At 39.8% G+C, this 144,179-nt stretch overlaps 1 protein-coding gene across 2 annotated transcripts; it reads right to left on the bottom strand.

The window, feature by feature from the left end:
• Nucleotides 1–22,106: 22,106 nt before the first annotated feature.
• SESN3 (sestrin 3) lies at nucleotides 22,107–106,433 on the bottom strand. Of its 2 annotated transcripts, XM_062196899.1 has the most exons (11): nucleotides 106,305–106,386; nucleotides 103,297–103,355; nucleotides 63,525–63,590; nucleotides 51,212–51,409; nucleotides 49,651–49,833; nucleotides 43,339–43,575; nucleotides 42,165–42,339; nucleotides 35,916–36,034; nucleotides 35,110–35,300; nucleotides 32,633–32,777; nucleotides 22,107–29,957 (listed from the first exon to the last, which is right to left on the bottom strand). In XM_062196899.1, the coding sequence occupies exons 2-11, from the start codon at nucleotides 103,312–103,314 to the stop codon at nucleotides 29,871–29,873; spliced, it is 1,419 nt and encodes a 472-aa protein (XP_062052883.1). In that variant the 5' UTR covers nucleotides 103,315–103,355; nucleotides 106,305–106,386; the 3' UTR covers nucleotides 22,107–29,870. The 2 variants fall into 2 exon arrangements, with proteins under 2 accessions (XP_062052883.1, XP_062052882.1); XM_062196898.1 differs by lacking the exon at nucleotides 103,297–103,355 and having other exon boundaries at nucleotides 106,305–106,433.
• Between the last annotated feature and the right edge of the window lie 37,746 nt (nucleotides 106,434–144,179).

A 144,179-nucleotide genomic window follows, 5' to 3' on the forward strand; every position in this document is an offset into this window, starting at 1 on the left:
AATGAAAGTGAAAATGCCTTACAAATGCAAGGGTGCTTCAAAACTTTCAGGGAATTGGAATTAAATAAGTTTATTGTGGTGCAAAAAAAATATTGAAATCCCTGCAGTTTTTTTTTTTTCATAACATGCATTTCCCATGAAGTCTTTGAAAAACCCGCAGAGTAGGCACTCAATATGTATGTTAATTTTTATTTATTTACCTGAGAGAGAGAGAACACTCCCATTTTCTGGTAATTCCTCAAATGCCCCCAATGGCCTGAACTGGGTGATGTTGCAACTGGGAACCAGAAACCCAATCCGAGGCTCCTTCATGGGTGTCAAGGGCTCAGTTGCTTGAGCCATCACCATTGCTCCCCAGGGTCTGGATTAGCAGGAAGTTGAAGTTAGAAGTCAGAGCCGGGTACTAAAGCAAAACATTCCAGTATGGGATGAAGGCATCCTAACCAATAGCTTAACTGCTAGGCCAAACACCTGTCCCTCAGTAGATTTTTTTTTAAATGTGGGTTTCATGATCTCATTCTCTACTCTCTTCTGCATCAGGTTTATGGGAACTCTACAGCTTATGTTAATTACTTGGTCGGATCTTCACAGTTTCTGAAGTTTGCATGTAGGGCAAACGTTGTTTTTCTCATTTTATGGGTGAGGAAAGTAGGCTCAGTGAGACACAATAACTTCCTGAAGGTGTACACCTCGTAGCAGTACCAGTGGTAACCTACTTGAGCACATCTGTGTGGGGCTGCATGCTGAGTTTTCTTGCGTTATCTTCCAATAATACTTGAAGGTGGGCATTATTAACTTCCTTGCAAGGGAGGAAACCGAAGCATAGATGGGTAGTTAACTTAGCTAACATCCCAGAATGAGGGAACAGCAGAGCCAGGGTCATGAAGCAGACTCCTCACCCTGACTGGAATGTTCTTTTTGGGACCTCATGCTTGCTGTTCTGTGTCCCCTATTAGACTCCTACCAGGACCGGATATCACAATTCCTTGTCTTAAAGTTATTCCTCTCCTCACTCTTCTGTCTTACCTGGCCTGCTGCAAGATCCAATGCTCCTTGGGAAACTTTCTCAAGCAAGCTGGGTGAAAGCACTTTCACTTGTTCTTTCTGGAATATTCTTTTCCTTATTCTCTTCGTGGTGAGCTCCTTTGTGTTCTTCCATATTCTTGCAGAAGTCTTATGGTTCTCCATAAATGTCACTTCTACTCTGAAGGCTTCCCTGCTTGGGCCAGAGTCAGGACTGAACTCATGTGATCCTTTGTAAATCATCTCTATCGTAGCAAGCTGACAAATTTTTTATGGGCTGACTGATGCCCCTGTAATATTGTGATATCCACTAGGAAGGGTTATTTTTCTCATCTTTATGTCCAACATGGCATTTGCTTAATGATTACATGAGTGAATGATTCATTAATAATCACCATCAAAGCATATTTGTGGATTCAAATACTGTTTTAGAGATGAGGTGATAGGCTAAGAGAAGTAACTTACCTGAAGTTCCTCAATTGATTAAAACATTGGAACCTGGGCTCCAGAGAGGTACAGAGATGAGTCTCTTTTTTTAATATTTTATTTATTTATTTTAGAGGTAGATTTACAGATAATGAGGGGAGAGACAGAGAGAGAGTTCTTCCTTCCATTGGTTCACTCCCCAAATGGCCGCAATGGCCGAAGCTGTGCCAATCCAAAGCCAGAAGCCAGGAGCCTCCTCCCAGTCTCTCACATGGGTGCAGGGGCCCAAGGACTCGGGCCATCCTCTACTGCTTTCCCAGGCCATAGCAGAGAGCTGGATGGGAAGAGGAGCAGCTAGGACTAGAACCGGCACCTATATGGGATGCTGGCGCCACAGGCAGAGGATTAACCTACTGCGCCACAGCGCCTGCCCCCAGAGATGAGTCTTAATGAAATCTCTTGAGTCCTTTGAAACCCAAAGACTTTGTCCTTCTGTTGCCTGCTTGTTCCTCTGCCATCCAGAGCCCAGAACTCTCCCCCAAATAACCTTGCAGCTGGCAACAGAGGCAAGGAGAGACGAAGCACCCTCCGGGAACTAGAGCCACGGATGGGGTGTGAGAGGAGAGGCAGAGCTCCCTGAGGGCCTGGGCAAGAGGGCTCAAAGAAACATAGACATCTATCATTTTTTTAAAGATTTATTTATTTGTTTATTTGAAAGGCAGAGATAAAGAGAGAGAGATAGAGAGGAGAGAAATAGAGAGAGATCTTCTAGCCACTGGTTCACCCCCCAGAGGAGAGAGAGATATAGAGAGATCTTCAACCCACTGTTCCATTGCACAAATGGCCTTAATGGCTGGGGTTGGACCAGACCAAAGCCAGGAGCCCGGAGCTTCATCCAGGCATCCTAAATGGGTGGCAGAGGACCAAGCATTTGGGCCATCTTCCACTGCTTTCCTAGGTGCATTAGCAGGGAGCTGGATTGGAAGAGGAGCAGCTGGGACCTGAACGAGTGCCCATATGGGATGCCGGCTTAACCTACACCATGGTGCTAGCCCTGACATCCATCATTTTTAATTCAGATGCTGTTGAGGTACTTTTAGTGTATACATTGGTCATGAACTAACATGAAGAAAGGAAAAAGTGATTAAAGTAAAAGGACAGCAAATAACAACATACCTTCTATTAAAGCTATGCAGATCACAGAATTAGAAGGGAGCAGCGGGTTCAGTCAGTGTTAGGGCCATTGCCTCATGTCTGTGGAAGTGGTTCCTGCCTGACACTTGAGCACAAAGAACCGATCCAGGTTTAGGGCACATTTGAGGGACTCAGGGGGCGTTTATTCATGGACTGCTCACACCCAGAGGGTCAGAAGTTCTGGTTGTTCAGAACTGCCCTAATAAGCTCTGCCCTAATAAGCATTTCTATCTATGGCTCACCAAAAACACTGAGAAACATTGATTGAATTTGCCAAGGATCGGAATCTGAATATCTCTGAGTGTCCATGCAGAAGACCAGGCATTGTCCAAGTTCAAGCAGCATAGACAAGTGAGGAAATGGAATAAGGTTACATTTTACCCAAGGGTACGGGATATTTGGATAAGGAAAGCATGAAAGGCACATGGCTTTAGCAGTAGTGTTATGTGGAAAAGAACAGGGCTGGGGCTTTTATTGTAACAGTTCAACATCTAGACGTTATCCCCTAGTGGAGTACCTAGAATTGAGCCTTCACTTCCTATCCAGACTCCTGCTAATAGGCCTGGGAGGTGGCAGGTGATGTCCCAAATATCTGAATCCCTGGCATCATGTGGGAGACTCAGATGACATTCCTGGGTTCTATCAGGCCCATCCCTGGCTCTGTGACCATTTAGGGACTGAAACAGCAGATGGAAGATATTCTCTCTCTCTCCTTCTCTCGCTCTCTCTCCCCCTCCCTCTCTGTTGCTCTGACTTTAAAATAAATTTGTAAAATGAATACATACACCTTAAAAATTTTTTTTTGTTTTTTTTTTATCTAAATTTAACTGTTGATCTTGAATTTCACCAGGCAACCCTGCAGACAAGCGATAGAGTTCTGAAACATCATCTCTTTTGTTCCAAAAATTTCCATTAGCTCCCTGTTACCCACTAGCCTGAGTGCACAAACTCAGATTCCCACAGGTAGGTAACATGAATGTGTGAATTCGGTGAGTGGTAGGAAAAGTGGGGACCTGGAGCTAAATTGAAAATTGAGGAGCAAATGTTTCTTCCTCTCAGATGCTCAAATTTAAAATTTTAGAGACATAATTAATTCCGATGAAAGCAACATACGCACACACACACACACACACACGTACATGCACCTGTCAGAGAGCTGGCCTCCAACCAGAAACCTAGGCTAAGCCAAACCATGTGCACTGGCGCTGCACAGCCCCTGCCTGGACTTTCTGCCCATAATGCTCTCTCTTCAGCCTGGCCCATGTCCCCCTCTCCTCTGTTGTCTTCTCCAAGCCTGCTCACCAGGGACACCTCTAGCGGTCACATCATTTTTCTCTTTAGCAGCCAACAGTGGTTTTGAGAGGTGCCTGCCAGGTGCCAAGTCCTCTCTGCATATCCTTGTTTGTTTTAATGAATTAGTGAATCTCCCAAAGAACGCACCAGCGTCTCCTACATCTCCAGGTGCCACACTGAGCTTTGGTATAAAATACAGGCTCGGTATTTACTTGCCCAGAGGTCCGAGATTGTACAAATCATGAACTCAGTTATTGCAGACTGGAAGCAAAACCACAGACCAGTGCTTCCCCCACCCCCATACTCTCTTACCACACCTCGGGGCCTCCCAAGTCTAGTGTTAAGCATTTTTCAAGTCTGAGCCTTTAGCCCAAGTTTCAGCTTTGACTGAAATCATCTGTTTGTTTTTACAGAGCTGATGAGAACCTGAATTTGTAAGATGGTTCTTTCTTGCCCACAGTACTGCTGGGTAGTTCTACTCTATTAGGAAATTAGCCATTGGACCTTCCTAGGCCACTTTTTGTATGTGTTGAACTGAGTCAGACTTGGAAGTGAGTGACTTTTAATCTTGGCAAAACCTTTCCTTTTGTTTCTAAGGAGCAGAAAAACTCTGAGAACGTGGGTGACTTGGGGACCACTTACACCCACACCTGATCTGCCTTTGCTGGGGAAAGAGTCAGAAACTTGGCAAAGCACAGTGTAGACATCACCCTGCGGCAGGCAACCTTTAGTTTTGCTAACTCCAAAGATTTAAAAAAATATCCTCCCTCTCTCCTGAGCGCTTGGCCTGCCCAGCTACATTCTGGCTGAGGGGTGCCGAGCTGCGCGGGGGCTGTGGCTCTGGGACTGCTCTGCAGCCAGCTCTGCCTTCCAAGAACTCCCTCTGCAAGACTTCCTCCAACTCCAGATTCCCCAGCTGCCTGCTGGAGCTGCCAGGCCAAGGAGTGCCCTTCTAGAAAGCAGCTTGCCTGTCACATTGTCATTACTCTCTGTAACCAATGTCTTCCTTGCAGTGGGAAATGTGTCATGACAAATACTTGTCTCTATCTGACCATTAGGCTTCTCCATGGTGGGCAGGGGAGGAGGGAATAGCCTTTTTTTTTTTTTTTTTTAATTGAAGGAACTAGAAGAGGTTCTTTGTTATTCATGAACTTCCAAGAGACTATCCTAGGCCTTTTGGACAGGATTACAGAACAATTTCCTAATCAGATATCATGACCAGGAAGAAGAGGAGACCAGGGCACATGAGCAAACTGTAGTGAATTAGTGGTTTTCCTTAAATAGTTTTAGTATCTGGTAGGAAGGGATGGTACGTACGCTTACGTGCCAAGTACTATGCTAGGAGCTGGGGATGCAGAAATGAAGAACACACAATCCCTGCTTGTGCTCACCCGATAGAGGAGGTGGCCTGTGCACCTGTGCCCAGGAACAACCAGGGTTATCAGTGGTTAGGGGCATGAGCTCTAGAGTCAGGGGGCCTGGTTAGTGCACTGGCTCAGTCATTTCTGGGTTGTATGACACTGGATAAGTTACTTAGCTGCTCTGTGCTTTATGTAATGCATCCAAAAATGGAGTTAATTCTAAAAGCCACGTTAAGGGGCTCTTGTGAAGAATTCGTGCGTTCACACAGGTTAAGTCTGAAGCGCAGTACTTGGCACTTGCCAGTGTTTACCGCTGTCATTAAGAAGGTGTGGAGGAAGTGTGTGGGCGAAGGGAGGAAGGTGCAACTGACTGCTGGGATGAGGCCGGGGAGGCTTCAAAGGGAAGGTGACATTTGACTTGCATGCTGAAAGATGAGTAGGAGTTCAGCAGACAAGGGTGGTGCCGGGGCACCCAGTGGGGAGCGTGGTCAGGGGCCAGGGAGTGGGCGACAGCTGTAAGCACTGTCAGAGAGGCCAGCGTGGCTGTAGCCAAGCATTTGCATCAGGCTGGAAAGGGGAGCAAAAACACAGTCTTGAACGGTGAGTTCAGGTTCAATTGGGAAAGGCCTTGAACTCCCTGGACTAGGTCATTAATTTGTTCACAGAAACCACTTACACTGTGCCTGCTGTACTCCGAGTGCGCGATAAAGAGTAGCGTTGTTATTATTACTATTATTATCAAGCCCTTTTATAGGTTTCAACTCACCGAATTCTCTCAACATCCTTGGGAAGTAGGTCCTTTATCCCCATAAAGATGAGAAAAGACTGCATTTAAAAAAAAAAAGTTATGCAACGTGTTCAATGTCTTTGAACCAGTAGGGGGCAGAGCTAGTAGGTGGCAGTGCTGGAATTTGAACCTGAGTCTGACTCCAGAGCCTAACTCTTACTCTGGAGTTCGTGCTTTCTCACAACGCTTAAAGCTACTGCCTTAAAAGAGTGCATTCCACTCTTTTCTTTCCTGTCTGCCTGAGGATCAGCTGCCATTGTGACATGGCACAGCATCTGTGCTAGGCAGGAAGACAGGCTAACCAAATGGCCTTCGATGTGGTTCACCCTGGGGAGGCAACCGTACTTCAAATGGAAATCTGGAGAACACTAGCCAAAATGTACAGGACAACACCAGATGCCATCTTTATATTTGGATTCACAGTCTATACTGGGTTAGTGGTCATGAGACAACTGCCTTCCCTTGATTTATTTAAATTATGCAAAGAGGGGCCCTGGGTGCTGTGACATAGCAGGTAAAACCTTCACCTGCAGTGCCGGCATTCCAGATGGGTGACGGGTGACAGTTTGAGTCCCAACTGTTCCTCTTTGGATCCAGTTCTCTGCTGTGGCCAGGAAAAGCAGTAGAAGATGGCCCAAGTGCTTCGGCCCCTGCACCCACATGGGAAACCCGGAAGAAACTCCTGGCTTCTGGCTTTGGATCGGCACAGCTCCAGCTGTTGCGGCCAATTGGAGAGTGAACCAGCAGATGGAAGACCTCTCTCTCTGCCTCTCCTTCTCGCTCTGTGTAACTCTTCAAATAAATAAATAAATAAATATGCAAAGAAAAATGAACCCAAGCATGGACTTGCAAGCTGTGGCCTGCTCGGGACGTAAACGAGCTCAGGAAAATGGAAAAGAAGAAAATCAGAGTGACTGCGAGGGCCAGTGTCGGTGCTGGCCAGAAACAGGCAAATATTCTGCAGTGACTGTGTCTGCGGGGATCATGGGGATTTCTCATGAGAGGAATAGTAAGCTGAAGAATCTGATGTAGAAAAAAGGGATTTTCACTCACCCACTTAAGTGAGATTGCATGTGAATTATACTATGCTGTTTATTCTTAAGGAAATAAAATAAAGGAACATGATAAAGCCTGATATGGACCACGAGTGAATAAATACACCTTTAAGCTGAGTCACCTTCTAAGGAACCTTGGGTAGGGAACTCTAGCACAGTATTCCTAAAGCTCAGGCCCTGGAAACACAGACAGCCGTCTCACCTTCCCAGGTGCCCTTACCACAAAACACCAGGGCAGCCCTGGTTAGCGTTGCTCTGGAGTCCGCTGGGCCAGGCTGAGTGACACCTGACACTCTGGGCGCTGTGCTTTGGTCAAGGGCTTTGCTCTCTTAGCCGTCTGTCACCGACCAGGTTGTGTAGTGTGCCAGGCCTTGGAGAACAGCCCAAACATCTTCCAATTGGACCAGGGCCCTCTCTCCAGCCCATTCATGGCTAGCCAGGCATTTCGCTTTTATTCTGTAGCTCTCCCTTCTTCTGAGAGACACTCACTGGTCAAGGATACTTAGTGGCTCCCCAGCACCTCCTGGGAAACAGCTGGGGAGGGAGGGATGGGACCCCCATGGGGAAGCAGGCAGGAGGCACCAGGGAATTCTGCTTCTCCAAACACTTCCTGCAATTATTGTGCACTGATATCTGCAATACTGGAGTTTAAGAAATCCTAGGGGTCCCATGGCATTGTACCCCAGGGCGACTGAATTTCCATTGCAGATTGGCTGGTCTGCAGAGAACACTTCTTGTCCCTCCCCCCATTCACTCTTATTCCCTTTATTCTAATTCATAGTTTAATAACTTTGTGGTTTCTTTCTTTACTACCCCAGCCTCTTCCCCTAACTGTACGCTCTATGCAGGCAGAGACCACATCTATTTCATTCCCTGTTGTGGCCAGCAGTGAGGACAGGCATAGCACGTGGTCTTTTTTTCTCCTGCATCACTTGCAGCTCCTTTCCCAGCTCCATCAATGGCCCTGGTGCATTCTCCCCTTGCTGCTCTTTGAATGTTGGGATGCGTCAAGGCTGGCTCTCACCTCTCACTCTTTTTCTAAGTCTTCTCACCCATGAATAAAGCTCCAGATAATCCATTTGACATCTCTCAATGTCTTAAATGCATCTCATACGCCCAGTTACTAAGGCAATACACATGATCATTTGCCTAGAATTTGGTCCCTTTCCAGTGTTCTCTGAGTAAATTGGCTCCATCAGGCAGCAATATGGGCAAACCAGAAACCTAGGAGTCCTCTTGATTCTGCTATCACTTACTCTCCCCTAAGACAAGCTCCCAAACCCGTTAATTCTTACCTCATACCTATCTTTCAAACATCTACTTCTCACCATCTCTGCAGACCACACCCTGGTCTGCACGGCCTGTACCATTCACCTGCCTTCACAGTTCTATTCTGGTCCTCTTCCATTCTCCATGCTCCAGCCAATTTCCTTGAAATGCAGATCTGATCATGTCACTGTCACTGCTCCCCTACACACACACACACACACAGTCTGAAACTCTGCCCAAACTTCCTTTGCTGTTATAATAAAAGCCAACATCCTTTGCATAGGCTTCAAAACCCTGTGTAGTCTGGGTCATACAGAAGGCTGATCTCAGAGATGAATTCCCCAGCTGATCCCTTGTCAACACAGCAGGCCTCAGCACCTCACTCTGGCAGGCCCCTTCTTGGACAGTGTCCCTTCAAGACTGCTGCATCCTGGTTAACTTCTGGTCTTCCTCTGACTCACAGGAAGCTCGCATACCCTCTCGAAGCCAAAGGCTGGAACGCAGTCTCTGCTGTTGCTGCCCTTCCTAGAGCTGGGCTGTCAGGATGGGCAGCTGAAGCTCCCATTTGGCCTGCGTACTTTCTTTGAGATTGGAGCCGAATACCTGTCCAAGGTGTTCCCTAACCTCTGCAAGGTGTGTATAAATTTTTCAAAATGTGCAACCCAAAGTATAGCGCTATCTAAAGAAATCCTTTCTTCTTGCTCTTCAACCTCAACCTCTATATAGCCAGAAGTAGCACTGAGGTAAGGACCATAAAACAGACTTGGGAGCTCATTGTTTCGAAAGTGCTGAATATATGAACCATCATTTCACTTTGGAATGTAGGAACACTTGGCTGCCTCCTAAAACCTTTTGGGGCTATAGCCAGAACAGGATAGGAAGAGTTCTATTTATAGGATGCTGTTTACATAGAAGATGCTCAGTTGGTTAGAACGCCCTATTTTCTGACAACAAGGGGAGTGCTCCTTTTGGAGTAGTGAGGTGGGCTCAGCCCTGAGTGGTAAGAGCCATGGTGACAGCACCAGGCAGCTGTGAGGGCGCAAGGACCACCTGGGCTCCTTCACTGTTCTACTTGGTGCCTGAAGCCAGACTAAGCATCTTCTGCTGCCCTTGAGCCAGTCCCACAATTTTGGCCTCTTACCTTCCCAGTCATTTCCTGTATTCCACCTGGGGACCATCATTCCCAGGGGGCATCAGCTCAACCTCAGCCTAGAGGGACGGCTTCTGTAAGGGACTGCTTGGTAAATCCTTTGGGACTACTCCCCTGAAGCAGCAGGGGGCCTGAGTGCTGCCACACCCTGGCCAGGCTGGGCAGCTGCACATCTCCCTTGCTTGGAAATCCCATGGCTCTTGCCCCTCAGTGAGCCCTCATTCCAACCACAGAATATTTTGATCTTATCACACCAAGACTAGCATTGGAAAGATCCATGAAGGAGATGCTGTTTGTCCGAAGTGCTTGTGGTCATAGAGAGGGCACCTCATGAATGCTGGTAGAAATGTAAATTGCACATTTCTAGACGGCAATTCAGAAATGTGTATCCAGAGCGTGAAGCGTGTTTTTGCTTTTTGATGGGGAAATTCCATTTCAGCATTTTCCATTTCAGAAGCAATTCTAACACATCTTTGTAATGGGGAGTTCATTTTCACCATGGGGAATCCATCTTTCTTGTCCCCTGCTCTGAATTCCATTTGATTTGCTGCTTTAATAACATCATGAAACTTCTTCAGTTTCCCAGTTATATATGGAACACAGAGAGAGGGTGTAGGCCGTCAAGGTGGATTTAAGGTCATGTAATTCTGTGACAGTGTTCTCTGAGAGAGGTTGTTCGCCAAAGGCATAGGTTCCCAAAGAAGATTGGCATGGTGCTGAGTACATAAACTTGTGTGGGAAGCTTATAAAAAGGGAAATTGTGTGAGCCCCTTACCTCTCACTCTGATTCAGCAAGTCATGGGGGTTTCCAGGAATATCTATTTTTAACAAGTCTTCTTGTAGATTTTGATGCTTAAAAATTGGGTCTGAAGTTCACAGTTTGGACTATAATCTACCATTGTCAAGTTAGTTTTTAAAGACTCCCCCAGATCTTATTTTCATGGAATATAGTGTGTCACAAGGGGACCACGCAGTCCAGAAATACCTGAAATACTAGACCTGCATTCTTACGGCAAAGTTATAGGGAGACGTGCCATTACAATAAAATATGATGGAACTCATGTCACACTCTCACAAGTGCACGCTGCATACAGAGACAGCAGAATCTAGAAAGATTTCAGCATGCAAAAGTGTTCTGCTCACTAGCAAGCAGGGGCACTGGACCTTTCCTGCTAGGGGGTCATGTGAAAAGGCTGCGTGCTTCTTCTCTTTCATCTTCGCAGCACTTCTGAGACTTTACCATGAAGGCTGTGGTCTTAGAAACAGCCGGGATGCTTTTCGTATCTGCCTAATACAACTGTTTTCTTTCTATTCTGCCTGCAGGCCAGTTTGGAAAATCAGAGCTGCAATTCATTCCACTGTTGGGAAGATACCTAGTTGGCCCAATGGTTCTGAAATTATACTGCATAGGGGAATCACTAGGAAAAGTTTTCAAAACTAAATGTCCCAGATGAACCTCAGACTGATTACATCAGAATCTCATGGTGGGCAGCTGGTTCTCTGGTGTCAGCAATTTTTAAAAATATTTATTTATTTGTTTATTTGAAACAGAGAGAGAGAGACAGATATATATATATACATACATATATATGTATATATATATATATATATAGAGAGAGAGAGAGAGAGAGAGAGAGAGAGAGAGAGAGGGAGAGAGAGAGAGAGAGATACAGAGAGAGAGAGAGAGTGGTCTTCCACTCTATTGTTAGGTCATTCCTCACAATAGCCAGGGCTGGATCAGGCAGAAGCCAGGAGCCAGGAACTCCATACTGGTTTCCCACATCAGTGGTAGAAGCCCAAGAACTTGGGCTGTGTTTCACTGTCTTCCCAGGTGTATTAGTAGGAAGCTGGATTGGAAGTCAGGATTCAAATTGGTGCCCAGATATGGGATGCTGGCATCGCAAGTGATAGCTTAACCCACTGCACCACAATGCCAGCCCTTTGGATTCCTTCTTCTTTTCTCATTTTTTTCATTATTCTTCTGTGGTGTGTATCTGAGTTGAAGTTCATTAACATTCAGAGCTGGGAAGCTCTTCTTATCATCTATTTTCCCTCAAAGTCTGACCAAATGTTCCCTTGTTACTCCAGATGTTTTTTTTTAAAGGTTTATTTATTTATTTGAAAGGCAGAGATATAGAGAGAGGAGAGAGAGACAGAGGTACAGAGAGAGGAAAAAGAGAGAGAGAGAGAGAGAGAGAGAGAGAGAGGCCAGCGCCATGGCTTAACAGGCTAATCCTCCGCCTTGCGGCGCCGGCACACCGGGTTCTAGTCCCGGTCTGGGCGCCGGATTCTATCCCGGTTGCCCCTCTTCCAGGCCAGCTCTCTGCTATGGCCCAGGAAGGCAGTGGAGGATGGCCCAAGTGCTTGGACCCTGCACCCGCATGGGAGACCAGGAGAAGCACCTGGCTCCTGGCTTCGGATCAGCGAGATGCGCCGGCCGCAGCGGCCATTGGAGGGTGAACCAATGGCAAAAAGGAAGACCTTTCTCTCTGTCTCTCTCTCTCACTATCCACTCTGCCTGTCAAAAAAAAAAATATATATATATATATATATAGAGAGAGAGAGGTACAGAGAGGGGAGAGAGAGAGAGAGAGAGAGCACTTCCATCCAATGGTTCATTCCCCAAATGGCTGCAATGGCTGGGGCTGGGCCAGGCTGAAGTCAGCAGCCAAGAGTTTTAACTGGGTCTTCCACATGGGTGCAGGAGCCCAAGAACTTGGGCCATCTTCCACTGCTTTTCCAGGTGCATTAAGATTGGAAGTGGGATAGCAGGGCACCCCTATGGGATGCCGGCACTGCAGGCAGAGGCTTTACCACTATATCACACCACTGGCCCCCCACAGATGCTTTTTAAAAATGGAGGCTCCTCCCTGGCCCACATCTACTAGATCAGAACCTGTTCACACCCCCACCCCCAAGTTCCTTGGTGTTTTAGTTTGGGGTCTTCTGAGAAATGGTACTGATATGATCTAGAGATAGAAGAGAAGGGGTTGATGAGGGGAACTGGCTCACTTGATTATGTAGGCTAAGAAGTCCCACAATAGGCCCCCTGCAGGCTGGAAAACCAAGGAAGCCAGTAATATGACTCAGCTCAACACCCAAGGCCTCAGAACTAACAAAGCCAATGATGTCATTCTCAGTCCGAGGCTGAATCCCCAGTACCTGGAGGGTCACTGGTGCAAGTCCCAGAGCACAAAGACTGAGAAAACTGGAGTTCTGATGTCCAAGGGCGAGAGAAGGAGGGTGTTTCAGGGCCCAAAAAGAAAGCAAGAATTCACCCTTCTTCTATCATTTTGTTTTATCCAGGCTCACAGCTGATTGAAAGGTGTCTGCCTGCATTAAGGGAGGATCTTACCCACTTAGTCCACTAAGTCAAATGTCAACTTCCTCCCAGAAATGCCCTCACAGACACACCTGGGGCAGCCTCTCATTCTAATACAGTGCTGAACCACCTGGGTAGCCCTTTCAGCAGGAGGGAGACAGCTATGTACACAGACACTTTGAGAGTAATGAATACTTTGCCAGATATTTGGGTGACCTTTAATCCAGTCATGTTGACATCCAAAATCAACCATCACAGTGATTCTTCTATTCTAAAATTTGAGACTTCCTACCCTAAACCTGTTATGGGTATAGGTACAGTCATGCGTGGGACAGGAATATTGAGGATAAACATGTAAGAACAACCTTAACAGGAACGTGGTATATTTCCACTCAACAAAGATGGACTTTCTGAGGACTGAGACGAACAAAGCGTTCATTATTATGTCAACTACATTGACTCTGGTTGAGAGATGTAAGTGAACATTCCTACAACTACTTAAAGGTATTCTTTAAAGACTGTGATATAAGGAAGAAATTTCCCAATTCACATTCTCTATAGATGAGAGTGCTGGCCTCCTCTAGCATTTACATGATTTCAGTTATCTCCAAGAATGTTATCTACAAGTTAGCCAGCCATAAGGATTCTGTGTAACACATAACCAGAAAACCTCAGTGGTGCACAACAATACATACTGAGTTTTGCACATGAGTTGGTGGGCTGGCTGGCCGGGTGATTCTGTTGATCTCATTTAATACTTGGCTTGACAGGGCACCTTCGTGAGGTTGCAGTCAGTTGTAGGTAGGTTAGTTGACTCGACTGGCCTTAGATGGGCTTTCTCATTTGTCTGAGGCCTTGGCCAGAACATCTAGAACAAACTGTTTGCTCCAGGTGACTCATTCACCAGGGGCCTGGCCTAAGCATGGTGGGGTTTTGAGAGACAGGCAGAGAGAAGAGGAAGAAAGAAGAAGAAGAAGAAGAAGAAGGAGGAGGAGGAGGAGGAGGAGGAGGAGGAGGAGGAGGAGAAAGAGAGAGAGAGAGAGAGAGAGAGAGAGAGAGAGAGAGAGAGAGAGAAACATACAAGGTCTCCGAAAGCCTAGATCTGAAACTTGTATAATGCCAATTCTACTGCATCATATTGGCCAACCCAAGTCACAAGATAAGACCTGAATCAAGGAAATGGGGAAAATGGACTCCACCTCTTGTTGAGACAAACTGTAAAGTCATAGAACAAAGAGTTTGGGTGCATGGAGTACATTAATTAGGACTATTGATTCAAGCAATCGACTGCATTCACTACCTAAACTCTGTCTGTTCAAGTAATACAGTGTTAGAACATATACAGTTCTGAAGGCTATCGTGTTGGTCCTGAGCATACACCAGAAAGCAAGGCCTTGTGTGTCAAGAGTTTACTCTGCCAGTGATGGCCAGTGGCCAACATCAAGGCAAATGTGCAAAAGTTTTCAGGAAGTTAACAGTGGATATTTGCCTAGCAGTTACAACACTCATGTCCCACACTGGAGTTCCTGGGTTCGGTGCCCAGCTCCAGCTTCCTGCTAATGCAGACCCTGGGGACAGCCGGTGAAGGTTAGACTGAGCGTGTCTGTCCAGCCCAGCCAGTCATCAGGTTCCTGTCACCCATGTGAGAGGCCGGGATTGTGTTCTGGTTCCTGCCTTTGGTCCCCCAGCTATTTCAGGCATTTGTTTGGGTGACTTCTCTATCTCAGCCTTTCAGATAGATAGATAGATAGATAGATAGATAGAGTTTTTTAAAGGTCAGATCCTGATCCTATGGTCGATATTTAAAAAGGGAGAGAGAGAGAGAGAGAGAGAGAGAGAGAGAGAGAGAGAGAGAGAGAACGTATTCAGGAAATCATTTGAGATACTCAGAAACTTGTCCAAAGCCCACGGAAGGCAGTACGATCACCTTGAAGATCCTGTTTCTGTGCTGTGCAGAAATTCTAGTCAGGCTCCGGTTGTCAAGGAGATGCTGTTGTGTTGAAGTGGGACGCATCATTGTGCTAAAGACCCATGAAAATGGCTCCACTATGAATTGGCTTCAACCTCGGTTTCACCTATTTTCCAATTGAATAAATACACATATTTTTGCTTATAACTGGTTAGGCCCTGCAGTCTGACCAACTTCATCTTCTAACCTGATGTTGCACATATGAGCCGTCCACACCACCCACTGGATGTTTGTCCCTCCATCCCTTCCACCTACATCATAATGTTCCTTAGTTTGTAAATCCAAATCTTAGCTATCCTGTGTTTGCTTAAATATTACTTGTTTTAGAAACCTTCACTGACAGCAACCAACAAAAGTGCACTATTTTCTTCTTTATGTGGTGTAGAAGAAAAAGAGTAGCAATTAAAATCAGACAAATCCAAGAACAGTTCTACTATACACATAGTTAGACTTTGGACAAAGGGCTAAAGAGATTTTCTAACTGCTGGTTCACCCTCCAAATGGCTGCAACAGCTGGGGCTGGGGCAGGCCAAAGCCAGGAAACAGTAGCATCTTCCGGGTCTCCCACGTGGGTGGCAGGGGCTCAAGAACTTGGGCAATGCTCTGCTGCTTTCCCAGGCACATTAGCAAGGAGTCGGATCAGAAGCAGGGCAGCTTGGATTTGAACTAGTGCCCATACCGGCATTCTGGGCTGTGGTTTAACCAAGTATGCCATAACACCAGCCCCAAGCCTCTTTTTCTTAACTTTCTTTTTTTTCTTTCTTTTTTTTTTTTTAACTTTTATTTAATGAAATTAAATTTCCAAAATACAGCTTATGGATTACAATGGCTTCCCCCCCCCATAACTTCCCTCCCACCTGCAACCCTCCCCTCTCCCCTTCCATTCACATCAAGATTCATTTTCAATTCTCCTTATATACAGAAGATCAATTTAGTATATATTAAGTAAAGATTTTAACAGTTTGCACCCACACAGAAACACAAAGTGAAACATACTGTTTGAGTACTAATTATAGCATTAAATCACAATGTATAGCACATTAAGGACAGAGATCCCACATGAGGAGCAAGTGCACAGTGACTCCTGTTGTTGACCCAACAAATTGACACTCTAGTTTATGGCGCCAGTAACCTCCCTAGGCTCCCGTCGTGAGTTGCCAAGGCTATGGAAGTCTTTTGAGTTCACCGACTCTGATCATATTTAGACAAGGTTATAGTCAAAGTGGAAGTTCTCTCCTCCCTTCAGAGAAGGCACCTCCCTCTTTTTTTTTTTTTTTTTTTTAAGGGAAAGGGTTTATTGGGGAACACCCAACAGACTGGAGTGAAGGGGCGGTGAAAGGGAAAGAGAGAGAAAGAGAGTATAAGAGAGAAACAGAGAGGAGAGGAGCTAAAAGAGAGGAGAGAGGAGAGAGGAGAGAGTAGAGAGGAGAGAGCAGAGAGACGAGAGGAGCCAAGAGAGGCCAAGAGAGCGCAGGAGAGAAGGGCCAAGAGAGCAGAACCAAGAGAGCAGGAGGGAAGAGCTGAGAGAGCACGTGTTCAGGAACGGGCCCTTTTAAAACTTTGCCTGAGGGCGGGCAGGGAAGCAGGAGCAGCGAATCACATTAGGATGGGGAGTGGAGCCTGGCTCAGGTAGCTGGGCCATGCGGCCACCTGGCTAAAACTGCCCCAGTTTCCTAACATTCCCCCCTTTTGTTTTTTATAAAGCAGGAGTTGTATGGGATTACATTAGTCCCAAAAGTCCAGGAGGGGTAGAGGGACGATGATCTGTCTTTAGAGCTACTTCCTGCTGACATGGGGCGACGAGGTACTCTTCGCTGGCATGGGGTGATGTCTCAGGCCGCTGTCTCCTGGGTGGGGAGCCGAGTATATCCTTGTAGCAGCATTTGGTTGACCGCCTGGTTGTTGAAGGCCTTTGTTTGTTCCATTATAACCTGCTGTAAACACTTAGACACTGTAGTATACAAGTCAGGGTGAGAATAGCAACCAATGATCCTAAGAGTGGCATTAACCAGGTAATGAGAGGATTTCATAGAGGAGAGGAAATGGGGGGTAGGGGTCCTCTGGACCCTTGTGGGGACAGTTTGAAGGATGTGGCTTAAAGCTGATTCCAGCCAAGACTGGGAGAAAAGTCACTCATCTTTTGTAGGTAGAGGGGTTTGTCTGTAGAGAAATTCTGAACAATTATACAGCATTAAGTGGGGAAGAGGACCATCAGTATACACAGGTTGGGAGTAGAGCCATTGGTGGTAGAGTAGAGGTTATGATTACAAAGGAATGAGGCCCAAGTGCACTAGACCAAGTCTAGAACAAAGGACAGAGTCATTATTAGAGGAGCTAAGAAAGGTGCTGTCTAAGCTACAATTAAGTTTTCTGATTGAGAGGCAAATAGAACCTGACAGAAGGGGCTTGATAATAATCTGTTGGGCTTTAGGCCTTGTAAGTTAAAGAGGCCCAGACCTATCTATCTCTTCACATGGGGTACATCCTAAGGGAGGTGTGAACCTCCTGGGGGAAGGCACCCTGTTGACTTTCATTACTTAGCTGGCCTGGGAGGAGAGGTGGCCAGGTAAAGGCAGGTGGCATCTCTAACAAGAAATTTACAGTTCTGCCTGCAATGTTGCTTAACTTTCTAAAATGAGGATATCTATCTGCATGATTATTATCATGAAATAGTGTGCAAGATTTAAATTTGTTTACATTTAGAAGGTTCTTAAAAATGATGGCTATTTTATGACCCTATTATTTTCTATTTTGTGTGATATCCAACCAATGCCTTTTTTTTTAAATACACATCCCCCTTCTGAAAGACAATGGGATATATTACTGTCCTCTGCACTTTAGAGATGAGGAAATTAAGGCAACTTAATTTCCACAAAATTAAATAACTTATTTAAGAACAGATAGTTGCAATAGGGGAGTCAAGATTTGAATTTATTCTAGGATCCACTTTCTAATCTACTTATCTGTACTGCCCTGTCTTATCCTGCACTCAGAAATAAAACAAGACCCAAGTTTATCTGAGATCAAGGGAGAAGGAGTGGAAGACAAGGGAGTGATACAGGAAAGCAGTGAAAACCAATTGACTTGGACCAGTACTCAATCCCATCAGGTCCTCTGAGTGGGATGAAAAACAGGAAGCACTGGTCACAACTGATTAGTGTTAACTCCTTGCATTTCTGGTTGCTTGTGCCTCGTGGGAAGGTAGTTCCCTCTGGGATCCTATCACAAGCTCTCAGGGAAGTGCCAATGCAGGAGGCCAGAAGTAAGCAGTCCAGGGTCACATGAGCTGTACCTGTGAAATCTGGCCAAAGCCTGCAGAAATTAGTTTGAGGAACATTATGATGTAGGTGGAAGGGATGGAGGGACAAACATCCAGTGGGTGGTGTGGACGGCTCATATGTGCAACATCAGGTTAGAAGATGAAGTTGGTCAGACTGCAGGGCCTAATCGGTTATAAGCAAAAATATGTGTATTTATTCAATTGGAAAATAGGTGAAACCGAGGTTGAAGCCAATTCATAGTGGAGCCATTTTCATGGGTCTTTAGCACAATGATGCGTCCCACTTCAACACAACAGCATCTCCTTGACAACCGGAGCCTGACTAGAATTTCTGCACAGCACAGAAACAGGATCTTCAAGGTGATCGTACTGCCTTCTGTGGGCTTTGGACAAGTTTCTGAGTATCTCAAATGATTTCCTGAATACGTTCTCTCTCTCTCTCTCTCTCTCTCTCTCTCTCCCTTTTTAAATATCGACCATAGGATCAGGATCTGACCTTTAAAAAACTCTATCTATCTATCTATCTATCTATCTATCTATCTATCTATCTATCTATCTGAAAGGCTGAGATAGAGAAGTCACCCAAACAAATGCCTGAAATAGCTGGCGGACCAAAGGCAGGAACCAGAACACAATCCCGGCCTCTCACATGGGTGACAGGAACCTGATGACTGGCTGGGCTGGACAGACACGCTCAGTCTAACCTTCACCTGCTGTCCCCAGGGTCTGCATTAGCAGGAAGCTGGAGCTGGGCACCGAACCCAGGAACTCCAGTGTGGGACATGAGTGTTGTAACTGCTAGGCAAATATCCACTGTTAACTTCCTGAAAACTTTTGCACATTTGCCTTGATGTTGGCCACTGGCCATCACTGGCAGAGTAAACTCTTGCTTTCCCACGCTATTTCAGGCATTTTGGGGTTCTCTCTTCTCTGTGTCTCAAATAAATACATTTTTTTTTTTAAAATATCTTGATTCTATAATGGACTTTAAGAGGGAGAAGGAGAGGCAGAGGGAGAAGAGAGAAAAAGTATTCAGGAAATGATTTAAGATATTCAGAAACTTGGTTCACACAACACCAGTGCAGTAGGGATGAATCAAGGTGATTTAAGGCGCATCATACAAGAGGTGGTCATTACATGACTCTAGGCAAATAAAAGAAAAATTCAATGGGCTTTGAAAGATGAAGGATTTATTTATGTTAATTTAGGAGGTGGCCAATTCATGAAGAAGAATTAAAAATCCATGCCTCAAATTCTCTTAGAGTTTGATGATGGAAAGGTTTGGGTTCATCAGTGTTCTGAAACATGTCAAGTATGGGAGAAGAGACATTTTCTAGGACTGACTTTCTTCTCAACTGATAAAAAAAAAAAAAAAAAAAAAAAAAGGAAAGCCAGTGGCAGAAAGTGACATACATTGGAGATTCTGACTTGAATTCATAACTTTCACCATCTGGTAGAGTGGTCCTAAAATAAAAATGCAACACAGTTTTAAGCTTTACTGAATCTACTTTAGGATTAGGCTCAATCTATTTATTAAAACTAAAAAACTTATAAGTTGGCCAAAGAGGAAAGTTATCTAACCCCTTGTCTGAAGTGTGGATTACCCTTTTACTGTTTAGTGAAACATGGCGTGGTCATTGATATTACTAAGCAAGACATAAGCTGAATTAAGGTAAGAGAAGATGAAAGACTGGAGTTCAGATCTCCGCTGTGCCAATTCTCTAAGACTCCATTTCCTCGTCTGTGAAATGAAGATATCAAATATTTTATGTTATTATGAATTTTTTAAAGATTTATTTATTTGAAAGACAGTTACAGAGAGAGGTCTTTCATCCACTGGTTCACTCCCCAAATGGCCGCAATGGCCAGAGCTGGGCAGATCTGAAGCTAGGAGCCAGAAGCTGCTTCCAGGTCTCCCACACAGGTGCAGGGGCCTCCTCCACTGCTTTCCCAACTGGATCAGAAGTGGGGCATCTGAGACTCGAACTGGCATCCATATGGGATGCCGGTGCTGCAGGCTGGGGCTTTAACCCACTGTGCCACAGCGCGAGCCCCTATTTGTGAGTATTAAATGAAATCATTTATGTGAAAGGAAAACACACACACTTAAACATGGAGTTTTATTTTACTTTAAAAATGGTTCAAAGTTTTTAAGAGATTGATAAAGAGCTGGTATCAGAACAGTGGATTTTGATGGTCAGCGCCGTGGCTCACTTGGTTAATCCTCCGCCTGCGGTGCCGGCATCCCATATGGGCGTAGGGTTCTAGTCCTAGTTGCTCCTCTTCCAATCCAGCTCTCTGCTGTGGCCTGGGAGGGCAGTGGAGGATGGCCCAAGTGCTTGGGCCCCTGTACCCATGTGGGAGACCAGGGGGAAGTGCCTGGCTCCTGGATTTGGATCAGTGCAGCACCGGCCGTAGCAGCCATTTGGGGGGTGAACCAATGGAAGGAAGACCTTTCTCTCTGACTCTCTCTCACTGTCTAACTTTATCTGTCAAATAAATTTAAAAAAAGAAAAAAGAAAGGTGGATTTTGAATTGGGGGAGAAGCTGTGGAAAGTCTGTGCTGTTGGCTGAGTTTAGTCTGATTTGTCCTGTCCTTTATCTCCTAGCTCTGCCCCCTCAGTGACTGAATACTGTTGAAAGAAACTCTAATCAGCCAGGAGCTTGGTTATTGTTGTTGTTGTTGGGTCTTTCTTCTTCTTCTTCTTCTTCTTTTTTTCCCCCTGATCTCCCATTATAGCTGAACACGGGGTACAAAGGAAGAGTTCTTAGGTTTGAATTTTTATGAAGTGAATTAAGAAAAATGTGAAGTTAGGACTTTTGCTGGAAAACCTTCCATAACAGACTTTACACAACACTTACTGTTTTCCCAAGGCCCATTTTACATTTCTACTTGGAAATCTTACTATCACTTCACATTACAAATGCATAATCTTCCCCTTTCTATTTTATTTCCATGAACAACACTATTCTCTCGGCTGTCTTTTATCCAAACTCAGTACCATATTGTGTATTTCAGATACATTAGTATATTCACCTAATTCTCAAACATTTCAATTAAGTGTTACTTCCCCAGACAGTGGCTTGGAAATCAAGGCTCAGAGAGATTAGATTACTTCTAAGATCACAAAGCTAGTAGGATGTTAAAAAGAGAGACATTTGAAAATAGTCCCTAACCATATGCTTAATTCCCGTTTCCCCATTCTAATTACTATTGGCCAACAAAAGGTGATAAAAATAATTTGTCTCTTAGATCAAAACTGAGATTTCAAAAAGTAACAATTATTGGGGCAGGTGCTGTGGTGCATTAGGTTAATCCTCTGCCTGTGGTGCTGGCATCCCATATGGGTGCCAGTTCTAGGCCTGGCTGCTCCTCTTCCAATCCGGCTCTCTGCTACGCCTGGGAAAGCAGCAGAAGATGGCCCAAGTCCTTGGGTCCCTGCACCCACATGGGAGACCCAGAAGAAGCTCCTGGCTCCTGGCTTCAGATTGGACCAGCTCTGGCCATTGTGGCCACTTGGGGAGTGAACAAGCAGATGGAAGACCTCTCTGTCTCTCCTTTTCACTGTCTGTAACTCTATCACTGAAAATTTAAAAAAAATTTATTATATTAATATGATATTTATTATATATTTATTATTATAAGAAGTTTAATAAGTTAGATAATATTTTAAACTATTTAATATTTTAATATTATATTTATTATATGTTTATTATTATAAAAATAAATGAAATCTTTTTATTAGAAAAGGTAACAATTACTACATCTTACTCAATTTACACTACCACAATAAATAGTTAGCAATTATAAGAAATATCGAAAGAAAGATGTGGGTTAGGAAAAAATTAGGGAAAATAGTGATTCTTACAATTCTGATATCCTCTGAATGCATGCCTCAATAATCAAGCAGAAACTAACCTAGGCAAGAATGCTACACCAATGTAAACAAATGAATCACACAAACAATTGATGAGGCTCGGTTTTGCCAATTTTATTGAACCAATAAAATTCCTACTAAGAACAATGAAATAAATTTCTGCAAGTATAAATGTGATACAGTTTAACAAAACCCATTGTTCTGTACCTATAAATAGATTTTCAAAATGTCATAAAAAGTGCAGTTATGAATTGTTGTTAACATGTTAATACACACAGTTCCTTTATTTCAAATGTGTTTGTCTTGACTCACTAACAGTTCCTTCTGCATCTGTTCAAATAATATTACCCAACCCTCCAAAAAAAAAAAAAAAAAAGAGGCATTAAAGCACTAGAATATTACACATAAACTGATCCAGTCAGGTCAGCTTTAGTCAGAATTGTAAAATCAGCAACATAAGAAAAATAAAACCTAGTTATACATACAAAAAGCTTTCATGGGTTCTGTAAGCTCCTTAACTGCTGACTCATGTGGAGGGCATCAAGAATTGAAGAGGCTTATATGGTTAACTACTTCAGACTATAGCTACAGCAGGGTCTGGTTTGCCAGAACAAGTTTAAAGTGGCTGTTTATTAAGTTTCCTATTTTCAGAATTGAAACTATAAATATAAGACCATATTTTGACACTGAAACTTGTGTGAATCCTAAATTGCATCAATGATCTATTTGATAAAAGCTTATTCTAATTTAAAATCTTATAGAGTAAGAGACTGATATATATAGCAGTCTTAAAGATCACGTCATCTGCCTTACATTAGTCCAAAGTCACGTGCTTCGTAAAAACAGTTACAGTAACAAAGCACAGGACTACAAAGGCAAAACATCACAGCTTCTGATTACATTGAATAAAAAGTACCAAAGAACGCAAAAGATAATTCTGTAATACTGATGAATTAAAGAACTATAATAGACATTTCACAGCATGCTACATATATCGCTCACAACTTAAGGGTAAAATGATGTCTAAAAGTGAAATTCAAGAAGTTGGCAATCTGATTTCATGTGCAATTCAGCTACAAAGTCTTAATATATACATTCATCATGTAGCTGCCTGCAAAATCAGGATTAAAAAAAAACACAAACAAGTTTTCAAGTTCAAATCCTATTTCATAAGTTAAAGGATACATCCAGTTCTTCCATGACCAGGAAAGTTATTTTCAGATTCAAAGGAGCTAATGTGAGTAGCAAGGACATGTTCCAAGTTGACCTGACAGGGTTCTTCTCACCTTGATCAGACTGTGCATGCACATGTGCCTAGTCTATCAGCATTGAGAAGTTCGCCAGATTGGCTTGTGGTTTGCTTTCCACGTTTGTGTTATTTCAGGTTGAATAGAGTTAAGTGTGGCGAGAAAGAGGAAGGGGAAAATCTTATTTTCTCTTTAGAAAAGATGTGAATGCAAAGGAAATATTTGCACTAGAGTTTAGAATCACTTTCCTTGGCAAACAGGGTGTCATTTAACTTTTAACTTTTAATTTAGAGAACCCGAGGAAATCAGAAAGGAAAAAAAAAAATCTCACTACATTACAAAGGAAATTTCTTGGCCACCCAACTGATATTTTTCCTTTACTTTTTAATCCTTCTTTATCAGACTTGGGAGAGCTACTCAAAATTTTGCAAAAACTGGTTAATATAAGAAAGATGTATAATTAACTTTACTCTGTACCATAATGTCTGCACTTCACTGATCAGGATTCATGAACAATATTTTAACATTAAAGACCAGAGATTCTCTTTCCCTCTTAAATAGTCTTTCTGTAGAAATTATACATTCATTTTTTAAAAGAGGTTAACTTGAGGGGTGCAAGAAAATAGACTGTTTTAGCAAAATTTACATACCAAAAATTATACTTATTATATTTAGATATACTAATGTTTGATGTTGTCCTAAGAACTGTAACATGGGACATTTGTTCTAAAGGCTATTTTATGGTGTATACTGCATTATTTCATAGATTCCCACAAGCATTCAAAAGAATCAGGTATTCATTCTCTTTTTCTCTCTACATTATTTTCTTTTTCAATTCTGTACTTCTACTGGGTACAGTCATAATTAGGTTAAACCTATAATGAACAGTTCATGACACACGATTTAATAAAAAGCCATCCCTTCAGTGTCCATTAAGTCTCCTCTCTTAACTAGGCCACCGATTCACTCCTGGGCCCTTAAAGGCATTTGTTGGACACTGCTGTCAGGTTGGGTTGTTCAAGAACGAAATGGAAAACATCCGAATACTACCATACATCATAATAATCTGTACTTTGTTAAACAAGGTGGTTCATCTGCAAGTCAGATAACCGCCTACAGATAAAGATGGCCCATGTTAGAAACCTGACATTCTTTTACATCTTGACCACCACGATGTGCACACGGGTGGGAGAGGAGCGGCTGTGCCTTTCCCCTCTGCACCCTCCCGCTTCCTTAGTGATACTTTCTGGACATACCTGAAGTGCAGCTAGGGGAACAAAGACTACAAAGTCAATGCATTCCCTTCTTTTCATCCCATAGAACATTTCCCCTCATGTGAATAGGACAGGAATGAGGGTTAGAGGCTTGGTCTAACACAGGTAAGTCTGGTCAAACCCTTATGTTCTCAATTTTGTGATATTTTATCTCTATTATAAATTAAATGGGCTTTTGTGATCTAGTCTGACCATCTGAATGTCCTATTAGAAATGAGTTTCAAGGCCCAAGCAATACCAACAAAACAAATGTCTGAAACACCACTTGGTTTGTATGCCAGATATTTCCTGTTCCACTGAAAGGATACAGGTCAACCTGGATCGCAAGAGAATTTTAACTCTACATTCAAATAACTTGGACTAACACCAGTATTCATTAACCTAATATAGATTCAAGTTAAGATGGCAGTTCAATCACTTTAAAATCCTGCAAACTGCTAAATTCTGCATGGTAGAAATAGTTCAATTTCTGTATCATGTATAAATATAAAGATTCCTACTTTGATAGAAGGCAAAAGTCTTTTATGATTTATTTAAAATATGGAAGTAGTATTACTGAACAACAGAGAGTGAATCCATGAAAAGGTTGGATACTCTGAATTTATAGGCTCTTTGGGGATGAGGTAGAGGAGAGCAAGACATTTTGGCAGCTGGGAAAGGGGAGAACAACATGGGCTGCACAAGATTACACTTGATGCTATGTAACACCTAGTAAGGGGTCTAGGGCAAAGGTTAGTCACAATGTATATAGCTACATTGGTTAAGGGATGGAGAGGGAGATGGGACAAAACCATATTCTTAATCGATGGAGCAAGAGTAACTCAGAAAATGCTGGTGACTTTCAGCAGGTGGCTGGTGATATTTGATTTGGATTGTGAAAGGTGTTCAGACCCAGATGGGCTGAAGGAAGGGGAGGAGAGTGCATATGTAGAGGTTGAGGCACTTAGAGGAAGAGAAAGCAGGCCGGAAAGGGTGGGCTGGTTGCAGGTAGGAGCTCCCATGCGGGAAATGTTTCCTTTATGTTAGAAGGTACCATGCTGAGGACAGCCAGACTCTGCTGGATGTCCCATGTGTTCTGTATAAACTTTTCCTTCCTCACAGGGCTCTGCCTTGACATAAACCTCTCTACCTCTATGATCCATTTCACCCCAGCTCCTTTTGTTCTAGGTCTCACCTGAGCAGACATTGCTAACTAAGCCAAATTAGCAGTGAAATAGATTCCACACACAGGTGGGCATTTAAGTGTGTTGACTGAGATAAACGTATTCACATTACAGTACTGCTCTGAGGAAAGGCTTCCTAATTTGATGCTCAGTCTCCAGAGGGATGTAGTAGGGAAACACAGTTTATGACCACGGCCACCTAGGATAGATTCTGGCTTCAACACAAATTGTGTAACTTAAACTTGATCGGAACAGAAGAGCCACAAGTCTTTCAGTTTGCTATTAAATGGTATTAACAAAATTTCATATACTATTTATATACTCTGTGCAAGACCAACTCTTTGTTTAAAAGGAAAAAAAAATGTCCTATGAGAAAGAGAAGTGTTTAAGGTCTTGCTTTCCAGAAAAACAATTCAGAATGTCTTAAAAAACAACATTAAAACAAATGGAAAAACTTATTTTACTATCACAGTGCAAATCATTTTTATAACTTGCACTGAAATTTGTTGCTTTCCCTGATAAATTGTCCATATAGTTTAAAATAATCTTACCTTCATGTGTGCATGTACTTTTCACTAAATACAGTGAACTATTTTAAGTACAGATCTGTAATTGTTCATTGAAAATTTTAATTTGCTGCAGCATAAAAATTCAAGATTTTAGATCAAAAGAACTTCATAAGCTAGAAAGGAAAAAGTTGCTTTGGAATAAAATTAATTCGCTTTTAGAGGCATTTAAGATCTTCATGAGACATAATAATACAATTAAAATAGGGGCTCTGGTTCAAATTTTATATGATTTCGATATAAAATTTAACATTGAGTCTTCTGTCTCCAAAAATAGCCCTGTGTTGCTCTGACACTATTTAAAACCATAGTTAAAGGCCAAGGCCATACCCTAGATTCCATGTTAGCCGTCTTTTTAAAAAGTACCCCAAAGGGACAAATCTTCCTGAAGCTGAGACAATGAACTGAGTTCAAAAAGGTAAAGAAGATAATAACCAGTCCAGTCTCAAAAGCCTCATCTCCCCTAGTTATCACGAGTTCACCCAAGGAAGTCTACTCTGAAGAGTCCAATGAGGCACCAGCCTGGCCACTCCCACTGTCAAGTGGGCTAAAGGACAGATTTACTTTCAGATGGAAGGGTATTTCCATATTCCTTAAGGTGATTTGAGAAATTAAGAATTATTACTGAAGCTGGAAAACTTGAAATTCTAAAGTAAACAGACATTATTCAAGCATATCCACTAGTGGATTGTTAGACTAATTTCAACATAATAAGCAAGAAATTAAAGAATTCACATTCACATGTGCTTTTTTTTCATGCACACTTGCACATTTAAGTTTGGCACAATGTGAGCCCAAGGTGTAAATTACCATATTGTATAATCATATCAGTATACCAATTGAGCCAGATAATTTTTTTAAAAATATCACATTTTAATATAAAAAGCTATAATATAAATTACTACATAGTAAATTCAATACTCTGAAAAAATACCACCCTGGAAAACCGCATCAGAATTTCAAGTTTGCATCAGATAAGGAATTAACAGCAAACTTGTAAAACGGTATTCACAACCTGGATGCTGGGCATGCTGCATCTTGGAGGTGCTCTGGCACCTTCAAAAATCAATTCTTCTAGGCTGGTTCACTGAGGTCCATAAAGATTGTTTTGTGTTTGATACTAGTTCCAAGTCAACTTATTTTCCTGATTATTGATGAGACATTTAATGCTGAGCTAAAAAGAAAATTTGGTAGAAAACAGATCTATTAAAGGCACTAATATTTCCATAACCCAAACTCCAACTACTTATATTTCTGGGGAAAAAAATAAAAATCAAAAACTAAGTGGCCATTTTAGTTTCTTAAACCTTGTTTCTCCTTTTGGTCTCAAGCTCATGTGGTGTTCTATGAGAATTTCTCCTCCTTTTCAATATGTATAAAAATCACTTTTCCTCCTGTAATACAGTTCACCTGCACAAAAATATAGGGCTATTAACTGAAAGGATTCTAGTTTTAAAAATGTAGAACAAAAGACATCCTCAACTTGAAAGCTCTAAAGTTAGGGAATTCCCACGCACATCTATGTTGCCATCTGTGTTTTGTCATTCTCCTAAATACTTTCTTTGTATTTAATACATATCTATATAAGGTGATATTTAATAAAATCAACCCATGGCATATGCAATAAACAAAACGGAAGAGATCTGGCATGAGTTCTTCAAATAATCTCTTGAAATAAACCACCCTGTCTTCAAAAACATTAGTAATTTTTCCCTCACATGGAAGATTTCAAACAAGATCCTGGAATCCAAAAAATGCAAAACCACCTTATGTTAATAAGTTTACAGTCATCTTTGTTTCCTTATATGGAACAAAATATAAAGGAAAGAAATCTAATGTACTGTACCAGAAAAAGGTGATAAATGTAAAGGGGAAATGATCTAACAAAACACTAGTCCAAGATTCTTTATGAGAGAAAAAAGAAAGTCCTATATAACAGGATAACAAGTCTAAAATGAAATATCTGTGGGAACTATAACAGAAAATTTTAACTATATTATTTACTATGAAAAAATTGATTTTTTCAAAAAACTAACATACATCTGTAAAATTCAAGTCACCCTTAATTAACCAAAAAGTGTAGAAGCAGTGCAGTTGTGTCCTACTGGATAGTTGTAAGCATCTCTTTAGGCACTTCACTGGTTCATTAACGTAATACAAATTAAAGCTATAAACACATAATGTTGTGCTTTCTGAAGACAGTCTAATCAAGCAACATAAACCAATGCAAAAATGTGACTTTTTGGCTGCCTGTTCCTCCCCTACAACTTGATATCATTTTTTTAACCAGTTGTCCAAAGAGATTTTTCTTGGGGAAGGAAATGCTTTGGCATTATGAAAATAACATTGTTCAACCCCAGTAAGATAAAACTGAAAAAAAGCCTTGTGCAATAAAGAAATTTGAACAAAATTTCTTTATGGCTCTCTGTTTAAAAGGACACTTCTACAGTGACACGTCAGGGGCAAAGTTTAGTTGATTATTTTTTTGAACATATTGCACTCTTTTTGTTGTTGTTCAATCACATTAATGCATAGAAACACAATTTTTAACTTTGAATAATAAAACCGCTTAACCTATTATATGAAGGAAAGTCATGGAAAATCATTTCTAAAAGCCTAACAGAAAAAAAAAATAGGCATATTAACCTTCCTTTGCTTACTGTAATACAGAAAGAACTTTGAGAAAAGAAAAATGTGCAAAGAAAATTTTTGGTCAGTTTTGTATGGGAACAGGTTCATATGCGCCAACTAAATGAAGTGTAAGCAGCACTATGAGCACTGATTATTTAAGATGACTGAGGATAACTGTCAGTGATAGAAAGGATTGTACATAATTCCATTTTTAATATTTACATCTGATATGGAAACTGAAACTTCAGTTTTAGGAAAGAAAGAAAATAGCTGAAATTTGGCATTTCAGTAGCATGCTATAGGATTCATCATGATTAATTTCACATTAAATTATGGTCAATGGCTGTATCACATTTCATGTTATCGCCAATAGCAGTAAAAAAAACTGAACAAATGAAAAAAACCAAACCAAACAAAACAAACAACAGTGCCTGACAAATAATCTTCTGGGGACACAAACATGTGTCCAGTGAGCAGCTTGGTTCAACGGCGCATGCTTTCTTCCACCAGATTTAGGACACAACATGAAAATTTTAGAATGGCCAGAGAAGGCCATTCCTTGCTGAATTCCAATATCTGAAAAACAATTGCTTGAACAGATTGTAAGCGCTTTTCCTTATTTTTTTTTTTTTAAAAAAAGGGAAAGGAAAAAAAAATACACAAACACAAACCCAAAAGCACTGAAGTTAAGCATTAACAAACCAGGTTCGTAATTTATGATCAGTATCCAAAAATCCAACTATAAACAATGCAAAGTAGTGCTCCTCAGTATTATTTTTGCAATTGTTAGTAATGTTAAGCATCAAGAAAAATAAAACACATCATTGCACATTACAGCCGCAAAAAAAGAAAAAAACAAAACGACTAAACTTTTGACACTAGAGAACTGAATAATTTTTGATGTTATATCACAAACAGCTTCTGATGTATATCTTATGTGAAAAGGTCTTTACACGCATATGACATTTCCCTGGCTGATACTTCAGGTTAAATGCCGAGTTATGGCACGAAGAGCATAAAGAAGTTCAGCTTGCATCCGGGCTTCCATTAAGAGTAGATTTACATGGACCTAGAATTGCAAATGTTTATCAGTTTAGTAACCATTATAAAAACTTCAGATTTCAATTTTTTTTAATTCAGACATTTACAAAGATTTTTTATGTGTATATAGACAACACACAAACACACATGCTTGGGCACGTTTATGTATGTATGTGATGTAACATTCAAACTTGCATTTTCAAAAAATGACTCTGCAAGCAATAAAAATGAATCATAATGTCTAAAAAATTCCCATAATTTTGTTACACTATATGTATGTTATGTAAAGGCAATCAACCTTTTGGACTATAAAATAAAACTAATTTATGAATTACAATTATCCTACAAATTACACTTTCTTCGAGTTGTCAATTTTTACATAGCTAGAAATTAGCCCTATATTTCTTTCTTTTCCTTTCTTCCTTCTTTCCTCCCTCCCTCCCTCCCTCCCTCTCTCTCTCTCTCTTTCTTTGAAAGGCAGAAAGAGAGAACGAGGGAGACAGAGAGAGAAAGAACTCCCATTATCCACTGGTTCACTCCACAAATGCCCAAAATAGCTGGGGCTGGTCCAGGCTGAAATCAGAAGCCAGGAAATCAATCCAGTTTCCTCAGTCCGGGGCAGGGACTCAATTACTTGAGCCATCATCAATTCAACCCAGGGTGTACAAATGCAAGAAGCTGGAAATGGTAGTGGAGCTGGGTCTTGAACCCAGGCACCCTGATAATGGGATGTGGGCATTATGAGTGGCAAAACTTCCTAGTCTACTTGGAAAATTCTAAATGAAAATCTGGTGCTGAAAGCAGTTCTTAATTAGTGTCTGATACTCATTAGGTAGGTATAGCTCAATTAGACTCTTTTAGTCAAAACTGTGAAAGGGTACTTCTTTTAGGGATACTTCTCAGCTGACAGGTTACAATGAATACACACAAGTTTTCAAAAATTTACTATAAAGAAATGTGTTAGGATACATTTAGATTATTTCCAAATCTTTCTACAGGTTGAATGTATTATTGGATATATTCTGGTAAGTAAAGAAAACTTTCAGATACAATCTGGAAAAGTAGCTAAATCTAGTGCAAACATATAAATACAACATAAAGATCCATCAAGAAGAGATGCTGTAGACAAAAGGAGTATTTACTTATGTGTGATTGGCTCTAAGACCTCAAAAAAAAAAAAATCTGTTAGGAAGTAGCGTCATAACATTCTCTGCCAAGGCCACACAGTTAATTTGTGAATTTTAGGACCCTGAAAGGATTTTCTTATTCTCAACTTTGAAATTGTGGTATAAAGATGATTTCTGGGACTTCATGGTTAAAAGATCTAGAACTTGGCCAGCGCTGCAGCTCAGTAGGCTAATCCTCCGCCTTGCGGCGCCGGCACACCGGGTTCTAGTCCCGGTCGGGGCGCCGGATTCTGTCCCGGTTGCCCCTCTTCCAGGCCAGCTCTCTGCTGTGGCCAGGGGAGTGCAGTGGAGGATGGCCCAAGTCCTTGGGCCCTGCACCCCATGGGAGACCAGGAGAAGCACCTGGCTCCTGCCATCGGATCAGCGCGGTGCGCCGGCCGCAGGGCACCTACCGCGGTGGCCATTGGAGGGTGAACCAACGGCAAAAGGAAGACCTTTCTCTCTGTCTCCCTCTACTGTCCACTCTGCCTGTCCAAAAAAATAAAAAATAAAAATAAAAGAAATGTATCAAAAGATCTAGAACTTAAGGGCTGTACTTATATTATTATGTTGATAAAGATTCTTAACTTTTATTAGGTTTTTTTTTTTCTTTTGACAGGCAGAGTGGACAGTGAGAGAGAGAGACAGAGAGAAAGGTCTTCCTTTGCCGTTGGTTCACCCTCCAATGGCCGCCGCGGTAGCGCGCTGCGGCCGGCGCACCGCGCTGATCTGATGGCAGGAGCCAGGTGCTTCTCCTGGTCTCCCATGGGGTGCAGGGCCCAAGCACTTGGACCATCCTCCAGTGCACTCCCGGGCCACAGCAGAGAGCTGGCCTGGAAGAGGGGCAACCGGGACAGGATCGGTGCCCCGACCCGGACTAGAACCCGGTGTGCCGGCACCGCAAGGCGGAGGATTAGCCTAGTGAGCCGTGGCGCCGGCCTTTATTAGGTTTTTGACTTAAACAATGATTCCTAAATATTTTATCCAGAGAAATATTCTTATATAACAATATATTTGTCTCAAGAATCCAGTATTATATTGTCAAAGTACTACATTACTAAACTGGAACAGGAAACTATTGTTCTAAAGGATTAAATTTAGTGGGTAGCATTAAATAATCTCTAAATGGATAGTCTCTAGATCAAGATACAACTGTGCCTATAATAATATCTCAGAAGGTATACTTTTTGTAATAGTTAAAAGAGTAGACAATTTTCACATGTATTTTGAAGATATCAATATTCAGATCTAATCTTTTAAAGGCTATGCTAAAAGTTACTTTCTATACTATGTTGGACAAAGCTTATAATCAAAATTTAGTTAATAGTCAATAACAAAAAATAGTCAATAGTCAATAAATAACTAATAACTGATAGTTAATAAACTTGAAATTAAAAAAACATTTTAAAAAGATAGCTAGCTACACGGTGCCACTTCCATTTCAGGGGTCCTGATTTAATGCCTTCATGTGTCATTTTTCATAGTCATTATTTATTACACTGGACACTGGCGGACATCTTGGTGATGAGACACTGACCTTTTCTGAGTGCTTGAATTGCCGCCAGTAACTATCGTACATGCGCTTTGTGGTTCTCTCAGGATAGCAGGTCACTGTCTTAATGTAAACCTTCAGGCTTCGTTCAAGTAATTGGTTAACTTCTCCATAATCATAGTCATCATACCTATGAGAAATATGACAACAGCTTTTCAATGACAAAAATTAAAAGTTTTAATTTCTGAAGTTGTGCTAAGAAACATTGATTGTCTAGTAATTGAATATCAAAAATTCATTAATTAATTCATCTAATAGCTGAGTACCTATTATGTGTCACATACCCTTCAAGGCACTGGGGACACACTAGTGAACAAAATAGACAAAAATCCCTGGGCTTATCAAGCTTAAATTCTACTGGGGAAAAATTAAGGAGGTAGACATAAAGTGTGTCAGCTGGCGACAACTGCTATGCAGAGGGAACGGGACTGTGGTCTTGGAGATGAGAAGTCCTGATTTTAAACAAGGTGGGCAGGAAGGTTTCTCTAAGAGCAAATACCAGAAGGTGAAGAAGGAGCAAGTGTAAAGGCCCTAAGGCAGGAGCCAGGTGTTTCAAGGAAGAAAGAGTAATTATGTGTCAAATGTGTCTGAATGGTGAAATAAGATAACCTGAGCACTGCAAGTAAACATATGGTGATCACTGGTACCCTCATTATGAGCAGCTCTGCTGTCATGGTAGGGGCAATAGACTATATTGTAAGAGGTTCAAGAGAGAATGGGAGACGAGAAAATGGTAGCAGTGAATACACAAAACCTTTTCAAAGAGATTTGTTTGGCATGGGAGCAGAAATATTAGGTAATAGGGGAAAAAGGAGGACGAAGATAAAGTTTTCTCTAAATGTGGCAGAAATAACAGCATATTTCCATACCGATAGGCAAGATCCAATACAGAAAAAAAAGCTGATTCGATAGGAGAAAAGAGGGAGCACTTTTAGAACAGAGACCTTCAGAAGATGAGAGAAGATGGGTTGTGCAGAAGTCCACAGGAGCAGATAGTCCATCCACAGTAACAGAAGATACAGCAGAGTAAAAGGCACAGTTGCAGCCAGGTGGACAAACATGGTATTGGGAGCTTGTGGAATTTCTCTCCCAGCTAATTTTTTTTTTTTTTTTTGACAGGCAGAGTTAGAGAGAGAGAGAGAGAAACAGAGAGAAAGGTCTTCCTTTTTCCATGGTTCACCCTCCAAGTGGCAGCTACGGCCGGCACTTTGCGGCCGGTGCGCTGCACCAATCCAAAGCCAGAAACCAGATGCTTCCTCCTGGTCTCCCATGTGGGTGCAGGGCCCAAGCACTTGGGCCATTCTCAGCTGCCTTCCAGGGCCACAGCAGAGAGCTGGACTGGAAGAGGAGCAACCGGGACAGAATCTGGCACCCCAACCGGGACTAAACCCGGGGTGTTGGCACCGCAGGTAGAGGATTAGCCTATTGAGCCATGGCACCGGTCTCTCCCAGTTAATTTTTAACCCAAATGTAATACTTAGTTTTTTAAACAAGTATATCAATCATTTTATATAAAGGTTTTTATTTATAAAGTGTGTATGTGTGTGTGTGTGTGTGTGTTTTCAAATATGATAGCTCTCTGATAACTTATTTTCTACGGTCAATGGGAGTTATTATAGTATATAATAATTATGCTACAATAGCAGTGTCTTTTACATAGAATGTCACATTTTTAGTTCATTTGTTGGGAAATTTTGGGTTTCTTTCAGGTTAAATAGAAAATCCTTTGCTTAACAAGCTGAATTCTAATTCCATTCTATAAAGACTTTCTGATACTATATTAGAAAGGAAATATTGTATAATCAAGCTGAATATATTCATAACTAGAAATTTTCTCTTTCTGCAAATCTATCTCCATAAAAGTTTTTAAACTCTTGTCAAAAGACACATTATACAAAAAATAGCTCTTTTGATTAGAACATTCAATTTCATTCACTGATTTACTCACTTTCAATGTTAATTTTCTAAATTCAAAGCCATTAATTTATATTGATTGATATGCTTCCTTTCAGTTTTATTAAATGATCTTATGTAAGTTTTATGAGGAAAGAACCTAATCTTGTTTATACCCTAATTATCATCCTTCAAAGATACATTTTAAAAAACTAAACAAACCATAATTTATTACAGTGACATTAAAGGGCCACAACACATGTTGTTTTTAGCTGACCTAGTCTTCCAGGAAGGATTGTCAGTCTGGTCTGCTTCTCTCCCGTGCCCAGATTACCGAGGCTGCTTTCCCTCCTTAGTAAATTCTTACTAGTGTATTTATGAGTGCCTCAAGATGACATACAACACAAAGAACATGCTTCTCTGTAAAACGGAATTAATTTTTTAAAAATCAGAAGTCTACATGTAATATCTTCTCCTCAGAAGCATATATTCCTAAACAGTATGTAAGTAAGACTCATGTCAGAATTTTCACTTAGAAACGTATGACACTGTCTCCACAGAGAACATACCTGATTCCAAACATACAGTGAACATAATTAAACAAAGCTCTGCGCAGCATGGTTGTGTCAACACCTTCATGGGTGGCCATAGTGTTATAGGTGAGATTGTAGACCATTCGAAACTTTTCATCAAGAAGATGTCCAATGTCAGAATAAAGTCTATTCACCAGAGAGAACCCATGATTTTCCCAAGTATAATCCTAAAAGAACAAAATGTATCCAATTCTAAAATGAGCATTCTCCATTTAGACTTTTTTTCACTAATTGTAACTACTAAAGCAAGTAAGTAAAAATATATCTAACATAGATTCTTTAAGGTTTTATGAAGAACCCAGAAGTCAGTTTGGGGATTGGAGTGCCAGGATGCTTCATCCCAGGGTCCAGGGTTTGGCATGTTGGTGATAAGCTCTGCTGGGGTACCATGCACACTACACCCTTATTTGGAAGGACCCCAAAAGATCTTGGGAACTTCCTGTGTGCCCAAACCTACTCAGTGACACGGACAGTTAGCAGATTATCTGAAATAAGTAGCAGGGGTCTGCTTAATTCAAACTTAAAGCCTCTTTAGGCGTCACTTTACGACTGTGGCTATGGAGGGCCCCGGTAGCTTGTAAGCCTAGAACTACTGATATACATACTATAAAATGTCTTTTTTAGTATAAATGTGGCCATATAACTTTCTTATCTATTCCCTTCCAAAAAAAAAGATATGAATATCATAAAACTACCATTAAAAATACTATTCATTTCTTTAGAAGTCAGTTGATTTACATTTCAGCATTTACCAGTTTCTCTGAATTAAAGACATATCATACCTGAGCTCGGAATGTTGGCAGATGCTCTTCTCCTCGTCTGGCAAAATCTTCATACCCAAAACCCGGGTCTTCAATATATCGAGAGACGTCAGATGTTACAATCATGTCATCCTCAAAATCTAAGGACAGTAATGAACAGTCCATTGAGGATATTGTACATGGTTAAGACATTGAAACTGAACTTTATTTCCTTCTACCTTTTAGCTTTCCCATGAATTTCTGAACTGATAAATTCTGACCACATGATTTAAATTCATATAGAATATCTACTGTTAAAGTTTTAAGAATAATTTTATTACTAAGTACTGAAAATCTTAACATTTAAATGTATTTATCCAGGCAAAAAATGGCCTAAATTGAAATATCTCAATAGTGGTAGCAAAGGATGAATAAAATAATTTTACAAATTTGGAAAGAGAAGATTACACAGGTCTATGTTTATAACACTTAAATATGGTTTTACTCTGTGGGCTGTGGCAAAAGAGATGAAAGTAAAAGACTACTTTGTGTTTGATTTTAACCCAGACTTTGTTATAGCTAGATGGTTTTTCATCTAGATGCATTCATAGTAAAAATTAGTTCAATCGCTCATTTTTTAGTTTACAAAGAGGCACATAGGGAGAAGAATTAGACAGAAAGAAAGCTCAATAGGGAAGAAAACAGACTTTGAAATGCCACTATCACTATCTCATAATTTATCCAGGTGCTACACAGGAGAATTCAGTTTGTGACTATTCACTGAGCTTTACATCTAAGGTATGTACACACATGAAAACAAAAAGGTACAGAATGCATGAAATGAACAGTGGGATAATGAGGCTGTGATTAGAGTATTATGTAAGTGGCATGAAGGGAAGTAAGAAAGTAATACTAATCTCTGAAGACAGCTGACTTCAGCATGCTTTATTGTATTAAAAACTCACCATCTTTTTTTTTTTTTTTTTGAGAGGGAAAGAGAGAGAGAGAGAGAGAGAGAGAGAGAGATTGACCCTCTGCTGGTTTACTACCCAAATGCCTGCAACAGCTGGGGCTGGGGCAGCCCAAAGCAAGGAATTCAGAACTCAGTCCAGGTTTCCACATGGGTGGCAGGGATTCAAGTATTCCCAAAGTACCCATTAACAAGAAGCTGAAACTCGAAGTAGAGTCACAGCTTGAATCCAGGCCCTCTGTTATGGGATGTAGGCATCCCAAGTGAAGTATTTTATTCACTGTACCAAACACTGACCCTTTTGCTACTGAAACATTTTAAGTGCCCAGTGAATATTAGTTTGGGTTAAGGATAATTCTCTTTATATTCATCTTTTTAAGATTAGTCTCTATTCATAACTACTTTTTTCTGATTTCTACCATCAAAAGGGAATGAACAAGCTTTATTTACTGCCTCCCACTCTAGAAAATGAATGTATTTTTCAAAATGGAAGAAAAATTAGCTCCTTTCACATAAGAAAAAAATTATCACAATGAATATTTTTAAATTAACAACAAATCTAATAAACATTAAATAAGGCTAATAAAACAGTATAATGGTGCAATAAAAAGCTACAATTCCTAACTGAGCAAAAACAAGTACAGTAATATTAATTCTTCTGAAAGACTAGTAGTACTTAACCATCTTTAATCGTGGCTAGTTTATGAAAAGCCTAACCATATTTATTCTTTTTTCAGAAATGTTTACCTCTCTTTAGGTCACTGCTATGGACTAACTGGGGTGCTTGATAATAGCAAGAAGTGCCAAGATTACCCAACTATAGACACATCTTGTTAAAATTCTTATCTAATTTCCTTGTTACATATAAAGAGACTAGCACTTGCAAAGTTCTTGCCACATACCATGCATTATGCTATACTCATAATATCAATTTTTTCTTTGCTTCATTAACACCAAAGAAAATGAACACTTAATAAATAAATAAATGGTAAGTTACTAATACCATTGGCAGTACTAAGTGTCAGAAATAAATACAACAGGGGTTAACATAAGATGATGTGGAAAACTTAATTGATCTGAAGCCTGTAAGTGCTCAATCCTATAACCACCCTGTCTTCTCCTTGTTTACACTAACTAGGTAAACAAAAATAATTTGAAAATGGCATTTTTTCAATGCATTATCTCAACATGTATGAAGTAGGTTATGCTTTCTTGAATTAAGTCCATCATATATGAATCAAATAGAAATGAAGCAAAAAATATAACACATAATACAGGAACCACTGAAACTGCTACGAAAAATAGGAGTTTTGTGGGTTGCAAGGTAAAATCAAACTGAGAACAGTGAGTGATATCTAAACTCTGACACTGTCTCTCTAGGAGTGATTTTTTTTCCCCTGACATTGTACAACCAGGTGGTTTCATTTGGCAAATATTGATACTGGAATTGACTATTAAACAGTTGGTTCCTTTGCCTTTGATACTAGTTTCTGTTTTGCTCAGATACCTTTTCAAATCATCATATAACTTTAAAACATTTAAAAACAAACAATAAATGAATAACTAAGTAAACATAATTTATCTTAAGAAAAATCTGTTCATTCACCTGAATAAATTAAGAGTCAACCAAGACCTGCCTTCCAGACAATTCTATACACAGAAAGAAAAGTACAAAAGTCCTTCAATTCACTTATATTCATTTCATACATTTACTTTAAGAAGTTAAAATGGATACTATGATCAACAAATCTTTAATTTTAATTGTATTTAAATGAATACTTCAAAGTCTGGATTCAAAGGAAACAGCATTTGTACAGTATCTGCACTCTTCCGTGCTAAGAAATAGCTACTAACATAACAGAAAATCTCTGTTGCAGTAATGGAATATATTTCTAACTTAAATAACAAACAAACAAACAAAACCCTAAAACAATAAATGCTAGTTAACCCTGTTATCAATCTATAGAATATTACACCTATACCATTTATTTATTTTCTTCAGAAAGCTTGAAAAACTATTTTTAGAGTTCTTACATAGAATCTGGAATGTTTTATCATACTGGCCAAGTAAAGAAACTTTTTTGTAGAAAAAATCAATTTCCATTTCCATCTTATGAGATTGTCTATAGAAATGACTCAATTAGTCTTCCTACAGTTTTTTTTTTCTGTACTATCTTTGTACAGCTAGTACTAGATACAGTTAACAGTAAACACAAATATATAATGAAATGATTTATTTCCTTGACTGTCTTACACATGAAATAGTGCCTGCTATTAAAATTAGAACACAATTTTTGGGCAGAGTCCAGAACTTTCTAGTCAAAATTCACTTTCTAAGGCTACTAGTCCTTGCTTAAGGGTTCAAGAAGATAGAACGATCCAAAATATATTTTCAATATTTTGAGAAACCTAAAAGAAATAAAACTATCTTTCAAGCTTTAGGGATCTTAAAAAAATCTTAAAAATTACTGTCTGAAAGCCAACAGATACCACTAACTTTAATAAAAATGCCTATTTTTAAAATATTGAATTACCTAGAAAGTTAACCGTAGGCTCATTACTTTTGTTTGCTCCTAGTTGTTTTCCCTGGAATTTGATAACCCATTTTTAGGATTTGATTGCCCTGCTACATGGTGAAAGCTTCCAAAGCTTCACCTTGAGCTTAGCAACCCTCCCCTGATCTCCCATCTGCTACACCTTGCTTCTTTCCCCAGTGTGGTTTGCAGGTCACAGCACTGGTGTCACTTGCAAATTGAGAGACACCTGGTCTCTCAGGCTCTACACCAGCTTGAGTGACAGCATCTGCATCCTAACAAGAGCCCCCAGGTGACTCCCATGCACACTAAAGTTTGAGAAGCTCTGTGCTGGACATCACCAGACTAGTGTTTTACACCTATCTCTACTCAAAATGTCCAAAATACGGTAGGTTCCATGTTTCACACAGTTAGAAAGGTCGTTCTGATAAGGCCTCCATTGACCTAAGCCGCTTCTTCACATTATCTGCCTCATGATTTCTGTCCTAACAACACAGAAGTGCTTGTTCTCACACAACCTGTTTCCTTACCACTGTGAACTGCTAGGCCTGGGTGCTGTTTACCCTGTCCTTCTGTGTGCCCCAGCCATCACCTGGCTTCCTCCCACTCAACTTGGGAATACTGAGCTTTGAGCCAAAGGCTACAGGACTTCTTCCTCTAGGCCCCTCTGTCTGTGCTGTTCCCTCACCAAGACTGGGTGCATCTTTTTTTCACACTCTGCTGTGAATGATAATTTACACTAGCATGAGAGTGCCCTGAGCGCAGGAATCAGGTCTAATTTAGCGTAAAAACCTCAGTGCCTATCAAAGTCCCAAAACTATACAGGGTACTCAATAAATGTGTGTAGAGTGAACATTAAGCCAGTAACTGAAGCACCCAGTCTCTTTATTTGGAACTTCCTGCCAGTTTGTCATTATAGTAGCCTTCAGTAAATTAAATGGGTTCCCCAGTTGGGTAGATAAGAATCTTTCACACACAAAGATCACTAGGGGAAATGATTAAGGGTGCTTGTTGTTCCTGATAAAACTTCTGAGAATTATTAATTAGTGCTATATGTTTAACATTAACAAATTATAGCCTGAACAATTCTCAGAATTTAAGACTGACTAGCCTTGAAATGGCAATTTCAAAGCCCTCTTTTAAACCAAAGGAACTCTGTTTTGAAAAGAAATGTTATGTAGACTGATGACTTTTGAAGGATTTAAGCTTCATATTGAATCCATGCTATTTTAATATACGTTACTATGTAGTGTTCAAGATCATTTTTAGTTATACTTGATAAGTTCCCTTCCTTTTTCAAAGTCTCTTTGAGTATTAGAAAAGCTGTTTTAAGACTAGAGCAAAGAATCTGAGCTTTTAACACAAAATGAATTCTTTCAAATCCAATCTAAGAAAATGACCTAAGTAATATGTTTTTGTAAAATTCCAAAGAAATGCAAATGTAAGTACAATGTAATTTTAGAACTAATCTCGAAAAGCAGCAGTGTGAGAATAATCCTCCCACACATATCTCATCTACAAAAAGGCAAAGATTTCTTTTTCAAATGGTATCTATTGAAATAGGATTTCACTTAACATTTCAAAAATTATAAAAGTAGGATGAATTACATATGCCTAGATCTAACTTGCTAAGCAATCAGTCTATTTAAATAACATTGTATCCAGGATAGAGTATGGACCACAATGCTGGAAGTTTCTTTTTACTGGATCTGACATAGTTATGCAGCACATAATGATATTTTGGTCAGTGATGGATCACATATAAGATAGTGGTCCTATAAGAATAATGCAGCTGAAAGATTCCTATCATCTAATATAATGTCACATATTATGCATTACTCATGTGTTGCCCTGTACACTCAGAAACAGTACAGCACATGCAACTATATAGCATATATAGTACATGGTAATAATAAATGACTGTTACTGATTTATGTATTTACTATACTTTTTTATCATTGTTTTAGAGTATACCCCTATTTATGAAGAAAAGTTTATGCCCCATTATGAAGGCAATAGCCTCATATACACATCATTCTCAAAAAGGACTCCGGGTAGGTATTCAGCCTACAGGTTAAGTCACCTGCATCTCATATTGTAGCAGTGCCTGGGATCCATTCTCGGCTCTGGCTTCTAGTTCCAGCTTTCTGCTAGTGCAGACTCTGGGAGGCAGTGGTGGTGTCTGCAGTGGAAGATCTGGATGGGTTATGGCCTCCCAGCTTTGATTGGCCTATTCAGCCACTGCAGGGGTTTACGGGAATAAATCAGTGGACTGGAACTCTCTCTGTATCCATCTGTCTCTGTCTCTCTTTTCCTCTCAAATAAATACATGGTTTTTTTAACAAGGAGCTAGATGAAGATTAAAAAAGCAGTGCATGGATTTCAAAAATGTTTGACCAAAACAAAGTTATATTTTAATTCCATTTTCCAATAACTGAAGCACCCTTGGCTCTCACATTTACTGAGTCTCTTGATTGTGTCAAAAGGTCACACTGAGTGACTGACCTATACCATCCGTGTGTAACTGTACTCTATGATGCTTGAACAGTGAAAACTGCCTAACGACACATTTCTCATAACACATCCCCATCATTAAGAGATGCATAACTACACATTCCAAGATGTATCGGCCAAAGATGGAAAGCAGTGACACCAGGATAGAGGAGCAGGAGGTAAAAAGAAGATGATTGTAGGACTGCTTTTACATATCCACATAAAAAACATGGAAGATTGTTCAGGCAGGGTTCTAACAACACTTATATAGTAAAGACAGTGAGGGAAATGCACCTGAATGAGGAAATGAATGAAAATTATCTCCAGAGACCACAAAAAGACTTTCTTTCTTCTCCTTCTCAAAACGAGTGGTCATTTCTTCCTGAGATGCCTCTTCATCTTCCCTTTCTTCTTGAAGCCTTTTCATCCTTTCCATTAAGGCCTCTAGTTCACTTAGAGAATCCACAATCTGGAACCAGATAAGATAATGGTGCGTTATATTAATACCACAAATTGTTCCAGTAAAAGTCTCCTTCTCCCGGTTGTCAGCTTATTAGGTACAGTGGCACTGGCACAGTTAAGATTGGAGGAAGAGATGTTGGTCAAAGGATTACATATCTATATCTATCTATCATCTATCTATGTACATCATAATGCAATTAAATAGGAAGAAGGCATATTGCAAAAATATGTTCAGAACTAGAAAACACATAAAGACAGAAAGTAGGTAAGTGCTGGGAGCCAGGGATGGTAAGGAGAGGGGTGGGCGGGGAGAGCAAACGGCACTAACAGTCATGGATTTTCTTTCTTAAGTGATGATAAGGTTTTAAGATTGTGGTGATGGTTGCATAATTCTGTGATCATACAAAGAACTGCTGCAGTGTATACTTTAACTAAACAAACGACAAGATCCATGAATTATATCATAAAAAGAGTTCTGTTTTAAGTTCCTATGTGGGCTTTTTACTAACTCCAAGGAGAATTATCTGATAGATTCAAACATTTTCTGAAGTATGATGTTTTTGCCTCAGTTATAAATGCAAAATGCTTATAAGGATATATCCAGATTTTATACACACACATACATGTAAAATTGTAGCATTTGATGTATATTAAGTTCATTATAGTTTATTGAAAAATAAACTACTGTTCCCATGAGATATATTTTTCCCTGGCTATTCCAGCACTTTATAAAAACAAATACACTGTTCCTGAGATCTACTAGGCAAAGGATCTAACATGAAAAAAATACATCATTATTTTATGATTTATAATAATACCTATTTGCCTTAAAAGCTTCTTTAAGATAAATCAAAACCTAAGGTATCAGTTATATTTTTATAGTAACAAAATTATGTAAAAATATTTCAACTATATAATATCTTTTCTAATAATTTCTCCCTAGGCATTTTTAGCATTAAGATATTTAAAGCAAAAATTGTAAGAAAAAATAATGAAGAAAACTAACCCCAAAATTGCTGCCTGTAAGAGATGCATTTTCTATATTGTTGTCATTAGCAAGATCACAAACACAAAAATTGTTGACTGATATTAGCCTGAATCCATTGGAGATTTCTGGATCTCTCTCTGGATTGATGCCACTGCCAAAAACAAAGCTTGCCAAAGCATGATAATGTGCTAGTAGGACCACAGCGTGTACCAGTTCAGGCAGAGACCAGTTATTTTCTCCAGTTTTGACAAGTTTCTGAAATGAGAAAGCAAATCGGGGCAAATATAAAAATCATTGAATGCTCCAAATTATTTTAAAAGGCATGGAGAATCTACCAAATTTCATATATACATTTATCATAATATGACATAAAAGTTTCATTGAAAAATGTTTCATATATTGAAGATAAGGCTGTGGTTAATCAATGTTGCATTAAAACTATCAAACCTAACAATATAATTACACTGCAGTTTCTTCTGAATCTCTTATTATACAATGGATCTTCTGCTTTCAAAGCAATTTTTAGATGTACATTATTTTAATAAGACACTTCAGAAAAGCAAAGAATATTGAAGCTTTGGAGGCTTTTCGGAAACTTTGTCCCATAAACACATATAAAAGTCCAATTTAGCAAGCCAGCTTTACGTTATCCTTTAGATTTTTTTTTAACATTTATTTAATGAATATAAATTTCCAAAGTACTGCTTATGGATTACAATGGTTTTCCCTCCCATAACTTCCCTCCCACCTGCAACCCTCCCCTTTCCTGCTCCCTCTCCCCTTCCATTCACATCAAGATTCATTTTCAATTCTCTTTATATACAGAAGATCAGTTTAGTATATATTAAGTAAAGATTTCAACAGTTTGCACCCACATAGAAACACAAAGTGAAAAATACTGTTTGAGTACTAGTTATAGCATTAAATCACAATGTACAGCACATTAAGGACAGAGATCCTACATGAGGAGTAAGTGCACAGTGACTCCTGTTGTTGACTTAACAATTTGACACTCTTGTTTATGGCATCAGTAATCACCCTAGGCTCTTGTCATGAGTTGCCAAGGTTATGGAAGTCTTTTGAGTTCACCAACTCTTATCATATTTAGACAAGTCATAGTCAAAGTGGAAGTTCACTCCTCCCTTCAGAGAAAGGTACCTCTTTCTTTGATGACCTGTTCTTTCTACTGGGATCTCACTCACGGAGATATTTCATTTAGGTGTCTGTTTTGTTTTTGTTTTTTGTTTTTTGTTTTTTGTTTTTTGTTTTTTTTTGCCAGAGTGTCTTGGCTTTTCATGCCTGAAATACTCTCATGGGCTTTTCAGCCAGATCCGAATGCCTTAAGAGCTAATTCTGAGGCCAGAGTGCTGTTTAGGACATCCGCCATTCTATGAGTCTGCTGTGTATCCCACTTCCCATGATGGATCGTTCACTCCCTTTTTTATTCTATCAGTTAATATTTTCAGACACTATTTATTTATCTGAAAGGAAGAGCTATAGAGAGAGAAGGAAAGACACAGACACACACACACACACACACAGATCTTCCACTCTTCTACTTCTTCATTCTTGTACTGTTAGATTGTCAAATTGCTTCTAATTTTGTTTTAGTTTTGCTTATTTGCCACTATAAATAGAATTTTCAGAATATAGCTTTGTTTATAATTTCAGAAAATTTCCTGACAGCATTTTTATGACTTTTATGATTGATTGAATTTACAAAGCCTTTGCCAATTTTTGAAAGATTATCATTGAAACTGAAAGGATAGCCAACACTCTTCATCTCCAATTTCTCATCTCATATTCATTTCTACTTTTAAAATTAATAATATTTGGTTTCTTTTTCCACACACACTCATGAAGCTACATTCACTAAGGTTATATATCTTAAAAATGGCTGAACTTTTAGTCCAAATCCTTGATCTTATTTGATCTCTGTAGAAATTATGTTGTGCGGGGCTGGCGCTGTGGCGTAGGAGGTGAGGCTGCCACCTGCAGTGTCGGCATCCCATATGGGCGCCGGTTTGTCTCAACTGATTCACTTCCAATTCGGCTCTCTGCTGTGGCCTGGGAAAGCAGTAGAAGATGGTCCAAGTCCTTGGGCCCCTGCACCCACGAGGAAGACCCGGAAGAAGCTCCTGATTCCTAGCTTCGACTGGCGCACTCTGGCCGTTGCGGCCAACTGGGGAGTGGGCCAGCGGATGGAAAACCTCTCTCTCTCTACCTCTACCTCTACCTCTCCTTTTCTCTCTGTGTAACTCTTTCAAATAAATAAATAATTTTTTAAAAAAAAGAACTTATGTATATACTTCCTTCCTTCTTAAAATTAATGTCCCTTCACTTCACCAATTTTTTGGGGGGTCTGAGGGTATACTTTAACTACCCTAAGGTGGATCTTTTTTAATTTCCTCATAGCCAGCCCCCTTCAATTCTATTTGCCTCCAAAATGTTGGTTTGCCCTATTCTTTACCCACAATCTATTTGTATATTATTTCCTAGATGAACAGTTCATTCTATCAATTTGACCTTTGTTTATCTGTAAATAACTAATTTTGCTTCTAACCCATATTTTATATTGAACCACAGATCTGTATTTCTTTTAATAATTGGACAATACCTGTAGATGTCATAATCTTTTCTCAGGCCCATAAGTGCTCATTTTGGGAATTAATCCTTCCACTCACCAAGTCCTGATTATTCTCATGCAGAATCATTACTACATTCTTATTCCTCCTCTTTATCTCACCCTGGCTTTCTCTTGTTAAAAATCATCTCTAGAGTGTGCTACTATGACTGGCCTCTCTGCTTATAGTCTGTATCATCTGTAATATACCTTCTGCATTGATAAATGTGCTTTAATCACTAGTCAGCACAATTATTGAGTCATCTTTGAGATCTTTTGAACATAAATAGTAACAACTGGAGACCCAATCCCTGATATTATGCAGCATAAGGGTACTTCAAAAAGCTCATGGAAAATGGAATTGAAAGATAAGTTTATCTTGGTGCAAGAAATTTTGAAATTCAGGCATAGTTTTTCATAATATGTACTTTCCATTTGCTTCTGAAGAACTCTCATATATTTATTCATAAATTAAAATATACTTAGGAGATATTTTATATAGATAGTTATATACATGTACTTTAATACAAATATTATAAAATAGACAAATACAGAATTTTTTTAACAATGTGCTTTATTTATTTTATTTATTTATTTATTTATTTGACAGGCAGAGTGGACAGTGAGAGAGAGAGAGAGAGACAGAGAGAAAGGTCTTCCTTTGCCATTAGTTCACCCTCCAATGGCCGCCGTGGCCGGCGCACCACGCTGATCCGAAGGCAGGAGCCAGGTGCTTCTCCTGGTCTCCCATGGGGTGCAGGGCCCAAGCATTTGGGCCATCCTCCACTGCACTCCCGGGCCACAGCAGAGAGCTGGCCTGGAAGAGGGGCAACCGGGACAGAATCCAGTGCCCCGACCGGGACTAGAACCCAGTGTGCTGGCACCGCTAGGTGGAGGATTAGCCTATTGAGCCATGGCGCCAGCAAATACAGAAAATTTTAAAAATTAGATAAGAATGTGCACATATAAACACATGCACATATTTTTAAATATTTTGAAGGACTGACTCATATACCCTCTAAGTGTCTTAACTCGGTAGACAATAACTTTCTGAGGAAAAAAATAAAAATTTTTTAATATGAAAATACTTGAAACAGTTCATGGAAAATCAAATTAAAAGATGTTAATTTGGTGCAACAGATTTTGAAATCCACATACACAAAGGGTCTACAAAGAGTTCATGAAAAATGCATATATGTTTCCTAGTTTCTGGCTTCGGCCTGGCCCAGCTCTAACTGTTGCAGGTGTTTGGGATATGAACCAGCAGATGGAGGATTCTCTTTTCCCCTCTTTGTCACTCTGCCTTTTCAATAAAAATAATTTTTAAATGTGCTAGAAGCAATAATATTAGTAATATAAACAGAATTACTCATTAGTTAGTTGAAAGTAATTGTGTAGAATGTTTTATGATCATTGATTAATGAGCATCCTGTCATAGATATCTGGAAAACAATATAACACACTCCAGGCTTTGGGGGAATGGCCAACTTATTATCTTTGAATTATTTCTATTACTGTACATAAAAAAATATAGCTACAGATATCAGAGTTGCTATAATGAATAATGGAAAGTATCTGGACCACAATGGTTAAGTAGTTCTATTGATATATTGTAAAAATAATTTGTAAATCTTACCAAAACTTGTAATAAAAAAGTATAAAATGCAAAAAAACGAAAAAAGAAAAATGCATATTATGAAAAAACTATGCATGGATTTCAAATTTTTTGCACCCAAATAAATTTATCTTTTAATTATATTTTCCATGAACCTTTTTTTGTCCTTGTATAGCATTCATTGGGTCACACAATATGATCCCAATTCTTCCCACTTTCCATCTTTCATAAATGTACCTATACTTCAATAACTTGAAACTATTGGGGCTGGCGCTGTGGTATGGTGGGTAAAGCCACCACCTGCAGTGCTGGCATCACATATGGCTGCTGGTTAAGGCCCGGCTGCTCCACTTCCGATCCAGCTCTCTGCTATGGCCTGGCATAGCAGTAGAAGATGGCCCAAGTCCTTGGGCCCCTCCATCTGGGTAGAAGCTCCTGGCTCCTGGATTTGGATGGGCGCAACTCCAGCCACTGCAACCAGTTGGAGAGTGAACCAGTCAATGGAAGACCTTTCTTTCTCTCTCTCTCTCTCTCTACCTTTCCTTCTCTCTCTATGCAACTCTTTCAAGTAAATAAACACATCTTAAAAAAGAAATGATTATGTACGCTTCCAACATGTCAAACATTGAATATATCACTCTTTCTCTGAAATGCCCTCCTCCACCTGAAAACTCCCGCTTACTCTTCAAGACCTTGCTCGAACGTTTTCTCTTTGAGAAACCTTCCTGATCCATTATCCTCATTCATACTCTCACAGCCTATGGTGCTGTGATTACTGTCATTACTCCCTCCTCTCTTTCCCAAGACTTAAAGCACATCCAAGGGCAGGGTCTTTATCTTTAAAGACCTAAGAAATTAATTAGTACAAGGCAATTAATATGTGACATAAAATAATGATTAATTCCTTTAGCTAACTAATATACTATTAAATCAGAGCATAGCCTTAGAATAACACTGTGCTTTACCTGCAGTGTCGGCATCCCATTTGGGCGCCAGTTCAAGACCCGGCTGCTTCACTTCTGATCCAGCTCTCTGCTGTGGCCTAGGAGAACAATGGAGGATGGCCCAAGTCCTTGGGCCCCTGCACCCATGTGGGGGACCCAGAGGAATCTCCTGGCTCCTGGCTTTGGATTGGCACAGCTCCAGCCATTGCAGCCAATTGGAGAGTACCATCAAATGAAAGACCTCTCTTTTTCTTTGCCTCTCCTTTGCCTGTGCAACTCTGACTCTCAAATAAATAAGTAAATAAATCTTTAAAAAAAAAAAAAAAACCCAGTTAATGAATTTAAAATATTAGTAGATTAAGGTAAAGACTTGATTTAATTATGGCACTAGCGATTCTAAAGATTACAATCGGGGAGACTTGCCCTTTTAAGATAGTTCTCATGAGAAGGTTGGTTACCGAAGCCAGGCCTACTTCCTCTTTCTCAGTCTGTTTCCTGGCTTGCCATGTGATCTTACCTCCTTCATTCTCACCAGATGCCTGAAGCAATGGGACTGCTTGATCTTAGACTGTGAACCTCTAAACTGTAAGCCAGAATAAATTGCCTTTTTCCATAAAAACTACCCTCAGGTCTTTTAAAGTAATGAAAATCTGACAAATATAAAATTAAAATTTTGTTGTTTTTATTTTTTTTTCAAGTTCTTAATATGAAAGTGTTCAAAATTAAGTCTTGAGGTAGGCATCTGGTACAGTAGTTAAGACACTACTTGAGATGCCTGTGTGACTACCTGCTCAAGACCTACCTCTGCTCCTGATTCTAGCTTCCTGCTAGTGCATACCTTGAGAGGCACCAATGGTTCAAGTCGTTGGGTCCCTACTAGTCACATGAGAGACCCAGACTGAGTTCCTGGCTCCTGGGTTTGGCCTGGCCCAGCCCCAGATGTTGCAGGTATTTGGGGAATGAACCAATGAATGGGTGATCTCTGTCTGCCTATCTGTTGATCTCTGTCTGTGTGTCTTTCTCTGTCTCTCTGCCTTTCATATAAATTTTAAAAAGTAAATAAAAGATGCTTAAAAATTAATTCTTAAGAAAATATTGAAATAAGAAATTAATGCAGAATTATTTTGTTTCAAAGAAACACTCAGTACCTGAATATGCTCTTTTGTAATCAGCCAGGGTCGGTGTGCTAGCAGCTTATTTATTTCATTAAGATTTCTCAGTCTTTGTGGTACATATTCCAAACCATTCAACCATTCAGCAATACCTCCAGTCTTTAAAAATTCATCCACATGCATGTTTATTAAGTAAGAACACTGATGTCTGGCTGCAGCCTAAAGTACAAAGAAAAGAATTCATTAATAAAACAATCATGGCAGAGTTTCATTCCACTATTTCTAAACAAATAATTTAGATGACGTCAATAATTTCTATAGCCAGCATTTTTCTTACAGAATCCTCCCTCTGAAACACCTATTACTGCTGCAGTAAATTCTTGAATCAATACCTGAAGCTGATTTGTACTTGTTTATGCAAGTAATGGTCACATGAAGCCAACAACTTCCTCATCAAGAAGTCGATATGGATTAGCCTAGAATCCACTTTCTTCCTATGTGAAGGAGAAACATGCCCATTTCTTTCTGGTCAATAGATCTACTGTATTCAATTTAAATATAATAAAATCTTGTAACTTATATTCCAACAATTCAGACTTTATGCTAATTTGGCTACTTCTCTTTTGATAACTGTCAATCAGGCCTGTGCACATCATCCTGCTCAGATGATGCGAAGCACGGACACATTCTTCCTTTTTGTGCAGTCAGAATCAGCCTCCATCCTGACAATTTAGTAATCCATGCTCGTTAATAAAAGAGTATTATTTTATTCTCTCTATCCTCTACATTTTGTTTCTCTCAGTTTGTAGGCATTCTAAGTCTGCTTTCAGGCCTACTGTCATCAAAACCTTAAGTTACAGTTATAGTCTTAGTCAATTCATTATCCAATAACACATACAATGCTGCTTTTTGTTGTTAAAAAGAATCAAATCAATCTTGGTAAACACTGCTCTACTAACTCCTGGCCAGTTCTGCCAGCTCTCTCAGCCTAGTTGTTCCCCTAACCTCTCCACGCATGAATATACAGCACTTGCATCATGTTCTCATTCTTTTCTCTGTTACAGTCTTATAGCACTGTTTCTACTTTTCTCATTCCTAATGCCTGTCATCCCAGTTTATAATTCTCCTCGGCACTCACTGTGTGAATAACATTAGCTAGTTAACTAGTTTGTAACACCAGGTGCACTTAAAAGTGCTAAAGTTCATTTAATATTTCTTCACTTATCCAGATTCTCAATTATTGCTGATTCTTTCCTCTTACTTGGCCAAATTAGTGGTAATTCTCCTGTATACAATGACTAAGGAAAAGGTCACAAACATATGTGTTTTCATTAGTAATAAAAGCAGAACAACAAGAGCAAAAATAAAACTTTCAAGATTTTTCTGGACTCTACAAACCTAACAGGTTAAACACGGAAATAATTTTACTGAAAATTAAATGAGGAACATCCAGTGTATAAAGTGGCTTAAAGAACTCCAAATATACACAAAAAGCCACAGACTTCTTCTATTCTTACGTTCATAAAATTATGCTTAGTTCTATATACACACACACACACCCTGGCACACAAGAATAAGTCGGAACAGAAGCACCCACCATTATTGCGATGTAGTGCCTGTATGGTAGAGGAAGGGGGCCATCCATGCGCAACATGTAGAACTGGCTCCGCAGGAAAGACTCCAGGTACTGAGTATGTAAACTCATGACCTGCGTGATGTTGTCCAGACGGCCAGATGTGGAGTATTCTTCCACAAGAAAGTTAGTACGTTCGTCCACTGTGTTTGCTTGGACAACCTTGTAGCCAAGAAGTACAAAACAACTATTGAGACATAACACATCTGTGGTTTACATAAATTTTACCATTACTGAAGCAAATTAATACTCATTTGATATTAACAGACACTGAAATTATGCAGTTGCTCATGCTAGAAACAGAAAAAAGAAAGCACCACCCATTTTTGGCTTTCATTCACAATTTATTAAACAACAAGTGTTAAATTATCAAACATTAAATACACAGCCCTGAAATTGAAGCAAAGAAGCTTCCATCTGTTTTATCAGGCACATTAAGCATAAATTTCAGGGCCCACTTGCTGGCCATTGTCATACCAACTTGTGGTGAAGCAAAAGCAACAGCATTTGATTACATACATTACAGCTTTATCTCATCAGCTTGTGAAGATAATTAATCACATTATTTTTAGACAAATATTTTAAGTCCCATCCTTTGCTTGTTTTTGTTATGCAACATAATAAAGCTTTTTGAAGTCCTTCTAGGGATACAGGAAAATATAATTTGTGGGAAAGTGTTAATGGAAAATTAATAAAGACACTAAAAGACTGTCATTCCTATTTAAGCCTATTATAATAATTACTAAAACCAAGGTAAGTTATTAAAGTGGATACTCTCTGTCCTAGGGGATCAAAAGAACTTTCTCAAAAACAGATTTTTTGTATACAAGCATAGCTTCATACACAACAACAGCTTGAGCATCATACAAAGAATTGGCTCTGAAGCTGTTTAAGAATTTATTAACATGTTACAGAAGGACCCAATTCTATGGGAATTGATGCATGACACACGATGCATAATTCTGGTTTTGGTTCTTACATATCTGAATTTTAGAATTACAGTTCTAGACTTAAGAAGAACATGACTCTTATTTTAGAGATAGGGAAACAAATTCAAGAGCAAATTCAGGCCAGCACCGCGGCTCAATAGGCTAATCCTCTGCCTTGCGGCGCCGGCACACCGGGTTCTAGCCCCGGTCGGGGCACCGGATTCTGTCCCGGTTGCCCCTCTTCCAGGCCAGCTCTCTGCTGTGGCCCGGGAGTGCACTGGAGGATGGCCCAAGTGCTTGGGCCCTGCACCCCATGGGAGACCAGGAGAAGCACCTGGCTCCTGCCTTCGGATCAGCGCGGTGCACTGGCTGCAGCGCGCCGGCCGCGGCGGCCATTGGAGGGTGAACCAACAGCAAAGGAAGACCTTTCTCTCTGTTTCTCTCTCTCTCACTGTCCACTCTGCCTGTCAAAAAATAAAAAAAAATTTAAAAAGAGCAAATTCAAGCCCATGTACCTAGTTAATACTACAGTCTGGTCTACAATCCACACCTAAAGTGCAAAAATAATGGTCTTTCCAAAGATCTACATGGCCTTTAGGAAACACTTTTAACTTGTCAGAGCTAGCTTCCTAGTCTTTTCTAAAAAATAAATACAAAGCACTATTGACTGAGGGAGATTTAATCCAGAAGGAAATATAATGTTTGACAAGTAAAAATTGGGAAGAAATGTTAATTACAATGGCGTATAAAGAAGGCAATTTCACTTCAGCTTATTATGGAGCCAAGTATACTTTCATTTGCCAATTTCCTCCATTTTACCAACTACAGGAACCAAAATGATAGTTAAAATATAATAGTATTCAGATGAATCACATATAATTATGGGTAGAATATTGGTTGTTTGGTTTTTATTTTCCCCAGCAGAGATTTTTGTGTTGAACTTGATGCCCAAGATAGATTCAACTGATGCAATAGATTTTGAAAATCAGGTTATCTTCAAATATATACTGTGAAAATTACTCTGCTTCAGCAAGTGCCTAAACATGTATTAGGCAATCACTCTACTATAGGCAGCTCCCAAGCTATACAAGGAAAACTGGCATAAGTTCAGGAGCTTCTCTAGGGCATGGTCACTACCTCATCATCAGCTGTTGCCACAGAGCTCCTAAAAGATTACTGCAACTTTGGGTTTTCATTGAATGGGAAGGTCACTAAACAAGTGATAGGAATATGAAATAAGTGCTGATGCTGGCAATGATCTAGTATTATTGTAATTATACTAGTCCCTTCTCTTAAGTCAATGCCTGGCATGTAACAGGCACTCTGTAAATATTCATTGACAAATTTCAGAATAATGTGGAAATAATCTTTAAATAATAATTTAAGATAAAAGAGACCTTTGAAGTAAATAGTAAATCAGTATGTGCGATAACTGCATTTGGTGTTGAGTTGATAATTCCTTGACGCAGAGGAAAACTCCTAATTGGTGGTTCTTAGACTCTTCTTAACCCAAAGATCTAAGAATGTCCTCCACTTTGCTGTCATCTTTCATACAGATGTGTACCCACAAAACAAGCAAAAAGCTTGTTATTGATTATAATATATTTTGTATTATTTGATAATCTCTCTTTCTTGCATATATCACCTAAACTCTCCACCCTCGTCAAAAGTACAGAATTGTATTAGAGAGTCTGAGACATCCTATCCAATCAAAGACTTAGAGCCAAATGAAAACAGCAACTACTACTTATGGAACATCGCTTTATTTTATAGGCTTATTTGGAAAACTCATTTCATTTCAAAATATCTCTTTTAAGCATTAATATATCCTACTATCACCATGAAATGGTTGCCTTTCTAAAATTTAGAACATTTGGGTTAATATTAAATTTTATTACTCATAGCTGCTTTATTCAAAAAAGTTATTTCTGAAGTCAAATATTGTTAAATTTGTCATTTCTAACTTTGCATTACTATGTAAGTTGAAAAGGAGACAAGGGGTTGGCACTGTGGCTCAGCTTGCTAATGCAGCACCGGCATCCCATATGGGTGTCAGTTTGAGTCCTGGCTGCCTCACTTCCTATCCACCTCCCTGCTAATGCAGGTAAAGCAGTAGAAGATGGCCCAAGTACATGGGCCCCTGCACCCACGTGGGAGACCCAGAATAAGCTCCTGGCTTCAGACAGGTTCAGCTCTGGCTATTGCAGCCATTTGGGGAGTGAACCAGAGGATGGAGGACCTTTTTGTCTCTACAAAGAGGGTGTAAGCCAGTGTAACTCTGTCTTTCAAATAAAAAATAAATGTTTAAAAAAAGAAAAGGAGAACAGATTTCTAAATGAAACTGAAAAGAAAATATCTCCATCATTTTCTGACATATGAATAAGAAATTCAAGAACAAAACATTTTTATGGGAGACAGGACAAGATGGTGACTGAGTCAGACACTCTGGCAACTACCACCACATAGAATCTCCCATTTGAACAGTTATTCATGCACCAAGTCACCTTCACAAGAGCTATGAAGTCAGAGGAGAGACAACAGTGCATGGTTTTAGTGTAAGAATTAGAAAAGTTGCACAGAATAAAGTAGGAAAGAGAGTTGACTGCATCACAACTCCCCCAGTTCCAAGGAGATGTCTCCTGCTTGGGGAAAGAAATGGAATTCAGTCTATTACTTAAACTTGAATCCCAGTGCCAGGCCTGCTGTGATAACATTCAGAGTCAGTAAGGGGCCCATGGCCCATGCCCCCAGGCCTGTACCTGCAGACCAAGTATTTAAACCATCCTACCCAGGCAGCCACCCCAATCCCTCCCTCAGCCTCTGACAAAAAGTATAGCAAGACCCCAGCTGCTGCAAAACAGGACCTTGCTTTGGAACTCTGAACCAGGCTTGCCACTCTCAGATTCAGTAATTGATAAAGCCCAGAGGCCTCTACTCAGCAGGTGTTCACAGATGGAACTTAGAGACCTGCTCCAGCATCAGCCTGAGACTTGCACTCTGGTGGGATGCTAAGCTTTGGCATGTATAACTGCCAACCTCAAATGGGTCTGGCTTACACTCCTGAGGCTTCATAGGGCCCAATGACTATGAGATCTAGGTGTGACAGTCTGTGTCAGTCTGGGTAAAAGGGCTGCCATGGTCTTTCCTCTTCCAACCTTGGGCAGACAGCAACAAATTACACAATTGTATCTTGGAACTTAGTGTCAGGCTGGCAAAGCCCAGCACAGGAAAGATCCCAGTTATCCTTGTCCCTAAGCCAAGTCCATTTTGTGGGGTAATCTCTAGAGTTGCCCCAGTATAAGGCAGGGATCTCCGTCCTGGTGTAATGGACTTCGTTTGTTGTATATCATTGCAAGCTTCATGTGGGCCTGCCATGTACCCCCAAGGGGTACAAAGGGGCTGGTGACCATGAGACAGGTGTCGCCCACCTTGTGCCAGCCAGGGCAGTTGAGGTTGCCTCTATTACCTTTCTTTCAACCTTGGGCATACAGCAAGAAACCAGAGGACTGCACTGGGACTTAGTGCCAGTCTGGTGAAACACAACATTAAGTAGATCCTAATGGTCCCTGGCAGGGCAATGCCTACAGATGGAGTCTCTGGACTTGCTCCAGTACCAAGTGGAGTTCTGTGGCCCAGTGGATTAATTCTATATCTCAGCCAGCATCACCAGTGACTAGTGGGAGTGGCCACCAGCTATGAGTCTATTTCAGCAGCAGATTATTTCAGGGTGGACTTTAGTCCTAACTTCAGGCTGTGCCAGTCTCTTGAGCATGGGGATAGGGGAGTGGGGTGGGCTCTGGATATAATTGTGGCATTGGAAGCCACTGGGATAGGCATCTGGACCCATACCAATCCCAGGAAGAGGCATGTAAGGATGGACTAACCCTCTCTTGACACTTTCCCAGTTCATTCTGAACACACCAACTGTGAATAAGGGACAAATCTGAGCTTCGGGAATATTTAAGGACTGAAACAGTGAACGCACACCAACAGTAGCCATGTAGTAAGCCTCAACTTAGGACACCATCATGTGGTGGAACAGCTGAAGGGTCCACAGGCACGGATAAAATAAACTGCTTCGAATTCATGGGAGAACAGCCACAAAGAAAGTCAGGCAACTGTAATAAATCCTTTAATGTGCAGACAATGTTGTACACCAACAAGCATCAAGAATTTCCAATGAATCATAACTTTACCTAACAAAGCAGGGTATTAGAAACCAACCTTCTAAGAACTGAAATTTTCAAATGTTTAGATAAAGATTTCAAGACAGTTATTTTATAGAAACTCAATGAACTTAAAAATAATATAAATGGTTTAATACTCTGACAAAAAGACTTGATAGAGAGATGGAAGTAATTAAAATAAATAAATCTGTCAGATGAAAAATACATGAAGAAAAATTAAAAACATGGTAAATGCATCAACAGCAGAACAGATTAAACAGAAGAAAGAATCAGTGAGATCAAAGACAAGCTTTTGAAAATACAGTTGGAAGGGGAAAATAAAAGAATAAAAAAGAATAAAGAAAATTAACAGGAAATTAGGGACAGCATGAAAAGAGCTAATATCTAAGTTATTGGATTCCAGAGAAACTTGAAAATCTTTGACCAAAGATAAGGTACCCAGCAAAGCTATTCTTCAGAAACAAGAGAGATAAAGAAATTCTCAACAACTGCAAGAGTTTATCACCACCAGACTTGTCAAGAAATGCTAGGGGTAGTGTTGTGGTGCACGGGATTAAGTCACTGCTTACAATGCCAGTATCCCATATCCAAGCACCAGTTCTAGTCCAGGATGCTACACTCCAAATCCAGCTCTCTACTAATTTATCTAGCAAAGCAGCAGGAGATGGCTCAAATCCCTGGGCCCTTGCTTCTTACTTGGGAGACCCTGGCCTGGCCCAGGTCTTGTCATTGAGGTCTGTTATTCTGCCTTTCAAAAAAAAAAAAAAAAAAAAAAAAAACAGCTAACAAAATTTTTACATATGATAAAGGAAGTTCTTCAAATTGAAAGAAAGAGGGTGCTGATGCTGTGGCAGAGTGGGTTAAGCATCTCCCTGCAGTGCTGGCATCCCATATGGACACTGGCATCCCATATGGATGGCTGCTCCACTTCTGATACAGCTCTCTGCTGATGGCCTAGGAAAGCAGTGGAAGATGGCCTAAGTACTTGGAAGAAGGCCTACGTGCTGGCTCCTAGCTTCAGATCGGCACAGCTCTGGCCATTGCAGCCATCTGGGGACTGATCCAGTGGATGGAAGACCTTTTTCTCTGTCTCTCCCTCTCTCTCTGTCTGTAACTCTACCTCAAGTAAATAAATATTTTTTTTTTTAAAAAAGGAAGGAAGGGAGGGAAGAAAGGAGAGAGGGAGGGGGACTGGCTTTGTGGCTTATTGGTTAAAAAAATAAAAAGTAGCAGATTACAATGCCAGCATCCCATATGGGTGCTGGTTTGAGTTCCCACTGCTCCACTTCTGATCCAGCTCCCTGCTAATGGTCTGGGAAAAATGGCACAGGATGACCCAACTATTTGCTAACCATATGGGAGACCTGGAGGAAGCTCCTGGCTCCTGGCTTCAGCATGTTTCAGTTTACCTAAAATTCTAAGCAAGGTATCAAAATACATTACTACAGAAAATCATATAACCACAAAAGATTATAAGAGAGGAATTACAATAAAACTATAGAAGACAAATATCACATAACCACAATAGATTGTAAAAGAAACAAATTACAATAAAACTAGAAAACAAGAATCAAAATGGCAGTAGGAAGACTTTACCTATCAATAATTACCTTAAATGTTAATGGACAAAATTCTCTTTTTTTAAATTACCCAACAATATGATGTTTACAAGAAATTCATTCCATCTCTAAGGATACACATAACTGTAAGTGAAAGGATGGCCGGCACCACGGCTCAGTAGGCTAATCCTCCGAATGCAGCGCCAGTACTCCCAGTTCTAGTCCCGGTTAGGGCACCAGTTCTGTCCAGGTTGCTCCTCTTCCAGTCTGGCTCTCTGCTGTGGCCCGGGAAGGCAGTGGAGGATGGCTCAAGTGCTTGGGCCCTGCACCTGCCTGGGAGACCAGGAGAAAGCACCTGGCACCTGGCTGCTGGCTTCAGATCGGCGCAGCATGCCGGCCGTAGAGGCCATTTAGGGGGGGAACCAACAGAAGAAAGACCTTTCTCTCTCTCTCTCTCACTGTCTAACTCTGCCTGTCCAAAAAAAAAAAAAAAAAAAAAAAAAAGGGAAAGGATAGAATGATACAATCCTTGTGAGTGGAACCTAAAAGAAAGCAGGAGTAACTACACGTCTATCAGATAAAACAGATTATAGGGGCTGGAGCTGTGGTGTAGTAGATTAAACCTCTACCTGGGGTGCCGGCATTCCATATGAGCACTGGTTCAAGTCCCAGCTGCTCTACTTCCAATCCATCTCTCTGCTAATGGCTTGGGAAGGCAGTGGAGGATGGCCTAGGTACTTGGGCTCCTGCACCTATGTGGAAAATCCAGAGGAGGGTCTTCCTCTCTGTCTTTAACTCTACCTCTCAAATAAATAAAATCTAAAAAAAATTATAAATCAAAGGCAGTAAAAAGAGAAAAGGAAGGTCATTATATCATGACAAAGGATTCACTCTAACCAAACAAAATACCAATTATAACTATATGTAATCACTGAAATGCATAAAGCAAATATTAATAGACTGAAAGGAAGAGATAGACTCCAATACAATAACAGTAGGGGACTTTAACACCTCATTTTCAGATATGGACAGATAATCCTGACAAAAAATCAACAGAGAAATAGCAAAGATAAATTGTACCCTAGATTAATTAGACCTAACACACATCTACAGAACATTTTATCTACCAACTGCAGGATGCACATTTTTCCAACAGCATATGAGACATTCTCCAGGATAGATCATATGGCAAGTCACAAAACAAGTCCCAACAATTTTAAAAAGCAATGATCATAATAACTATTTTTGAACCACAATTTAATAAATCTAGAAATCAATAACAATATAAATACATGAAAATTAAACAATTTACTCCTGAACAACTAAGAGATTAATGAAGAAATTCAGGCTGAAATTTAAAAATTTCTTGAACTGAATGAAAAGGGAAACACAATATATTACAACATAATAGGATACAGGGGCCAGGAGTATTGAGAGACCTGGGACTGAAGAGGAGACAAGAGACAGGTTCCAGGGTGCTGATATATATGGGCCTAAGGTAAAATAACCAGTGAGAACTTTCCAGGGGCAGGGATACTGATGAAATCCAAGAACTGTGGTAGCTAAAATCCATGTGCTGTAATACTCATTCTACATTATGTCTGTAGGAGGAGTCTTTAAAAAGTTTTGGAAAAATGTATATTATGAAAGAAACTATGCATGGATTTCAATTTTTTTGCACCAAAATAAGCTTATCTTTTTTTTTAAGATTTTATTTATTTATTTGAAGGTCAGAGTTATAGAGAGAGGGAGAGAGAGAGAGAAAGAGAGATATTAAATCCAGTGGTTCATTTCCCAGATGGCCACAATGGCTAGAGTTGGACCAGGCTGAAGCCAGGAGCCAGAAACTTCTTCCAGGTCTCCCATGTGGGTAGCAGCGACCCAAGCTATCTTCTGCTGCTTTTCCCGGGCTATCCAAAGAGAGCTTGATTAGAAGTGGAGCAGCCAGGATATGACCTGGCGCCCAAATGGGAAGTGGGGTTGTAGCTGGTGGCTTTACCTGCTATGCCACAGTGCCAGCCCCAACTTACCTTTTAATTTTCAAAAAAATACAAAAATAACAATACTAAGAGGAAAGTTTACAATAGTCAATGTCTACATCAAAAAAGCTGATCTGAAATAAAAACCTTATTGTTGTATCTCAAGGAACTAGTAAAACAAGAAATCAAACCGAAAGTGGAAGGAAAGAAATAATAAAACGCAGTACACAAAAAAATGACAAAGACTTAAAGAAATATAAAAAACAAAGAGCTATTTATTTGGGAAGATAAAGAAAATTAACAAATTCTTAGCTAGACTAAGAAAAAAAAGAAGCATCAAATACATAAAATCAGAGATGAAAAGAGAGACCTTACAACTGACACCACAGAATTACAAAGGATTATTAGAGATTACCATGAACAATTAAGTCACAACAAATTTGACAGTTTATAAAAATCAGACAAATTCCTGTACACATATACCTTACAAAGATTGAGTCATGATAAAAGAACCCCTAAACAGAACAATAATGAGTAGTGAGATTGAATCAGTAATGAAATGTCTCCCATCAAAGAAAAGCAGAGGACCAAACAGCTTCACTGCTGAACTCTGCCAATATTTAAAGAAAAACTAACACCAAAGCTTTTTATGCTACTTCAAAAATAGAAGAGGACAAAATTCTTCCAAATGAATTTAATGACATCAGCATTACCTACACACCAAAACCAGGCAAAGATACAACAGAAAAAGAAAGCTATTGGTCAATATCCCTGATGAATATAGATATAAAAGTCCTCAACAAAATACTAGCAAGCTAAATCCAGTAACATATTTAAAAGATTATTTATCATGATCAAGTAGGGTTCTTTCCAGGAATGCAAGGATGGTTCATCATATGCAAATAAATAGAGATGATACATCATATCAACAGAATAAAGGACAAAAATCATATGGTCATCTCAATAAATGAAAAAAATGCATTTAATAAAATTCAACATCCCTTTATGATTAAAAACTCTGAAGAAACTGGTTATAGAAGGATTGCTCCATGATATAATAAATGCCATATATAACAAGCTAACAACTAACATACTGAAAGGGGAACAGCTAAAGACTTTCTCTCTGACATCTGGAACAAGTAAGGATGCCCACTCTCACCATTTTAATTCAACCTAGTAGTGGAAGTTCTAGCCAGAGCAATTAGGAAAGAGAAAGAAATAAAGGGCATCCACGTTAGAAAAGAGGAAGTCAAATTGTTTGTAGATGTCATGACCTTAGACACAGAAAACCCTGAAAAAGTTTTTAATAAATTAATAAATTTAACAATTAATAAATTCATACAACATTCCAGGATACAAAGTCAATACATAAAAACAAGTAGAACCATTATACGTCAACATTGAATTATCAGACAAAGAAATCAAGAAAGCAATCCCAATTCCAGTTGCTACAAAGAAACAAAAATTCAGATATAAATTTAACCAGTGAGGTGAAAGATCTCTATAATGTAAAAACTTAAAGAGAATAGAAACAAATGGAAAAACATCCCATGTTCATGGATTAAAATGTATATACTACCCAAAGTGATTTATAGATTTAATGCAATCCCTGTCAAAATACCAATTTTTTTCACAGAACTAGAAAAAAAAATACTAAAATTTGTATATAACAACAATAAATCCTAAATAGCCAAAACAATAGAGCAAAAGGAACAAAGCAGAAGACATTCCACTATTTGATTTTCAAATATATCTTACAAACCTACAGTAATTAAAACGGCATAGTACTGGCACAAAAACAGATCCATAGACAAATGGAACACAATAGAGATTCCAGAATTAAACCAATGCATCTACAGTCAACTGATCTTTGACAAAGGTTCTGAGAATCTGCATTGGAAAAAGGACAGACTTTTCAATAAATGCTGCTGGGAAAATTTGGATCCACATGCAAAAGAATGAAACCTGACCCGACCCCCCATTCTCACAATGTTCAAAAGTCAACTTAAAATGGATTAAATACCTAAGTGTAAGACATGAAACTCTGAAACTGCGAGAAGAAAACAAGAGAAATGTTTCAGGACATTGGAATGGCGAGGATTCTTTTTTTTTTTATCAGATTAATATCCAGTATATATTAGGAACTTAACAGCAACAAAAACAACAATTTAATAAATGTACAAACAGGGTTGGCCTTGTGGTGTAGCAGGTAAAGCTGCCACTTACAACGATGCCAGCATCCCATATGGGTGCCATTCAAGTCTTGGCTGCTCCACTTCTGATCCAGCTCTCTGCTAGTGGTCTGGGAAAAGCAGTGGAAGATGGCCCAAGAGTTTAGGTCCCTGCCACCCACATGGGAGACACAGATACAACTCCTGGCTCCTGGCTTCGGCCTGGCCCAGCACTGGTGGTTGCAGACATCTGGGAAGTGAACCAGCAGATGAAAGATCTTTCTTTCTCTGTCTTTCCCTTTAACACAGACTTTCAAAGTAAATAAGTAAATCTTTAAAAAAAAAAAAAAAGAAAGAAATGTAGAAAGGAACTGAACAGACATTTCTCAGGAGGAAAATACATATGGTCAATAAACATACAAAACAATATTTAGTATCACTGGCCATCAGGGAACTGCAAATCAAAATGACAATGAGATATCACCTCATTCTTGTTAGGGTTTTGTCCAAAAGACAAAAGATAACAAGTGCTGACTAGGATGTGGAAAAAAGGGAACCCTTGAATATTGTTAATGGGAATGTCAATTAGTACAGCCAGTGTGGAAAACAGTATGGAGGTTCCTCACAACTAAAAACAGAACTACCGTATGATCTAGCAATCACAGTACGAGGTATATATCCAAAGGACATGAAATCATTCTGCTAAACAGACATTCGCACTCCATTTTTATTGTAGTGCTATTCACAGTGGTCAAGACAGAAACAATCAAAGGATCTATCCACTGATGAATGGACAAAGAATGCAGTACTATGGAACAGAATACCACTCAGCCATAAAAAATGTTGAGAATGTTGAGATTTTGTTATTTGCAACAAAATAGATGGGCTAGAGGTCATTTTGTTAAGTAAAATTAGCTAGACACAGAAAGACAACCATACATGATCTTACTCAATGTAGAGTGTTAAAAAAAGAGATTTCATAATTTAAAAGCACAATGATGATTAACAGAGGCTGAGGAGGAATGGGGGAGAGGAGTATAGGAAAAAGTTGATCAATGGATATTAAGGTACAGTTAGATAGGAGTAAGAAATTATGGGGCTCTATTTCATAGTAGGGTGACTATATATGATGTTAATGCACTATATATTTCTCTACTTTAAAAAGTTTAAGAGAGGATTTTGAGTGTTTTCACCACAAAGAAAGGTTAAATATTGGAGGACATAGATATATTTACCTTGGTTGAATAGTACACATGTATCAAAACATTACATGGAATCCCAAAATGCATTTAATTTGTATGTATCTGTTACAAAAATTTAGAAAAAAACTTTTAAAATACAAAGAATAAAAGCTGACAATTTTTAGAGAGGAAAAATTTTATTTCATATTCTTTGATATAATTAAATAATTTTTTCAACACACTTTGTGTACTTTAAGACAAGTAAACTTACTTCCTTCTCTGGAATAAAGGCACTTGGTCCTCTTGTCAAGGGTTGAGATACTCTGATTCTTTTATCCTGTTTTAAAAGAAAATTTTTATATATTAATAATGACTTTCTAATAAAATTTAAGTTGGTACACATTTATTGCTAAGGTACTAAAATAAACAGAATAAATGAATAGTATTGTATGAAAACAAAGTTTTGGGTCTCAGATCAAAGAAAACCCATAGGGTTGATGAGATGATGGGAATCACACAGTTCTGGGTGCATGGTAGGCTCCTCAACTAGTATTTCCCTTAGTCAAATTCTACATCACCATAGATTTTTAGCTGTATGTTACATTACTGAAAACCACTAACCACTCTAATCACATTGTATCTATGCTGTAGCAGTAGAAAACTAAAGGAAAGGTTAAATTCAAAGAGGATTACACGCAAATCCTCCAAAAAATTATTGGGCTTTTATCTTTTAAACAATAAAATAGCAATAAGTATATTAATATACACAAAAAAGCAAAACTTAGGAAAGTAGAGGTTAATTTAAGAAATGGGGAATACAAAACTCTCTATTCTACTTGCTTCTCTATTAGTATTAACAACTGGAAAACTGATAAACAGTTTGTGTATATTTCTATTAAGGTTTTTTAATTTTTGGTTAATGATTTTAGAATTGAAAAATATTTTTGGTGAACTCACTTAAGTATGATTACAAATCAGCCACAAAAATTCCAGTTAAGGGTAACTTCCTTGTCCTAGGCTATAGGACAAGAATAGTCAAAGGGCGACTCTCATGTTTCAAACTCCCTCTTGGCCAGGAGAAAAGTTATGGGAAATGGTCACTTAATTTTCTATGAAAAGGTAATACTTTAAAGATCAAAAATAGAAGCTTCCCAACTCATAAGATAAAAACATGGACTATACCATGGTTTATTAAAGGTTATAAAGTGTGAGTTGTGGCACAGTGAGTTAAATCATCACTTTCAATGCCCACATTACAAATGGACTGCTGGTTGAAGTCATGGCTACTCCATTTCCAAACCAGCTTCCTGTTAATGTACCTGTGAAGGCAGGGGAAGATGGCCCAAGTACTTGGGTCCCTGAAAACAATGTGGGAGACCTGGATAGAGCTACTGGTTCCTAGATTCAGCTTGGTCCAGCCCCAGCTGTTGCTGACATTTTGGGAGTGAATCAGCAGATTAAAGTCTCTGTGTGTGTGTGTGTGTTACTCTTTTAAATAAATAATTTTTTAAAAAATGATTATAAAGATTGAGTGAGAAAACTGAAGAATATAGGAAGAATATAGGAGCATGTGGTTAATGAAAAAGACTATATTGACCTTTAGATGCCATCAAGCTCACCATAGAAAAGAAGTTAAGGAAATAACTCTAAAAGAGGTCTTCAACATGTTCATGGGAAATGTTCATTATGAAAAAAACCTTTACATTGATTTCAAAATTTTTGCACCAAAATAAACTTGATTCCATTTCCTAGGAACTTCTGAAGTATCATTTTAGGTGGTTTCTTATCTGAGAAAAGCACAAAACTATTCCACATGTCTATATCCTGGCCACAGCTGACTAGACCAGGATTCCAACTACCCCAAACAGAAGCTGATCTGCAGCCCAATAGTGCTTTAATGTAAATGTTTCACCCAAACAAGGTGAAATAATAACAATCACCTGGATCATACTCAACATGTTTGAGATCTCACCATAAGCATAAAAACCACAAATGTAACTGTAATGCCTTAATAACTATGCATTTTCAATTTAATCAGATGACTCCCTCCCCCTCTTTCCCTTTCCTCACTGTCTTACTTCCCCTTTAGTAAGTAACCTGAGTCTGTTTTTTCTTCCATACAAGAGCCTCCCCAGCACAAAACAGTGATTTAAATCATCTAAACACCTTACTTCACTAGGAAGCAATGACAAAACAAAATGGTAAAAGGTGGCACTCAGATCTTTAACAATGATTTTTTTAGACCCTAATCAGGTTCTATGATACCAACTTTGAGGGTGCAGGGTGATGAAAATAGAAATGGTCCCAGTCCTCATGAATTTAGCACACAATCTTCATCAGGGTTCTTTTGAAATAAATATATTACATAATGCTTACTTTACGCTAATATGCTTACTAATGCCAAAGTTTTAGAAATAACTAGACAGAGGGTTATAGTGATAAAACAATGACAAATAGGCCTCAAACTACTACTCAAGTACTCCAGAGAGCTGCTTATAAAAAGAATTAATTCAAAATTTCTAATATTAGCATTTCTTGTCTGTATCAGCCACAACCTAGATTTCAACAGAAAGATAATTTTTTAAAATGTATTTCTCCTTTTGTTGTTTCTTTATTTTGCTTTCACAGCCTCTGTGAAATAATTTTAAATATTCTCTATAACTTGGGGCTGGTGTCGTGCCTCACTTGGCTAATCCTCCGCCTGCAGCGCCAGCATCCCATATGGGCGCCAGTTCTAGTCCCGGTTGCTCCTCCTCCAGTCCAGCTCTCTGCTGTGGTCTGGGAAGGCAGTGGAGGATGGCCCAAGTACTTGGGCCCCTGCACCTGCATGGGAGACCAGGGGGAAGCGCCTGGCTCCTGGCTTCGGATCTGTGCAGCACCGGCCGTAGCAGTCATTTGGGGAGTGAACCAATAGAAGGAAGACCTTTCTCTCTCTCTCTCTTGATGTCTAACTCTTTCTGTCAAATAAAAAAAATTCTCTATAACTTAATGTTATATAATATTAACGTAATATAAATATTACATGAAAAGCAATTTCCTGCCTAACTCAACCATCTCGAAGGTGCAAAAGCAGTTGGAGAAATTGATTATGAAGAAAAATATGTCAATAGGTAGATAAATGGACATTTTAGAGTGATAAAAATACATAAAATTCATGCAAAAGCTAGAATCATGGTGCAGCAGATTAAGTTGCCACTTGGAATGCTCACATCCAATATCAAAGTGCCTGATTCAAACTGAGTCCTGGCTACTCCTCACTTCTGATCTGGCTTTCTACTAATTGGCCTGGGAAGGCAGTAGATGATGGTTCAAGTACTTGGGTTCCTGCCATCCATGTGGCAGACCCTGATGGACTTCCTGCGTCCTGGTTTCAGCCTGGCCTAGCCTTGACTGTGTGGGCATCTGGGGAGAGAACCAGTGAATTGAAGAGCTCTCTTTGTGTCTCTCTGTCTTTCCAACAAAATGAAAATAATTTTTTTTTTAAGATTTATTTTATTTATTTGAAAGAGTTACACAGAGAGGTAAAGACAGAGAGAGAGGTCCTCCATCCACTGGTTCACTCCCCAGACAGCCGCAACAGCTGGAGCTGCGCCGATCCGAAGCCAGGAGCCTGGAGCTTCCTCCGGGTCTCCCCAGCGGGTGCAGGGGCCCAAGTACTTGGGCCATCCTCTACCGCTTTCCCAGGCCACAGCAGAGAGCTGGATTGGAAGAGGAGCAGCCCGGACTAGAACCGGTGCCCATATGGGATGCTGGTGCTTCAGGCCAGGGCATCAACCTGCTGCGCCACAGTGCTGGCCCCAAAAATAAAGTTTTGAAATCACAAATTATGACATTTGACAACTGAATTTACATTTTTTAAAAAGATTTATTTTATTTATTTGAAAGAGTTACAGAGAGAGGTAGAGACAGAGAGAGAGGTCTTCCATCCGCTGGTTCACTCCCAAGATGGCTGTAGAGGCAGTGAGGGACAGAAGAGAGAGAGACAGAGAGAAAGTGAGCTGGGTATAGAACCCAGGTACTCCAATATGGGACACAGGTGTCTAACTGCTAGGCTGAACAGCCACACCTGCATTTACCTTTAAATGTTTGAAACTGTTATTTTGCCAACAAATATATTTTCTGGAGCAGGAAAAGCTTGTATCTGAAATTGATGCTAATTATAAATGGAACTTCAAACTATTACACTTAAACAAATGTAACGTCTCTTAGTTTTTACCAAGTGATGAGAAATAACTGAAATTTCAATTGTGTCAACATTTATTTCATTTATTCAGCAAATATAAAGCATTTACAATATGCTAGGCACAGCAAGGACACAAAGTTTAGACTGGCAGATATATATTCAACGATTTGTGACAGACACATACACAAAGTGACTCGGGAGCCACCACATTAGCAATGATTATATTTACTTAGTCATTCCCCTTCTGTTGAATATCTAAGTTACAAACAGTTTTCATTATTATAAATAATGCTACAATGAATATTATCCTCGAGATTTGGGGCATATTTTGTAGAATTTTAGATAGTTTCTTTAGTAATATCCCTAGGAGTGGATTTCCTATGATTTGTATTACATAGTTAACTTCTTGTTGTATGCTGCCAATAAATTGACAGAACCATTTTACCAATTTCATTTTCATCAGCTGAGAAAATGTTCATTTAACCCACTAATTTCAAAAGTGAAAAACAGCATCAAAAATGTGCATGAAATTTTTTCTTCTATGCTTATTTTCAATAAAAAGTCCTTTAGCAGAGATGTGGATCAAATCTATTTTTATCTGGGAGTGATATAGCCCCTAGACTTCAGAAAGAAAAACTATGCTAATAGTTCAGGAGAGAGATGAACTGTTCTAACCTAAGAGATCTGTTTGTACACTGAATGGATGGGGAAACCAATGTAATTTTGATCTTTACATACCAGTGTTTTTCCTCATTATATTTTTAAAATGGCATCACATTTGAAATGATCAACCTAGTTCCTGCTTCTTCTGTATTAAGAGGCATCTTTTTGGCCGGCGCCGTGGCTCAACAGACTAATCCTCCGCCTAGTGGGGCTGGCACACCGGGTTCTAGTCCCGGTCGGGGCGCCGGATTCTGTCCCGGTTGCCCCTCTTCCAGGCCAGCTCTCTGCTGTGGCCTGGAAGTGCACTGGAGGATGGCCCAAGTGCTTGGGCCCTGCACCCCATGGGAGACCAGGAGAAGCACCTGGCTCCTAGCTTTGGATCAGCGTGGTGCACTGGCTGCAGCGCGCCAGCCGCAGCGGCCATTGGAGGGTGAACCAACGGCAAAGGAAGACCTTTCTCTCTGTCTCTCTCACTTGTCCACTCTGCCTGTCAAAAAAAAAAAAAAGAAAAAGAAAAAAAAAAGAGGCATCTTTTCTGGTGAGGACCAGTACACAGTTGGCTGCTATGCTATGACATAATGTTTATATCATGTTTTTATTCCTGGGCAGACAATATGATTGGTTTGTTGAAACTGATGACATCATATATTCCAAAGAGGAAGGGCAAATAGAGTGGAATACAGGAAAATGGGTATAAAAACTTTCTAATCCTAGATGGGAAAACAGCAAGTTTTAAATTAAATAAATACATTGTAATGGATTGGTAATTTTACAGGCCATCTAATTTTTAAATGTCAGTCACTAATACATTCTCTTCACACCCAAAAGGCTTCTATAAAAAATGATGACCTCTCCTATAGAAAAAAATGTTTTGACATTTATGATATTATAATAACTACTGAGATCCAAGGTCATTTAATGAGAAAATATCTGGAAGCAAAAATAACAAAAACATCAACGGCAAGAACCTTCAATTCACACCAACATTTCTCCTCTTACTTGAATCTAGAGTGTTTCAAGAAACCACTGAGCATCAGGAACCCAGCCAGGCACTGCAGGGTGCATGAGAAATTTCCTGGCACTTAACAACACTCAATATTCCCTTTCATTGTGGAGAACCCTGCCTCATTATAATAGCACAAGTCTTCAGGAGTGAACTCCTTTTTAAATGAGCTATTAAAATGAAGGCAATCAAGACCTTCCTGCAATAGCTCCAACTCTGGGTAGAACTGTTTAAGTGATGCTGCAAACATCTTGTTACTAATAGTTGGAAGTCAAAAGAGTTGAATTTTTAACTTGAAATCTCAAAACGTTTCCACTCAAAAGCATTATATTTATCAACTGCTTAACAGAAATTGCTTTACTCTGCATTTCCCCCTGAGCCATCAGTTCCTCGTAGGTCAGGGATGTACCTTGTTCATCTTTATATGATGTTCAGTGTGAGGTAAGCTTCTGGTCCATTTTTGAAAATTTTATGAGGTGATCACTTGAAAAACAGTATTTTTCTATTTCATTTAAAAATGAGTTTCAAAATGAGATGAAATATAGTTAAATACCCTTTTTGAAACAAAGAAACTTGATGTGCCATTTGATAGGAACCATTAGATAAATCTTACTTGTTCTACTAACTGGGTGCCTAAAGCTCACGTAGTGAGTACTCTGAAAACTGTAGCCATGAATACTATTAGTAGTAGTATTCATTGTAGTAGAAGTAATTAGCTCTAACATAATTAAAATGTATAAACAATTATGAATGTAAATCCACAGAGCAAAGGTAACTAATGAATTAAATTTGCACTGCAGTGTAGCTAAGTTTCTGAGTGAGCTTTTCCCTGGCTAACAACAAAGTTCCTTAAATGTTATTCATTATAACACATAGTGAACCTGCTAAAAGTGCAATCAAGTTTTTGTTTTTACGCAGATGGTATCCAGTGTAAGATGAACTCTGGCTCAACTTCTACTGGACATAACTCCATTGTAAGTCAAAGGGAATCTGTATATTGACTATGGAGTAGCAAGCTTCTAAAACAGATTACTGTTAGGTAGCACTAGAACTCTATATAACCACAGAGTGATACAAACCTACAAGAGTGGAAATAGTTAGAATAAATACTTGGCTAGAATAGTGTTTACACCATTAGCACTGTACCACTATTTAATCTTTAAACTGGAAGCAAATCTAAAATCGCATTCATGTTCAGCGTCATCCAGAGGCAGGCAGCAAGAGCACATCTCTTTTTGCACTTCCCATACAATGCCACAGAGTAACATAAACCAATAAGGCAAGATTCACTTAAGTAACTGGTAGCTTTAATATGGTCTTTTTTTTGTGCCCTATGATGTTTAGATATATTTTATTTTTAAAAAAGATTTATTTATTTATTTGAAAGGCAGAGTTACAGAGAGGCAGAGACAGAGAGGGAGGTCTTCCACCTGCTGGTTTACTCCCCAGATGGCCGCAATGGCTGGAGCTGCAGCAATCTGAAGCCAGGAGCCTGGAGCATCTTCCAGGTCTCCCACGTGGGTCCAAGGTCTTGGGCCATCCTCCACTGCTTTCCCAGGCCATAGCAGAGAGCTTGATCACAAGTGGAGCAGCTGGAACTCAAACCAGCGCCCATATGGAATGCCGGCACGGCAGGCAGTGGCTTTCTCCATCGTGCCACAGTGCCAGCCCCTAGAGACATTTTAAGCCAACATTTCCTAAGGATTCATCTTCTTTTTCTGTTCTCTACTGAAATTCTACCCATTCTTTCTTAAAGACCCTATCTCAAATACCATCTCCTTTGGTCTCCCATTCCACTTCTTCCAGTTCCCAATCTCTTATATGAATTTAATATCATATGTTTTCCCTGATTGGTGACAACTAACTGAGCACCAAAAAGGAAACCTGTTAAAGTGAAATGGACACTATGAGAAGCAGTGACTTGATCAGCCCTTGCCCTGACTGTTGATGAACAACTTAATACTTTATCCCTTTTAGTATTTTTTTTTTTGGTTGTTCTACTTAATAATATTGGTTGAATTCTGTAATTAATACATAGTTATTCTTAAGTGTTGAAACTTAACTGAAAAGTGATCCCTATTAAATATAAGAGTGGGAATAAGAGAGGGAAGAGATGTACAATTTGGGACATGCTCAATCAGACTTGCCCCAAATGGTAGAGTTAAAAACATGAATTTAAATCTAGTCTTAAGATGCACAACTATATTGTTTCTCTCTCTCTCTCTTAGAGCTATTAATATATTATCTTAACACTCCTTTAAGACTATAAGCTCCTTAAAGAGTAGGATCAATTTCTAGCACAATACCTGTAGGATCGCAGTATAGCAAGGTGAAAGTAATAGATGTTCATGTATCTGTTAAGCTGAATGAATGACACAGGAGACTGGCTACAGCTCTTTTGTCACTTTTATCTTCCTTGCTAAGAACAGGAGCATTCTCTAGACTTAAGGAAGTTAATGTTCTCTGTATCCTTATTAGAAACACCGAAAAGTTAAAACTAATAAACACAGTCCTGGACATCAATCCACTACTCTCACGTACCCTCTGGATTCCCATTTATTTTCTTATGTTGTAAAACAAATAGTACTTGTAATTTTTCATAATTTTGTACTTCCTTAGAAATCAATAACAGGCCGGCGCCGTGGCTTAACAGGCTAATCCTCCGCCTTGCGGCGCCGGCACACCGGGTTCTAGTCCCAGTCAGGGTGCCGGATTCTATCCCGGTTGCCCCTCTTCCAGGCCAGCTCTCTGCTATGGCCCGGGAAGGCAGTGGAGGATGGCCCAAGTCTTTGGGCCCTGCACCCACATGGGAGACCAGGAGAAGCACCTGGCTCCTGCCTTCGGATCAGCGCGATGCACCGGCCGCAGCGGCCATTGGAGGGTGAACCAACGGCAAAAAGGAAGACCTTTCTCTCTGTCTCTCTCTCACTATCCACTCTGCCTGTCCAAAAAAAATAAATAAATAAATAAAAAAGAAATCAATAACAATATTCCATGCTGTGACACTAATATTGGGCAACAAAGACTCCTATACAAGTTTTTATGTAGTGAGCACTTTCTTTAGAGATGTTAAGTTACAAAATATACTTACTGAGTATGCTATTATGATTTTGGGATAAAGCCCAAGAACTATAAATCTTCATACCTGAGATAATGCAAATTCCTAATAATCACAAAATCAATGCTTCCCTAGTAACATACAGACAATATACTTTTCTATCTCTAATTATGAGCTCTGGTCCCAGAAAAGTATTTAGAAGCGCTTTATTTCTATACTTTTTACAGTTTCTGCACTATGTAGCAAAACCTGACCTTGAATTGTAGAAAGATCTGCCTGTTAAAATTATATTCTGGGGCCGGCATTGTGGCATTGTTGCATAACAGGGAAAGCTGCCGCCTGCAATGCCAACAACCCATGTTGGCATCAGTTCAAATTCTGGCTGGTCCACTTCCCATCCAGCTCCCTGCTAATGGCCTGGCAAAAGCAGCAGAAGATGGTCCAAGTGGTTAGACTCTTGCCTCCAATGTGGGAGACCCGGATGAAACTCTGGCTCCTGGATTCAGTGTAACTCAGCCCTGCCTGTTGCAGCCACTTGGGGAGTGAAGCAGCAGACAGAAGATCTGTTTCTCTCTCTGTCTCTTCCACTCTCTGTCACTCTGCCTTTCAAATAAACAAATCTTTAAAAAATCATTGACCCCAAAGCTTTTGTTTATGTGGTTTATGTTAATTAATTATGGTATTAGAAAGTAAATCAAAGAAATATCATAAGGGTCAGCACCATGGTGCACCGTTTAAGATGCAGCTTGAGACACCAGCATCCCATACGGGTATGCAGATCTGAGTCCTAACCAGTCCACTTCTGATCCATCTTCTTGATAATATGACTGGGAAGCAGTGGATAATGGCCCAAGTACTTGAGTTCTTGTCACTCATTATGAGAGGTGGATGAAGTTCCAGTCTTCTGGCCCTGGCTGTTGCAGCCATTTGAGAAATGAACCAAAGGATGGAAGATACCAATTTCCCTGTCTCTCTCTATCACTATTGCTTTCAAATAAATATTTTTAAAAGAAATTTTAAAATATTACTAATTCATTTAAGAATAAAAATAATATGCCCATTACACGTCAACATATATGATTTTTTGAAAGATCCAAAACAACAAAAAAAAGTGATAAGAGTCTGCCTTATGCTTTTGTAAATATCTGGCTTAATTAAAGAGGACTGGATTCTCGTATCTACTTCTCCATTCCATCTGCTGTAGTGATTAAAGTACATGAAGAAAACCTGGCCTCACAAAGCTATGTAGATGAGTTTTAGTAATCTCAAATAATTTTATGCATTCTTTGATTCTACTCTAAAACTTGATGAGTCATAGCTTCTGAAAGTCTGTTGTAATGTGACATCTGAAAGTATGTTATTAAATTGCTTTACCTTGTATTTTGAATGGGTTATTTTACCCATGTGTCTCAGGGTCAATGAAGCATGTAATGCCCCCATCAGAGAAGGAATCCTGATACTGAATAATAAAGAAGGAAGCTCCAAATGCATAGAAAGAGTTTATTTGGGCAACTAAGGGGAAAGATTCTATACATTTATAAATCTAATAGGGAAATTAGGCAGGAGCTTGCTATACAACATTCCTTCAAATATGCTTTAGCAGCTAGCCCCTCAGATATCATGCTTGCTTCCCTGGCTCTGTCAGGAAGACTAGTGATGGCTCTTTGGCTTTTATGACCAGAATAGTAACAGCTGGATTAGCATGGGATAAATGTCCCTCTGGTATAAAAGCAGAAGTCAAGATGGACAACTATGGCTTGTTGTCACACATCATGCATAATTTTGTAACATTAATCACTGGTTATTTAGAAAATACTGATCCACTGAGATTTGAAGGTTTTCCTGCAAAGGACACATTGACACATTTAATATGATAAATAAAATGTTTTAATATCACCACTGATCTATACCAGAAAAGTCTTTAAGCATTGGGAAGTGGTCAAACTCATGGAGGAAGACATCAGTTTTGCAAAATTATTTTCTTCTAAAAACTTTTCATTGGCAAGAAATTCTATCAGTAGCTTTTCTTGACATGATAGGCTCAATATGTTCTTTTCTGTGAAAATGTTTGCCAAATACCCACGTCTGAATGATCATAGTCATTAGTCATTCTTTCTTATAAAAATAATGTTTAATAAAAAAATGCAAAAGTGACTGGTTCATAAGTCAACCCCTTGACTGCTTTTCTTTGAGGCAACCATAGTACTTGGGTATGCAGAAGAACTTTATGTATATTACTCACTTTGAAACACAGACTATTAAAAAGATTATCATTTGGTGGTCAAAACCTAATTAAATGTGCAATTTTTACTGTTTTCATGAAGAATATTCTTGGGTGAAACTGGCATATTTTACTATGAGTACAAGATGGTGAAGAAAACAATGACTACCATCACATGTGATGTCACTCCTTTAGATCATCATAAGGTTTCAGAAGTCCACAGAACACACTTTGAGAACTACTTATTGAAATAAATGTTTCCAGCACACTCCTCTCATCTTTTCGATATGTATCCATATAAATTCTTTAGTGACTCACAAAAAATTGTTACATTTAACACTCACATTAAGACAAAATACTAAAGAAACCATTAAGAACAACAAATATTTTTTGCTTTTCTCTTATTCCAAGGTAATAGAACTTATATGGAAGAGTTCATTTTTCATGTGTAAAGTAAACTTTCAATTAATTAATTAGGTAAACAAGATGACCAAAATAAAACAAAACAAAACAAAACAAAAAAAAAAAACTTGTAAAAAGAATAAAACAGGAGGGGTAAGCCCTAACATAAAACATCTAATTTCTATAACTACAAGTTGTGTTGGCACATGAAAAGATTCACAAAGCAACAGAACTTTCCTAATTATGACTCAACATTCCAGAAATAACAAAAAAGGTGATTAAATATGTACCCTTACATAAAAAATCCAAAAAAACTTTTAAATGTCAAAAGAACACCATAAGCAAAATTGATGATAAGTGTCTGCAACTTAACACAACGGCTAATATGAAGAGATCCTAAAAAATCAAAAGGGAAAAAACCAGCAACCCAATCTAAAAATGGACAAGGGCAATTATCAGAAGAAATGCCTTGTAAAAGAAAAAAAGACAAATACTGTATTTTGTACATTTGGCAAACATTCTAGTTAGGCAGTATACTTATTGACAAGATAGAGAATTGTATTCTCAAAAAATGTAGGAATGCAAAATCAAACCTCATGGATAAGAACATGGAAATATCTAGCAAATGTACATAGTGTTTGTTCTTTGACTCAGCAATTCCACTTCTATTTCAGCAATAAAAATATCCACTAAAAAGGATGCAGAAAATATCTACACATAAAAACATATCTTAAATTTAATATAATTAAACTTTTAGCTTCACTTCAAATTAACAGGGAATACCAGGCTGAGAGGAACAATTAAATAACAACATGATGGAGAAAACAAAAATTATGAAACAGTCTATATAACAGACCCAATTCTTTCAACTAGTTGAAGGCATGAAGGGATAAAAGGACTACTCTGAGACATGAAAGACATAACTACCAAATGTAATGGTGGACCAACCTCTGAAAAAAAAAAAAACAAAACCCAATGCTGAAAACACATTAAACAATGGGGGAATTGAAAAGAAGAGGGGTATGAGAAAATATCTAGCAATTACTGCTAATTGTTAGGTGTGGTACTGGCATTTGTAGTTAATAAAGAACATTTAGAAAGACATAAGAAAGTATACAGGAGTAAAAAATATGAGTTTTGAAATTAAATTACTCTAGCAACAATAGAAACAACACAACATTGATGAAGAGTGGCAAAATCATGCCAATACTGATTTTGGTGATGGGTTTATGGAAATTCATTACATTTTTCTTTTTTTGTGTAGCATGAAACTTTTCGAGACTTTTTTTAAAGGTGATTAGTAAGTTAATGTGTAACAGGCATTTAAGTAAATGGCAACTATTACAATAAAGGTCATTAATCACAGAAGTAAATGTGATAAGAATAGTTAAAATTTATTAACATTGAAATTAAAACTTTTAGATTGAATATTCATTCAAAAGATTTTTAAAGCTGTTATAGACTGAATATCTGTATCTCCCTTTCCCCAATACAGATACACCAAATTTATATCCTGAAATCTTAACAATCAATATGATGATATTAGGAGGTAGTAACTTTGGGACGTGATTAAATCATAAGAATAGAGCCCTCATGAATGGAATTAATGCCCTTATATTAGGAAGACCCCACAGATCTCCCTGCCCCTCTTCTGCTGGGCTGAAGAAACAGCAAGAAACTGTCTATGGACCATGAAGCAGATCTTATTCAATGCCAAATGTGCCAGTGCCTTGATTTAGACCTTCTCAGCCAACAGTACTGTGAGAACAAATTACTGTTTAAGTCACATAATCTTTGGTTTTTGTAATAGTAGACTGGATGGACTAAGAAAAAAACTCATTACCTGGAAAGCTTGGGCTAAACAAAGAGATTACAAAGATAGATAAAGTGGGGCCGGCTCTGTGGTGTAGCAGTTAAAGCTTCCGCCTGCAGTGCTGGCATCTCATGTGGGCGCCGGTTTGAGTCCTGGCTGCACACTTCCAATCCAGCTCTCTGCTATGGCCTGGGAAAGCAGCAGAGGATGGCCCAAGTTCTTGGGCCCCTGCACCCATGTGGAAGATCTGGAGGAAGCTCCTGGCTCCTGGCTTTATATCGGCAAAGCTCCGGCCATTGCAGCCATCTGGGGAGTGAACCAACAGATGGAAGACTCTCTCTCTCTCTCTCTCGCTCGCTCTCTCTCTCTCTCTCTCTGCCTCTCCTTCTCTGTGTAACTCTGCCTTTCAAATAAATAAATAAATCTTTAAAAAAAAGATAGATAAAGCACAAATGCTGACCTCAAGGAAATACCAGATAAATAAATACAGTTGCACAGTAACAATATACATTAGGCACTATAATCAGGGTGACCAAAATAGTAATGCCTAACTCTACCTGCAAGAATATAAATTAAAAAGGTCTTCTGATGACATAAATCTTGAGAAAGTAAAAATGTGTTGGGCTACGTAGGAAAAGATAAAATCTATGTGGCCACAACACACCAAGCAAAAAGAAAGTACAAAGGCATGACACATTTGGGAAACTATATGCTGTTCTACAAGATCCCTGAAGCTTTCTAAGAGAATAGGCAACAATCTTATCATGAATGTTATACTAAAGACCTTTGATATTATCTAAACAAAGACACAGTATATTGATTATATTTATCACTTAAGAAAATATTTTTAACACCTGTTAGAAGAATGGAAATGAGGTAAGGGAAACTAAAGGAAATAAGACCTATTAGTAGGCCACCATAATTACCTAGGAAAGATAAAATTTGACTTATGTAAGCAGTATGGATTAAGAAAAGGAATTCTGTTGAAAGCTACTTAGGAGACAGAAGGAGTAGAATTGAATGATTAATTAGATATATGATGGTAAAGTAGTGAGAGAAGTTTGTGATGCCTTACAGAATTCTAAATTAGATGACTAGATGGGTGAAAAATGGTGACTTCAACTGCTATGAAAGAAATCAACACGACAAGGCAGCTTGGGTATAGGTTGATTTCAATAATCCAGTGATATTTTGTAGAAGGTAGGCATGTAGAAAGATATGGGTTTCAAGTAGATGAAAGCTCTGGAAAGAGGTAAATGTTTCAACATTTTAATTTGCATTTCAAGATCCAAGCTTTCTATTATGCCTAACATTTTAAATGACAACCCAACACTTAAGAACAAATTCAAAATATGTTATCTTACTACCTGTTCACAAAGTTTCTTTCAGTGACTCTAATATGATTTCCATTTTCACCACCCCTACCTCAGTTTAGCTTATCAGTTTATCCCCAGTGATGGGTGGGGAGGATACCAACCTTTGGTCTTGAACCTCTATATAGAATGTCACATTCCTTCTTCATATTTATTACATTGTTACTAACTCATTACATAAGGCCAACCCCAATTCCTATATTTTCTATATTAAGTCCTTCAAACTGAGAGTGAGTTTTCTCTATGTCTGGGTTCTTATTTATACAACACCTAGTATCATTTTGTGTAACATAAGATAAATATCTACAAGGGTGATTATAAAAGGGGTGTTCTATCTTATTTAATGATTAATTCAAATCAGGTGCTCAACAAATAGTCCGGTTGATAACACATTATTTCTACGACAATAACCACTATTAAGAATTTTTCTTGGCATCCTGGACTTATGCCTATCCTAAAATATATACATTTGCACAAACACACCAATTATAACTTAATATAATTATTTCACCAAAGATTTTGAATTCTTGTCTTGGCAACAAAATTCTGAGTGCTGTCTTTGATAGAAAAAAAAACTGCAATTATGCTACAATTACGATCTGTGGAAGTAATTATTTTCTAATAAGCACAAGGACTTTTCATTAATTTTTCATTCTCACAATATTCTTCCCATTTTCCAGATTAGCTGCTATATAGGTGTTATTCAGAAACTATTCTGCTCTTTATCATTTTACTTATTTTTTAAAACTTTTATTTAATGAATGCAATTTTCATAGGTACAACTTCGGGAATACAGTGGCTTTTTCCCCCCATACCCACTGTCCCTCCCCCACTCCCATCCCGCCTCCTACTCCCTCTTCCATCCCATCCTTCTTTAAGATTCATTTTTAATTAACTTTATATACAGAAGACCAGCTCTGTATTACGTAAGGATTTCAGCTATCATTTTATTTTTATTAATTTATTTAACCAAGAACCACAGCCTCTGTTATCCTTAGCTTACTTAAGGCTTCAATATTAGTATCCTAAATCCAGATTTTTAGTTAACTCAAAACTACTAAGATCATTCATTTGATCTAAGCATTAATAACTTTTAAGCATTAGCAGGGCATCTTTTAAGGTCCATGATATTGCATTAGGCATTCTGAGTCAGAAACACTCTCAAGTTAAAGAACTCAAACAACCAATTAGTATGTATTAGCTTAATTCTTCATTGTTAAAAAGTTTATATAATAACTCTTTTAAGAACAAAGCATAAAAACTGCCTAAATGGACTGACAAACTAGTTGGTGATATAAAACAGATGCCTAAACAATAATAAACAGAATGCTATGTAACCAAATGCTAGAGGTATGGCGATACAATGAAAAGGGTACTGGAAACTCGAGTTCTTCCCCTTTCTTGAGCACTGAAGGACCTTCATCAGTATTGGGAGCATGGTTTTCTCATCTGAAGACCAAGATGCCAGCCCTAATGGCCTTTTAACATAAACAGTGTGGAACTCTTTTACTTGGTGAAGGGTTAACTTTGCAATCATTAAGTAAACTTAAAGTAGACCTTTGAAAAAATTAAGAATGGGAATGGGAGAGGGAGAGGGAGGAGAAAGAAGGGTGGGAGTGTGGGCAGGAGAGAAGGTAGGGTGGGAAGTATCACTATATTCCTAAATCTGTATATATGCAATACATGAAGCTTGTTTAACTTAAATAAAATTTTAAAAAACTCATAAACAGTCTCTGATTATACACAATGCTGTGAGAAATTCTAAATACTGGGACAAAGTTTTCAGAAATGAGATAAGTAAAATCCTTTAAAATTACTTTGATTACTTTTCCAGTTTAAAAATACACTTATTTTTAAAATATTTTCATTATTTTTAAAATAATCATTTTACTAATCTGGCTGATAAACTGTTAGGTTCTGATAAAATATTATACAACCAGTATTATTTTTAAAGCCCTTATATTGCAGGCTTATTTTATATATTTACATAATTTCCAACAGAATGATTTTCACTTTCAATATATCTAAATTCCTTAAACATATCACATTTAAAAAAATCTTTTTAAATGTATAATTTTAAAGTAATCTATTGAATTTATGTACTTAATGATTATCTTCCTTCTTGGAGTTGTCTTTTAAATAATTGTTGTAAGATAAATAATCTTTTAAAAAATATTTATTTATTTATTCTAAAGACAGAGTTACAGAGAGGCAGAGGCAGAGGGAGAGAGAAGTGTTCCTTCCATTGGTTCACTCTCCAGAGCTGTGCAGCTCTGAAGCCAGGAGCCAGGAGCTTCTTCCAGGTCTTCTACACGGGTGCAGAGGCCAAGGACTTGGGCCATCTTCTTCTTCTCTCCCAGGCCATAGCAGAAAGCTGGGTCAAAGTGGAGTGGCCATATGGGATGCCGGCACTGCAGGTGGCAGCTTTACCCGCTATGCCACAGCACCAGCCCCAAGATAAATAATCTTTATATTTATAAATAATTTTTCAAAGTCCTCACAACATATTATGTGAATTTATTGTTCTCAGCTATTTCTGTTAAAAGTGTACTGAAGGGGACAGCGTTGTGGCACAGTGGGTTAAGCACCTGCTAGCAATGCTGGCATCTCATATCAGAATGCTGGTCCAAGTCCCAGTGCTCTACTTCCAATCCAGCTCCCTGCTAATGCACCAGGAAAGCAACAGAACATGACACAAGTGCTAGAGCCCCTGCCATCTATTTTGAAGACCAAGATGAAGTTTCAGTTTTCTGGCTCCAGCCTGGGCCAGCCCTGGCCTTTGCAGCCATCTTGGGAGTGAACCTGTAGTTCCAAGATCTCTTTCTTTCTCTGTGTCTCCCTCTCTCTGTCATTCTGTCATTCAAACAAATAAAATGTCATTAGAGATTACTGGGCCTATATATATGAATGAACTTCAATGTTCCAGAATTTTTTTAGGAAGTTGACATAATTGGCCTTCAAATACAGCTATTCCTTCCCTAGAATGCAATCTTCCCCCATTTTTTTTTTTTAAATCTTCTGAAAGAACTGTATGATCATCAGTGTGCCACGTGTATCATCAGAGCATATGGGTTGGCTGGTAGGTCTTGATGCCTCACTCAAATGGCTGCTTGCTAGAGTGCTTTGCATATACACTGCTACTCTTCCTCCAAGCATGGTAATTTGGTTCTGAAAAGAAGCATCAAAATGGGCAAAGGCTGAAGCTGCAGATTCTCCTCATGAATTTTTATTGTTAGTCTTTCAAAAACCAATTTTACTTTCTAAAGCTTAGAGTTTCAATTTTTCTAGTTGCAATCAACCATTATTTCTCTAAGGTGAGTATATTACAGTGGGAACAACTTTGAGTTTTTCTAGCAGTTTCATGAATGGTAGCAAGATCTAACAATTCAGTTCCACATGGCAAAGTACATTTCCAAATCAATGAAATTAGTCCAATAGTAGTCTAATAGTTTTTAGTGGTTTTTAAAGATTAATCAAGTGTTGCTTTTACTTTGAGACCAAGAGCAGAAAAGAACTTACCAAAGCAAGTTACATCATTTTCATCCATAATATGAATTAAATTATTATTAATAACTATGTGGATAGACATATATGATAGTTTAATCAGGATATTTAGTTGGCAAATATTTTAAAATAGTTTTAATATACTGACAGACTTCTGCATTTCAGACAGCTCATCTAAATGAAAAATTTTATGGTGAGTTCTATCCTCCCAAAATGTTTTTCTAAGTATATATATATGTATATATATATATATATATATCTCCACATACCATACATAAGCTTAAATAATAACCTAATAGAGATCACAATTTTGTGTAATTTTATAATACTCATTTTCTCTATAATGTCCCCCAAAACAAAAATTTTAATAATGTCACAAAAATCAAAAGTGCTCTTAATTATGAATTTAGGTGACAAGTTCATGCCAAATCCCTAGAGTACCTCACAGGTCAGATTTCTTTGATGATCTATTTTTTAAAAAAAGAAAACTACAGAACTTCTATATCTACTTTATCATATCTATAATTAGTACACTACTAAATTTATCACTCTAGTATAAAAATTACCTAAAATCAAGGCTACCTTTAAAAAAGGAGGCTAATTTTTTCTATTACAGTCATTCTGCTATAGCACAACATATGTACCCCTATAAAAATCACTATGCTGTGGAAAATCATGCAATAAACTCTAAGGGCTTATGGTAAAAATGAAGGGTACGACATTAAGAGAATTACATCATTTATACAGTTATTCAAAAGAAGAAGCCTAATGAAAATGGTACCGTAATTTGACACAGGCTAAACTGTTACAAAATACAAAAATATTATAATATACAAGGCATTTTACCTTGAAAAAAATCTAAGATTCCTTCTAGAAGTGGGTGTTGGAAGGGCTACAGTTTGTGAGTTCTGAAGCTAAAGGAGGAGGAAGATCTGAAATCAGAGTTGTGCCACCAAATGTGGATGGAGGAACTCACAATGTACTGGTGAATGAAAGTGGAGGGCAGATGCCTTAGTTCCATGCATGGGTTTTCCTACAAAGCTCAGATCAGCTGGGTGAAGTTTTCTGGTTTCACCTGATGTATCTCATGCACAAAATTGCCAAAACAAACACAAAATTTGCTGTTCTGCTCAAATCATTCTCTAATGCATCAACTCTGCATAAGTTTTTTAGTTTGACAAACAGAGGTTAAATTGTTTTTATTTTAAAAATGTTAATTTGACAAAGTTCACAGGCAAGGTGAAAGGAATGAGAAAAAAAAACAGAAAATGTGCTTTTAATTATGATATATAGCTCAATATAAATAATATTCTTCTTACATCAAAATTTGGCCAGGGGCCAGTGTTGCAGTGGGTTAAGCTGCCGCCTACACTGCCAGGAGTTCCTGCTGCTCCACTTCCGATCCAGCTACCTGCTAATACACCTGGAAAAGCAGCAGAAAGTGGCCCAAGTCCCTGGGCCCCTGCCACCCACAAGTGAAACCTAGAAGGAGTTCCTGCTTCCTGGATTCTGCCTGCCCCAACCCTGGCTGTTGGGGGTGGAGCCAGCAGATAGAAGATCTCTCTGTCTTGTCTCTCCCTACCTCTAACTCTGACTTTCAAATAAATACATAACTAAAAAAAAGTGGCCATACCAAAAAAGCAAAAGCAAAAAAAAAAAAAAAAAAGAGTTAAAGTAGCTTATAATTAGATTTACATTATCTAAAACTAAATACACAATAAAAGATATTGAATTTTATCTAAAGAAATTACATGCTCTACCATCATTAGAGTAAAATATATAGATATCATCAATTACTAGAGAATCATTAATTACTTCTAGGATATAGAGAAGTATGCTTTTAATATGGGAATGACAAATCAAGTTTATCAACTCCAAAACTGTAACCAAGTAAACCAGCAAAGTTTCCATTAGCCAAAAGATACTGTATATAGTTAAGAAACATGGCTGTTACTGAAAAAAAACATTTGTTCTTTAAAAATGAAGATCAGAGACCAGCTCTTCCATACTAAAATAAAATCTAAATTATCTTCAAATCTATTCTGCCATTAAAGGCTCTTAGAAGGGGAAAAGTGAATTTCACCACTCGTAATAAAACTATGTCTAGGCCAGTGCTCTGGCATAGCGGGGTAAAGCCACCAACTACAGTGCCGGCATCCCATATGGGCGCTGCTGCTGGTACTGGCTGCTCCACTTCAGATCCAGCTCTCTGCTATGGCCTGGGAAAGCAGTGAATGATGGTCCAAGTTCTTGAGCCCCTTCACCTTGTGTGGGAGACCCAGAAGAAACTCCTGGCTCCTGGCTTTGGATCTGCATAGCTCTGGCCATTGCGGCCAATTGGGGAATGAACCAGCAGATGGAAGAACTCTCTCTCTCTGCCTTTCTTTCTCTCTCTGTGTAACTCTTTCAAATAAATAAATAAATCTTAGACAGTTTTTTTTTTTTATCAGCTCTCTGTCAAAAAACGCAAATGTATTTACCTATGTTAGAGTTTGTAGTCTTATCAATGAAATGAAATAAAATCATCAGGGCATTTTGATGAAAACTCCCTGGCAAATGACAATTAAAAAAATCTAAGATAGTCCATTTCTCTCTCTGAGATAGAAATGAGGATAAAACATTGAATCTCTATATGCTTCCTTTTTGTTTATGTATAGCTAGTTTCTTTCTGAGTTGAAGGAAAGCAAACACAGAAGAAAACAGCTGAGAAAGTGGCTGTCATAGTTTCATTTTTAATTTGCTTATTTTCATTTTATTTGAAAAGAGAGAGTTCTTCCATCCAGAGGTTCGCTCCTAACATGCCTAAAACAGCCAAGGATGGGCCAAAGCAAAGCTTGGAGCTAGGAACTCAATCCAGGTCTCCCACATGGTTGCAGGGACCCTAGTACTTGGACCATCACCACTGCCTCCTAGGGTGTGAATTAGCAGGAAGCACATCTGAAGTAGAACCAGAACTCAAACTGGGCACTTCAATATGGCATGGAGGCACTCACGTGGCATCTTCACCACTGTGCCAAATGCTCACTCCATCTGTTACAGTTTTAAATAAGCTAGCTTGTGTATCTGATATCCTTGTTTATAAAATGGGGATGATAATACTACATACCACACTGAGTAATGCAGTATAGACCCTAAAAGTAAGGCTCAACATTATGTGCTGCTTTGAGGTTTGCTAGAATCAGAAAGACCTCACAATGTCTAACTACAAGCTCTCTTCCTGACTCTGCTCATGCGGATAAGGTGCCTGACCAAACAACCTTCTCTGTCAAATGGACCAGGGGAGTTCCTGCTTATTCCTAAGTGCAGGCTTTTACTGCCAGCACACACAATTATTCAAACAAACCGATGGTAGCTTTCTGTAGAAACCAAGTATCCCCACACCTTCACGCTTCTACAAAGCCTGACTTCCACTGTCCCTTTGCTCACTCTGTTCCTGAGTGCGGTTTCCACATGGCCAGATGTGGTATGCAGCATCTTCTTCCCTTGTACTCCATGTGTCGCTAATAAACTGCTATCAATCTGTCCAATGTTCGTTGTATGTTCAGCCACTCCCATTACCCAAGGTTGGAAATTCTTTCCTCACCAAAGGACTGAATAGGAGCTTATCAAAACCGGCATTAAGACTGGTACATAAGGGGCCAGGGCTCGTGCTGTGGCACGGTGAATTAAGCCATGGCCTGCAGTGCCAGCATCCCATCTAGGTGCCAGTTCAAGTCCTGGCTGCTCCACTTCTGATCCAGCTCCTGCTTATGTGCCTGGAAAAGCAGTGGAAGACAGCCCAAGTTCTTGGGCCCCTGTATCCATGTGGGAGACCTGGAAGAAGTTCTGGGCTCTAGGGTTCAGCCTGGCCCAGCCCCAGTGGTTGCGACCATTTCGGGGGTAAACCAGTAAACTGAAGCTCTCTCAGTCTCTCCTTCTCTTGCTCTGTAACTCTGCCTTTCAAATAAATAAATAAAACTTTTTTCTTTTTTTCTTTTTTTTTTTTTTTAACTTTTTTTTTTTGACAGGCAGAGTGGACAGTGAGAGAGAGAGACAGAGAGAAAGGTCTTCCTTTTGCCGTTGGTTCACCCTCCAATGGCCGCCGCGGTAGCGCGCTGCGGCCGGCGCACCGCGCTGTTCCGATGGCAGGAGCCAGGTGCTTCTCCTGGTCTCCCATGGGGTGCAGGGCCCAAGGACTTGGGCCATCCTCCACTGCACTCCCTGGCCACAGCAGAGAGCTGGCCTGGAAGAGGGGCAACCGGGACAGGATCGGTGCCCTGACCGGGACTAGAACCCGGTGTGCCGGCGCCGCAAGGCGGAGGGTTAAAACTTTTTTCTTTTTTAAAAAAAGAATGTTTAATGAGAAAATACCTGTGAGGCTTTTAAAATTGTGTGATATTGTGGCTGGCACTGTGGTGCAGTGGGTTAAAGCCCTGGCCTGCAGCGCTAGCATCTCATATAGGTGCTGGTTTATGTCCTAGCTGCTCCACTTCTGATCCAGCTCCCTGCTAATGCAGCTGGGAAGGCAGTGGAGGATGACCCAAGTCATTGGGCCCCTGCACCCATGCAGGAGACCCAGAAGAAGCTCCTGACTCCTGGCTTCGGATCTTCTCAGCTCCAGCCATTGCAGACATTTGGGGAATGAACCAGCAGATGGAAGACCTCTCTCTCTCTGAAACTCTTTCAAATAAATAAAATAAATCTTTAAAAAAAATTATGTGATTTCATCTACTACATTTTTGCTAAGATTAAAACTGTATAATAATTGAGTTCATAAAGTACAATGTAACTAGTCAAAATATTTAAACACTGTCTAATAGGTTTTTTAAAAGACTTATAGAATAGACTGGTTTTAGAAAACTTAATTAGGGGCCAGCGCCGTGGCTTAACAGGCTAATCCTCCACCTTGCAGCGCCGGCACACCGGGTTCTAGTCCTAGTTGGGGCGCCGGATTCTATCCCGGTTGCCCCTCTTCCAGGCCAGCTCTCTGCTATGGCCCGGGAGTGCAGTGGAGGATGGCCCAAGTCCTTGGGCCCTACACCCGCATGGGAGACCGGGAGAAGTGCCTGGCTCCTGGCTTCGGATCAGCACGATGCGCCGGCCGCAGCGGCCATTGGAGGGTGAACCAACGGCAAAAGGAAGACCTTTCTCTCTGTCTCTCTCTCTCTCACTATCCACTCTGCCTGTCAAAAAAAAAAAAAAAAAAGAAAAAAGAAAAAAAAAGAAAACTTAATTAGGTCCCAAAAGACCGTTAATTAAATATCTTGTTTAGCAGACAGCTAAACCATTAAAAGTGGAAAATAAATACCATTTATGAAACACTTTTATAAAATAACTACAATCTATAATGCTATTTATAACATTACATATTTAATTTTTAATAATTAAAATTCAGATTTTAAAAAATCACCCAAACTATATTCCTTTGCCCTTGAAAATAAGAACAAGTATTTAATATTTAAACACCTTTATTTTCCACATAGTAAAGTATTTGGGTGATTAAAATTGTATCTATGTCTTCATAATTGTTGAAGAAAAATAATAGCCTATGAAAAATTGGTTATAAAAAGCCAAAAAAGTATATGGCTTCCATTGTTACCTCTTTACAGTTTTTTTAGAAACTCATTTCTAGGGGCCAGCATTCTGGTGCAGTGGGTTACACTGCTTGCCTGCGATGCTGACATCCCAAATGAGCACAGCCATTTGCTCCACTTTCCCACCAGTTCCCAGCTACACGTCTGGAGACTTGGATAAAGCTCCTGGCTCCTGGCTTCACAACGGTCCAGTCCTGGTCATGGCAGCCACTTGAGGAGTGAACCAGGGGATGAAAGATACTCTCCCTACTCCCTGCCCACCCATAATTCTGCCTTTCAAATAAATAAATAAATCTTTAACAAACAAAAACTTCCTTTGTCTCCAACCACAAAGTAAGCACTCTAATACCCAGATCATAACCCATATATCTTTTTCATCTTAAGAAAATCCTAGAATTTACATATTAACTGAATAACTGTAAACTTAAGTTGCTTTATTAAAAAAAAAAAATACATGTTCTGCCCTGGACTGCAGTGCTCTCATCCCTTATGGGTACTGGTTTGAGTCCTGGCTGTTCCACTTCCAACCCAGCTCCCTGCTAATGTACGGGGGAAAGCAACAGAATATAGCCCAAGGACTTGGGTCCCTGCACTCACATGGGAGACCTGGAAGAAGCTCCTGACTTTGGCTTGGTCCAGCCAGTCGTCATGGCCATTTGGAGAGTGAACCAGCAGATGGAAGATCTTCCTCTCTCCTTGTCTCTCTCTGTAACTCTGCCTTTCAAATAAATAAATATTTTATTCCTTTTCTATCTAAGCCTTTTACACTCAATAATCTATTATAAACATCTGTGTGCTTCTATACGCACATCTATATCCTAAGAATTATCCAGTATTTTATTGTATTTATGTTACATAATTTGTTTAACCAATTTTCTCATTAACAAGTAACCTCTGAGTAGTGCACATTTACTGATGATACTTTACAGATGAGAGCTGATTCAGAAGGGAAAACACCCTATACTGAGATAGCAAGGACAGAAGGAAACAACTAAAGAAGGACAAATGAATGTCACAGGTGATATTGTGGTCTTATTCTTTAGTTTCTAATACAAGCACCCTCAACAACGCTTAGTGGCTCAGTAGCTAGATTAAAAGACTCTTTTTCCTAAGTGGATGTAGATTCAAGAGGGAACAAGGGAGGGAGGTTGCCACTGGAATTCTTATATAGAACTAAGCAATCTGGAGACTCCATATTGCAGGAATCAATAAAGGGCAAAGCACATAAAGCTTTTTTTTTTTTTTTTTTTTTTGACAGGCAGAGTTAGACAGTGAGAAAGACAGGGAGAAAGGTCTTCCTTCCGTTGGTTCACCCCACAAATGGCCGCTATGGCCGGCCGAAGCCAGGAGCCAGGTGCTTCCTCCTGGTCTCCCATGCGGGTGCAGGTCCCAAGCACTTGGGCCACAGCAGAGAGCTGGACTGGAAGAGGAGCAACTGGGACAGAACCGGCGCCCCGACCGGGACTAGAACCCGGGGTGCCTGCATCACAGGCGGAGGATTAGCCTAGTGAGCCGTGGCGCTGGCCCTAATAAAGCTATTTTTAAACCTGTCATTGCTTCCAGTGTTCCAGAGACAATTCTATTTAAACACAGAATTATATGCTTATATGTGAGCTTTCTATCAATCTGAAGATAATAATTATCACTCATTAATCAGGATGAGTTATGCAGTATTTTGAAATACTCAGACAAAAAGTGCTATGTACAAAGAGATATTCTGCTAGCTTAATCAGTCATGCAACAACTGACAGGAAGTATTCTCATACCTTACTCTTGCCATACTTCTATTTTAGACCATGAAAATGCTTTTTTAAATTTCCTTTTTTATGAGACTCAAAGTCAAAAGCTGACTGTCCATTGCCATGGAAACAGTTCTATTTAAGGTACTATATTAGTCCTTTCCTCACAGAAGGATAGAAAATGGTCAATAGAAAAGCATCACTCTCCATGGTTAGGAATTAAATAACCACAGATGCTTCTGGGGCAACCAATACATACAGGAATTCGGAAAGGGGGGGACACAATTTAATATAGTCCATTGTTTTTGCAGAGTAAGATCAGTACAGGTTAAATACATTGTTTTAGGTTTGAGGGGTTTATTTTAGGTTTGTTTAATTTGCAAGCTTCTTTATGCGACTTATTGACACTGCAAAAATATATAACTGAAGACTAAGCTAACACAGGTGAAAAAGAACATCCATAATTTATATACATGTTTAAACACCATAGAAAAAAACTAAAAAATGCATCAGTTCTAAATCAGTCTCTAGGATAAATGTTGCCATCCCTCTTTTGATTAAAAATAAAGTTTTTTTTTCCATTAAAGGTTAAAATATCAATTTTTCTTGAAATTGAAATAATCTAAGATGGAAAGACCCACCAGAGTCTACCAATGTTAGCACTATAAAACACTTATCCTTATGTAGGCAAGCAATTCCAAGAGATATTTTCAGTCATTTTAGTCAGTTTCCCCAAACCCAATTCTTTATTTTCCCTAAGCTAGCAACAATAAAATAAGACATTTTTCTTAAAGTAAGAGCACATTGTATCTGCAGGTTTCAAATATATATTTTTAAAATTGATGAAAGTCATCTTCCTGGTTCTAGAGCTGACACTGTCGCTATCATCTATAAAGAATAGGGTTTGAATATGGATAAATTTGAAAAACATTTCCTCTCTTTACCACTGTTTTCAAGTATTTTAAAAATTAAATGGATGGAAGCAATTTCCATTTGTAAAAGCATTTGGCTAATAATCTTAAATCACTGTGTCTCAATTCTAGAGTGCATCAGAATCACCTGGAAAATTTGTTAAAATACTGATGGTTGTGTCCACCTCCTGAACTCCTGATTCAGCAACCTTGGGTTGCAGCCCAAGAATCTCATAAACACCCAGGTGATGCTGATGTTGCTGGTTCCAGAACCACACTTCAGAATCATTGTCCCAGATACTAAACACACTTATTAGCCTACAGAATTATTATTCAATACTTCAAGCTTCCCCAAAATGAATGATTGTAAATTAAAAAAAAAAAAAAAAAGCTTCAATCTGGAGTGAGTTGGGTGTAGTCAATAATAGTGACTTGGAAAGGATATTAATTCGATCAAGACCAAAGTAATTCGTAAAAATTGCTATCTAGTGGTTGGATAGTTGCTCTGAGTTATAATGACATTCAGAAAAATAAACTCCTGATGAGTTGTAAGTAGCTTCTGCTCCTGTGAATCCAACTGGCCTTGAAAAACAAATACCTACTATAAAATAGAGAAGAGGAACTTCATATTTGAATATAAATTTTTCTTAGAAACAACTATAAACCAAGAATGCATCATGTATGTACCAAGTTTCTGTGAATTCAATCCAGCTTTTCCACTGACTTATATCTTCCTTTTAAAGTCTTTTACCTTGAATTGATTAATCTATAATAATCAGCACTGCACATTTTTAGTTTTCAAGTGCTCTACTGCTTCTGTCAAATAGTTATCCATAAACACTAAAATGCATTAAAATGACTATTAAGGTAGAACAGAAGGAAGTGTCTAAATAATAACAATACACTCCTCTCCTTTATGATTGTGAAACACACATCTGTCACTGAAAAAGTGATGGACAAGTTAGGAGTTCTAGAGGAAAAGTCATTTCGTTTTTATGACATCACTACTTTTTATGACTGGTAACGCAGTGGTTTATGAGATTTCTAAATGTACACTGCCACAATTGTTTCAAATTTAGTAGCCCTCTAAAAGAAAAGATGGAATACCCAGTACCCAGTAACACACACTGATCCTCATTACTTTCCAGTATTTTATTTTTAAAAATTCAGCTGTTTCTATAAATATCTAAAATTGAATGAAGTGATTATGGAGGTACTCATTAATTATCAACTCTTGCCATTTTTCATTGTGACAAACAGGAACTCTGCAATAGTTTTAGACCTAATTAGTAAAGGAAAAAAGATAAAAACACATAGATGGGGTGTACTTACTTTTAACACCAATTAAAAGTAAAATATTTTCCATAATGACTGCTTACACAAGATGGGAATTTATTTCTTAAAACCAGATACATTATTGACTCTTTCACAACATAAAACAAGATCTTCCATATCAATATATAGATTATGTGCATTTAATTCACCTATACATAATCATAACAATATGCAATACATCATCACAAGGAGTGTTGGTCAAAAGACTCCCTATGAGAACTAATTTGAAACATGCATTACTAAAATGCAATAGCTGTCAATCCTTACTGTAGTGGAAATTTTCACTGTGTGGAGCTTGAATCCTCCACATTGTACTGGCTGGGTCACTGATCTGGGTTAGCATTAGAGTTCAATCACAAAACATACCATATGCTGATGCCTTTATGAATATACAACCCAGAAAAATGGTGTCATATATTGATATCCACATTCAGTGTGCATTTAAAAATCATCCCCATAAAAGTATCATGAATAACTTGATTTTCCATGTTTAAATTACTGACAGTGAACATGTCCTCTCACTAGAAGAGGGGTTTTGTTTCTGCTGAATTATCTTCCTCACACAACACTAATATTTACCCTTCCATCAGATACTACTCTCATCAGCTCTGGAGTATGTGTATGGTTCATTTATTATTTGACAGATTTCTTGAGCCCCATTATGTTAATGACAGTTGAAGAATGTAGGTATGGAATTGAAATTTTAACAGAATAAGACAATTAGTTCAATACTATAATTATTTACCATAAAAAACTATTATGTTTGTTATGTATGATTTGTAAGCCTAAAATAATGATTATCTAATCCATTACAGAAAGCTTGCAAAACTGCCTGTCAAGTAGGGAGCAAAATCTTGAAGACATTTGTGAAACCCAGAGCATGCTTGCAAATCATAATATTGCTTAGGTTAAAATCCCCAATGTTCTTATTTGATTTTTTGTTTATGCCTAACAGGTAGGAGTACTTAATGTTTGTTGAATACATAAATAAATGGAAGATATTCATATAGTATTGAGTCACTTAAAATATTAATAATCTCTAACATTTCTTGCCAAAAAAATGTGAATGCCAGTAAAAGGTGATAGTATTGGACATCAAACCCTGCCAATACTAAAATAAGAATCCATACAGTTTTACCAAAAACAAAGATGGTTTTCACATTTCTATTTACCTGAACATATATTTTCTCTCATTTGTAAGCACACCAGATACTAAATGGGTCCCTTGTATAATCAAATATTTACAGTTCATGTTAATTGTGGGTGTTCAACAATGTACTTTACCTAAAAAAATATTAGAACCTTACTTTCAACAACCACAAAATATAAAAATTAACTACATCAGATAATTAACTATATAGGTCATAATCCATTAAAGCAATAGAACTACAACACAAATAGGTGTTACACATGACAACTGATAATTCACTAATTTGAAGTTATATACAAACAAGTTTTAATAAAATAAAAGTTTTCATTTTTTTTTTTTTTGCCAGAACCATTACTCTTTTTTATGTTAAGTGAGTAAGTTAGGAAAAACAGTCTCCAATAAAGCAGTTACTTAGATCTTGGGATATATTTTTCTTCTGGAAATAATGTTATACCTCATGGGTAGGTTTCAAGACTAATCAGCAAATGCCCATTGCATATCTCTGTAATATTAATAGTACTCTGGAACTTAACCACATTTTACTGTACTTCGATGGTAAACTCACAGAGTTCTAATTTACAGGTAGCAGACCCATATCTCCCCATAAATCTCTAAGACACAAAGCCTTGTAACATTGGAAACTTGTGCAGATAGAGTATCATATGGGATATAGGTAGAGAAAGGCCAGGGGAAGGATACCAGTCCTAAGGTTTCTTTGCTTCATTGAACTATATTTTTGCCTTAACACACAAAGTCAAAAAATGTCAAAAGTTGTTCATAAATGGTAGAAATGAGCAGTCACATGAATTCTTTTCATAAAAAAATTGTTATAAAAAAGTGACCAAAAAGTGAGAACACTTCTTAGAGGCTATATTCAAGGGACACAATACTTTGATTCAAAATGTTTCTAGACATTGTCTTTTGTCAAAGACACTACAGCAGCATTGAATGATTCAGTGTCGTTTAACTTTGTCGTGGTTGGCAGGACAAAGAGGGAAAAGTGTGTGGATGAAGTTAGGAAAAAGATATCTTGAGATTAGGAAAGACTGGTCACATAGCTGGGGATTTACAAAGAAAAAAGAATATACCAGACAGGTTAAAACTGTTCAAAAGCAAACTTGTTTCTCAATTGATTTAATCTCATGATGCATTTTGCATTTCTAGTGAAAAATTAAAACACACCTGAATTTAAAATCATTTCTATTGATCTCTTGAATCACCAAATGCTATTAAACTTCATCAATTTTACATCTCACAAGAGTCTTCCTCTGCATAAACAAAAATATGTGTGGGGCAGCACTGTGATGTAGCAGGGTAAAGCCACTGCCTGCAGTGCCAGCATCCCATATGGGCACTGGTTCTAGTCCCAGCTGCTCCACTTCTCATCCAGCTCTATGCTGTGGCCTGGGAAAGCAGTAGAAGATAGTCCAAGTCTTTGGGCCCCTGCACCCACATGGGAGACCTGGAAGAGGCTCGAGGCTCAAAAATATGTGCAATATAAGGCAAAGCAGTGTTTATACCTCAGCCACACTCTGGAATTCAAACTGGTTTCAAATTTTGAGTCTGCCAATTATTGGTACTATAACCCTTTAGCAAGTTACTTAAGTCCTCTGAGCCCTATTTTCTTCATTCAAAAAATTTAATAATTTTGTAGTTTCACTATGGTGCTTAAATGTTGTTAACGTGTAGTATTTTGTCTTATATAATAATTTCAATATATTCTCAAGGATACAAAAGATAAATGATTGATAGCTTATCAAAGTATTGAATAGAAAATACAAAGCATTTCAACCTATCACTGCATCTAGGTAGGATTAAAATATCCCATAATATCCATATCCATAATATTGATGGTGTCCCTTTGGAGTTTGTCAATACCCTGGGCAATATTCAGATGAGTTCCTTCTGGGTGTATCTAAAAAGTAGAGGCTACTTAGTGGGTAGAGATTAATTCTATGTCTATGTCGATTTTGTTTTACAGTCACCAAGGGAATGTCTGCTGGCCAGGGGCATCTCAGCTGGCTTGGGAGACATCCAAAATAAAGGGCATATGGGGAAGTAGAGGAGATGGGCATGACCAGAACTCTAAAGTCAAAATGAAATCTTAGGAGATGGTCTTGTAGAGAATCTTGGAAGTTTGAAGGTACGCCCTTAAATGCATTACAATAGTAAGAAGCAGATTCCAAGAGGTGGGGCATGTGCCAATATTAAAGCAATAGTCACGGCCGGGCGCCACAGCTCACTTGGCTAATCCTCCGCCTGCAGCGCCCGCACCCCGGGTTCTAGTCCCAGTTGGGGTGCTGATTCTGTCCCGGTTGCTCCTCTTCCAGTCCAGCTCTCTGCTGTGGCATGGGAAGGCAGTGGAGGATGGCCCAAGTGCTTGGACCCTGCAGGAGGAAGCACCTGGCTCCTGGCTTCGGATCGGCGCAGCGTGCCAGCCATAGCAGCCATTTGGGGGGTGAACCAATGGAAGGAAGACCTTTCTCTCTGTCTCTCTCTCTCTCTCTCTCTCTCACTGTCTAACTCTGCCTGTCAAAAGTAAAAAAAAAAAAAAAAGCAATAGTCACATCACATTTTGGAGAAAGAACAGCAGCTAAGACTAATGCTCTGATTCTCTCTTGGTAGATATTTATGTTGCTTATCAGAGCTGCCCTCAAAAACTGGTATACTATCTAACTGAAACATTCTCATGGCAACAAAGATGATAAAATGTTTTAAAATGAAACCAAAACATACAAAAACACCCAAGAGCCAGTGCACTTTTTTTCTCTCTCAAATAATCTTTGCTACTGTACTTCTGAAAGAGTTCCTTATAAAGACAATCAAAAAAGGTTTGTGTAAAACAGATGTGCCAGAAAAATTTCAGGAAATGAAAAAAGTCCCCATTGTATTAGCTATATTACATTACATCCAATATAAGATACACCCAATATTTATAAGCAAATGTCTTTAAATCAAAATTCCATTTTGCTAAAAATAAAGTCTCCATGAACCAGATCCAAAATAAGAGGCAACTCAGTAAGAGAAAGATATATCAGCTTACTTCAAAAATTCCTAAAATTGAATTAAAAGATAAGAATTTTTTGTGTAACAAAATTTCGAAATCCATAGAGGATCTTCAAAAAGCTTGTAGAAATGTGTAATAAAAAAATTTGTGCATTGATTTCATTTTTTGCACCTAAATAATCTTTTAATATCATTTTATAAAAAATTTTCAAATATTTTCATATGTAACTTGCTAACCATAATTCAGTATGTTAAGTGCAATAAATTCAATATAATTGGATAGCACAGAGGTTCAAAACATAGAGGGAGAAGGAAAAGAGTTGAGATTAGGAAAGGCTTTATGGAAAAGCTTTGAGGAACACCTTTGAAATACAAGTAGGAATTTGACATATTAATTGTATATTTAGACTCTGACAGATTAGACTGTATTGCAAACGCTTATAGGTTGAAAGTAATTAAAAGATATGCATAAAGGGGTACATAATCAAACATTTTGGCTTGGTAATGTCTGTGGTTTGAATATGGTCTGAGTATTTCCCACGGGTTCATGTGTTGGAGACTTGGTTCCCAGGGAGGTGGCATTGTGACATGATATGGACCTTTAAGAGGTGGGAGCTACTGGGAAACCTTTAGGTCACTGAGGGCTCTGCCCATGGAAAAGATTGAGGTGGTTCCCATGAGAGCAGTTATAAAAGCCTCAGCTTGGTCCCACCCAGTCTCCGGCTTCCTGCATTGCACTTGCTCCACACATGCTCCCACATGATGGACCTGAGAGGGCCCTCGTGAGAATTGTGCTGATGCCATTTCCATGCTATTATGCCCTCAAAACTGTAAGCTTAAGAAACATCTCTTTTCTTTACAAGTAGCCTGCCTCAGGTATTTTGCTGTAGTAATGAAAAACTAATTCCACTTCCTCTCCTATCACCACTGTCAGCACAGTGATAACTAGGGAATAGGTCAGATATTGGTTGTCATCTTTAGGTCTCACCAGAGCTAAGAGTGAATTAGTTTTATATTTGTGCCTGCAAGACCACACTGAATTACACAAAGTTTTTGGCTGCCAAAGCTTTTATGGTCAGTATGTTATACTATCTTCACCCTGCAAAATGGAAATTCACCTGTACCTTTGAGGATTGCAGTATTTAGGAATTCACTAAGTACTATCACAGCTATCCTATCTCCTATCTATAGTCATAGTTTTGCTTTCCTCTGTTGTAACAATGCTTATTATCAGCATTCTACATGGATGCTTGTCTTTCTTCTGATTCTTGTCTCTTCTGCTGCTGCTTCTCCCATACTTCTCAGCTTTCAAAAAAGGCAATCTTGCTACTCACCATCTTTCTTTCAATCAAGAATCATAATCAAGTAAACAATAATGGATACAATGTTTGAATCTGATCATTCTTGAGCTATAGCATAGTACTAAGGAGAGTATTTCTTTAAAGCAAAAGGGTTTCCCCTCTCCCTTGTTTCTACAAGGAAAAGGTTGCCCACAAAACTTGGAGAAGGTTCATCTCACTGTGGCAATAGAGAAGCTTCTGGGATGTCACTGCAAAAATGCTAGGCAGTGTCTGCAAGTGACCCAACACAGGACAAAGGTGACTGGGTTGACATCCACACTTCCTGTCCATCGCATTAGCTTAGTTTCCCCACAGAATTACATTTACATGCACCATACACTGATGTCAGCTACTATGGCTTAGGAATTCTTAAATGTTTTCATCTTGGAATTCATTCAGACTCAAAAAATATTGAGAGCCCCAAAGAGCTTTTTCTTGTGTGTCAATATGTACTGTATTATTAAAAATTAAAAGTGAGAAAAGTCTAAACGTTTAATTCATTTGAAATCTACACATAAATATAAATCATATTTTTGATGAGAATAACTTTATTTTCCAAAGCAAAAGAAGGGAGAAGAGTGACACTGACATTTTTGCAAACCTCTTTAATGTCTACACAATACAAAATAGCTAGAAATTTACTACATTTGATCTGCTGTGATATGTTTTGACTGAAATATGCGAGGAAAATCCAGATTAGGACAGACTTTGTGATTGGAAAATGAGATAATTGTGAATATCATTCTTTGATACAACAATCAAACTCCAACAAATATACTTTCTTTTGTGTATGTGTGTAGGCGTGTGTTTTGGATTTATTTATTTATTTGAAAGTGAGAGTTACACAAAAGGACAAGGAGAGGCAGAGAGAGAGGTCTTCCATCCGCTGGTTCACTCCCCAGTTGGCTGCAATGGCCAGAGCTGAGCCAATCCAAAGACAGGAGCTAAGAGCTTCTTCCTGGCCTCCAATGGGTATGCAGAGGCCCAAGGACTTGGGCCATCTTCTACTGCTTTCCCAGGCCATAGCAGAGAGCTGGATCGGAAGTGGAGCAGTTGGGACTCAAACTGGCACCCATATGAGATACCGGCCCTGCAGGCAGCTTTACCCGCTATGCCACAGTGTCAGCCCTCAGATATGGTTTCTTAAAGGCTAGTTCCAACATGGAATCTGAAACCACATCATTGAACTTAACTTGCTATATTTTATGAAAATCTATTAGTCTACCTTAATTTTTTTTTTTTTTTGACAGGCAGAGTGGACAAGTGAGAGAGAGAGACAGAGAGAAAGGTCTTCCTTTTTGCCGTTGGTTCACCCTCCAATGGCCGCTGCGGCCAGCGCATCGCGCTGATCCAAAGCCAGGAGCCAGGTGCTTCTCCTGGTCTCCCATGCGGGTGCAGGGCCCAAGCACTTGGGCCATCCTCCACTGCCTTCCCGGGCCATAGCAGAGAGCTGGCCTGGAAGAGGGGCAACCGGGATAGAATCCGGCACCCCAACCGGGACTAGAACCTGGTGTGCCGGCGCCACAAGGCGGAGGATTAGCCTGTTAAGCCACGGCGCCGGCCTAGTCTACCTTAAATTTTGAATGGATCTTTTAACCATATAGGTTTTGATAAATACATCTCAAAAATTAGTAAAGTGATACTGAAAACTCAAGGAAAATTCATAATATTCATTGTCAATAATAGTAACAATGACCTAATTCAAAAATTATCTTCATTGTATTCTAATTGTCTGGTTCTCAGCCAAAAAGGAAAGAAAGGCCCTGAGGGCTAACATCTTTATGCATTGGACATTTGGAAAATATTGATCAACAGATAATGCAGATCTTCTAAATGATGATATACTTTGTGATACAATATAAAAAAAATCACATCCATCCCTCTTGATCTCAATGGAAGAGCTTTTAAGAATTTTTGTTTATTTGTTTCTAAGGCAGAGTGTCACAGAGAAAAGACATGACAGAGAGAGATCTTCCATCCTCTGGTTCATTTCCCTGATGGCCACAATAGCCAGGGTTGAGCCAGACTGAAGCCAGGAGCTAGGAACATCATCTTGACATCCTGGTCTCCTACATGGCTTGCCAGGACCTTAAGCACTTGAGCCATCTTCTACTGCTTTCTCAAACATATCACTAAGGAGCTGGATCAGAAGCAAAGCAGCCAAGATTTTACCTGCTGTGCCACTATACCAGTTCTGGGAGAGCCTTTAAGAATTGGGAAGCTTCTGCATTTTCCAAAGGTCAAATTTTTCCTTGAAAGATTGAATTTAATCCCTGGCAACAGATATGTCAGTTATTTTCCTTGAATTTTCATGGTCACATTATTTATTTTAAAGAAAATAATTATCAAATACACAAGTCTGACTACCAAAGTTTACCTAAAAGGTGTTTCAAGTAAAATGGGATTACATGAAAGGGGTTAGCTCCACTCACAAGTAAAGATACTACATAAGCACTCCCCTTGAGACAACCATCTGCTGCGCAGAAGTGCTTTATACATTCCCCTTTTTGTCATGCAGGTTAAAAAAAATGGGTACTGGAGGGTCAAGGGTTAACAAAATTTAGAGTTTTATTGTTTCTTCAAGACACTCTTAAATAAAATTGGCATATCTCTGCCCCTTGCCCCAGTATTGAGAGTTCAGTGGTGAACTGAAAAAAGTAGTCATACTTTTTGGTGTAATGCCTCAATTTATACTAGGAGCCCAGAGCAGTTTCACCCCTCCTCCCCCAGTGCTTTTGCTTGCCATGAAAAAAGAAAAATGGGCTGGCACTGTGGCATAGTAGGTCCAGCTTCCACCTGCAATGCCGGCATCCCATATGGGTACCAGTTAGAGCCCTGGCTGCTCTGCTTCCAATACAGCTCCCTGATAATGTGCTTAGGAATGCAGTAAAAGATGCTCCAAGTCCTTGGATCCCTGCCCCCATGGGGAAGACCCGGATGAAGTTCCTGACTTCTGGTTTCCGCCTGGCCCACATGCGGCTGTTGAGGCCATTTGGGAGTGAACCAGTAGATGAAAGATCTCTCTCTCTCTCTATCTGACCCACTCTCTGTAACTCTGCCTTTCAAAGAAATAAATTCTTAAAAAAAAAAAAAAAAGAAAAAAGAAAAGAAAAGAAAAAGAAAAAGCCAAATAAACTCCTGGTATAATTATGAACATAGTTTTGATATCTTGCAACCTCTGAGAGGACCTTGGACATTCACAAGGGGCTAAGGAACATACTCTGAGAACTACTGCTTTTTTTTTTTTTTTTTTTTAAGATTTATTTATCTTCTACTGCTTTCCCAGGCAGTAGTCTTTCTATCAGAGAGCTGGATTGGAAGTGGAGCAGCTGGGTCTCAAATTGGCGCCCATATGGGATGCTGGTGCCTCTAGCCCGGGCGTTGACCCGCTGTGCCACAGCACCAGCCCAAACTACTGCTTTATCTTATTAAGGAATTGATCAATCATTAGATAATAGAAGTAGCCACGTTATTCCTCTCCTCCTCAGTCAGTCTGTCCAGTCAATCTGTAATAATGTGTCAAAGAGTAGCTAATTTTCATACTTGCAATCAACAGTACCTAGAGAAATTTAGGTACACAAGAGCATTCCACGGATGTTAAGCTAGATAGATACTCCCTGGCAGCAGCCTCAATGCTGTGGGGGAACAATTAGAATACAGTTTATTATAGAGGCAGTATTAAGAATTAAATGGACTTTTTACTGGTCGTATGACAGAAACCATGTCACTAAAAGCTTCTGTTTGTGAGAATAACTGAGCTAATACAAAAGTACTCTAAAAATTATGGAAGGGACCAGTGCTATGGCATAGAAGACTAAGCTTCCACCTGTGGCGCCGGCATCCCATATAGGCACTGGTTCAAGTCCTGGCTGCTCCTCTTCCAATCCAGCTCTCTGCTTATGGCCTGGGAAAGCAGTGGAAAATGGCCCAGGTACTTGGGCCCTTGTACCGGCGTGGGAGACCTGGAAAAAGCTCCTGGCTCCTGACTTTGGATTGGCTCAGCTCTGGCCATGGAGGCCATTTGGGGAGTGAATTGGTAGATGGAAGACCTTTCTCTCTCTCTCCCTCTGTAACTCTACCTCTCAAATAAATAAATAAATCTTTAAAAAAAAATGGATATCAATAGAAATTTAAGTTACTAAAACCCAATCCCTTAGTGGAGAAAATGAAAAAGATTAAAAGATAGGGAGAAAAGATTAAAAGACTTTTATTCCCATAACTATTTTCCTGAACTAAAAATTAAAAATCCTTTGTTTTAGCCTAGATTTACTCCCACCTTGTTAAGTGCAATCATCTTTAACTTTTACCCTTTTTAAGCCAAATACCATATTTCTATTATCTGCTGAAGTGTTACAGGGCAAGTTTCTTTGATTATTTGAAGATCCAGAAGCAATGCACTGTATTAGCACAAGTGAGAGGGTAATGGAAAGGGGAAAGAATACAAAAAGAATATGGAAATAAAAATATGCAAAAATATCATTCTAACATAAAAGCATATACTCTTTAGCTTTCATTTCTCTATTTTACAGTCAATCATTAAACAGGACAGAAAATTGAATATTAAGCAAAATATTCAGTATGTATTGAAATATATTCCCTTAACAAAGAACTAAGGTATTCTAGAAAACAGGAAAATATACAGGCCTGACTTTTTCTCTCATTTATGGCCAGACTTCATGGTTTACAAAATAGTTTAACGCAGGTTATTTCTCGTGCTATGCAGCAACGAGTAAGGCAGGTGAAAACGATTTACATTTCACAGAGAAAACTATGCTTAAAGGAAGTCATGTAATTTGCCCCAGATTAAAAGACTTACCAAAGACCTAACTGTAAGCATATCTTGTAGTTTCCAGTATCACTGTGTGAGTACCAGCCTCTCTACTTACTCAGTGGTGGGGAATCAGGGGAAGCAGCAGAATTCCCTTTACAAATTAAATCGTATACTGAATCTAAAATATGAGGTATATAAATATACAAGGAACATTTTTAGTACATATTTTAACTATCAAGTAACTATTACTGATAACAATGAGTTTGTTGTAGGGCAGTGAGTTAAGCCACCACTTGGGACAGGCACATCTCTATGCTTCTGATCCAGCTTCCCGCTCATATGCCTGAGAGGCAGCAAATGACAGCTTAGATACATGCTTGGGTTCTTGCCACCCATGTGGGCTAGGTCAGGCCATTTGGCCTAGGGCAGACTTTGGCCTGGGGTAGCTCTGGCTGTTGAGGCATTTGGGGAATCAGCCAGTGGATGGAAGATGGATCTCTTTCTCTCTCACTCTCTCTCTGTTATTCTGCCTTCCAAATAAATAAGTCTGTGTTCTTGCAAGTAAAAATGTAACATAAGCAGATATGTACAGAAAAGAATTTTAAAAAGCCCAGTGCTTTCATAATCAAGGACACTCTCATCAATGACATACAAACAAAAAACTACAAGTATACAAAGATAGCAGAATAACTTGTAATTCAAGCCCTGTAAAGAATAATTTTGTAGGCCAGCGCCCTGGCTCACTAGGCTAATCCTCCGCCTACGGTGCCAGCACCCCGGGGTTGTAGTCCTGGTAGGGGCGCCGGATTCTGTCCCGGTTGCTCCTCTTCCAGTCCAGCTCTTTGCTGTGGCCCGGGAAGGCAGTGGAGGATGGCCCAGGTGCTTGGGCCCTGCACCCGCATGGGAGACCAGGAGGAAGCTCCTGGCTCCTGGCTTCGGATTGGTGCTGAGTGCCAGCCGCGGCGGCCACTTGGGGGGTGAACCAATGGAAGGAAGACCTTTCTCTCTGTCTCTCTCACTGTCTAACTCTGCCTGGCAAAAAATTAAAATTTAAAAAAAAAGAAACTTAAAAAAAAGAATATTTTGTAGCAAAAGATAACTGGTAACCTCTAAACTCCAATGTGTTAAGATTATGTATAACATGTTTTTAGATTAATTGTATTTTTAAAAAGATTTATTTATTTAAAAGTCAGAATTACAGAGACAGAGAAAGAGAGAGAGAGAATTCTTCCATCAACTGGTTCACCCCACAAAGGGCTGCAGTGCTGGGGTTGGGCCAGAAAAAGCCAGAAGGCTGGAACTCCATCTGGGTCTCCCACATGGGTTGCAGGACCTAAGCACCTTTCCCAAGTGCATTAGCAGGGAGCTGGATTGGAAACAGGGCAGCTGGAACTCCAACTGGCACTCACAAAGGATGTCAGGGTGGTTTAACCCACTGTGCCACAACGCCAGGCCCCTAAATCTCAATTTTAACAATAATTTAAAACATACTTAAAAACTTAATCCAACTCAAGCATCTTCAAATCTTGAAGCATATTAGGGTTCCACAGAAAGCAGTTGAAACCCTTTGCTTAAAGGTTTATTGTCCATAAATTCACTTTGAGCTCTGTTTAGGTCATATACAAGAAAAATAAAATAAATATTGCCTTTGACAATCAAAAATATGTAACAAAGAAACCTGATAAATAAAGGCAGCAAATAGCTTCTAATCCACAAAGTAAATACATTCTATTTGGGTTGAACCATATAAAATTGCTATTATCTGACAATTTTGACTATTAAAAATGAGGCTCATGTAGTTTAATGTTTTCCACTTTAAGTTATTGTTACCTACAAACCCTTTAAAAAGTCCTCAAAATGTGTGACTATATAAGAAAGAAAATGCAACAAGTATACAAAAATATATCATAGAATTACCTAAACATTTGCTCAATACACAAAGCACATGTAATACGCCACTTATATTTACAAGAAGATGAATAGCTGACAATTACCTACCTCCCTTAAGTCTGCCATGCCACTTTTGAAATTAAAGGATCATGTTCATCTAGTTGTCACTAGGATTTCAAGTAAAATATATTACACTTCAAAACTCATGAATTTTACAAAGCAAATAGAAACATTTTATTTTTTTAATAAGAACTTTATTTAACTACCTAATTTACAACAGAGCAAGTTAGACTAAGGAGCTATGAATTTCAGGATAGTTTGGTGTATCCATTTGTTTCTGTATAGTGTTTGCCTCTCTATTCTTTTCACTGGCCTACAGTTACCAAATTAGGTACATTCGATATTTTAAGCAGTCTCTTCCTTTTGGAAGACACTGGATTAAAATTGTAAAGCACTCAGAATAAATGTGATTTTCATACAATATACAATTTCACATTCAGAACCTGGACTAAACCAAATTATTCCATGTGAAGGTGAATTTAGTTCCTTTTAAAGTTTCTCCAACATCCAACATCTTGCAATAAGTTTAGGCACAGAAAGAAAAAGGATTTCTGCCCCATGCAAAGGTGACCCTTCATGATCACTAGCAAGGGTTACAGCAGTAAACAGTAATTCACACCGAATGCAATGCACTTCACTCTTCCACTATGAACTACACTGAACTAAAATTCAAAATGCTATGTATGACTAACTTGCTTATTAAAGGGGTCTTCATTAAATAGAAAATATAAGGTAAATTCAAAGAACAACACTTGGAGGTAGATGACTTTCACTTAGTGTTAAAATATGATTTCTATCAAAAAGAAAAACATGTCTGTATTAGAAATAAAATCTTAGATGCTATTTCTAGAATGATGAGGAATTCAAAATGCTAGACACTAATTTCTTTAAAGAGCATTTGAGAATGGTACTCTTAAAAAGCTTCAAATGTTGCCAAGTCATGTCATAACTGGCTCAAACAATCCTATTTTCATGTAAAGTTATTTCATGCTACTGCATGAATCAATATTAAATACCTTGGAGTTACTTAAAACTGGAATATTGGCAGAGATGTGCAAAGTAATTATAAAATATGAAAATGTGAATACTCATTTTCCACATCTTTGAATACTGGCTAGAAATGTTTCAAGAGAAACATTATCTTTCTTCTTGGGTAAACGGAAATAGTTTCTTAAAAGCTAAGAGAAAGATAAAAAGATGTTTCAAATGCTAACAAAGTATCATGAATCCACAGCCACAGCATTCTCAAAAGAAAAATGAAACACTCTGACCTAATATCACCTCCAAATACTTTATTAGCCTAACAAATTTCCAGAATCATTTAAAAATTTATCAGTCAATATAATATTCTTTATTCTTATTCAATTAAAAAACATAACTTGCTGCCCTTTTAGCCAGGCTTGAGTTCAATCAAACATATCTCAAACACACATTTTTTTCATATCAAAGACATAACATACCACTGTTAAAGTTAGGAAATAATAATTTTTTTAAAAGATAATTCAGATGACATCTGGCCCTGCAGTGAAAGAGTTAACATTCAACTAAGCTGATCTGCACTTCTGATCCATTACATTTCTCACAAGCTGCCTGCCCTACAATGAGCGGAGCAAGTATCAACTGTAATTTGATCCCGGAGTTTATGGAAAAAAATAACTGCACATATTCAACATGCACATTTAATAAAAATCTGTTTCAAGAGAAACATCTCCAATAAACACAATTTAAGGCATTTTTAGCTGTTTGATTAACTTCAAATCTGCAATCCCTCCACTTTCCTCATGCTCACAAATAAAATAGGAAAAAAAAAAAAGCAGCAGCTCTACTGCAGGGAAAAGAGGCTTGAAAAACAACTTTGATTGGCACTTGGCCTGACCCACAGAGGAAGAAAAACAGTTTTTGGACAAAGAGCGCAAATATTTGAGCTTGCTTACTTATGAGCTTTCTTTCTTTTCCTTTTTAACATGTAAAGAACAATCCTGAAGAGAACCGTGTTTAGGGAAATCGACTAAAACTGGTACCGCATTCATCTCAGTCTCTCAGTCCCCATGCATTTGCACAGCTCAGCAATTTTAATTCATTTGAACTGGACAAACAGAAGCACCTCACCTGATGTTTCCACTCAATGAAATGTAAAAATAAGAGCTCGGAGAAGAATAATCTGACAGCATTACTCAGGGGCGGCTGTTAAAATCTGATTAAAAACTCTTCTGGATCTAAAGAGACATTTTTTCACACACCCCCGCCCCCACGCACACCCCCCCCCCATCCCCGAGAGAGCAAGCCAAGTAAGCTAAACAATACTAAACTTTCTATCCTCAATCTGGGAAGCAATAAGCTGGCGGTGCGTCCGGATGTAGCCTGGGGAGGGGGTGCTAGGCAGGGAAAACCACATCCACCCCTCCTCCTCCCCCAGCCGAGGAGCCGGTAAGGTCGAAAAGCATCTCCCACGGGGCATTAAGTTCAAGATGCTTTACTGGTTCTTTTCACGAGTGAACTACAGACACAGGAGGACCATCGGAAGAACATGGAAAGGGGGCTGCTGGGCTAGGCAAAGCAACCGAACAAACAACACCCCGAGAGTCAGCCACAGCCACGACGGAGCCAGGTTCCTCCAGCCCAGCCCAGGCTGCTCCGATTTCACACGGACCTCCATCGACAGCCAAACGGCCCAGGGAGGAGGATCGACCAGTGCCTCCCTCCCAGTGACCGGGGAAGCAAGGTAGGGAGGCGGGCTGGAAAACAGACCGAAGGTAGGCGCGCGCGTGCGCGCGGACACACACACACACACACACACACACACGAATGAAAAAAGATAAAGAGAAAAGAAATAAGAAAAAAAAAAAAAAAACAGCCCTCGAGACTGGCGTCTGTTCCAACAGAGATGAAAAACAGCAGCGGCCCGAAACCCACGCCCCCTTTTTCGTCTCCGGGTCCCGGGCAGTGCCAGGGCAGACCCCGCAGCCTCGGCCCCCGCGCGCCCCCGGGGCCCCGCGGCGCGAGCTCCGGCCGGCAGGAAGAGCCCCTCGGGGCAGGACCCCGGGCCCGGCCCGTACCTTCCGCAGCACTTTCCGGCAGTTGGTGCAGAGCAGGTAGTTGGCGGCGGCCGACGGGCTGCCGCCGCTCCGGTTCATCGTGGCCGCCGGCGTCGAAGGCTAGGGCGAGGGTGGGCGGCGGGTCGGGTGCACTGTCACCGCCGTCGGCCGCGCCGCTGCGGGGCCGGACCGGCTCGCCGCCGTCGCCGGCCGTGCCTCGCCGCCTCAGCCTCCTCCCGGCGGGATGTCGGGATGGAAGGCGACGGCCAGCGAGAGCGCGGCGCTGCCCGCGGCGACCACTGCGGCGGCTGCCCGAGCGACGGCTGACACGGCGGCGGCTGCTCCTCACCGGCCCGTTGTTCCACCCGCCCCCATCCTCCAGACCCCCGCCCCCGCCAGGCTAGGACGAGCAGCCGCCACCGCTGCCGCTGCTGCCGCCGCCGCCGCCGCCGCCGCCGCCGCAGCTCCTCAGTGCGGCCCCGCCCCCGCCGCCCCACCACCTTCACCACCTCCACGCTCCGGGACCGCCCCCTCCCGCCAATCGGACAGCTCCGGCCACGCCCCCGGGTCGCTAGCACACAGCCAATGAGCTTTTAGATCCCGGTTGGGCGCCGCGCCGACCAATCGTAAAGGCCGAGGACGCCTTGAATCTCCGGGCAAGTTAAGTTTATCTCCGAGGCTCGGAACCGAAGGGAGATGGCGGGTTAGTTGGGTAGCGGGGTGGGAGGGAATACAGTGTGCGCTGTTCCACCAATAAGAGGAAGGGGGTGTGTCGTATGCAAATGAACCTGGAAGACTAGCGCCGCCCCCGCCGTAAGCCACTCCTCCTCGTCTGGGTCCCTGGCGCTGTGGAAAGCGGAGTGAGATAAATTGCTGGGAGCTAGAGCTCGCTAGAGGGACCAAGACTGAGCTAAACATTTCGTGATCTCTTGAGGAGGAAAGGGGGAGCTAAAACGTTATTTTCCACCGGGGTAGGGGCTAGGCTTCCTGTCAGCCAAAATCCAAGCTTGGCTGTAAAGAAGGCAATGGGGTAGCGCTTTGCCTTTAGGATCTCGAAGAACTTTATGCATCACTGAGCTTGCGAGCTCTGTGAGAAAGTCCAGAGATTTGGGAGTGGGGTAAGGGGTGTGGGTAAAGAAATCTGAGGTATATTTAAGCAATCGGTCGAGCGTTTGTGTTGCAGCATTTCCCTCTCGCCCCCCTCGCAGCCGTGGACGTTCCTCGGCTTGTCCGTCACGAAAGGGCTAGCGAGAGTGAGGTCAGGCTCGTCACCCCTACAGGCCTGCCCCGTCCGATTCGTGCGGAGAGAGCTCAGAGCCCTGCCTGGGAAGGCAGGCTCAGAGAGCAAACTGCCATTTAAAACCATTGCTCTGGACCTGCCTCTCCCAGAGCTCAAAAAGATGGTGAGTCAGGGGCTCGGCGTCCGCGTCGCGGGGCAGCGGCCAGTCACTGCGCAAAGCTCTGCGGGCCGGCTGTGCCGAGCCGACCCGTGCTGGCGGTCTCCGCAGCGGTGGGCGGCGCGCGTGTGGGTCGGACGCGGGTGGGCGACGAGGGCCGCGGGAACCTGCTCCCCAGCGGAGAACAAAGGCTGGCGCAGAGCAAGAAGCTGATTGGTGCCGCGTCCTCGCCGGTGTCCTCGCGGCCCACGGACACCTTGCATCGCCGCGCTCCCTGGAGCCGCAGCTCCGCAGCCGGCCCTGGCGGTGCCCGCACAGCCCTGTGCTATGACATCACCTGTTTTCGCTCCGTAGAACCTGCTCGGTATTCCTGGCTTCTCCTTGTGGAAAAGGTCTCTAGTGTGCCAGGATGGTGAAGCCCTTGCACTTCGCAAAATGAATCTGTGGAGATGATTTTAAAAGAAGGGTTCCACCGGTTTTGCGTTTCTTTTGCATCTAAAATTTCTATCCTGGTTCCTTAGGGATTCAATGTTGCGATGCAAAATCAAGAAGGTACACTTGGAGGAGCTAGCAAGTTTAGCATATCAAAGCTATTAGACCAAATTGTGCTGCTAAAACTGCCAGTCTAAATGTCCAACAGCTGTCTCTTCTCTGGCCTTTCAGCGGCCACCACGTATAAACCAAGTCTACACAAGGAACAAAAGATATACAGATCTGCCTGTGTCACGTTTAAATAGATTCACATGACCTGGAGAACCCCAAAAGGACCCAAGTTATCTGGCTGGGAGAATGTGTTGATCCATTTAGCTAGTGACAGACATACACGCAGCGTCTTCAAAAAGTTCGTGGAAATGCATACTCTGAAAAAATTATTCATGAACTTCAACAATTTTTTGCACTAAAATAAGCTTACCACTTAATTCCATTTTCCACGAATATTTATGAAGTCCTCTCATAATCTAGAATAGCAGTAGTGTGGAGGAAATGTTCTTAACATTTAGGTAGAAAGGGAAGAAAGGTAAAAAGCAAGAAAAGTCATCAAAAGGAGAAATGACCACATGCCCTTCAACGCAGAGAACCAAGAAATTGCAGGGGAAAGGGCAGCAAGGCAGGTTTTTCTAAGAACTGAAACATATGTGTCCTCATTTCGTGGTGGATTTCTTAGGCTATATTCTTGGCAGATTCTGTCTTTTAAAGCAGATTTTATGTGAGTATGTTTTTAAAGGAAAGGAGATGCTGACGGATAAAGTAGATTTTTGAGCAGATACTGGATTTTCTCAAGTAGTATATGAGCTTCCAATTTTTGAGTAACAGTGTTTGCTTTTTTTTTTTTATTTAAAAGCTATCATCTTTTCACAATGTGTCCCATTACATTCAATAACTAAATCTGACAGAAAAGGCTAGCCAAGAGAGTCTAGCCCTGCCCCATGACATCCTTTACCAAAGACTGCTGAAGGAAACTTCTAGAGGATGAAAGTCTTCAGTGATACGTGGTCAGATACATAATGGCTCTCTCTATCAATCCACCACCAAACGTTTTTCTATTCATTGTCTACATGATGCTGTTTATTTGGCAGTGAATCGCATACTACATGGTGACAATTCTTACATTAAACCATTCTTCATGTGTTTATGGTTCACCCCTAAACCTCTCAATGCCAGGAGCTCATTCTCAATAGCAACAACCACACTTGCCTCACACCTCTCACTCCCAACACACTCCTCTGTCTCCTAGTGATGCCCGGCCAGCTTCCAGGCACCTCTTTGCCCGCCTTCATTGCTAGCCAGCCTGGATAGCATGAAGTGAGTGTGACTTAAAGAGTAGGTGACTTGCCAATCCAGGATCACACTGATAATCCAGAGGGAAAGAAACAAAAGCCAACTCTTTTGATTTTTACATAGAACAAGGAGAAATTTCACCCTTTTTGTTGTTCTACATGTCTAAACCAAGGAAGAACTTCAGAAAATTGAGATGTGGGTGAAAAATCACAACCAACATGGAGAACTACTTTTTAATGTTATATTACAAAATGAGCATATGCCATAAAACATTTTATGCCATTTTTAAACTCATGTCATAATAATTTTTGCTTGTTTTGAAATATTCTCTTTAAATGTGTATTTTTTTAAACACAGAGTGCATAAAATCATAGACTTGGACATTCCATAATTTATTTAAGCATTACTCTGTTGCTGAATCTATAGGTTGTTTCTGGTTTTTCATGGTTGTAAATAATGTAGTGATGAGTTTCCTCATAGGTAAGTTTTTGGCAGCATCTTTGAGCCTGGCGCTCCATCTGGATCTCCTACATGCTGTGGTAGGGGCCCAGGTACTTGGGAGATTTTCTGCTGCTTTCCCAAGCGCGTGCACTGGGAGCTGGATCAGAAGTAGGGTAGCCTGGGTTCTGGATGCCAGCATTGCAGGTGGCAGCTTAGCACACTGATCCACAATGCTGGCCCCTGCAAAAAATATTTGGTAGGAAGGTTTGAGTAAGAAGAGCAATGATTTGAAAGCACTGAGTCTGATCTGCCATTTTCCTGTGGAAGGCCTATCAGCAGTCCACTTAGCTCTGCTCCCCAGGCCCTCCCCCTCCTCTATCTTAGCGATTGATTTTCTTCTCCTGTTGAAAGATTTCCTGATACAAACATTTGTCCAAGTGCCCATGGTGCCCTTTTATACTTCTTCTCACCATCAAGCTTACTACTAAATGATTTAAATTTTTTTCATCAAATTCTGAAACCCTTAAGGGCAGGGATGGAATTACACTTATTTTTTATCCTCGGCTCCTGGCTCAACCCACTGCAAAGTATTTTTAAAAATCTTGGAGAAAGTAATTAGTTTTCACTCATACTTTCCTAAATACTTCATGCATTCTTCTAAGGTATCTCTTTTGAATGTCCATTAACAGCTACAGGATCTTATAAAAGGATTTCAATAAATATTTTTGAATTGAATTGTTCGTAAACACTAATGCTTCAGAGCAGTAAGGCTGGGTTCACATCCTTATCTGTCATCTATTCTTTTTCTGACATTGCATATACTAATTATTACAGTTTGGGGCTTGCTTGTTTTCTCTCTCTCTCTCTTTCTCTCATTCTCTCTCTTTCTTATGAACAATCTTGCCATAAACCAGGGGTGTGGAGAAGGTTGAGGAAACAAAGCAGTTTTATGCTCAGCACTTTTGAAAGAAGGAACTCTGTCAATGACATGCTGTAACTTTTGGACTTGATATTATTTACTTCTCTAGATACTCTCGTTCAATTGACATACGAGCTGGGCCCCTCTATAGTTCCTAAATAAGAATGCAATTGAAAAAATCAATTACTAAATATATTTTAAAATTCCATTGCTTGAGACAATAGATCATTTTCTAACATTTTGCCTTTTTAGACTTTTTTTTTTTCTTTTTCTCGGGACACCCGTTGTATTCGGATTGCTGGGAGAGAGCTACATTATTTACAAATTTGCAAATGCTGTAATTTGCTTCTTGCACAAAGGAATTTGCACTTCACACAATTGTAAATTGATTGCTCTCTTAGAGCTGTTAATTAGATTCCTGCTATTTTTGCCTGTGGCCCAAGACCAATACTACTCCAAAGGAGAAATAAGAGAATCTGATCCAAAAAAGCTACTGATTTTGTTTTCATTCCTGATTACCACCCCCTGCTCTCTCATCACTTACCCCCATCAAGAAAATTATCCTTACCAACAATCATTTTTCAAAAACCAGCATTCCACCAAGATACAAATCCCTGTCAATCTTCTCTTCTGACCCCCTACTTTGGAGTTTTCTGCAATTCACCCCATCCTAAAGCAGAATATAGATGAAAGGCCTGCAGGTGTGGAGCTTGTTGGTTTGTTTGGCCTGCAAAATGTTAGCCTACGCAGTGATTTAAAAGATAACAGTATTATTTTCAAATATTTATAATTTAGGAGACTTCTTAACAGCAAAAATCTAGATTTTCAGTGTCTTTTGAAAATTTATCAAATATGGTCACAGTGGGCTTATAATCATCCACTAAGCTCGGTGCTTGGACATACACTGTGTAGTTTGCTAAGGACTCTGACACTCCTAGCTGTTACCTTTTGTAAAAATTTTATCTATCTATCTATCTATCTATCTATCCATCTGTCCATCTATCTACCTATTTATCTTTTTGAAAAGGAGAGAGAGAAATCTCTTTTACTGGTTCAATCCCCGAATGCTGACAAGGTCTGGGGCTGGACCAGGGTAGAAGCTAGGTGCTAGAACGCACTTACTGTTAGGGTGAACATTTGCCCTCTCCAGAGTGTTCCAGTTTTGCCATTTTGCTTACATTATATTCTTGACCTTTGTAGGGATTAGTTTGCCACTTCTGGAAGTACAGACTCTCCAGTCTCTAAGTTATTGATTGATCTAATTGTCACTCTTTATCTTTGAATATGAATTAAAAATGAATTTTGTTGTCTCTTTACTATAGCAAAAACTGAGGGCAGGGACCAATTACAAAGAATATGTATGATAAATGATGATATCAGGTAGTATGGATGTACGTAGTGGGAGATATATATATATATATATACACACATATATTTTTATATATGTGTGTGTGCATGTGTGCCTTATACAGCTAACTGTGCTCCTGATCCTAACTCTGCCCATATACACATTTTAACTGTGGTTTTAGGATAAAGGGGCCTTAAGGAATAGGACAATAGTGGAAGAGCAAGGAAGCCATGCCTGATGTACTGAGAGTATTTTCTTTGATGGGCAATATCACATGGAAGCTAAAAGCCCTGCCTCCAGAGTCAAGCATGAATTTGAATACCAACTTTGCCCCTTGCTAGCTACAAAGAGTCTTCAGAAGTTCATGGGAAATGCATGTTAATGAAGGGGAAAAAAACACTGCTGTATGGATTTCAAATATCTTTGTGCAAAATAAATTCATCTTTTTGTTCCATTTTTCACAAACTTTTTGAAGCACTCTCGTATATGACCTTGGGCAAGTTACTAAATATCTTCAAATTTCAATTTCCTCACCTGTAAGATTAGATAACAACTCCACCTATCTCAAAGGATAATTAGAATGATGGAATGAGATAATGCATTACAGTGCTCAGCAGAGCAACAGGAACAGTGGAAGCCCTTAATAAGTGTTAGCTGTAAGCACTGCAGAAGCCTGTTCTGTTTGCCACATTCTGTGTGACCTTGATCTAGGTACTTAACTTTTCTGTGTCTCAATTTCTGCCATCTGAAAAAATGAGAATATTAGGATTAGCTTAGTCATAGAGTTGTACTGATTAACGGAGTTCTATGTCAATAACTTCCTTTTTTTATTTTTTTTCTTGTAGAGGTTATGATTACGAAGGAATGAGGTCCAAGTGCACTAGACAGGGTCTAGAACAAAGGACAGAAGTCAATAACTTCCAAACAATGTAAAGCTTATAAGAAATGCTACATAAACCCTATTATTAAATACCATGGTCTGGAGATTTTCTTACTGACCTCCTTTTTTTTTTTTTTTTTTTCCCAGTGAAAATCTTTGATTTTTGAGATAGTTTTTTACAAAAGTAAGATATTGTAGAGGTAGTAGAAATAACAATGGATAGGAAGTCCAGAACCCCGGGGGTTTAGTTCAGTACTGCTGTGAGCTATGACATTGGGCCCCAGATCCTTCGTCTGTTAAATGTGGAGGGGTGGATAAATTGGATCAGGGCTACATCCAGGTTCCGTGTGAACTAAATCTTGTTTAATATGGGGATGCTCTTTGAGCAAAAAATATAAAATGTGTGCGTTATGAAACAAAAAACTCATTTAAAATCAGCAACACAGTCACAGTGTGTTTTTAAAAGCTGAAAAATACCATAAAAAATCACAAAATCCAGATAACTGAAAAAATTTTTTATTAACTGCCTGATACAATCTTTTGTTATTTTTTCTGTACATCTCTGAGGCTGTGTGTTCTGATTTCTTCTTCATATGACTGTGACTTTTGCAATATTATCTGCTTTAGAGAGAATGAAAAGATAGTATAATCTTTTCCTTCCCATACATTCTCAATGCTGAAAGCCCCTGTTCACTACCTCTGACCCTCTGTCTTTGTGGATACTTGGTAAATTTGCCTGGTCAGCAGTGGGAGTATTACTGGAACGTGTCTGCTATTGAGATATATACACTAAAATGACTGCGATCCTCATAAATAGAGCACACTAAACCCAAGCTAAAGCTATCCCCAATTTCAACTTCAGTTTAGCCGATCAAGAAAGATAACCACAGCTTCTCCAATGCCTCTAGCGTGAGTGATAGTGAAGGGGCATGGTGTGGCCTTTACCGCTAGTGGTTGAAAGAGCTTACTTTTGAAATTTAATTAAAATTATGACCATGGAAGTATATTGCCTGCACATCTCCCCAGGGACCATTGTTAGCGATGGGCCCTGAAGTTGAAACTTCATTAATTCGTGATTAATCCATGTCTGAACAGAAAATTGGGAAGACTCATTTGGATTCTTTAATTCTGAGAATTTGTTCTGTCCGAATAGTCCTGTGAGAATCTGGTGTAAACAGAGTAGAGCATAAGTAGGAGAATGTCTTCACTTCACTTCACTTCAGTGAGAAAGTGAAAGCAACTCTACTCCCAGAAACTCTAGAGTTAAGCTGGTTTTCATTAGTTCCCTCAGGTTGTTATTTTTCCTGTGAACCAGTTCGCTTCCTTGATATTCCAATTCATTATCTCAAATTCTCAACATCTTTCTTTCAGAGATGAGGAAACGGAGAATTATTTTCTACACGTTAAAGAAAGATCACTGTGAAATACACTGGCTGTTAGGGTATTAAAGAGGAGAATGGATGAGCAAAAAAGAAAAATCCAGCAGTTTGGGAGTAGAATCTAATTAATGGGAGCACAGTGGGGTCATGATTTGTTGACTTGGTCTTATATTCACTAGCATTCTAATGTGAGGGATTTGCAGAGAATCAACACATAGGACCGAGGCAAGATGGAAGGGGACCTTAGAAGGTAACAGTCTCCAGTTCAGCTTTCAGGTCCTCTGAAATCCAGACTTTGAGCATCTTCAGAGTCAGTTTTATTCATCTGAGTATCTGCAGTACTTGGAATCTAAGAAGGTCCTCAAAAAATGCTGTCTGGATGAAGATTGTATGTTTTACAGTTTGTTAACTAGAAATCAAGTGAACATAATTATTATTATTATTATTTTTTAATTTTTGACAGGCAGAGTGGACAGTGAGAGAGAGACAGAGAGAAAGGTCTTCCTTTTGCCGTTGGTTCACCCTCCAATGGCGGCCGTGGTAGGCGCGCTGCGGCCGGCGCACTGCACTGATCCAAAGGCAGGAGCCAGGTGCTTCTCCTGGTCTCCCATGGGGTGCAGGGCCCAAGCACTTGGGCCATCCTCCACTGCACTCCCTGGCCACAGCAGAGAGCTGGCCTGGAAGAGGGGCAACCGGAACAGAATCCGGTGCCCCGACCGGGACTAGAACCCTGTGTGCCAGCACCGCAAGGCTGAGGATTAGCCTGTTGAGCCGCGGCACCAGCCGAACATAATTATTTTTATCAAAAAAATTCCCAAATTGTATTAAAATTATAAACACATTTTCATGCAAAGGTAAAATTGGTCTTGTTAGTAAGAAGATAATCTTTGTAACAAATAATGATGAGAACAAAGACAGCAACTTCAAAGATAAAATTTTGGCTGGTGGGGAGGCATTCCTACATGACCTGCAAGCTTGGAACCACAATAGTAACTTGTGAGATTCTGGAAGGCTGAGAGTTTGGAAGAGTATGCTTAGAAATTTATACTGTTCAGATATTCCTTTATTCAACCATTTAGTTGCCTAATTCTTGCTAAATAATAAGTACTTGTGATAAAAATAACAAAAGACAGGCTTATAATATAACAATGAAGCTGAACCATAATCTCTGCCTTGATACAGAAGATAAATGGGAAATGGAGAATAGTATAGGAAAAGAAAAGGGATTATTAGCAGAGAGCTCAGAAAGATCTTTTGGACATTTATGTCTATAACTGGAAGCCTCTCAGTGGTAGTGTTGGATAGATTAGAAATAGAATTCTTGCTGCCTTTCAATGCAATTTACAATGTTGATCAGAAGGTAGGATTAACCCCTATAAATATTAGAGAACAATACAGAATAGTATATGATGAAATTGTCACCCAGTTCCATATTCAGTACTTAATTCATGTTTGCATTTGTAAGTTCACTTACTTAGCACGTGTTCATGGACTGCTTACCATGTGCCAGGTGCTTGGTTGGTCAGGAAGATAGAGTGATGGACATGAGCATCAGAATTAATAACCTAGGAGAGAAGATGGATGTTCAACACATAATGCTAATATGTAATGAGTGGTTTAGTAGAGAAGACAAGACACAGGAAGGTTATCTAACCTTGTCTAGGCCTCCTGGAGGAAGAAAACATAAACTCAAGTAGTGGTCTGTCCCCTAATTTCTGATGTGACTCCCAGATGCTTCATTCAGGAGGTTCTTTCCATTTGCAACTCTCATCTTAATGTTTTTATTCTCACTCACTCTCTCTTTTTCTGAACTTTATGTATTTTATTTTTATTTGAAAAGGAGAGAAAGGGGGGGGGGGGGATCTTACATCTGCTGCTTCACTCCCCAAATGCCTGCAACAGCCAGGGGTAGGCCAGGTCAAAGATGGGAGCAAAAGTCTATCATTTTATGTAGTTCTTCCTCCAACCACAAAACTCCTATGGATCCTGGGTTTTATAATGCAACAAATTTTCGTGCTGAATACAATCCTTCTTTTCTTTTTTTCTTTCCTGAGAAGCTTTATCCCTATTAAAAACTCACCAGAATCTCTGGCATTCTATTGCACAGCAAAATTACTATAGAGAATGATAAAGTCCTGCATTATTTTTTTTGAAAAACCATAAAAGAGATCATTTTGAATGTCCTCTCCATAAAGAAATGATATGTTTGAGAAGATGGATGTGTTTACCTAGATTTGAACTTTACACAACTATACATGTATAGAAATATCATATGGTACTCCATGTTAGGTTTTGGGATTTTAGGGTTCAAAGAAGGAGAGGAGGCAGCTAATTAATGTAGAGAAGACTTTATTTTAGCCACAACAGAATAGGGAGAGTAAAGAAAGTGTGGGGGTTGAGACAGCTCAGACAGAGGCCCGGGGGTTTGAAATTAGGTTTCATTCCCTTTGAGCAGCAGGCAGAGTCCCTTCTTAGGCTGCTTGTTGGGGGAGGTGCAGAGGGCCGCGTGGACCCTGATAAGGTGGGTGGCCCACGTGCAGAAGAGCTCTTTCAATGCATTGTCTTAGCAGTGTCTCCAGCTGCAGGGCTTTCCAGAGCAATAAACATTCTACCAGCCTTTACATTCTCTACATGCTGCACCCAGTTGCATCAGGCCTGGGGGTTCAGGCCCAGTGTTCTCATACCCTATAAATATGTCCAATTTTTATATTTCAATTAAAAGCAAAAAAGCAAATTTTAGGAAAAAATGGTCATAATTTTTTACCCTTTTTCTGGATTAGAGAATACCATGTAACTTTATTGTCTCATGTTGGGTGATTTGTGCTTAGCCTGCTATTCTGCTGAGTTCCATTTGTGTATGTGCAAGTTATATGTGTTTACCATCTCTAATATGCACATCCTCATATTATCTCTTTCTTTTTTTTATTTTTTTTTATTTTTTTTATTATTTTATTTTTATTTTTATTTTTTTTTTTTATTTTTTGACAGGCGGAGTGGACAGTGAGAGAGAGAGACAGAGAGAAAGGTCTTCCTTTTGCCGTTGGTTCACCCTCCAATGGCCGCCGCGGTAGCGTGCTGCGGCCGGCGCACCGCGCTGTTCCGATGGCAGGAGCCAGGTGCTTCTCCTGGTCTCCCATGGGGTGCAGGACCCAAGGACCTGGGCCATCCTCCACTGCACTCCCTGGCCACAGCAGAGAGCTGGCCTGGAAGAGGGGCAACCGGGACAGGATCGGTGCCCCGACCGGGACTAGAACCCGGTGTGCCGGCGCCGCAAGGCGGAGGATTAGCCTGTTGAGCCACGGCGCCGGCCTAATCCTCATATTATCTCTTTCAAGACAGTTAATTACTTGAAGGTAATCCTTATATCTCTAATCTCTATTCTCTAATCCCATGACATCCATAGTGGTGATTATCATCATAGATACACTAACAGAAGCAACCACTACCATTTGATGAGTACTTACTATATGCCAATCATTACGCAATAGCCTACATAACATTATCTTGCCTGATAGTTTTAAAATCCCTATGAACCGATTACTATGAACTCTTTTACATATGATTTATAGGAATTAAAAATTTAGTCACAGTCTCATAAGAAGGAGCTGTGATATGAACCCAGATTTTCTTGGTGGCACCAGCATTTATAATGTTATGTAATCCTGCCTTGGCATTATTCAGTTAGATATTATTGTAAATATTTTCTTAACTAATCCTCTGTGTAAGATTGTTAAACTGTGAGGCCTTCAGACTTAGATTTCCCATACATTCACAAACTATAGTTTGGATACTCTGTTAATTGGATATCCATTGAGTAGGAAAAGAAGTGTCCATTATTCCCTATTCTAATATTTTATTGGCCACTGGCATGTTACTCTAAAATAAGGCAATTGAGTCATCTTGGCATAAAAAAAGCCCTTTTGTTAGAAAATCAAGTTGGGACCAGTGCTGTGGCATAGTAGGCTAAGCCTCCACCTGCGATGCTGGCATCCTATATGGGCACCGGTTTGTGTCCCAGCTGCTCCTCTTCCAATCCACATCTCTGGTATGGCCTGGAAAAGCAATAGAAAATGACCCAAGTGCTTGGGCCCCTGCACTCACACGGGAAAGCCAGAGGAAGCTTCTGGCTCCTGGCTTCGGATTGGTCCAGCTCCAGCCGTTGCAGCCATTTAGGGACAGAATCAGTGGATGGAAGACCTTTCTCTCTGTCTCTCCCTCTCTCTGTGACTACACCTCTCAAATAAATAAATAAAATCTTAAAAAAAGTCAAATTAAAATTCCAAATGTTTGGGTAAATTCCTTGGAGTGGGATAGCTGGATCATGTAGTAGGTCTGCCATCCCATTCCTTGGAATTTACTCAAACCAGAAGAAATCAGCATATGAAAGAGTTATTTGTATCCCCATGTTCATTGTAGCACAGTTCACAATAGCTAAGATATGGAATTAACCCAGATGTCCATCAATTGTTGACTAGATAAAGAAATTATACACTATGGAGTAACACTCAGCTATTTAAAAAAATGAAATCCTGTCTTTTGCAACAATGTAGATGCAACTAGAAACCATTATCTTAGTGAAGTAAGCCAGTACCAAAAGGGCAGATATCATATGTTTTCCTGATCTGAAAAAACTAGTAGAGTATCTGAAATGTAATGTATTGGAGTGAAATAGACATTTTGAGATTTGATGATTGTTTACAGCCCTTGTCTCTTCCACTGAGGAACAGTTTTTTTTTTTCTCTTCATACTATTTGTTGAACTCTTTTACTTAGTGTAGGGCTAACTATACAATCATTAAGTAAACTGAAAATAGAACTTTATAGGAATTAAGAGTGGGAATGTGAGAGGGAGGAGGAGGAAGGGTTGGAGTGTGGGCAGGAGGGAGAGTGTGGGGAAGGAATGTCACTATGTTCCTAAATCTGTATGAAATACATGAAACTTGTATAACTTAAATTAAAAAAATCCATTTTTCAGATGTAAGACTAAAGATTCCTATGCATTAGGGTAGACATGGAAATAAAATGATGGAGATGCAGTTGATTAAATTTGCAGCAGGTGTTATGGTACAGCACTTTGATGTAGCTTCCTGCTAATGCAAACCCTGGGAAGCAGCAGATGATGGCTCCAGTGCTTGACTTCTTGACACCAATGTAGGGGACCCGGATGGAGTTCCTGTCTCCTGGCTTGGCTTGGTTGTTGCGAGCATTTGAGGAGTGCTCAAGTGAATGGAAGATCTCTCTCTGTCTCTCCTTCCTGCCTTCTCTGTCTTTCAAATAGTTAAAAATAAACATTTTAGGAAAAAAGTTGATAAAGCTGAGGGAAAGGATAGAGGAAACAAGTACTATTGCCATTTTCACATGCTGTACCAGGGAGGTCTGGGCCTACTGAAATTAGCTGGGATTAGCTTCTTGAAAATGAATAAATTAGTCTCCACATAATCTGCCATATTTTGAGATGCTCATATCAATCTTGTCCCATCCATATCATCTTCTAAGGCAATCTTCCTGCGGTAGCCATATTCTATGCTATGTGGTTGTCCTTTGTTTCAGGTGGCTGGGATAGACACTTAACTTGAAGACAGCCACCTGGCCAGTCAGCTATATGCACTAGCTTAAAATGACAGTCTGGCCCAATAAGATTCCTTTCTTGGAAAATTGGCATTGGAAAACTAGATACGCATGTAGTTGGCAGCAATGTCAGATTCTCAGAGGATGTCATGAACCATACACAAACTGAAACTATGAAGGAATAGAAGAGACAGAGAGTAGAGGGTGAGGAAGCTGGTTGGGGAAGAAGGGTAGTCAATATGCTGAAAGAAAGAAAAGCAATCAGGACTGACATTTACAGCTGCCTTAAATCCTGGTGCATCTCCACTTCCAGTCCCTGTATGTCTTTGTCATAATTCCCTTCAACCAGTCTAATCTCCACTGCTAATTTTGTAAAATAACTTAAGTGTCTCTGTTTCTTTCAACCAAAAGAGGAAATCGTCCCTCATTTCCATGTCAAGCACTGGTTAAGTATGAATATTACCCTAAGTTCTCATTAGTAAATGGATGTGAAAGTCCAGACATTCCAAAACAAAGAACTAGAACTCACTGGGCGAGAAAGCCCCGTTTTAGTTTTTGCACATAAAAATTTTTACAGCGTATGTTTCATTAAGAAAGCATGCTCAGCAAAAACCTCAGACTTCTTAGAAACTTTTTTTGTTGTTCATAGTTGCAGTAATTTATTACCCAGACCACTTGTCTTCTGCAGGTTTAATGTTAAAGTGGTTCTAATATGTCTATGCTGTCAACTCCCTATAAAGAAAACTTTGAGAAACAGAGGCTTTTCTCCCTTTCCACCCATTATCCTTTGTTCAGACTTAATGCCTGCAGGTCCAGTTTAATGATTTTCCAGAGTTTATGAACCAATAGATTAAAGAAAAGGAAAAACAAACAAAAATCAAAGTTAAGCTTCCCCAAAAGTTTCTAAGAACTAAACAGTCAAGAAAAAGAAAAAGTGATTGAGGATATCTTTGTGTCAAGTTAAAGATCACTGTGGTGGTCTCCATGGTTAATAAAGGGGTCCAGGTAAATCCTAGGAGGATATCATTTTATTTGGGAAATACTGTCTAAACACGTGTATAAATGCTTAAATAGACTCAACTTGCCAGATGTGGAATGTGCCTGAACAACTAACTGATCTATTTTTGTACAGCCAAGCAGTAGCTTTAGAGGAGTTCATTTCAGCTGCTCACAATAGATGTGGAATTTGTTTGGTTTCTATTCCTGTGCTTCATATTCCTCATCTCTGCGGGAGCCAGAACCCCTTCCTGTCCTTTCTCAATCTCTCTCCCTCTTTCTCTCTTTCTCTCTGTTTATACTGGGCTTATTCTAGAATCAGCAACCTTTGAACCTAGTTTTCTATCTCATAGCCACATAATTCTTCGGATTTGCTAAGCCCTTAGAAAATAAAGGAGGTACTCCACTTAGCTTGTGGGAGTCATCTTTGCAGGTATGGTGAAGAAGAGGCAACAGTCTCCCTGGGCAATACTAGAAGGGTTGTTGTTCTGTTGAAATTGCTGCTGATGAAATAGAATAGCCCTATTGTTTTTTGGTATGTACAAGACCTGTCACTTTGCATTTTCTGTTTCCCAGTAAAGACATGAACATCTAGAGGTTCACATGTCTTCAGGGAACTAAAATGGAAACATTCTCATATTCTACAAGTGTAATTTTAACTGTGACCTAAAATGTATTGCCTATAACTCCTATAAAGGTGAAGTTGAAATTTTCTCATTAGTTTTCTACCTCAATATTGTATAATCTGGTCACTCTTCAAAACTTCAGATTTCATTTTTTAGCACTTACTTTATGGTTTCTTACGAGGATTAAATAAAAAGATACACATAAAGAGCTCAGAACACTGTCCTTCCTATTATGAGCACTTGATGAATGTTAACTCTTTTTATTATTTTAAAAAGCTTTCATGCAACAGCAAGTTATTTTTCAACAGACATTGAAAATTACTTGGATTTTAATGTCTTGGGTTCCCTGATACTATTTGCCAAGTCAGTTTGTTTTGATTTCAAAGAGTCTCAACTGCCTGATAACATGCATGGTTTATTATTAAACATCTTTATTGCATTTGTGTTTGCAAAGTACATTTTTGTCATCTGTTAGTCTACCCAGTCATATCCTAAGATAGAGAATTCAGTGTCAGAGATACTATTTGATAATGAAGAAGTTCAGGACATGGATAAATTAAGTGACAAGAATGTGCCTCTCGTTTTCTCTAAATGAAGAAATATGATCTGTAGAAATTGGGCTTACCTGTGTACACAGGTGAGTGTATAGTGTACACAGACAGATGTATGTGTTCTGCTCTCAACAAATTCTCTTTTTCCTAAGCTAAAGACAGGTCATTCTTTAAGCTTTACTTTAAGCTTTTAAAATTGCAGTTTTCTGGCTAATGAAAAGGATATATTGTTCCCATGTAAGGGCTGGAACTCTGAGGTAGAGCACTTTAGAATACTTCAAGAGCTTTGTCTACTAGTACTAGCTACAGCTAAAGAGGCCTAGTTTTACTCTGCATGAGGCAACAGCATTTTGTGATATGAACAAATTCACAAAATCAAATATTCTCTTTGTTTTCTATTTGACTTAAGCAAGAACTTGACCATGTTATAAATAGGTCTGGATTTTATAAGGGCAGGGCTAGTCTGAGAAGGTCCTTCCTTTGGGTGGTGTAGGGGAGAACAAAGCTCCACAGGGTCTCTGTCTTCTCTGCCTTTACGCTTGCCTGCTGTTTATAGAAGCCTATTTGTGAGTCTGCCCCGATCATCAGACTTATTTGTTTCCTGAGTATTTACCAAACAAAGGACCTAGGCTACAGGATATTTATACTATTGTCTATCAAAGCCTTCACTGGGAGAAGAGATAAGCAATTCCTCTGCCAAAAAATATTGTGGCCTGTGAATTATGAATGCACATGAAAAAAGTCACTGCATTACCAGGTTATCAGTAAATGATTTTGTTCTCAAGCTAATGATGCAATTCATCTAGGTTGGTTTCACCTTCCTTTGACGTCTTAAATGTAATTCCTACTTTTCATCTATTGTTCTTAGCAAATTGTAGAGTGGCATCTCAGGTAACAAGGAGCTGCAGCCAAGCCTCCTGGAAATTTTGTCCTCTTTTGCATAAATGAGGGAGTGTGTTCAGCCAAACAAGGTGTGGGTTCTAGATGGGGAGGATAACAAAGAGGGATGAGATTTTTCTGGATAGGAAAAATACAACTGGGAAGGCAGAGGCCTGAAGGTGTTGGTCTCATGGTTTCTGCAGGCCTGGTGCTGCCCAAAGCAGTATAAAAGTAAATTCTGACAGTTTTTCTCTCCAGATAAGGAAACATCTTGGGGTGAATAGAGGCTACAGCCCCATACTACCAGCTCCTGAGCCAGCTCAGCATTTTGTTCTCTTTGCTCTATATCTTCAGAGCCTCAACTCACTCCTATTCTGCTTCTGGGTTTCCATAAGCAGTCTGCAACAACACGACATGATTTCAACGCCTTCTAATGTTTCTTACCTTTTGTCCTGTTACTTGTCTGATCTGCTCCCAATTTTTCATATTCAGGAGTCCTATGTCTTTTAGTAATCTGCTTCTTTCCACACCATTTGCCCTACTTCCTACAACCTTCTAACAATACCAAACTACTGGACCCCAGTGTCTTTGCTCTATTGTTCACCTTCTCCTCAAAAGTCCCCCAACTTATCTGGATAGGAGAGTAGAAAGCTGATTGATTTGTTGGTTGATTGATTGATTCATTCATTCATTGCAGTGAATGTCTAGTGCTGACTTGACTGAACATGGCTTGCTTGCTACGTGTTATTCGTGCTCCTTCCAGGGGGAAGTTATGAGTGAGATTTTGCCCAGACACAGTTTGGCCCTTCTGTGGTTAGTGCTGCTCATGCTGACTCTGCTATTGCTTAAGCAAATAAAGGCAACTGTCTTCACAGAGTGGCCATGAAGACTTTGGTGGCATCCATGTGACTGAAAACTTGCAGGTTACCTCTGTTCCTGTCCATGAACAGAATGTCAACCCCAGCCATATTCTCCAGAAAAAAAAGCCAATTTTCATTGTTAGACTGTAAGCTCCATGAGGGCTTTGTCTAGCTTTGTCTGGCTTTGTTCATTTAGGTATTCTAAGAACCACAGACTGGAACCTTTTCTATTGTGGGTGTCCAATAAGTCTTTGTTAATGTGAATTCCTGCCTGATGAAGTTTTTCCTATAGCATTGCGCAAGGCTCTTTTCCATTAAATAGCACAGAATCAAATGAGTATGGCAGAGTAGATTTTTTTTTATCTTTTATTTAATGAATATAAATTTCCAAAGTACAGCTTATGGATTACAATGGCTTCCCCCCCCCCATAGCTTCCCTCCCACCCGCAACCCTCCCCTTTCCCACTCGCTCTCCCCTTCCATTCACATCAAGATTCATTTTCAATTCTCTTTATATACAGAAAATCAGTTTAGTATATATAAAGATTTCAACAGTTTGCCCTCACATAGCAACACAAAGTGAAAAAATACTGTTGGAGTACTAGTTATAGCATTAAATAACAGTGTACAGCACATTAATGACAGAGATCCTGCAGGATATTTTTTTTAAAAAATTGATTAATTTTCTATGTAATTTCCAATTTAACACCAAGGTTTTTTTTTCATTTTCAATTATCTTTATATACAGGAGATCGATTCAGTATTTACTAAGTAAAGATCTCATCAGTTTGCACCCACACAGAAACACAAAGTGTAAAAATACTGTTTCAGTACTAGCTATACCATTACTTCACATTGGACAACCCATTAAGGACAGATCCCACATGGGACGTAAGTACACAGTGTCTCTTGATGTTGATTTAACAATTTAACACTCTTGTTTATGGCGTCAGTAATCTCCCTAGGCTCTAGGCAGAGTAGATTTTAATAAAATAATTATGATACACAGAAAAAAAGATGATTGTATCCATCATGGTACATGGTTTGCATGAATATGAGTTTCTGAGGGCAGTAAATACATCCCGAGAACAGTAGGATTAGAAACAAAATAGAATACAGTAAAATTAATGAATACCTCAAACATGAAGGGTAGTCAATAAAGAGAAAAATATGTATATATATATATAAATAAAAATTCTTATTTTTTTCATCTATTTGAAAGGCAGATTCTCAGAGTGGGGGGGGGAGAGGGAGAGAGACAGAGAGAGAGTTCTTCCATCTACTGGCTCATTCCCCAAATGCCCACAACAGCCATGGCTGGGCCAGACAGAATCCAGGAGACCAGAACTCAATCTGAGGTCTCCCATGTGGATGGCAGGGCTCAGTCATTGAGCTACCTACTGCCTCCAACAATGCATTAGCAGGATGCTGGGTTAAATGTAGAGTAACTGGGACTTGAAATGGTGCTCTGATATGGCATCCCAAGCAATGACTTAGCTCACTGCACAACAATGCCCAACTCTATTTTCTCTAATTATAGAAATGTGAAATTGATAGAGTCCACTGTGTAGCTTAAATACCAAGTATTTTCTCAGAACACAGTACTATTTCTAAAAAAATATGTTAAAAACAAGGATTTAGACTATATAAAGTCCCTTCCAAATTTAAAAAGTTATGAATTATGATTCTGAATGATCAAAAGTTATAAAACATAAATAAAACCAAGAACTTTATTCCCTCTTTGGGGAGTACATCTTGAACAAAGAATCTTAACTTCAAGTCTTTGGTTGTACTTCCTTATATCTTTATATTTTCTGAGTCTGTGTGCAAAAGTTTTGTATGTGTGCATTCATACTCTGAGGAATAAGAATTTATAGTTTTCATCAAATTTCCAAGGTAGATTGAGACCACAGAAACATTATTCATTAGGATATAATATTTTAATTATCTCTTTTTCTGAAATGACCTATTCATTTGTTTATTTGAAAGAGCAACAAAGGGAGAGAGAGAGAGAGAGAGAGAGAGAGATCTGCCATCTTCCATTTGCTTCCCCAAATGGCCCCAATAGACAGATCTGGGCCAAGGCAAAGCAGGAACCAGGAACATCATCCTGGTCTTCCATAAGGGTGGCAGGAGCCACACTCAGGCCATGTTCTGCTGCCTTCCCAGGCACATTGGCAGGAAACTGGATGGGAAACAAAGCAGACAAGACTCAAATCAACACCACAGTATGGGGCTGGCTTCACAAGAGGTGGCTTAACCCACTGTACCACAATGCTGGCCCCCAGATTATCTCTTTATAACAAGCAGTGAAACACTTCTATGTGTCTGGCATAAGGCTAAATATTTCTATACTTTAATTCATTGAACCCTAACTTCATGAGACCACTGCTTTTCTGAAGAGTAAATTAACTTTCTCGAAGTCATATAGCTGATAAATGGTGAAACCGGAATACCAACCCAGGCTGAACTAAAATATCCTGCTTTCATTCATTACAGAGAACTAATTTCCTTTTTGGGGTAGACAGATAATTTGCCAAGAACCAGAGCCTTTTCTTTCTTAGCCATCATTTTCTCTTTAAACCATGCTTTCTTTAGGAATTACTTCCAAATTTCCCTAAATCCTCACCACACTCAAGCAGCTTTCCACCCTGGAGCCAGCCTCTAAAACATAGAAATAACCCTCTCCAGACAGCTCAGCTCAGTTTTTTTCCATTGTACAAATAGGCTACAGTAAGCGTAATTTTGTCTTATGCGTCCATGCTAGGCTCAGGTCTGGCCACATGGCACAAATGGACAACCCATGCATTTGGAGAGCCTCCAAGAAATCCATCCCAAGCACTGAATGGCCCTGGCTCTGTTTCAAGATTTTACTAACCTTCCACAAATTGTGATTCCAGACACGTTTATACCTTGGCCCCAAGGATAATGGAAGCCACAAAAGAGGTAAAAATTAAAATGTCAGTCCAGCTGGGTCCATGATGTGGGCCAGCAATTACAATGGAAGCGACTGCCTCTTAGGTCACTTGGTGGGGTACACATGGGTGCTTCCTGCAAATGGGGTCACAGAGTAACCCAGAGCAGTTTCCTGGCTATTCCTTAACTCTGTAAACAGTACACACCACTTATCAACAGTAACCAAGATTTCAGTAAGCAAAAGTAGAGATCGGAAATACAGTTAAAAACTCATCAGAATTCACGAGTGTTGTGATTCAGCTACCAGTGCCATTATTCAGGAATCACGGACCTTGAGGTAGATACGTGGTGGCTGGAGACTCAGCATTATTCTCTGCCCAAGCCAAGAGTAAAGATTACCCAAACCTCTCCCCATTTCCTCCAGATGCTGAAGAATGAGCGTTGTGCTGGGCCACGGAAGATGGAAAAGTGAATGCCCATGGTAAAAGTGGCACCTGCGAGGTCATTCACTCTGCAGGATTCTATCAAAGGTTCAAAGCATTGACCCAAGAAAAGTAAGTGAAACTGAGGACCAAAGTCAGAACTGTGGGTGATACAGGGATTGAGTGATGTGGGAATCCAGACATCACCAGTTTCCTTACCTTCTCTATTTTCTTTTATTTCCCTTTTTTTGACAGCAGAATTAGTGAGAGAGAGAGAGAGACATAGAGCAAAGTCTTCCTTCCATTGGTTCACTCCCCTAATGGCTGCCACTGCTGGTTCTGCGCCAATCCAATGTCAGGAGCTGGGTGCTTCCTCCCAGTCTCCCATGTGGGTGCAGGGGCCCAAGCACTTGGGCCATCCTCCACTGCCCTCCCGGGCCACAGCAGAGAGCTGGACTGGAAGAGGAGCAACCGGAACTGGAACTAGTACCCAGTGCCCCAACCAGGACTAGAACCCGGGGTGCCAGCGCCACAGGTGGAGGATTAGCCAAGTGAGCCATGGCGCTGGCTACCTTCTCTATTTTCATTCTTTAGAGCCCTAGCCACTGACAGAAGCCCCTCATTTGGCCTGATTTCAGCATCTGAGATGTAACATTTGCTGGGTTTGACACTGAGCACTCTAAGTAAGTGGATGCCTTTTCTTCTGGGATGCCAGGGGGAAACTGAGGTTCCTTGAACAAAAGTCACCCTTCTGCCAGTCTGTGTCCTATTCTTGAGAGGCAGCTGGTCAAGTTTACAAGGAAAACTGATATACAGCCACAAAGGTGTTTGGTTCAAATGTTTGGCTTTATCTTTGTATATCTTGATATAACACTATGGATACAGGTTATTTTCTTTCAGTGCTTGTCATCTGTCTTGTGATTGTTTTTTTATTACTTGGCTTCCCTCTCCGTAAGATCATAGACTGCATGGGGACAGTTTGCCTCATCACTATATCCTCAATAGAATTGGGTTTTTGAAAGACATGACTAAAGAAAGTCAAGGCAGAAAGGTCTTCTCGTTTATGTCCTAGGAATAGTGAATTCATATCAGCTGAGTAAAATGTGGGTTCGATTGCTTGGGAGTTTTAATTGCCAGTGGTTGTTACTGAGTTTGTATGATGTGTAAATGTAATGTTGGATATAGCTGTAAGTTTTGGAATGCGAGCAAGTTTTCAGGCTGCTTTGTCTGCCAGCTTTCATTCTTCCCTTGGGTAACTCAGCCAATTTGGGTGTGGGAAATTGCTCCGTCCTTTACTCTCAGCTCATCCTTGTCTTCCTATTATAGGGATCTCTCTCCCTAGGTGCAGTGGGCCTGGCATTGGTATATGATTCTCTGTTCCTCTGCCCGTCCTGGGTCAGCTTGGTCCCAGCTGCTCTTGTCTGAGGAATGCTGCAGCTGGAGGGAGGTGGTCCTTTCTTTGCTTTGGGGAGAAATGAGCTGACCCGTGGGGCCTCTACATTGAAGCCATACAGGGAAAAGTAGGGGAGAGAGAAAGAGAGAGGCTGGGGGTGGGGTAGCAGGGGAATCCGGAGATGACACCATTAGAGACAACAAATCACCCACAACTTCAACTTCTTTTTTTCTGCCATTTGCAACAAAACTAGAGCAGAGACTAAGTTGCATTACTTAGTTTGGTGATTCTAAGAGAAATAAATCATTTATTGGCTCCTAGAGAAAGTAAAGCTTAGTAGGTTTTGGTCTTGTTTGGAAATTCATTATTTTATTGGACTGAAATCTGCTGCCTTAGGTACACTGTTCTAGCTTCTGGAGCTACAGATAACTCAAATATATACACTGTCACTGCAATCTGACAGTTCCACATGAAGAGAGCAATTATGACTCATTTATTCATCCTTTCATTCAATATGTGTGGCACACCTACCTTGTGCAGGCACATATTTTCTCCAGGCTATATATTTAGACCATTCTCAGAACTGTTTCTCCTATCACTGGGATTCTGGACCAATACCACTGCTCCTTCCTTAGAAGGACTCCACTATGTCAAATAATCTCCTTTAAAACCTGGTGTCTGGGGCTGGCGCCGTGGCTCAACAGGCTAATCTTCCGCCTAGTGGCGCCGGCACACGGGGTTCTAGTCCCGGTCGGGGTGCTGGATTCTGTCCTGGTTGCCCCTCTTCCAGGCCAGCTCTCTGCTATGGCCCGGGAGTGCAGTGGAGGATGGCCCAAGTGCTTGGGCCCTGCACCCCATGGGAGACCAGGAGAAGCACCTGGCTCCTGGCTTCAGATCAGCGCGGTGCGCTGGCCACAGCGCACCAGCCACGGTGGCCATTGGAGGGTGAACCAACGGCAAAAGGAAGACCTTTCTTTTTTTTTTTTTTTTCACTTTTTTTTTAAACTTTTATTTAATGAATATAAATTTCCAGTGTACAGCTTATGGATTACAATGGCTTCCCCCTCCCATAACTTCCCTCCCACCCGCAACCCTCCCCTCTCCCGCTCCCTCTCCCCTTCCATTCACATCAAGATTCATTTTCAATTCTCTTTATATACAGAAGATCAATTTAGTATAAAGATTTCAACAGTTTGCACCCACATAGAAACACAAAGTGAAACATACTGTTTGAGTACTAGTTATAGCATTAAATCAAAATGTACAGCACATTAAGGACAGAGATCCCACATGAGGAGCAAGTGCACAGTGGCTCTTGTTGTTGACCCAACAAATTGACACTCTAGTTTATGGCGCCAGTAACCATCCTAGGCTGTCGTCATGAGTTGCCAAGGCTATGGAAGCCTTCCAAGTTTGCCGACTCTGATCATATTTAGACAAGGTCATAAAAGACAGAGTGAGGATAGTAACCAATGATCCTAAGAGTGGCATTTGCCAGGTTTGAACAATTATACAGCATTAAGTGGGGAAGAGGACCATCAGTACACACATGTTGGGAGTAGAGCCATTGGTGGTAGAGTAGGCGTTATGATTACAAAGGAATGAGGCCCAAGTGTGCTAGACAGGGTCTAGAACAAAGGACAGAGTCATTATTAGAGGAGCTAAGAAAGGTGCTGTCTAAGCTACAATTAAGTTTTCTGATTGAGAGGCAAATAGAACCTGATAGAAGGGGCTTGATAATAATCTGGTGGGCTTTAGGCCTTGTAAGTTAAGAGGCCCAGACCTATCTATCTCTTCACATGGGGTATATCCTAAGGGAGGTGTGAACCTCCTAGGGGAAGGCACTCTGTTGACTTTCATTACTTGGCTGGGCTGGGAGGAGAGCTGGCCAGGTAAAGGCAGGTGGCAGTTCTGCCTGCAATGTTGCTGACCCTACTTGACCATCCCCTCAGCTGCAGTGGTCACTTTGGAAGTTGGGCTGAGTGAAGGGCTTTTCAGCTTAGAGCCAATAAGATCTGTGGCTCTGACCTGGGCATCCTTCGACTCCAGGGCAGGTCCATTTCCAGTGATCCAACTCTTGGCAGAGCTGCCAGGGCTCTTCACAAGCTGACTCTGCTGAAGCCCAGGCTTACCACATTGAAAGCCATTGCAGTGGACTGGCCTGTTGGGTCTCCTTGAGGGCAGATCACTGTACAGATCAGCCATTAATAGGCCTGCCACCCATTGCTTCTGATGCCGAGCTTTCTTAGGAAGACCTTTCTTTCTGTCTCTCTCTCACTGTCCACTCTGCCTGTCAAAAAAAAAAAAAAAGAAAAAAAACCTGGTGTCTGGAGCACAGCGGGGGCCTTTCACAGGCGGGTGGAGCTGAGAGTCAGGGACCTGAGCAGGGGTAAGAAGCCTGGGGACTTCAAGGCACTGCTAAGGCTTTGACACTGCAGGCGTGCAGGGTGCAGGTGGAATACGGATGAAGTAGCACCAGAAAAGTCATTAGAGATAAGCTCATGACACATGTGAATGCCATTCTAAGGAGTCTGATTCCTTCCTACAAGGCGATGGAGAGTCTCTATGTTTCTAAAGAAAGGGGACAACATGATCAGTTTACATTTCAGACAGATACTTTGAAGGTATGTGGCCCAAGAGACCTTGAAACAGAGGCAGGATAACTGGCTGGTGGGATGCGCAGGAGGAACCCATTCAGACTACAGCCATGAAGGTGGAAAGAAGATGGCGGTTTAAAGGCAGTGAGGACAGGTGGTTTGCTGTGCTGCAGGCTGTGGCTACTCAAAGTGGGTCTGAGGGCCAGCAGCAGCAGTCCTGGAAGCTTGTGAGAATTGGAGGAGCTCACCCCAGACCTGCTGAGTCACAATCTTCATATGAGTCAGAGGCATATTAAAACCGGAGAAACACAGATTGATCTAGGTACGTGGCATACAGGGGTGAAGACACAAAATAGCTAGGGTTCCTACTCTAGTAGAGTTCACGTTCCAGCAGGAAGGCATGCTTGAGACAAAAATTTCATGGATAACACTGAATACTGACTGTGGTTAGTACTAGTAGAGGGACACAGGAGAATTAGGAAAGCACACGATGGAGACACCTGACCTGGGCTATGGCTGTGGTGGAGAGTGAGGCACTGGGGTGTGGGATTCCCCTTGAGTATATTGAGGCAAGCAGCAGCAGTGAACAGGCTAGGTGACGCGGGTGGAAAATTGCATGAGTGTGTGTGTGTTGACAAGGAGTCTTCCAAGCAAAAGTACCAGCACTTGTTCAGACTGGAAGGGGCACCAGGGCCCTGGAGCAATTGAAAGAGAGCTAGAGCGGGTAAGGAAGGGAGAAGGTGAAGTAGGCTGTGAGTTCAGGCGGGGGATCAGGCCAGCCTTCTTAATCATGCAGATGATCTTGATTTTTATCTTCAGAAAGATATGGGAGGTGGAAACTTACAGCGGTATTAGGAAGACTGAATGCAATAGGAGACCTGACACAGCCTTCTGGGATAGTTCTGACCACAGCCAGTTTGTTAGTGGAAACTTGCTTTAGGTGTTTTCAGTTTTGACTCTATTTAAGAAAGATATGTTGAGCACATACTCTGAAGAGCCTTGTGCTAGATAAGAAAGGGATATTAAAGCATTTGAGAGGTGATCCCTAACCTTAAGAATGTTACAGGTTAGTAATGACATTTTACTTCATTAAAGATGCACTTGCTAAGATTCAACATCCCTTTATGATAAATATTCTCCACAAATTAGGAATAGAGGGAACATACCTCAAAATTATAAAGACTATACAGGACAAACCAACAGTCAGTATCATACTAACTGGGGAAAAGATGAAAGCATTTGGAATAAGACAAGGATGTTTACTTTCACCACTCCTGTTCAATATAGTACTGGGGGTATTAGCAAGGGCCATTAGGGAAGGGCATCAAAATTGGAAAGAAGGAAGTCAAAATATAGGTGTTTGCAGATGATACAATGTTGTAAATGAAAAAACCTAAACACTCCACTAAAAAGCTGTTAGAACTGATAAAGGTTCAGTAAAGTTTCTGGACACAAAATAAACATACAAGGGACGTGTTGTGGCCTAGCAAGTTAAGCTGCTGCTTGTAATGCCAGCATCCCACATGAGCACTTGTTCAAGTCCTGGCAGCTCTTATTCTGATTCAGCTCCCTTCTAATGTACCTGGGAAAGCAGTGGAGGATTGCCCAAGTACCTGCATCCCTGTACCCACATGGGAGACCCGGATGAAACTCCTGTCTCCTACTTAGATCGGGCTCGGCTCTGGCAGTCACAGCCACTTGGGGAATCAACCAGCTCGTGGAAGATCTGTCACCATCTCTGTTTCTCCTGCTCCCTCTGTAACTGCCTTTTAAATACATAAGTCTTTAAAAAAAAAACCAAAAAACAAAAAACGGGCCAGTGCTGTGGTGTAGTGGGTAAAGCTGCCGCCTGCAGTGCTGGCATCCCATATGGGCGCTGGTTTGAGACCCAGCTGCTCCACTTCTGATACAGCTCTCTGCTATGGCTTGGGAAGGCAGTGGAAGATGGCCCAAGTCCTTGGGCCCCTGCCCCCGCATGGGAAGACCCAGAGGAAGCTCCTGGCTCCTGGCTTCAGATCGATTCAGCTCTGGCCATTGTGGCCATTTGGAGAGTGAACCAGTGGGTGGAAGACCTCTCTCTCTCTCTCTCTCTCTGCCTCCTCTTCTCTCTGTGTAACTCAGACTTCCAAATAAATAAATAAATCTTTAAAAAAACAAACAGAAAAAATAGTAGCTTTTTAAATGTACTAAAGATGAACTCATCAAAAGAGAAATCAAGAAACAAATCCCATTCACAACAGCAACAAAAAAATCAAATATTTAGGAAAAAATTTAACCAAACAAGTGAAAGGTCTCTACAATAAAAATTATAAAACATTGATAAAGAAATCATCAAGAACACATAAAAATTGGAAAGATATTACTTGCTCATGGATTGGAAGAATTAATATCATTAAAATGTCTATCTTACCTGAAACAATCTACAGATCTAATGCAATCCCTATCAAAATACCAATGATATTGCTTACAGAATTAGAAAAAAATTCTAAAATCATATGGAATCACAAAAGAACCAGAATAGCAAAGTGATCCTGAGCTAAAAACAAAAAAATCAAACTGGAGGCATCACAATACATGACTTCAAAGCATACTATAAAGTTATAGTAATTAAAACAATATGGTGTTGGCATAAAACCAACACATAGATCAATGGAATAGAATAGAGAACCATGAAATTAATCCATGTACATGCAGCCAACTGATTGTACATTGGAGAAAGGGTAATCTCTTCAGTAAGTGGTGCTGGCAAAACTGGATGTATATATGTGGAAGAATGAAATCATATTCATACCTCTTACTATGTACACCAATAAGTTCAAGATGATCAAAGACATAAATTCGAGACCTGAGACTATGAATTTGTTGTAAGAACATGCAGGGGAAAGACTTCAAGACATTGATATAGGTGATGACTTCTTGGATAAGACCCCCAAAGAACAGGCAACAAAAGCAAAATTAGCCAAATGAGATTATGTCAAACTCAGGAGCTTCTGCACAGCAAAGGAACAATCAATAGAGTGAAGAGACATTCAACACAGTGGGAAAAAATATTTGCAAGCTGCCTATCTGACAAAGGATTAATATCCGAATATATTAGCAACTTAAACTCAGCAACATAAAAAGCAAGCAGTCTCATTAAGAAATGGGCAAAGGACCTCAATAGAGAGTGCTCAAAAAGAAGAAATATAAATGGCCAACAAATAAATGAAAAAAATGCTGATCGTCACTAGCCATCAGGGAAATGCAAATCAAAACCACAGTGAGGTATCTCCTCACCTTTGTCAGAATGGCTATTATCCAAGAGACAGAGAGTAACAAATATTAGAGAGGGTTGGTGGGAATGTAAATTAGAGCAACCACTGTGGAAAACAGTATGGAGATTAGAAACAGACTTACCATATGATCCAGCAATCCCTCTATGGATTGACATGAACACATGGTATCACAGAGAAACATGTACCACCTATATCCACCACCATATTTATAGCAGCACTGTTCACAATACCCAAAATATGGAATCAACCAAGGTGTCCATCATCAGATGAATAGGTAAAGAAAACACAGAATATATACACAATGGAATATTACTCATATATAAAAAAGAAATGAAATTCTACTATTTATTTGCATCAAAATGAATGCAACTGGAGGACATCATGTTGAATGAAATAAGCCAGACACAGAAAGACAAAAAACTCATGTTCTCCCTTATATGTGCAAGCTAAAATTGAAAAGAAAAAAAATCACAAAACAAAAACAAAGAAATGCCTGTATGTATTAACATTGCTGCAACTATAGTTTTGACAAACTTTGTTTTATATCTTTGTTAAACCAATTGTTAAGAATGATATACTACTAAAAAAGAATGATATACAACTATAGTTTTAGTGACCTGTAATTATTTTAAAATTTATATGAGTGAAATAGCAATTTTTTTCAGTTGATTATTGCTTGTAGCTTTTGCCTATATTCTCACTGAAATCAGGTCTTTGTACTTGTTGAACTCTTTATTTAGTGAAGGATTAAGCCTTTAACTATAATGTAAATTAAAAATACAATATCTCAAAATCTGAGATAGAAAAAGAAAGAGGAAGGAAGGAAGGGAGTAAAGAAGGAGGGGGGGAAGTATTATATTCTTAGAATTATATCAATGAACCACATTGAATCTGTCCTCTTTGTATTAATATAATATTAACATTAGAATTGAGGATAAATGTGTTGTAGTAATTATCATACATTTGCTGTGACCCTAAGAATCTAATGTGTTAATAAATTTCTTAAAAACAAAAAAAAAAGAATGTTACAGGTTAGTTATGGCATTTTAATTCATTAAAGACACTTATATGTAATCAAACAAGGAAGAATTTCCCGCTAATTAACCTGTGTCTTCTCACATGGACTGCTTCAAAACCAATTTTTCCCACCCCCTACTCCTCTACATAGAATTTGATTTTTTTTTTAAATACAAACTTTTATATTTTTCTTGGTTTTAGTCCATCCTCCTGGCCCACTATATCTTTATGCATCTCACTTAAGTAATCAATTTACTAGTTCTCCATTTCAACTTTTTGCTGCGTGTGGAGCCAATGAACATCCCTTTTTGTGTATGTTAATTTAGATCTTACTTTAAAAAAACTGATGACAGGTCCCAGAGGCCCCTTAATCCCCTATCATGGCAGCAATAGAGACTCCTTTGCAGGTGACTGTTTGTCAGGACACAGAAGGGTATCATATGCTACTTTTTCCTATCCTGTATCCAGAGATAAATGGCCTATTTTCAGCTATTCACTGTGAACACCTGTGTCACACTACCTAAAATATTACATTTAATTTTGCAATAAGGACTGAGAGTTTACCGTATTCCCAACTAATCCCATGCCATTTTTAAAGACACGCATTTTGGGCACAAGGGTCAGCAAGAGCACACGTGTGCTGTGTTGGCTGAGCAGAGGAGAGAGCTTGGTACAGGAACTGCCCAGATGACTGCAGAGTGTTGATGAGGCAGAGATCTTATTTTTCAATACCACAGATTGTTTGCTACCTTCAAGTAACACAAGAAGGCAAAAATCAGTAAGTGTGTCTGTATTTCCGCAGGAAGTAAACATGTGAAGATCGGAGAGCTGCTAAATGGAGCTAGTTTCTCGGGAGCATTTTGCTGAAATTCAGGATAAAACATGAGAAGCAGGAAACCTGTGGATTAGGGGGACACAACTGTGGCCTTGCAGTCCCCCAAAAGGAAAAATAAAACTGTTGGGGACACAACAGAAGATGCAGAATGCATGAAATCAACTGTGTACATTATGAAATGTAAGTCATTGTGCTGTGTTCTGGGGCTGCCATCACGGACTTCAAGATGGGAAATGAATCTTGCACCTCCATACCAGAGTGACTGTGCCCCACCCCCTCCCCCATCCTTTGTCACCAATATTTGGTCTCCTAAGCCATTGTTGACAGATTCTCTGTCTCATTTTCAAATAAGGATGGGTGGGGAGTTTTTTTTTTTCACCTGAACAAGCCAGATGTGGCAGTCTCCTCTGCTTATGTAAAAATAACTTAGGGAAGCTAACATATTTCAAATGGGGATTTTAAGCTGGAGGGAAGAAGGAGCTCTGAATGAGATGAGAGAGAAAGCTGAGCCAGGGAAGATGAAAGCCATGCAGAAGGCGAAGGTTAACCCTCTGAGCCAGGAATAAACAAGGGCAGGCCCGAGTCTCCGCAGAGGTGCCCAGGAGCCTGCTGTCCACTGCAGAAGTGTCTCTGACATCTAAGTTACTGAGCTGGTTGCTAAGCCTGCTATTTCTGCTCTCTTGAAGTCCTTCCATCAAAATAAGTCTGCCGCTGGGTAATCTTACCAGTACAGAAGCCTTACGTAATCTACGCAACTGTGAATCTGAGTTATTAGGCTTTTATTTTTTTTCCTCAACCATGCGCTGAAGTAAAAGCTTGTGAAAGCATGCGATTTCTAAAATAAATATGTATCTGACAGTGTCTTTAAAGAAAGCCAGAAGAACAGCACTGTCATGAGAGCTACCAAGAAGTTTAGAAGGGAGGGCTCTGGAGGATAGGAACTGCTGGATCCTGGTGCTGGTTTAGCCTCTGCCTTTGCACCGGCCCTTGCCAATCAGTCTCTCAGAGCTGAAAGATGTTATGGTCCGAGTGGAAGGAGCTCAGAAACGAGGGGCAGAAAGCCCGGACCTGGCTCCCATCCTTGTCATTTAGGAGCTATGTTGCTGGCGGAGAATTTACTACTTAGGAGCTTGTCGTCTTATCTATAAAGTGGGGAAAGTGCAGTGCCTAATTCATAGGGCTGTTGTGAGGGACACGGATGATAATGTAAATACAAAATGTTTTGCTAACTCTAAAAAGCCGTGGGCAAACGGGCTTCTGCCATCACTTCTCTAGTTTATCTGGCCTCACAGAATGCTGGGAGAATAAATGCGAGAGAGTGCTGAGAGAATAAATGAGAGAGAGAGGAAGTCATTTATTACAGATAGTCCTAAGCACTGGTTCACAATTCTTTGTAGCTTATGAGGGCATACTTTAATTTCAGTTCTGTTGGTAAAGACAAACAGAAACTAATCAGAAAGTCAGCCGCATCTGGGAGAAGTGTAAAACATCTTCCATCTACAACGAACAATGGTAAGGTTCTTTCCTTATTCTCTTGTATTCTAGAGGGTGTTGGGGGTTGGGCACCTAAAAGGAGAAAGTGCAAAAAAAAAAAAAAAAAAGCAATTGCTCGGTTGGCGGGGGTGCGGACACTACAATTTGAGAGTCTTAAGATGGCTGAAGTGATCACACAGAAAAGGAGGCCTTCTAATTCCATTTGAGCCATAACCTGATCTCGCCGTTGAGTACAATATCCCCTTCAGAAGAATCTGAAGTCGGTGTCGAGGGCTGCGCTGCAGAAGTTTTCCACCCAGCAACAGGGTGATGTCAGCGGCCTGGGAACAACCAATCAGCGGGCAGCATGAATCAGAGCGTGCTGGGATTTTGCTCAACTGTCTCCTAGCAAAGCAAGCTCAGCTTTGAAGTGCAGGGACTATTTGCACTTCCTCTGCACTTGAAGCTGACACTGAAGGGCTCAGTAACCGAAAGTGTAGCCGTGGATATGCAATCGGTTAAGACTGTTTGCTTCCAAACAGCCAGTTCTGTGGGGGAATAAGAGCCCCATGTATGCTGTTCTGCAAGTAAAAAGTCCATTGTTAATAAACATTGTAAAGACTTGATTCCTATGTAGTGCCTATGAACCCTGTTTTGTCTCATGCATTATGTGCTGGTGGGTAGCTAATGAGCTAATGGCACACGAGCTCTGTGTCAGGTTTTGTGCGTAGGGTTTGAACTTGCCTGTGATGTTTCAAGTCTTCTCTCTAATGGCAAGTGGGCTGGAAATTAACAGCTGTTTCATTTCTGGGTCAAAACCCCTAACTTGCTAATTCCATTAAAATGTGTTTTATGTACATTTTAAAAATAAGTCTAAGTAGGAAGGTTCTGATGTGATTTGCAGCTATCAGCTTATGGATCGGGGGAGGCTCTGTGGTATTTCAGGAAATGTGACATGATCTCCAAACATTTCTGGAGATCTTCTGGTCTTGGGAGACAGTGACAGCAGGCACTGGAAAAGATACAATCAATGGGTTAAACCCACTTACCCAGCATCATAATCCATCACACCTCTCAGGAAGTTTCCTCACCCATACCATGTGAAGAGAATCTCTGCTAGCCAAGACCAGCAGGCAGTGTCTCCTGTGAGTGGTGATAACACAAGTTTCCAAAAGAAAGACATATCTAACAAAGAGGAAGTGATTTTCCATCGTGTCTTCTTTCAGGGTCTTTGGTAGGTCTCAGGAAGCACTGTGGACTGTGAATTATTTGCCTACACCTGCCACAGCCTCTTCTCTCTTCCCACAATTTGCCTTTTGGCTGAATACCTCATTTTTCTCATTATCGAATTGAAAAAAAAAAAGTCTATAAAAGCAAGGTAATTTGAGCTAATTATTGACACGCCATTCTGAAATATTGACAAGATTGAATTTGGGAATATATGCAGATGTATGGTTGATAACTTGCTGGAGGAGGGCAACAGAGTTTAGGTTCACCTGGGCTTGAGTCCCAGCTGTGTCACTTAGCAGCTCTGCACTCAGGCCAAACCCTCATTCCACAGGTGCACACTGGAGCAATGCTTAGTGCCAAAGATGACTGTGAAGATAAACAATCTCTCACAGAGCACAAGGAAAACACATAGTAGCTACTCAATAATTCATAGATCCTCCACCCACCCTCTTTACACTAGAAATAAAACAACTCATTGGCAAATAGAAATCCCAGAGAAACCCACTTGCACAAATACTGTAGGATTTGGCATTAGCGTGTAAAAGGATTGCTTCCAAGCCTTGAAAACCTGCTGTCCTTTATAGACTCTTAGGCAGCTCTTGGAAGCCTTGTTTACATTCTAGCATCAATTTGTATAGCAAAACCCCAATGCTAGGGTAAACTTAAATTTCAGTTTAGGCCCTATTTGTCCACCTAAACTCCAAATAAAATTGGTTTCAGTATGATCTAAATTTCACTTTTCACTTGAGATTGATGCAATGGGCCTTCTAGTGATTCTGTAATACCCTGGCACTCTTAGCAAGAAAGATGGAAAACGTGAAGTATTTGACCCACTGCCATTAATGCCCCTTCTTCATCTAAACATCTCCTTTGGGGCCATGTTTCCGGGACTCAGAGGAGTTCAGAAAGGCTTTCAGCAGAACAGGACAGACTAGGAGTCTGTGCCGGGGTGAAAACCACAGGGAAGGTTAGAAGTTACAGCAGCTGTGGTACCCGGAGAAGTCAGAAGGAAGTTGAGTGGGGGATGCACTTCCTGGGTGAGGCCAAATCAGCTATTTTGGACTCTGGTTCCTCATTACTCAGTAGTCAAGAAGACCACAGAAATGGCAAAACTGTATTATTTCCACTGGCCCTTTCTCCTGAAAGATGCATGTGCTGACTAAAGTCACGATGTTGTAGATTGTCCACTCAAGGCTTAGCTGCTGCACTGCCAAGAATTCTCCTCTCTCTATACAGAAAGATGAACTGATAGCTTGCTCCAGGATTTGTGAAAGATCACATTGGGATAGCAGAATAGAGGTGCTGAGCTGGGAAAACAGCAGAACAGAAAGTAAGATCTCTTGACAGTTCCTCTGTTATTCCAGTCACTTCCAGTCCATGTGGAAAAGGGAGAAGAAAGTAAAAATTGCAACCACAGCTTTAACCAGGAGTCAAGAGCTGCCAATTTTTAAATAACTGCACCACTGTGTAAAAGCTCTAACTGATCTTTATGTATATTTAAGCGGGAGGGCCATTTGGGATCAGAACAACTTGATATGGTATCATGGATTAAAAGAAATCCTTATTTGGAAAGGTCACATTATTTGGGAATAGATTGATTGCAGATAGAATTAGTTAAGGTGAGGTCATACTGGAGTAGGGTGGGCTCCTTCCCAACATGGTTGATGTCCTCATAAGAAGGGGCAGGCAGTGTGAAGGCAGACTCCCAGCAGCATCAATTCAGATACTTCTCATTTTATAGATTTCTTGTAAAGAGTACCTGGGCATTAGAGAATGACTAGAAGGCCATTTCATTAATCTCAAGGCTCTCAGAACTCCATGTGAACGCAGAGGATTGGATTGATGCATATGCCAGCCAAGGAATGCCAAAGATTGGTGGCAAACTACCAGAAGCCAGGAAGAGGCAAGGAAGACCTCTAGGTTCCAGTGGAAGACTGACCTGGCTGGTACCTTGATTTTGGACTTTTATCTTCCAGAAGTGTGACCCAATAAATGTCTGTTTTTCAAAGCCACCCAGTTTATGGTACTTTGTTACAGCAGCCCTAGTAGACTAAGATATATGGCAACTGCCAATATCACTGGTGTCTCTCCAGACTGGTAAAAGCTGCCAGCTGTGTGGACCTCAAAATAAGAGTAGAGTCAGTGACTCAAAGGAGTCTAAAATCTTTCACAAGCACAGAGTTGCCTCTCAATATTTTATAGCTTTTCTTTTTTTTTTTTTTAAAAAAATACATTTTATTTATTTGAAATCTAAAGTTACAGAGAGAGGTAGAGACAGAGAGAGAGAGAGGTCTTCCATCTGCTGGTTCACTCCCCAGATGGCCACAATGGCCAGAGCTGAGCAGATCCAAAGCCAGGAGCCAGGAGCTTCTTCCAGGTCTCCCACATTGTGCAGGGGCCCAAGGACTTGGGCCATCCCCTGCTGCTTTCCCAGGCACATTAGCAGGGAGCTGGATCAGAAGTGGAGCAGCTGGGACTCAAACTGGCACCCATATTGGATGCTGGTGCTGCAAGCCAGGGCTTTAACCCACTGTGCCACAGTGCCGGCCCCTTTATAGCTTTTCTTCCCAGGCTCTAGCTCTTGAATCCTTCACCCTCTCTTTATATGTACTTGCCATTGTCTTAGTTCAGTTATTTCTTGCCTGGAAAACTGCAAAACTGCTCCAACCTATACAACTGTGTAACAAGTGCCTGCAGAATTCTTGTGAATGCAGCTCTTAGATTGCCTTTCCCTTCATGCACCTTCTACAGCCTGATGTTGCCTACAGAATCCTAGGGAAACTCTTTAGCTTGGCACTGGGCTCTTAATATCTGGAACAAATGGCTGCCTTCAGTTGTGTCTCCTGCCACCCCAACTCTGATTCCCCCTCATCCCCATGTTTCATGTATTCCAGCCACACTAAAGTATCATTTCCTAAACAAGTCATAAGCTTAGATTTTTCTAAAATCCTGCACCCAACCCCTTCCCTCGAGATTTCCTACCTACCCTTTTGTTCCCCACAACATAAGTAATTTGAGGGCAAGAATTCTTTCTCACTGTTTTTATTTTTCTCTGTCACCTAGCACTTTCCTTAGCATGTAGTATAAGCATGATAAGTATGCATTGAAGAAAGAACTCTTTTGTTCCTCAAAACCCACTTCAGGATTGTTTTTTCTTATATGAATACCTGAATCAGGTGTCGCCTTCCAGATTCCACTGGACTCACACAATTTCCTTATATTAGTTCTTCCATCTGTGAATTTCCCCAGATCCATGAATGGAGATTTACATGAAAGCACTAGATAAACGTTTGTGGAATAGATGAAAGAATAAACATTGGACAAAGTATAACTATTACAAATGTATATATTATATCTTTGGTGTGAAAATCTTCAACTCATCTGCAATAAAGGGAAGAATTTAATTTTACTTGATTGACCTTTTTCTTTTAATCAGATCGTTAATCACTCTGCTGGTCAGAGTGCCTGCAGAGGTGTGGTTTCCTGTAGAGTCCTGTTCTTATTTAAGGTCAGCCACAGCTGGCTCCTCAACCACAGGTGGGATGGGACTGGGAAGCCACACAGGGCAGGGCATCCCCCTCAGTTTTAAGAGGGGAGAGAATGAAACAGTACAAGTTGAGGGTAAGGACACAGAGCCCAGGAGCCAGCAGTTGAGAAGCCACTAGATATGGGCTCCTCACCATGTGGCTCTCCCCCTTTAATGTGCCTCTGCTTTCGCTTTCTCTACAGCTCAGTTTGGCCAAACAAGGCCCTGGGTGGATGGGGAGGAAGTGGCACCTTGTGGGAACTGATGCAGACACTTATTAGTAAATGGGTGCTAGTGTAAAGCATTAGCTGCCAGGCTCGGTCTTATACACAAGTCAGGAGACTCATGTTTTGAATTAAAATGATAATGGTCATGTAATGTACTATAAGTTCTCTTTCTCTCTCTCTCTCTCTCTCATTCTAAGTGAATTCAACTAACTCTGCAATATGGGAATTGAGATTGAAAATTGTTAGGTGATGTGTGCAAGATCACACAGCCAGCGAGTGGCAAAGGCAGGAATTTAACTCAGATCTGTTTGACCATGTTTAAACCACTAAACATGGTGCTTTCCCTACCCATCACATTTTATTAGATTGATAAATTGATTAGTTAATTAAACAATATTTATTTAACTCCTACAATATGCCAGATATGGTTGATGTTCTAAGGATAATATGGCAAATGAGACAGATGGTCTCTGCCCTCATGGAGTTTACGTTTTATAAAGAAAAGATGGGCATAAAAATATAAGTAAATACATTGCTAATGATAAGTGCTATGATGAGAATAAAATATGGAAAGAAAATATGATTGACAGCCTTTGAGAAGGTCTACAATAATCTCTGCCTTATGATATTCATGCCTTTTTATAATCACTTGAATGTGAACTGGATCTAGCGACTCATATTCTTTGACTAGAATATGACAAAGATAATTAAATACCATCTCTGAGAACAGGTTACAAAGTTACTCACTAAAGTATTTTGAAACACTTTATACATATACATTTCAGGGAGATAACTCATGTTACATTAAATAACATTGCTGTATTATTTTTTTAAAGATTTATTTATTTATTTGACAGGCAGAGCTACAGAGAGGCAGAGGCAAAGAGAGAGAGAAAGTCTTCCATGAAGTCCTCCATTCGCTGGTTCACTCCCTAAATGGCTGCAACTGCCGGAGCTAGGCTGATCTGAAGCCAGGAGCCAGGAGCCTCTTCCACGTCTCCCATGTGGGTGCAGGGGTCCAGGGACTTGGGCCATCTTCCACTGCTTTCCCAGACCTTAGCACAGAGCTGGAGCAGAAATAGAGCAGCCGGGACTTGAACTGGAGCCCATATGTGATGTTGGCACTGCAGGCGGAAGCTTAGCCCACTATGCTACAGTGCTGGCCTCCTGCTATATTAATTTACATTAAGAAATAGTTTGCCTTACAGGGGCTTTAACCTGTAGAAAGAACTTCTCTAACTACTGACACATGTGTTTAACTTCCTGGAGCCAGGATACCCGCAGAGTTTATATCTTCTGCTCAGTTTTGCTTAATGTCCCTGCCCAGGTCATTCTAAACTCTTCTGGCAGACAGTGAGTCCAT

Source organism: Lepus europaeus, chromosome 7 (genome assembly GCF_033115175.1).
Source record: "Lepus europaeus isolate LE1 chromosome 7, mLepTim1.pri, whole genome shotgun sequence".
NCBI classification, from domain to species: Eukaryota; Metazoa; Chordata; class Mammalia; order Lagomorpha; family Leporidae; genus Lepus; species Lepus europaeus.

Coding starts and splice junctions, on each gene's coding strand:
- SESN3 (XM_062196898.1), bottom strand. CDS start 106,382: ATGAACCGGAGCGGCGGCAGCCCGTCGGCCGCCGCCAACTACCTGCTC. Junction 42,340..43,338: donor TTACAGGCAGCAATTTTGGG/GTTAGTTTTCTT, acceptor ATCTGGTTCCAG/ATTGTGGATTCTCTAAGTGA. Junction 36,035..42,164: donor TCATTCATTTCCTCATTCAG/GTGCATTTCCCT, acceptor TACTGTCCTTAG/ATTTTGAGGATGACATGATT.